Here is a 144,179-nt window from a genome sequence, read left to right on the forward strand (position 1 = left end):
CTATTTAAAAAAAATATTAAAAGTAGAGCTTGACATATTTAGCTTACTAACCTATTTGTATTTATGTATAGATGTCTAGGATTAGTTTTGGATGGGTGGGAGCTTGGGCTGCTGTCTGAATTTTAATCTTTGTATTTTAATGAATGTTTACATCAATTAAATAATGGATTTAATCATTTACTAAGTATGTAATCAGTTCTACAAAAAATCTGGCAGTAAATATACAAGACATAACAGTTAGCAAACTTTCTATTTATACTACTCTGTACATGTTGAAGAAAAATTAACACAAACAAGAAGAAAATATTTTAAACGTTTAAAAAAGAGTAAATAATTTCTTAACCATCACCTTCCAATACTGACAACTTGGATAGGTTAATTGATTTGTGTCAGAGAAGTGGAATTTTCCCTTCCTGCCCTCTGAATTTGAGATCCTTCTGGCTTATTTTAAAGCTTATAAAGTTTTCTTGGCAATATGAAATTACAGTATAAAAGACATTTAATGATCTAGAAGAAAAATTTTATACTTATGGTTGGATGTGGGAATGAAATGCTTTTAGAGATGCCCCCTCCCAAAAATACTCTCTTGGTTCATATTTTATCCCCCTTCCCCATAACATCTGGTGCTTTCAGTTCCACTCACAGGCCTACTCAATTCTACTGTCCAGCAACCTCTGACAGCACCCTCTCCATCTTAAGCATGCAATTGATAAAGATTTTGCCACTTAAATGGTTCACAATGCATTTGTAAGATATTTGACTATTATCAAAGTATGAACTCAGAATGTTCAATAGCTAAAGTACCAATTCAAACTTTCTTATAAGTATTCCTCAAATTTGTGTCATTTCTGCTCAAATATCTATAATCATATTTTAAAAAAAAGATTTTTCCACTGCATTGTGGGTGGGGTACTCTAGAAAGGGCTTAATTTTAGAACTCAGCTATCACTAGGTACTTCAGCATATAGCAAATATGGGTAAAAGAAACCATTCCCAGGGAGTTTAATACACGTAGTGTAAAATACTCTCTAAAACAATTTGTGGTATTTAAAATATGCAACTAAAATATTTCATAAAACTGAGAAACTGAATTTTTTTGTATTGTACTTTGTTGTTTTGTTATTTTCTGAGACAGGGTTTCACAATGCAGTTCAGGTTGGCCTGAACTCACAGCGATCCTTCCAGCTTCAGCCTCCCAAGTGCTGGGATTACAGACATGCAGCACCATGCTCAGTCTTAAACCATACATTCTATTAATGTTTTGATCATGTGGCTTCAACACATATCAATGTAAGTACTAACATACCAATACTATACATACCCAAATGTAAAAAGCATAAATATACCCCCAAAATGCAATGAGATAAAAAATGTTTTTTAAAGCTAGTGATCTTCCCATATACTAGAATATTTGGAGATCAGTGCTTATGGAGAAATAAGCACAAAAATAAGAAATCACTTCTGACTGCAATGAACTAGAGTGGCTTTAGGGAAGAGGAAATTTTTAGTAAGATCCTGATAGTAGGACATTAAATCATTGTATATAATAAACTAACTGGAGAAAACACTGCCAAAAAGGAAAGACATGATTAGTGAAAGTTCTCTCTCTTCTTTGGCATTTTTAAAAACCATATATACTAGTGAACCGGAACAGTCTGGGGTCTTAAAGGCTTACTCATGGGCACACTGAAACGTTGATTCTGCTACTTGTCACTTCTATAGCCCTGGGTACGTTGATTTCCTCATGTACATAATGAGACGGTAATGTCCACTGCTCAGGGTTGTAAAGATATGGAAACCCACTGGCACACTGCCTGAATGTACAATTCTCTGCATTTAACTACTGTTTTTCTTTGCACTTTCCACCTCCTAGGAAATGAGTTCCTTGAGAGCACAAATAGTACATGCCCACTATATCCTTATTATTTAGCTTTGCTTTAGGTACTCAAATATTGGTTAGATATCTGATAAGAAGCTAATTTTCTTTCCTGCAATAAAACATTTCTAAGAAATAGAAACAGGGCTTGGGATTTACCTCAACGACATAACCACCTGCCTGGCAAGTGCAAGGTCGGGAGTTTGATTCTGATACCAAAAAAAAAAAAAAAAAAGGAAAAGACACTAGGGTCTGGATGTGGAAGGCCACACAATCTTAAGAATATGTACTATATTGTACTAGAAAAGTGAGTAGTGTATATTTGAACATTAAACAATGAATGTTGGGGTCTTTTATCTACAAAGATAATTTCACTGGTCTGAATGTACAACTATGTTTGACTTAACAGATATTTCTTTGAAATTTATTTTCTATTTTCTATTATCAAATGTGTAAGTGCTAAAAATTCTTAAGAACAAAGATCTAACTTGACTGATGTTAGGGGTCTAGTTACTTCAGTTCCTCAGCTACTGCTGATTTACATTTACTAAGGATGAAAACTTATCTAATTTAAAAAATGAATCTAAACCAATAAATTATCACACATCTCCTTGATGTCACTGATCCTTAAGCTAAACTTAGGAGGTTTTGAATCTATTTTTAAAAAATGTTTTGACGGTATCAACCTCTCTCCCTTCAAGTTGTCTCCACATATATCACCCATTTGGAATCAGGTTGGCAAATGCATTTCTACATACCTAGGAGAGAAAGCTTAGTGTCTACCATACATAATCCCTTACTCCAATATCAAATTACGACTTCTTCATCTGGGAAACAACTGTTCTATAGTATGGTTTGAACCTTAGCTTCAGCAAACCAGCAAATATTCTGCCTGTTTCAAATAGTTGTGATTCTGTTCCTAAAAGCTCCCTCTGCCACCAGTACCATTCAAAAGCCAAGTATTAAAATATAACCATATCCACACTGTTTTTGTCTTTGACCTGTTTAGTAGGATTTGTGTTAAACAAAAGCACTACTATTTCCAGAGAAGACTGTATCAGCTGGCATTAAAAAAAAAAAAAAAATTGGACTAGGTGTGGTGGCCATGCCATAAACGCCCATATTGAGTTGGTTGAGGGAGGAAGATTCAAGTTCAAGGCCACCCTGAACTATCTAACAAATTCTACGGCTGTGGGAGACTACACAGTGAGATTGTATTCAAAAGCAAAAGCAAAAGCAAAAGCAAATTAGGCTGATTCTTACCGGTGTTCAAGTATTTACCCATAGCTTGGGTAGATTCTAAAGGGAAATGTTCCCTTAGGAAAAAGCAAACTGGGTTATGCTATGTGTAGTCTGAATCTTACCTCTTCCTTCTGCTTGCAATAACTCCTAAGGAAAATTGCTTAGTGAAAGGAAGCTGAAATTCACAAAATGTATGGAATTAAGAATGCTTCAAATACATCTGCTAACAGAAAATCTAAAACTAAAGAATTGTTGGCAACTGTAAGGGGAAAAAAGGAAGTAGAAAAAAAAAAAGACGTGATAAAAAAGCAAGCGGGGGATTCAGAGAGCCAGATTTTAAGGCAAAGGGAGGGAAAATTCAATGGGCAAATAGGTCTGTAAAAATTATCTGATAGGTGAGAAATCCTCTATGACCAATTCTAAGCATAGACTGCTTTACTTCAAGGCCACCCTGAATTGACTTTTTTAATACTAAAAGCAAAGATTTTCATAGATATAATTTCTGAAGTGTAAAAAATGTCTGATACTCAGGTTTCAGCTAAAATGTGAATTGCTTTCTTAGATCTTCCCCACTTAATAAAGCTAGTTATTACATAAAGAATTACCATGAAAAAGCAATACTATATTAAAGAAAAATTCAAGCATTAAAATATAACCGTATCCATATTTTTTGTCTTTGAACTATTTAGTAGGGTTTGTGTTAAACAGAAGATGGCATTGTATAAGACTAAATCACGCAAAGGTGAATTACTACTACTTTCTGGCTTTATCGCTTTTCACGATCTAATAATCATAATAATCTTAGTGAAAAGTGACGTCCAACCTAAGTGCTATCAAGAATACTGTTATAAGAATAAAAGGGAAAAATGTGATTTAGAATATGTTCATAAAAATATTGATGCTGACAAAAATCAAAGCATAAGTAGTTACGACTAAGACACTGCACCCAAATCAGTAGGTACATCAGTCAGTACTTCTATAAATGAAGAAGTATTGTTAATCTTTCACTAGGAGTTCATTAGAAAATTCAAAAAAGCTTAAATTTTAGGGTTTAAATTTAAATTTAAGGGTTTAAATTTAAGCTCAAATTTAGCTTAAATTTGAATCTCATTTAAAAAGACAAGTATTTTGTTATGGCAAAGCTTCTGTATTCAACCACTACAAAGACACACTATACGAAGGAAAATAAATGCCTCGGGAAAAAATTTCAGTCTTGGACAAAAAGCCCAAAGACAGAATATCAGAAGCATTAGCACAAACAACTGGTGATTCTTCTGGCAAATGAAATGATATGACAAACAATATTTTAACAGTAAAATTCCAGGCAATAATATTAAATGCATAAAGTAGCAGTAAATTCATGGCAAAACAAAGTTCATTTCTGTGTTTTACTAATACAAGTTTATCTGAAGAATGTCAATGTTGCTGAATTTTGCTTGTTAAATATTCATTCTTACTCAAGGAATTGCTCTTGGGCAATCTATATTATTGCTACTACATCTGGTTAAAAAAAGATGTTTGAGGTGGGGCCCTTCCCTTCAGAAAGAAAGAAATTCTGTGATAATGCTGTATGCTTTTCAGTACTATAAGGTTAAACTCTTGGAACATTTGAAATAGGTAGTAAATCTATATTTAGGATAATCTACTTTCTTTTCTAATGGTATCAATTAACAACTAAAGAAAGCTAATTGGAAAATATCTGGTGATCTGAACACGCTAAATGATACAACTCTGCTCCCAAAGCAACACAAAGTCACTTTTATCTCCTTAGCTTTTCTAGAGCTGGCTAATCCAGCAGTGTGTTTACACATGTATACACATGCGTGCTAACAATTAACATATTGGGTAGCAGGTTACCAAAAACCAAGGCATAAAGGCCTTACAAACAAAACTATTGCCTAGGAATAATTGTTTTAATTCATATTCTAAAATTCCCAGACAGATTTAATATCAGTAGACCTGAGCTCTTCATGAAATATGCTTAAACTCACCCTAATTTTTTGGACTTACAGATTACATTTCAGTGTACCTTCATGTATGTCCAAAACAGGATTAAGTGAAGCTGGAAACATTTTTTAAATACTAAGAGCAAAGATTTTCATAGATATAATTTCTGAAGTGTAAAGAATATCTGATACTCATGTGATACATGATACAAAATGTGATACAAACATGTGAACTGCTTTCTTAGATCCTCCTTGATGTTTTAGTCAGTAAAATGCTTTTATCACTTTATCTTACTAACACCACTTTCTGAAATACCTTGTCCAGTTATCTACCGGACTTATTTTCTAACTCTAGAATTAAGAATTTATGAGAACAAAGATCATTTTTTAGCAGATCCACTATTTGTTGAATAAATGGATTTCCCAGTGTACATTAGCAAATCTAGACTAACAATTAAGGATCCTAATTTTTTAAAAGATACACCAGGTATATTATTTTAACACAGAGGTGGAATATTTTCTTTTTTCCCTTAAAGTGAGTAACATTTACTGCAGAAAAATCATGCCAGTTTATTAAAAGTGAAAAACTTTGGGAATTTCCCTCAAAAAAAAAAAAAAAAAAAAAAAAAACCTCATGAAATATTTACCCCATAACATTTATATTAGTTAAAAATAACGAGATGAAACAATTTTGAACATGGTAATTTATTTTATGCAGCTTAAATCCATTGTTTAAAAATTTTCAAAAGGCACTTTAAAAAACATTTAAAAACACATTTTTCTAACTTAATGGTGATCACTTAAAATAAGCAAGTCACCAAATTTTTTTAATCATTCGTGACACTATGATTTTAAATAATTCTTAAATTTCAAAACACATTCACTATATAGTACAACACACTGCTTAGCAGTAAGATTAGTTTCCCTCTGATAACATATTTCATGTAGATTACTCATTGTAGGGCCCTGCAAGGCTATTCAGATTTAATTAATACAAACAAAGCTAGAGAGGTAAGAGTTGAAACAGAGCACACTTCAGCTCTAACGCTACTTCTGGAGTTGTTGCTTTCTGAAGAGAACTTCTGTGGGTTCTTATTTCAATTTGTTAATTTTATTTCAACTTGGATATATAAATGAGTCTTTTTAATCAAGAGGTTACATTTAGCATACAATATACCATAGGCTGTCTCCCAGATTTCTTAAGCATGTTTCTGTGGAGCCTATTATAAACAGGCAGGTAAATGAAGCAAATGATCCAAAAAAACTTTACTTCTTTCAATAATTACATTGTAGAATTAGTTTAAAATTGTGTATTTTTAAGTAGGGCAATTAATTACCCTGAGAACCAGCAGGAATTATTAACTTCTCACAGGGAAACCTAAAGTTAGGTATAAAATTATCAGCAAGTAATACAAATTCTCATAATTAATAACAGCCAAATTAAAATTATGAAGGCATCATTACGAGTAGTTAGAAAGTGGAGGTTAGTTATTAAGGGAATCAAGGGCAATAAATACAAAGAAGCAAAAACTGGTAAAAGACAGGATGATCTAATGATAAATCCAGTGAGGGAATTTTTCAAGTACAAGAGTGACAATCTGGTAATACAGTTTGATGGGCTCAAGGAAATGAAAAATCAATGTTAGAAAAATGATTATGAGAATAGCAACTTTAACATGTAAGTCTAATTACCATATTCAAAAGATTAAAAACTGGTCAGTGATTTATTTTCTAATCTTATTACAGTGACAGAAACTCCTCTGAAACAAAGTATTTGAAAATAATCAAATCTTGGGATGAAAACCTTTCTATGAAATTCCAATCAGAAAATATGAACATGATATTGTCAAAGATCAAAACACATCAAAAGCCTTTACATTAGTACCACTGAAATAATTCAATGACAAAGATCTTAATCTAAAGATATGACAAATAATCATTGTTATCATGAAATCTGATTGTATGTGCTCTGTCAAATGCTTGGAGAATGTTTGCTTCGTTAGCTCACACAGAACAGTCAAACACTGCATGTTAAAAAGAGCATTTTGCTATCTAACATTTATCAGTAACACTTTCGTGGACATCTGATGACATTTACTTATGTATGTTTTTAATGAATGTACGTACTAATGAACCGTTCATATCCAAAGTGAATTTACTGAACTTGGAGAATTAAAAGACCACAGATTTAATATCAGTGCTTTGATATTAATCACTCTAGAAAAGCTAAAGTATTTTGCCAAAATCAACCCACTGACACTTTAAATTATCTTTAAATACTTTACCTTTAATATACTGTGATTCTGGACTAAACTGATTTAAAACATGCTTTGTTGAAGTTTTTGAAAATTGCCTTGCTCACAGGGCAGTTATCCTGAGTGTGTTCCAAAGACTATTTGCACCATAATCCTGTAAGCAGTAGAGCAATGGTTCTCACAGTAGGGTAATTAAGACTCACCTGTGGGGTTTACTTAATCATGGGTGAAGAATCACACTGGAGTTTCTGATTTAGTAATTCTGAGCTAGGGCATTTCCAACAAGTTCCCTCGGACACTGATACTGTTATTTGGACCACTGTTGGACAACTATTGTGTGGTACCTGGTAAGAATTCATAGTAATGGGCCCAAGCTACAATCAGAATTCCTGGACTGGGGCCTTGAAATCCCCATTTAAACGCACTCCCAGGTAAGAGTGTGAGAACCACAATTTAAATATCAGTATAACATTTGGCTGGTTAATTTGACTGGTACTGGCCAATGTACCAGGTGTCATATACTGTATACATGAAAATGAGAATAATGCTAATGATCCCAAGGCTGACCAACACAAACAAACACACTGAAATTGAGTATGCATCCTATTTCTGTTACTTACTAGCTTTGTAACAGTGCAAAAGTTACTCGAATTCTCTGGCCACAGTTTCCTTATCTGTAATATGGGAATAATAATCAGTGAGGATTAACACTACTATATAGAGAATAAGCACAGTACCTGGTATACAGTAGGTACTAGATAAATACTATAAGAAACAGACAAAAACATTTTGTTATTTGATTTGATTATTTTACTCATTTCAATCAAATATTTACACACCAGGATAGATAAATGAATAATAAAACCTTATATTTTATTGCTCCTTATGCTGGGCTAGACACTTTTAAAAGCCTTGCATATATTTCTTAATCCTCATAAAAATCATATGAGGTAGGTAGAATTATCCCTACTTTACAGATGAGGAAACTTAGGCACAGAGAGACTAAATTGCCCAAGGTTACAAAAGTAGTAAGTGATGGGGCAAAAATGTAAAACCCAGGCAGTCTGACTCAAAGTCCAGAATTCATTGCAGCATTCATTTCCTATGAGTCAATTTTAGGGATTTATGTTCATGAAGGACCACAGATAAATTCATATCCACACCACAGTCAGAAGTTGTTCAAAGAACAGAATGAATGACTTGAAATTTTGTAGATATCACTAAAATAACAGGTAAAACTTGGAGTGTGTTTTTCGATGGGAAAGAGTAGTCCAAATTAGTCACTGAAATTACAGTCTCTCAAATATACCATACAAATAGGTCATGGTATGTTTTGGCACAATAAATATAAATTAGTCAAGCAACAAAATCAATGGCATGACAATCAGCATAATGAAAATCATATGCAATATTAAAAATAACCTTACATAAAATCTGCAAAATAGTTATACAATCAGTATTGCTAAAGACATAAAAGACTGAAAATTCTCTTTGCAAAAATTGTTCAAGCAAAATGATTAAATTAAAATGAAACATTTAGAAATGTTTTTGATGGTATGCTTGAATGGGTATTCTGTGATGTTAGAATCATCTATTGGCAAGACAATTATTCCAAAATAAGTTACTATCAAATTTCAGGTTGTTCATAAATTACTTGGGTCTGTTAACATTTCTTAGTTTGTTTAAACATGACTTTCTAATGCATTTAGTTAACTCTGGTCAAAATATTAATTCAAAATATTTTGCCAGTTGAATAGCCACCTCAAACCTAAACATGAATTTTAAAAAAGTTTTAACTAAGTTATGAAAGGCACAAGCAAGTTCTCATTTTAAAAGGATGAGAATCAAAAGAAGAATTATGTAGTTAGAAGGAGTAATTCCTACAGTGGCACTGATATAAAAGCATGCCAAAAAAGGATTAAATTTATTATTACCTACAATTAACAATGGGTAAATTTTGGAACAAAATATTTTAATATGATTGTTTACAGAATAATAATCTTTAATAAATATTAAGAGTGGAGAATAGTTCTCAAGAGTGGTTAGAAAATAACAGATTCAGTGAAAGATTAATTAGAACCAAATATATTGAGGCCCATGATAATTTCAAAATGTAGTTTTATTAACGCACTTTAAGGTAAGTGCCATTCTTATTCAATCTTCTTTAAGGAACACTGCTAATTATAAATAATCACAGCAAACTTTTCATCAAGACAATTGTGTGGAGATGAGTGGTTCATTTATATCACACTGCAAATGTATTTTTAAACAATGCTAAGCAACAACATTTCCTTCTAAAATTTTAAGGCAGGTCTGTTTAGCACTGTGTGTTACTAATGTGGTAAGAATGCAAATTTAACTGTTTTAGTTTTTAGTTTCTCAGTGACAATAATACACATGGTCAAAATAGGAAACAAATTCTCTTTTACTAGATCTACTTGCTACCACTTTAAAAACAAGTTCTATATATTACTGTATCAAAACACATTTAACACATTTCACAGCTCATTTAAAGCTTGGGCTTACAGTCATTCGTGTGGAATGTCACTGGGGTTTTGGGGTTCCGTGTCAGAGATGTGTAAGTCCTTCAGTGCAACATCAGACAATTTACCTTGGCTCATTTGTTTTCCTGTCAAGGGTTTCCTAATTTTACTTTTGGATCTTCATTTTTGTTTATTTGACTTCCTTCCTTTAGGATGTTCTCAGGTAAGGCAGGTTGATATCTATATAAATAACCATACGCACGAAGATGGTAAACGAGGTATTCTAATTCATACATTGTTGTAGAATCAACATAGTGAAAAGAAATTGCAAGGTCAGAACAGCAACCAGGACCCTAAAATAATGGTGAAAAAACGTTATTAATAAAAAGCACATTACTATCCAATCATCACATACTAAATTTATTTTTTATTTATTTTGAATTGAAAAATAGAACAAATTTATTGGTTAAAGTAATTTACTTGTTGGGAGTATCACTGTCCCAAAGAAATACAATGTGAGCCATATGTGATTTCAATTTTCCATTATTCCCATTAAAATAATCAAAGAGGTAAAATAAATTTAGTATATTACTTAACCTAATAAAGTATATCAAACTATTCTTTTAAATGTAATCAATGCAGAAATAATTGAGACATTTTACCTTCTTATGCTAATCCTAACTCTTAAAAATTCAATATGTATTGTATTTTTTAAAACCAAGTACATTTATTAGAAAATAAAGTTATAAAATAACCTTTCCTTGAGAAATTAAAAACAAAAGACAGAATAAAACAAAACATGAATAGAAAATAAGGTCAGAAAACACAATCCCTTACCAAACTGCCAACATCATTTTTCATAAAAATTAACATTTTGATTCTTACATTTTTGTAAAAATGGAATAGTCTAAACAACTTTGATAAAGCAACAAAATTAGAGCTCCAACCTTCCCCATTCCCAGGACTTATCACAAAGTTACACCAATCATGACAAAACAACATTGATAACAAGATAGACAAAGTACCAATGTAAAGTCCCAAAACAGATACTCATGTAACAGACAAATGATTTCTGGCAAAGATAAAAATGCAATTAAGTGGAGAAAGAGCTGTACCCTCAATGAAAATAGTGGAACAACTGTATATCCACATGCAAAAAATCAAAACCCTATCGCACATCAAAAATTTCTTAAGACATCCAAAAGTCAACTCAAAATGGCTCACAGTGGGGTAAAGGCAGGTGTGGCCAAAGCTGTTGCTTGGCTGAAGTCATCCTCTCTCTGGGACAAAACACATGTTTTTTCCTTATCATACTAATGAAACAATATGATGTTTATAGATTTGTGACATATTTATTTCCCTAATAAGTATGTTCTCAAGGTGCATCCATTTATCTATAAAAACATCCAGTTTATCCTTCTTTACACATACTAAATTTAGAAGAATTCAAATATTAAAGTTGGTATGGCAAAGAAGAGGTACCTAATTTATTAAATACATGAAAGAAAATGAGTAATTTTTAGAATTCTTAGCCAAACATAAAATTGCTTAAGTGTTTCTAACTGAAATAATATTCTTTTACTTTTCAGTGTTTTAGTAAAATACAAATTCCCAGGCAAGAGTATATGAACACACAGTGTTTAATTTGATTTTTCTGATCCTTCCTAGAAGCAATTTTTATGACTGAAATATTGTATTATGCTGTTTTCTTAAGCATACAAACAATAGAAGGCAATATAAGAGAAAAAATAGCTAAATTAATTAGAAACAAAGTAATTCCTTTAAGATGACTGTAGCTACAAAAAAACTGGAGTCTCAAGAGGAAAATAACCATAGGTAGGAAATTCTATAAGATGCTTAAATTTTTTTAAATGCCAATTAAAAAAGCAAGATTTTTAAAAGCGCAAACACAGTAGTATCAAAAATAGGAAATACTTAAAATCTATTAAAGATCTGAGAAAAAACTACAAAGTATCTCTTAGGATCTAAAGGCAACCCAAAGAAAAAATCCTAGGCAAAAATATAATTGTCTCTAAATTAATAAGTTTATACGCAAGGATAAAGACATAAAGTTGCCAAAACTCCTTGAAAGAGAAGGCAAAGAGAGAAACAAACACGTTTTTAAACTAGTAACTTAAAGAAAGCTCACTAACAATATAGTGTTGAGCCAAAACCAAGTAGAATAATGGACGGAACTGAAATTCCAAACACTGATGCTACTGTAAGGAAATGCTACAATAAAGGAGGTTCTTTAAATCAGCTGTGGAAGTACCTAAGACTCAGTAACAAATTATAATGGAGATTAACAATTTGAAAAAATCGAGCTATCTATCTTAACCATGTAGTAATATATTTGACAGATGGAGTTAATGTAAATAAGATTATGATAAATTATATCTGACCATTTCTGAACTACAGAAAAATACATTTAAGAGGAATATATATATATATATATATATATAAATAAAATTATAGAGTGGTACCTAAGTTCATGAACACTTTTGAGAACAACTTGGTCTGCGAACAAAAGCAGGCAAAAATTTGTTTCATCTTCAAACTTTATCAGGAGACAAACAACCATGACCATCTTTCTCCTAAAAACACAAATGTGGCCATCTTTTCAAAAACTGTGAAACAAATTAAGGTTGTGGACTAAGGTACCACTGTGTATCTATTTTAATACAGACATTCTGAAGGACATTTTAAAGATAATAAATACTACAATTCCAAGAACACAACAGAAAAAAGCCACCCGGCAAGGTAAGCAATTAAACAGGGAATCAACAACAGAAGAACAGTACTATAAAGATAACCTGACACATAACAGCTCTAACTACCAACGTACATAGTTTCAATTCACCAAAAGAAACAAACCAGCAGAATAGATCAAGAAATAAGATTTACAACTCAGCACACAAGAAATATTTAACTCAAAAAGAAATTCACAGACTGAAACTGAAAGGATGGAAAACAATGCTTCATGCAACAGGAACCCAGAGAGGCAAAACAATGCTTCATGCAACAGGAACCCAGAGAGGCAGGGGGTAGTTATTCCATTTGTAGAGGAAGTGAACATCAAGCCAAGACAGATAGAAAAAGAAAAAAACTACAAGAAGAAGAAATAATCATAAATATATATGGACCAAATAATGATGCACCCAACTATATAAAAACAAGTGTTAATGGGTGTGAAAAATCAAATAAGCACTAACACAACTGTAATGGGGGACCTCAATATTCCACTATCACAAATAGATCAACTAGACAAAAATCAACAAAGAAACACCAGAACTGAACCAAACCTGTGAACAAATGGACTGAGAAGGTATCTACAGTGTTTCAAACTACAAAATCAGAATACACATTCTTCTCAGCTGCACACGAGACATTCTCTAAAATAGACCACATACTAGTTCACAGAACATGCTTAAGTAAATGCAAAAAAACTGAAATTATCTAATGCATATTATCAGATCATAGTGCAATGATACTGGAAATCAGTGGTAAAAGAAATTACATAAACACATGCAAATTAAGTAATATCCTTCTGAACAAACAAGGGGTCAGATGAAATTAAAGAAATTAGTTTCTATAATTAAATGGTAATGCCAGTACAACATAATGGGACTTATGGGACATAATGAAAGCAAACCTAGAGAGAAATTTACAGATTTGAAATCTCAAATAAGGAAAACAGAGTGAGCTCAAGTAACCTAATTCTGAACCTCAAACTTTTAGAAAAGTAACAAGTCAAGTCTAAAGCTCCAATGAGAGAGGGAAAAAGAGCAGAGCAGAGATTAATGCAACGGAGACTAAGAAAATAATATAAAGAATCAAGGTCTCACAGAGGTGACTCTTTAAAAGATTAATAAAACTAATGAATCTGTAGTCAACTTTATCACAACAAAAAAGGAAGACTCAAATCAAAGCAATTAGAATGAAAAGAGCGAAATCACAATGGTCCAGCAGAAATCCAGAAGATCAATTCCTACTTTGAGAAGCTGTATTCTAGTAAGGTGAAAAAACACAGAGGAAATGGACAGATTCCTAGATACAAATGAAATCCCAAAGCTGAATCAAGAAGATATAAAAATCCTAAATAACCCAGTATTAGTCAATGAAATTGAAAATGAAATTAAAAACTTACCAACAAAAGCCTAGGCACTCATGGATTCATTAATAAATTCTGTAAGAAATTTAGAAAAATCTAATGCCATTACTCTTTAAACTCTTTAAAAAGGGAAGCAATATACTCAAATTCATCCTTGGAAGCAAGTATTACTCTGATACCAAAGCAGAGAAGGAACCAATCAAGAAAGACAAATACAGGACAATCTTCCTAATGAACACTGGTTTAAAAATCAAGATTATACACCATAACCAAGTAGGACTCACTCCAGAGATGCAAAAGTGGTTCAACATACACAAATTAATAAATGTAATACACTGTATCAAGAGAGTCAAGGACAAAAATCACATGATTATTTAAACAGAAAAAACATTTGACAAAGACCAATATCCAATCACAATTAAAAAAAAAAGTACAGAAAATTGGAATTGATGGCCTTTTTGTCAATCTGATAAAAGTCATCTATGACAAACAGCCAACATTATACTAAATGGTCAGAAACTGAAAGCTTTCAAAAGGTTAGCCAGAGCAGTTAGATAAGAGAAAAAAAAAAGATTGGAAAGGAAGTTTTATATCTTCTTGATTCAGCTTTGATAGCTGGATTCAAAGTCAGTACTCAAAAATCAATAGCATTCCTATATACAAATAACAAACTCGCTAAGAGAGAAATTAGGGAAATCACACATTTCACAATAGCATCACAAAAGATGAGATACCTAGGAATTAATCTAATGAAGGAAATACTTTACATCAAAAACTACAGTACTCTGTAAAAGGAGATTGAAGAGCAAATATGATACTACACTTGATCTTAGCTAAAAGGCCAAGAGCCAAAGAGGATAAAAGAATATGGAGAGAGATTGCTTGCTCTTGGATAGGAAAAACCAACACAGTGTAAATAGCCAAAATTGTTCTTCAGATTTAATACAACCCAGATCAAAATACTAACAGCATAGCTCACGAAATTCTGAGAAAACAGACCTAAAATTTAATTGGAATCACAAAAAATCTAGAATAGCAAATGCAGTTCAGAGCAATGAAGGTAAATCAAGAGGCATCAAATTCCTGACTTTATATAATAAAGCTACTATGATTTAAAGAAACAAAAAACCAATGATACCAGCAAAAAAACAGACCTGAGGATCACTGGAGCTGATCAGAAGATGTAGAAACCACCACCTGATCTTCAGTAAAGTGGCAAAACACTTTCACGCACGCCTTTTTAACAAAGGGTGCTGGAAAAGGTGGCTTTCCACATGCTGAAGGCTAAAGACCACAGTCTCTCATCAGGCACTAAATTAAACAAAATGGATCAAAGATTTTAATATTAAAACAAAGATTAAATCTGCTGGAGGAAGACAATAGGTAACAGTGTTGAAGACACAGGTATAAGCAAAAACTTAGGTGAACAAATCTCTAATTGCACAGGAAGTGTCACAGAATCAACAACTGTGATCTTACTAAAAGCTGCACAACAAAAGAAATCAACAGAGTAAAGAGACAACTCAGAGCTGGAAAAAGTTTCTCACAGCTGTTCCTCAAAGCACTAATATCTAGAATATATAAGGAACTCAAAAAAAAAAAAAGGAGACCCCCCCCCCAATTTAAATACCTAATCTAAAAAAACGGGCATCTGAAATGAATAGACACTTTTCAGATGAAAAAGCACAAATGGCAAGTAAAAACATGAAAAAATGTTCAACCTCACTGATCATTTGAGAGGTGTAAATTAAAACAACGCTGAATGGCCATTATCAAGAAATCAATGAACAGCAAATGCTGGTGGAGCTGTGGGGGAAAAAGAAACCCTTCTCCACTGTTGGCGACAGTGTAGACTGGTACAACCACTGTAGAGATTTCTCAAAAACTAGGACCAGAGGTTCCATTAGACTCAGCTATTTACTTCTTGATATCTTCCCTAAAGAATTAAAAGCATCATACTACAGCAATATATGTACACCCATGCTCACAGTGTCAGTTTATAATAGCTAAATCTGGCAAACAGGCCAAATGCCCATTAACAGATGAATGATAAAGAAGATGTAGCTTAATACAATGAAATACTACTCAGGCATAAAGGATAAATTTGAGACATTTCTAGATAAATGGATGTCCCTTAAGACCACACTCTTAAGTGAAATAATTCAAACACGCATGTAAATACTGCATTGTTTCTGTGGTGTGAGAAACTGAAAGTATAAAGAAGCAAAATATGTAACATGTTCTGTGAAATAGAAAATGCTTCAATGGGAAGTGGAACTAGGGGTGGGAGAAAGGGAGGGAGGGAGGGAGGAAAAGAACGAAAAAAGCAAGGAAAAAAATAGAAAACAAATCTGCAAATACCGATGGGAAGAGGGGTTGAGGGGAGGGTAGGGAAATGTGAAAAAAGATTTATAATGTACAGGTAACAAATTTCCTATGATGAATGTGAACATTATATGTATTTAAAATGTATCAATAAACTTAATAAAAAAGTTACAAATTACCTGGTAAAGAGCCTTGTCTAAAAGATTTCTAAGAAATTAGATGGTGGCATGAGAAGAGAACTGTCTGAAGAATCAGTTCCAAACAAGAATCTTAAGAATATAACTCTTTGATAAAAAAGTTGAATATCTTCATCTCTACTTGTCTGATAAGAATTTTCTATATTTCTATATAGTAATCTTAGTGATTACTATAAAGAAAAAGTATATGTGTGATACTTAGAAAAACTTTGAGAACAGTAACTCACATAGGGAGAACTTACAGCAACAGATGAATAACCAAATTTTGGTTTCACTAGGTTTTTGTAAAATGTCTTGATAGAGAATAAGTAATTTTAGAAGAAGAGTTCAATTTTAGTACTTCAAATTTTTAGAATTTTCAATACAATGCAATAAATTTTTAAGGGGATATCAAAGTACCTTCATTTAGAAACCACTTATGATTTAAATAAAAGATGCCATAAACAAGTAAGTTTTGTAGTTAGGGTTAATACACTTCCATATTTTACTGGTTACAAAATAAGGACAGTGATGATGTCCCTTTGCTGTTGTACATGCAATATTTTAGTAATCTTTATATGCCTTGGGATATATTTGTACATGCTCTGTAATGCTCTTAAATTTGAGTACATTTTTATATGAGAATGGGTGTAGAATTTAGAAGGTGGATGGTCAAGTCATCTTGCAATGATCAGAATAGCATCCAAAGTAGTACTCACTAATAGAAAAGAAAAATGGATTATCAAAAAGCAGATTGGAAATATTATACTTCCATTTCACAGTCCTAATAAATTGCAGCTACAACAACAAGGGAAAAACAGCATAAAGTTACAATAATCTCATTACACTGAACTCAACTTACAATGTTCAGTTCTTAAAAGTGAAGTTTACCTCAGCAATATAACAGTTGTTCTAACATATGCACTCTACTTTGTCTTGTGGCAGGCACATTATCCTACTGATCCTGGAAAGCAATTTATGAGCAGTACAAAGAAAATAACAATTTTTATAATCACAGTGGTTTACAATATTGCCTAATCCAGTGATGGTGCACGTTTTAGAGCTTTCAATGATGAAAACAACTGTGGCACTAATGCCATAGCTTCAACACCAATGGCCAAGTCAATGATCAGGTTAGGTCAATTACTGAATTTTCCTGCACCTCAGTTTAGTTATCTATTAAACACAGAATTGTTGTAAGGATTAGTTATCTATCGTGTTTGTGTAGACACAAAGAACATACAAGTGGCTGACAGTAAAAATTGGTATTTTGCCTCAAAATTTCCTTTAAAGCTGATCACCTAAAAGTTTGGGCCAGAAGTTGTAGGTCAGGCACTTTGACACTACTGATATTTTATGAAGCATAAGCCTGTTTGTTCTATGCCCTGTGGAATGGTTTTTATCTAGTGAGTTTCTACTTATTAAATGCCATGTAGCAACCTAGTTCGAGAAAACAAATGTTTTCCATACCCACCAAATAACCCATGGGGAACAAAACTGCCTCTATTAGGGAACCATTATTCTAGATAATGACTTGAAAGCACTGGCTTGTGAAAAGAGCGGTACAACAAACTGTCTTGTTAATATGAGGCAGACAAAAGGAGGCACAGAAAGCTAGTAGGGTCTTTCCAAAAAGACATTAATAAGAGAGTGGAGGCTAGAAACTAGGTTTCACAGTTCCTAGTCACAACCAGATGTTCACTGTAGCAGTGCTCATAAGAGTGAAAAACTAGGTACCACCTACATTCATATCAGCATGGAAAAACTATGTTATTTAGATTATGCAACAGTTTAAAGTATTGTAGATACATATTAACATTAATATGTCAATGTTATGTGAAAAGGGAAAATGTGGAAAAATGCATAAAGTATAATTCTATGTATCTAAAGTCTGTAAATACTATATTTATGAACATATCAACATGAAGAAAAACCATACATGATTAAAGAGTAATATTAAATTTATGACAGTGTTTGTTATGGTTTATGTCTGGATGTCCCCTGAGAGCCTGATGTAGTCACTGGGGGAGGGACAGGCTTTACTGGAGATAGATAAATTACCTACAGAGTTTGTGACTGATTCACAGTGTAATGCTAGAATTAAGGCTGAGTGACTGCTGGATCACCGGCACCACCCTAGTACGTACTCTGCAGCCTGGATAAGATGCTTGTTTCCCCCTCTTGCTCTTGCTGCTTTTGCGTTTTCCACTGCCATAAACTGCTGTTCCTCTGCCATGGCACCCTGCCTGGGAGCCAGCTCATTATGGACTGAAACTATGGTGCTGGGTATTTTGTACTAGCACCAAGAGTAACTAAGACAGTGTTTAATTCTAGGGAAGGAGGTAAGTGAAGTACAATGGAGGGGGTATGCAAGGTTCAAATATAATATTTCTCTTTTGAAAAAAATTTGAAGCAAATGTTACAAAACATTTGGTAAAACTGGGTGGTAAGTATGAAGTATCAGATTATTCTCAAACAGCTGTATAGTTGAAATAGTTCATCGATATATTTTAGATAAAATTCTCATGACTGTAAGCTGAGGTACCAAATCAGAGCCAAGCTTATTAAACACTTACCATGTGATAGACTATACTATAATTACAAGTAAATGACATGTGTAGCTCATGAGAAAACAGGCTCAGACCTTAGCCAAATTCTGTCCATTCCATGGTTATTCCAGTTGCTAAATGGGAGAGCAGAATTTACTCAGGTATTCCTGAACCTCAAGGTCTTCTTCCATGTTGTTCCTAATGATTAGAAGACTCTTTGACCAGGTCTTCAGTTGGCTATCTAGCCTCACTCAGGTTTTTGTTAAAAAGTCACCTCTTAGGCCCTACACCGTATCCCACCCATTACGGGTTACTTTAAGCTTCATTTTCTTCACAGCACTTAACAGTACCTAAAATCATATCCTAGTGAATCTGCCTGCTAATGGTGTATCTACTCATTGAGCATGTACAGGTCTTGAGAACTGTAGCTTGACTGTATTTGCTTTAATGGTCTCAATGCTTGGCATACAGTAGCATCAAGAGATACTGGTTAAATGTCTACTGCTGATTTCCATCTTCATTTGCTTGTTATACTGCCATAATAAAAGACTAAGGAAAATTCTGGTTACTGATACTAAAGAAACATAGACAGAATAGTAGTTTGTTATTTTTTGAAAGTCAACAAAGCCAATCAAATCCCAAGTATTTATACAGTAATAAAATTTTCAAACTTACCTCTACTGAAGGATAATAATTATAATTCCAGTACCAAAAGGTTTTGGGTAGGTAACCTTTGATTAAGTGGTGTTCCGGGACAAAGGGATGAAAAGTTTCTTTTCCAGTGGTATCTCTTGAATCTCCAGCTTCTACATTCATAATTTCCATGCATCTTCCCAGCGCTAAGTCTTCAATGGAAGAACTATGTGTACATTTTTCTGTTTTAAATGCATCAATAAATCTCCTCAAGGCTTCTTTGCTTAGTATATATCCGGCTCCTCCACTCATGTAACCCTGCTTTACATAGGGCTTAAATCTTCTTCCAAAATAAATGGGTTCTTCAGGGCTATGTTTTGAAAGAAGCCATCTCAAATTGTCTAGTATTACATAGGTATCATCATCTGCTTTCATAAACCAATCCGCATCTTCTAAATAATGGTCATGAACATATTGAAAAGCTTTAATTGTTTTCCAGTATAGTTGATCTCTACCTTCTTTGGTTTTTAATCCCACAGTAGGGAAGTCTTTATTTTCTTCTGAACTCATAAACAACACTTTATTACAACGTTGGGCCCATGTAGCTTTAACATGTTTGGCCTTTTTCTCTAGATTTTGAGGGCCCGTCATAACCCAACAAAGAATTCTAACTTTCTGGTACAGGTTTTCAGCGATGTCTGTGTTTTCATCTATAAAACAAACATTTTTAAAAGTTATACTTAAAGGCAAAATCCAAATAATATATATTGAAGAAAATATTTTCTTAAAGACTCTCCTCTATTTACCTATTATTAGAGATTTAGATGAAAAAAAGTAAAATTCATCCTAATGTAACTACATTCTGAATCACAAGTTCATGGCAGTTTTATTGAGATCACTCAGCTGTCTCTAGCACTTAAACTCTTATCACTCAACTGTTGTTCACAGGACAGACACACCATCAAGACTGCTGGAGACTGTCACAAATGCAAGGTCTCAGGCCCCTGCTGAATCAAAATCTTAAGAAGTTTCCCTGGTGATTCATATACATGTTAAATATTGCTTTAAATAATCTCTGCTTGGCACTTCATATTACAGACAAAGATTCAGCTGTTTTTCAGAACATTCACATGAATTTTTCACTCCTCTGAGTGAGTTCCTGAAGGGCATGAAAAAGATGCTGCTGAAGTGCAGGTTCACTTCTGATGGTCACTGGAGTCCATGGTTATGAATTTCTACAGGTACCCTGAGGTGGTCCTCAGAGTCTCTATGATAATACAACCCAAACAGGAAATTAATGCAGGTTTGAGATTATTTCTGATAATTCTAAACACTTCATTACTTCATTTCACAATGCAAATTCACCAGTCAGAAGCAGAACAGAATGGGTGCGATTTCCAAGATTGTTTGGAACACTTTTTTAAACTACTAGTTTGCAAGGAAATAAGCTTATGGCACAATATATCAACATGATCAACATATTTTTTTATCAAGGAATGATTCTGATCAAAAGTGGGAAGGGAAAGGTCCATTTGACTAAGTAGTCAGCTTAGGACTTTGACTGACGTCCTGGCATAAGCTGCTTTCCTGGGTGCAACCAATTCACAGCTGTCAGGCCAGGACATTATACAGTGCTAGTCTAAGAGAAGAGCCCAATTATGAGATTCTCAACTAATACTTATTAAACTTACTAAATACTTGTCTGTGAAGGACCATTTTTGCTCTTAATTGTTAAATATAAATATGGTAAAATTCAATGACTAGAAAAATATAAGCTAAAATATACAAGAAGGTCTAAAGTCTTTATTTTTAGATTCAGAGAAAAAAAATTACTATTACCATAAAATGTTTATTTACTTCAAGTTCAGTTTCAATCTGTATTTAATTTCTGAGTCTACAAACTACACTGAGTAGCTATTCTGTGGTATCTTAAGGAAGGGTACTCTCTTAAAGTTAGGATCAAATAGTGGGCTTCAAAATCTTAGTCCTGTAAAAAATTAACAATAGTGGCATAATCTACTAGTCAGATGATTGAGAGAAGAAAAGGTTGAATATCAAGAATTCATAAACCTAGTGGCCATTATCCCTTATTTTCAGTAAGAAAGCACTAACAAACCCAATCTCTTATGGCTATATAGATAAACCAAACACAGAAGACAGTACATGGAGGAACCCACTTCCTTTTCCACCAATCTGTCTCAGGACACAATGGCGTTGATACTCTTACTTTCAATTATTCATTTATTAATCGCTTTGTACCAGTGTGCTGGCACCGGAGATGAAAAGATGGAGACACTTTTCCTGCCACAGAGGAACTTACAGCAGGGGAGCCTGACATGCCAACCAGTCACTGCTACATATAAAACATGCTAATGTACAAAGGGCTCAATGTGCTGAGGGAAATGGAAGCAGTGGCTGATCCAGCCTATGGAGTAGTGCCAAGAGGACTTGGGTAGAATAGAGAAGGAAAGATAAAGTGACATTACAGCAAAAAAGATGATATGGAAAGTATTTAAATGAGTAGAAGCTCACCAAAAGAAAAGGACAAAAGGTATGGTAACGTTTAGCTTAGTGCAGGTATGTGAGAACAGCTGAAGGCTTTGTTAGGGGAAATATACTGTGAATTAAGAGGAAGAGTTCTGAAGAAATGGTAAGGTGAAACTATTGGAATTCAGTGATAAATGGCATTGACTGGCATGTGAAGGAAGTATGTATCACAATTTCAGTTTCCAGTCTACGCAGACTGTGCTAAAAGATATCAAATAATATAGAAAGAGCAAGTTTTAAGAGTGGTAAGAAAAGAAACAGGAGCTCAACTTACAACACACTGAGTCTAAGGATAGTAGGTACAGCTTTACCATAACCCATATTTTGTGGGCCACTGAAGAAAACATATAAGTAACAAATATACATGGTTGCAGCAGGGCCTAAGCCTGACCTAACCATCTGAAGACATGACACTATGCTATTAAGTGCAGTGTCTGAAGTGTTCTGTAACAAGAACACAGAGCACCTCTGAAAACCAAAACACTGTTACAAAAACATTCACATAGCATCACCATTTGTAATAGTATGCATGTGCTTGCTAAGTAACAAAACTCAACCAGGTTAAATGTGTCTCACCATTTAATTTCTGCATAAGAGATGAGGAAGGAGGACTTCACTACTGGATAGGTAAAGAAACAACTCTTAATGGGAGAACACTCTGCATCCCAGAACTACTTGTTTTCAAGCTGCTTATATTCTATTTTGCCAAATCATCATTTTCAGAGCTCTCTATTTTGTACTAATTAATGTGTTCTCAAAGTATTTTAAACTTGGATGAGGATAAATAGAGTAACGAATAGATGAAGTTCCAATTATGAGGGTTGGTGACATAATGTCACAACGGAGATGTGACTCAAACAGCTAATGGACAGAACCCTGGAGAAATCAAGCATTTTAAGGAACATATGGAAAACACAACTGAGAAAATACTGTTAGAGGTAATAGGCCAGGAAAAGATGATGTCATTGTAACATTTCCTTAGTTTTTTACTTCCTTAGTTTTGTTATAATTTTCAAAAGGAGAAAAATTATATTAACTACTGATAAAAACTTAAATTACCATATATGCATCTTTGTGTTTTCTAAGAAAACAAGACTAAACAAAAACTATGACTGAAACAAGATAACAAAAGCCACAGACAGAGATACAATCTTTATAACAGAATTGAGCCTAAGGAACAATTTTTCCAAACCCTATGTTTTGTACTAAATCATGGCTTCTAAGTCTTTTCTATTAAAATTGATATACTACTCCCTAAATCTGTGTTTTAGCAGCCTTTCTACTGAGGCAAGTAAAAAATTATCTTTTAATACCTGAAATATAGAGTTCATTTTACTCAACAGATATAGATGGTGATATAACAAAATTCATACAATATCTAGACTGAAATACTCCTTAATAACATAAACCGTACCTTTATGTTGGTTAGAGTCTGCATTAAAGTTCATTTGTCCTTCTAGATGATTCTGTTCACTATCATCTGAATGTCTTGCATGAGGATCATTATGAAGAATATTAGGCTGGGTATCACCTTGTTCTCTCAACAAAACACTAAATAGCTGAGAACATAAAAAAAATCCTATTGCTGATCCACAGAGGAAGATTAAAAGATTCAGCCAAGATTTAGAGGCCATTTCCCGAAAGTGTATTTCTGTTAAAAAAAAAAAAAATAAAAGCAGGATGTTACAAAATTATAAATCAGTAAACAGACCAAGAGAAAAAGTTTGATAACTTTCAGCTGTAACAGAAAGTTAATCTCGTCTATACAGGAGAACATTTCTAATAGTATTTAACTTTTCTTATCTATGACTTTTTTCTTTATTTCTTGCTATAACTACTTATAATTTAATAAAACAGGTAATTAGAAAAATAATTATTGTTGACATGGATAATTGTACTACATATGTAAAGAATCCTATTTTTCCTTTTCTTCGTGAGCCAACCCTCTTCGCCATGATCTCCCCACCACCCCCTTTCCTGTCAGCTAGGACTACTGACTCTCACTTTTATAGCAATAAACACCTATTTACCTACCCAGAAGTTATTACCTTTTCCTGTAAATGATTAGGGGAAAAAAAAAACAAGCTTTAGTCTTTGTGGACCATAATGTCATCTGTGTTGCATCCTGTTCTTTCTAAATATCTTTTTAAAAATGTAAAAAGGATTTAGCTTGCAGAGGGACTTGCCTGCTACATGATTTTGTAATTAAAGCTTTATTTGAATATACTCAGGTCCATTCATTAATGTATTTACTCTAGCTGCTTTTGCACTCCAAATAAGAGTTGTTAAAACAGAGAACAGGCTTACCTGAATCATTACAGAAAAAGTGCTGGCTTCTGCTATAACACCACAGCAGTGCTGGATGCTGCCTCCTGCTGCTTACCCTCCTTCCCTATTACCTCACTAGACTGCCAGATGCTGAATGGCATTTATGTGTTACCAGGACTCATACCCTTAGTAAGGAGCCTGGAACATAACGGCTATTCAAAAGATATCTGTTGAACTGTCCCACAACCAAACACACAGACTCTTTTTAGGGGTTTGCGAATACTTAACACACACTGCAATTATAAATTCCCTGTGAGACTGTACTAACTGCACAGTTTCCAACTTCTCATGATAATTAAAAAATAAGTTTAACATCTACCATATGCCAGAAGCTTTTCACCACACATAATTTCATTTTTCATTCTTATTAGACCCATTTTGTAGATGAGGAAACAAATTTTGGAGAGTTAACGGATAACACACACAGGCTGGCACAAGCAAGGAAGAGTTACAATTTGCATTGAGGTCTACTGACTTCAGAAAAAGCTGGTGTTTTCTGTTACATTTCTCAAACTTGTCATTCAATTACTACCAATAGTAGAAGACAGTGGACACATGCAATAAAGTTAGGAGTCTGAGAGACGAGCCCTAAAATCAAAATTGCTTTGAGAGAGTTAAGAAAACTAAAATCTACAAAGCAACAATCACCTCTACAACAACAAAAATAAAACAATTTCACAGGGCTGTATTTTCTGAATGGCTAAATTCTTTTAGACAAACCATCAAAGTACAATCAGAAAAATTAAACTAAATGTTAAAAAACTAAACTAAACTAAACTAAACTAAATGTTAAAAAAAAGTATGTTTGAAGACATTGGTAAGATAAGAAGATAGAATTAGTGGGTACGGAAAAAAAGAGAAGGGCGAACTGGGCACTGTCACATCTCTGTTCCTCAAGACAATTACAGTGTCCTCTGTATTCATGGGGGATTGAGTACCAGAATCCACAGAGGCTCAAGTGTCTTACATAAAATGACAAGGTATTTGCATATAAACTATACACATCCTGCTGTATAGTGTAAAGTATGTATTACTTGTAATACCTAATTCAATGCAAACTTTGTAAATAGTTGTTATACCGCGTTGTTTAGGGAATGACAAGAAACAAAACTACATACACTCAATACATATGCTACTCTCCTCCAACTAGTTTCAAACCATATTTGTTCTTTTTTTTTTTTTAAGCCAGTCAAATTTAGCAGTGGGGGGAGGTGGTATTTCAAACCATATTTGGTTGAAATCATGCATGCCGAACCTGTGGACATGAAAGGTTAACTGTACTGATTCTGAAAGAGAAACAGTTGAGAGGCAATCAAACTAAGCCAAAGTCAAAGTCTTTACCACAGGTCTTGAAAAACACTCCTTTGTGTTACAAAATTTGTTTTTAAAATTTAAAATCTTTAATGCTTGCTATATCTTCTCAGAGTATTCTCACTCAAGTCTGTGTGTGTGTGTGTATTTGATTTTACTCCATCTTCTCCCAATTTCAAGGACTCCTACCTTATGACTAAATATCTGTAAATTACTTTTCTTTCCTGGTGTGATAGTAAAAAAGTCATCTTATGTAGGTGGAATGCTCCTCACCCCAAAGTGCTCTCAGAAATCTGACAAAAATTATCATGTTCACCTTTTCAAATTTTTCACCAATGTAGTGAAGCAGAGATTGGAATAAAAGACTGCTTAACCAGGTTGCATATTAATGGGGCTTCTATATTTATCTGAATTGGAGAGGAGGTTATTTATGCCAAGTGTTTTCCAAACCTGGTACTTTCTCAACTTGATGCCTCAGCAGAATCACTAGAGAAGCATTTTAAACATACAGGTTTATAGGCTCAAGAACTGAGAATTCAGATGTAAAAAAATCTGTTTGAGACAACAACAGATACGTTTGTACTAAGAAAGCTTTGTGTTGTGTACTGTTAAAAAAAATACACAATCCAAAGAAATCTCTCCAAATCTTACCAAGAAATAACCATCACTAACATTTGATAAATATTACAGACTTACTGCTATGATTAAAGGACAGACCAGTGAAAAATGTAAAAATTCCCATAGTCACACTAGCAATGTGAATCAAGAATTTACTCTTACACATTGTTATAGTTTCTACTAGTCATTTTGTTTCAAATATTTAACATAAACTGGATTTATAGGGAAAAGAAGGAAATGAATCTAGAAGAGCTATTAAATGTCATTTAGATATTTAGACTACGACATCCCCCCATCCTCTAAATTACCCCTTTAAAGATTTGGAAAACTACGAAAAACATAAAGCATTTGGAGGCCCTTTATTTAGCTACATATTTCAATTTTAGATAGTAACTTGTTTCTCACTGTGAGAGATGTGGAGCTCACGAGCATGCATACCTGTGCACACACACACACACAGAAACACACCGTAATTTTTGTGAACTATTTTTATTTGGTAAAATTATGAATTGTAATTTCATGACTGCTTAATCTTACATCTCTATGAAATTGGATCCATACTTGCTGTGACACAGCTCCTCTAAACTTTAATTCTTCCTGAATGTCCTATTTTTGTTGGCTGGATGTCAGCAAGTAGTTCACCTATCAGTGCAAAATGAAATCTTGCAAGCTTGAAAATGTCTGCTATTGCCTTAATAAATGAAGCACAACTTGATCAAATATAAACATCTTCTTTAGAATTTTGTACACATTATTTCATGGTCTTCTCACATAGGGCCTGAGAAGTTTGAGAACTGCTCCTTCACACTTAAAATATAGGTATATAACTTATTTCACTGTCCTCTGTTTCACTGTGCTTTAGAGGTATTTTTACAATTTCAAGACATGTAACAGCCCTACAGTAAGCAAGTCTGTTTTCAAATAACAAGTGTTCACTTTGCATCTCGGTGTCACAATTTAGTGATTCTCCCTTTATTTCAAACTTTTTCAGTATTGTTTTATCTGTGATCTTTGATGTCATTATTGTATTGTTTGGGCACCATGAACCATACTTACTTAAGACTTTGAACTTAAGAAAGGGTATGTGTGCTCTGACTGTTCCATTGACCTATTCCTCATTTTTCTCCTTTTTTGTAAGCCTCCTAACCCCTTGAACACAAAAGTATTTTAAGTTTCATCAATTAATAATCCTACAAAGGCCTTGTAAGTGTTTAAGTGAAAAGAACAGCCACATATTTCTCACTTTAAGTCAAAGCCATAATAACTGCATTCTGGTGAGAAGGGCATGACAAAAGGTGAGAAAGTAAAAAACTAGGCCTACTGCACCAAACAGCCAAGTAGGGAAAACAAAGGAAAAGTTTTTAATGGAAATTAAAAGTGCAACCCTAGTGTACACATGAACAATACGGTGAAACAGTCTTAATGTTGACATGGAAGGTTTCAGTGGCCTGACGGAAGATCCAACATTAATATACCGTTTGGCCATATTCTAACCCACAGGTGAGGGTTGGAATACGGCCAAGGAAAAGGCAAGTCCAAAGCTAGCAAAGGTAGGTCAGGAGGTTTAGGAAAGAAAAGTTCAAGGCGAAGCAGAAAATGCTACTGTGGAAACTACAGCAAATTATTCAGAAGACCTAGCTACAATAAGGGATGAAAGTGGCTATTAAACGACAGATTTTCAGTGTAGAGGAAATGACCTTATTTTGGGAAAAGATAACCCATAGATCTTTCATGGCTAACGAGAAGTCAGTATCTTTCTTCAAAAGGAAGACTTTTGTTAAAAGCTAACCCAGCTGGTGTTTTGAAGCTGAAGTTAATGCTCATTTATCAATCCAAAAGCTCCTACGGTCCTTAAGAATTATACTAAACCTACTCTACTAGCATTCAGTGGAACAACGAATCCAAAAGACAGCATTTACAGTGTAGTCTATCAAATAGTTGAAGTGCACTATTAAGACCTATTGCTCAGGGGAAAAAAAAAGTTAAAATTTTACTGCTCACTAACAATGCATCCAGTCACCTGAGACCTCAGAGGGAGATACTGTTTAAAAGTTCAAATCATTGAATCTATATAGTATTAAGTTATACATGAGAAAAGGTAAAAGAAAGTCCCTTTCCCTATTCTCATGCAATTTACATCTTAAAAGTCAAGAAATCAAAATAAATGGGGAGATATACCATGCTTATGAGTCAAAAGAATATGGTAGAAATGTCTGTTCTTCACAAACTGATATTTAGGTTTTAATGTAATTTGTATCAAAGTTTCAACAAGTAGATATAGTATTATTTTGCAATTATTAAGATGAAAGAACTAGTAAAGTTAAATTTTAAAAATATGAAAAAGGCAGGAATATCATATAGACCCATATATAGATAGCTCAAACTGATTTGTGACAAACATCCCTCCAATAAATGGTCCTTAGGCAAAAACATAAACCTTAACCTGTAACCCCAGCACTCTTTGAGGCTGAGGCAAGAGGATAGCATATTTAAGTCCAGACTGAGAATCTTAGCAAGACCCTGTATTGAAATTAAAAAAAAAAAAAAGAGGATGTAGCTTAACACAAAGGCCCTTGGTTCAATTAACAGTGCCAAAAGATAAAACAAAACAAACAAAAAAAAAAAAACAAAGAAAAAACCACAACCCTCAATGTAAGTCTCACATCTTCATAAAAGTTAACTTGAAACAGATCACAGTCTTAAATGTTAGTACGCAAGGACAAAATCCTTAAAAATGACTTCGTGATTTAGAATTAGGAAAGACTTCATAAGCTTAATGATTAAAAGCATAATTCATAAAAAGATCAAAAGGACTTCACAATTAAAAACTTTCTGTGAAAGATGATTGAGGAGCAGACAAATGACAAACTGAATAACTGCAAACCATATATTTAAAAAAAAGTAGCTTCTAGAATATATAATTCTCAAAGATGAGACAAACCAATAAAAATTCAGTTAGAAAATGTGCAAAAGATACTTTTCCAAACTCAATTTCAACGAACACACATTTCACTGAAGATAAAAAATCATATTTTAGACTTAGATTTTATTAGTCTACTAGCTATAGATTTTATCAGTCCAAAATCTTCCAATCTTGTAACCACCAAAATCATCTTACTGTCTTAAGAATTTTTTTGTTCTTACCTTTTCCCTCATCTTTTCTCAGGAACTGTTTTATGTGTATTTTTTAAACTACTCAACCAACTTCTTACAAAATACCTTGCTACTCTGCCTGCACTAATCTGAATTTCTGGCAAAGAACTGCCAAAATCCTTTTCCTCACTTGGGATCTTTGTCTTTCAAACTAGTTTGAAACCTGTTAAGATCTCAGAGATCTCTTAACTTGCTTGAGATTTGTGTTTTCTGAGTTGCATCGCATATCAGCCCAAATAAATTTTTGTTGTTTAATCTGTGTCTCTTTTCTTCAGGGTAAACAAAAGTATTCCCTGGAGAAACTTGTAGGGAAATAAGACAGTGACAGGAACAAAGCAAAAAAAAAAAAAAAAAAAAAAAAAAAAAAGCAAGGAAGTCCCATGACAGCAATTTTAACCCAATGCTTCAGCACAGTTCTGGAAAAAAAAAAATGCAGGTCACATTTCAATTTACTTGTACATCAGTCACTGGTTAGCATCTGTCCTTATAAAGCAAATTTCCCAGCACGTCTACAGTGTGTACGCTTGCGATGTGGGCTCTGGCATTCGAAGGGGAACCCGACCACAAAGAACTACAGAAACTAGAAATGAACCACAGAAGGTGGGAATGAATACACATCAGAAACCTGACAGCAAGAAGGAAACAACAGGCCTACACACAACGCACTAGCATTCATCAGTTACAGTGATTTTCTGACACAGAAAGTTAAAAACTTTGTAGTCTTGATTCTCATTACGGAACTCATACAAACTTAAACAACAACTCACTCCAGTTAGATCATGCTATAGCTGAGGATCACTGATGATTAGGCCCAAGGATGTGCAGAGATTTCAATGAGTTTTTAGTATCTACTCTGATATAAATAGCCAGTTACGAATTTTATTTTTATTTTTTAATAACACCGAGTACATTTATTAGAAAAGTTATAAAATATCCTCATAGCTTTCCTTAAGAAATTGGAAAATAAAATAAAAAACAAATAGAATAATAAAGATCAGAAAACAACCCCTTATTAAAATGCCAACATCTTTTGTCATAAAAGAATTACAAGGAATTTTAAGGACGGCCTCTATAAAAATACCAACATAGTTAAAGCAACTTGGAAGATCCTATGCAGTGATACAACAAAACTACCATTAATAGCCTGAAAGATAAAAAGATGTCATACCATCACAATCATGAAATAAGACACTTTTTAAAAGAAAATTAAAGAAAAGAACTTCTAAAAAATACACAAACTCTGTAAACCTCAGCTGTAGTTTAGAAAAAGTTAAGGTAATCTGCTGAAAGTGAGCAAAGCAACAAGACAGGTGACAAAAATAAGAGAATTTGTAATAGCCCCAAATCAGGTTTTTATGTTGTATTAGTTATTTTTCTCTCATTGCTGAGACAAAATACCCAACACCAAAAATTAAGGAAGGATCAGTTTGTTTAGCTCACAGTTTGTCGAGGACTGACTCCATAATCAGCTGGCTCCAGGCAGGGTGCGAGGCAGAGGGGTGACAGTTATAGTGGGGGAAAACAGCAAAGGCAACAAGAGCCAAAAGGGAGGAGCAAGCTTCTTTCCCTCCATTATGTTGTATGCCAGCTACCCACACAGCATGGGCATGGCACTCACACTGCCAATCCCAGCACTAGATCACAAACTAATCACAAACTCTTTATTCAGCTGCTTTAAAAAACCTGACCCCCATGACTACATGAGGCTTTTGGGGGACATCGAGACACAAATTAGAACATTCTGCCTGTGGTACCCCAAAGACTCATGCACATCCTTATGCAAAGGCATTTAGTCCACCTCTAAAAGTTGCCAAAAGACTAACAGTTTCAGCACTGCTGAAAAGTCCAAGTCCCAAGTGTCCTTTGATATGTATGGTAAACTCTTAGGTGTGAACCTTTGTACAAATGAAAAGAAAGTTAAACACTTCCAAAATTCAATGGCACAAAATAAACATTACTATTCCAAAAGGTACAAATGGGAATACACAGGTATGGGACAAAAGAAATTCCAAACTCCAGCATGGCAAACATTAAGTCCTGTAGTTCCATGTGCCATATCTGAGACAATCTGTGGCAAGATGTGAACTCCAAAAGGCTTGCATGACTGTGTGACTACAGTACTTCTGGTGGTTATAATTGCCATGGCTTCTGCTCAATTCTTGCAGGTTTCCTTAGATGATCAGCGTTCCTGGCTTTTCCAAATTTCTGAGGTCTCCACCGTACCTTTGGCTTCACACTCACAGTTTCACATTGCCCTTCCAGGGACACATTGTCTGGGCTACCAGGCCTTCTCAATCTGGGGTGGAAGCCTTTCTAACATCAGAATTTTTGCATTATGCATGCACTAAACCCAGCGGCATGTAAATGATGCCAAGGTTCCCTGCCAGCTGGAGCAGTAGCCAGGCTTTTTTGTCTCTTGGCTGTAGGGGTTGAGTGCCTGGATCACTGAGTACTTTGAACCTGAGTCTGACGAACAAATTCGCTGTGCTGCTGCTATTCTGGAACCTGGTGCCATCACTGCCATTCTCAAGCCTGGTGTGGTCACAGCTGCCATTCTGGAACATGGTGATCTGTGGATTTCTTCTTAAAGAAAAGTCTTTCACTTTTGCGGTTTTGTGCACATCCTTATACAAAAGGTATTTAGTCTACCTCTAAAAGTTGCCAAAATACTAACAATTTCAGCACTGCTGAAAAGTCCAAATCCAATTGCAAAGAGTGGGGACTTGCTGCTTTCAGTGATGTTCTAAGGTGATCTTTTCTGTTCTCATTTTCCTTCTCAGCAATCAAGATCTCTGCTTTATCTTGCAGTATACAACTTTACTACAGCTTCCTTTCTGGTCCAACTCACAACATTTTAAACCATCCTCTTGTGCTCTTTGCTCTTGATTCTCAACATAGTTCTGGCTAAAAGCCCCCAACAATAGCCATGTCACTGCCTCAACATCTGAGGTTCTTGAAATTTCTTCTGCAGATTAGTCAACCACCCTTATCTTGGTCTCAGCAAAATCTCTGGACATGAGCAAAATGCAGACAAACTTTCTTCCAAGCCGTATCACACATCAACTGGAGTCCAACAGCCAATGCAGTCCTTCCCAGCAGAAACCTCCCAAAACTGGTCTTTACAAGAATGATTTCTATCAGCCTTCTGGTCTTTGAGCTCTGACCAGAATCTCCCATACAGAACAGCCTAAGATGTTTCAGGTGACATCTAAACCTTCCTACACTCTTTCAGGTGACATCTCAACCTTTCTAAACTCTTCCCACAAGCTATTCCCAAAGGCTCTTGAACCACATGGTCAGATACAATCACAGCAATAACCCCACTTCACTGGTACCAAATTCTGTGTTGGTTACTTTTCTCTCCTTGCTGAAACAAAATACCTGACACCCAAAATTAAAGGAAAGATTCATTTAGCTCAGTTCATAGAGGACTGAATCCATAATCAGCTGGCTCCAAGGCAGGGTGGCATGGCAGAGGGGCAATATGTTTGTGGTGGCGGAAAGCAGCAAAGACAACAAGAGCCAAAAGGAAGGAGCAAGCCTCTTTCCCTCCCTTACGTTTCATGCAAGCTACAGGGTGGGTGCAGCACTCGTACCACCAGTCCCAGCACTAGACAATGAACCAATCACAAATGCCAAGATTCAGCCACCTTCAAAAGACTCAACCCCATGACCTCATGAGGCTTTGGGGGACATCTATACGTTCAGATAAAAGAGAAGGGAGGAAATAACCAAATATTTCAAACATTTTTCCAGAATGAATAAATCTGGATACGCAGCACAGTGAATAAGAACAGCACCATAAAGTTACAATATCACAACATTTTGGATTACCTACATCAAAGAAACTATTCTGCTAGTTTTCAGAAATAGAAACAAAAGGTCACACACAAGAATCAAGAATTAAATGCTTTAAAACTTTTGTACTTCAACACTGAAAAGTTGAAAAATTCTGAGGAAAATGATTTCCAACCTTAAAATCTATACCCAGCCAAACTGTCCAACAAATGTAAAAGAAGAGTAAAGATATTTTAGACATGAAAGATTTTGGTTAGATCAATATTTGAAGCAATCTGTTTCTACTGTAAAGTATCAATAAGACACAGATATAGAGATGCTGACCAAGTCATCTGAGATATGGGCTTGAAGATGGAGAAAATTTCAGCATGGGTCAAATGTATATTTGAACTACAATATTAAAAACAATAGTCAAACCTAAAGTACTCTCTATCAAATACAAATATGTAAGTTATTACTCATTGAAAAAGTCCTACGTGTTTTTAATTAATTTATGTCAGATTTCCACAACCCTATATAAGCTAACAGATGTATAAATTCCTAGAAATTTATAGCTTGCTTATGTGCTTTCTTACTATAAAAAAACTTAAAAAACAAATTAATATTCTTTTTTAGTCCCTTCTTTGCTTTCAAAATATAGGTTACTTCTGGATAATTCTTAACAACCCAGTAAGTAGAACAGTATACAACTGCTAAAAAAGTCTCTTAAAGTTAATTTCAATATGAAAATGTGGTTAGAATGTAAACAAAACAATTCTAAAAAGCTGCAAAAATTGTATGCACAGTTGTTTTTCCAACCATGTTCTTAAGAAAAAGCTAAAAAAAAGACTAGGAAAGATGTAAACATTTATAATTTTAATGGATTATTTTTTCTGTATTTCTTTAAATTGAGAATAATGAGTACACACAGCTTGAAGAGCTCAAAAGTTACTTACAGGAATCACACACTTGTGTGAATACGGCAGTGTTTCTCTGGTGTGAAAAATGGAAAGTGTAAGTAAGAACCAAAATGTATTTTGAAATAGGAGGAAAATGGGGAGAGGAACAAGAGAGAGGGGAAGAGGAAAGGAAAGAAGGGAAAAGTTAAAAAAAAAAAAAGAAACAAAGCTTTGTAATTGGGGAGGGAGGAGGGGTTGATGGGATGGGGAAAAACAAGTTATATCATGTACAGCTACGAATTTTTCTATGATAATGTGATCTTTATGTATATCTGAAATGTATCAATAAAATTTAATTTAAAAAATATAAACACTGAAAAAAATTAATTTCAGAATACCTTTAAACTCTCAATTTGTGAAGATCTCAAATAGCTCCTGTTAATGAGAATTACATCTATTGATTAAATCTTCATTAAAAATTAACAGAAAAACTTTGAGGCTTTATTTTTGAAGCAGGGTTCAATTTACAACAAAATTGAGGAGGTAAAGATATACTCCTTCTTTCCACCAATGTATAGACTCCTTTATTATCAGAATCCCTAATCAGAGAATACATTTGTTTATAATCGATGAACCTAAATTACTAGCATAGCTTACCTCAGAGCTCACCCTTGGTATTGTACATTCTGAGTTTATATATGTTGTCACTAGATAACCACAGCAGTATTTCTGCCGCCCTAAAAAGCCTTTATACTTAAACTATAGCTGCTCCTCCACTTATGATAGGGCTACACGCAGATGAAAGCCTTATTCATTTGGTATTTTTTGAGGCAGGACCTTCCTATGTAATTCAGGATGACCTTGAACTCACTAGGTAACTCAGGCTGGCCTCAAACTCGCAGGGCTTCTCCTGACTGCTGCAATTACAAGTGTGCACCACTACACTTGGCTCAGATGAACTGCTTATAAGGTAAAATATGGACATTCACAATCCATTTAATATACCCAGTCTACCAAATATCACAACATAGCAAAGCAACATAGTGTACAACCTTAGATGTATACTTCAGTAACTCTGTGTTGACTGACAACTGCCAGTCTTGAAAGTATCCTGTCTACTTATCTATTATAGTTCAGTGCTATAGTTCAGATACAAAAAGATTTATGTTCAGAGGTAAGACTGTTGGAAGGTGACTGGATTATGGAGATGCGCCACTGATCAGTGTTTGGTCCTCTGAGAAGTTCACAGCTGTGCTGTTCATACGAGCTGGAAGGGTGTCTGTATTCTTGTCCCCTACCTCAACCCCTCTTTCTGCTTCCAGGCTGCCATGGGGTAAGCAGTTGGCCACTAGGCCCTTCTGCCACAACATTTCTGCCTGGGAGCCGGCCAACCATGGACTAAAGGTTCTAAAACCATGAGCCAAAATAAACCTTTCTCCTCTAAGTGGTAAGTGCTGGACACTGTGCCTCAGCAATACAGAAGCTGACTGATAAACCCTAGAAAACATCAACACTCAAAATTTTAAAAATGATTTGTACAGAATGCACACTACTTTTACTCAATGGTAAAGAAAAAATCATAAACAGAATAATTGTAAATTGGGCACCATCTGCATTTATTCATGATAGAGATGAGAAACCCACTCTCTGTAACTACAAATAATATATTATGAAAAATATCCTTGGGGGAGAGGAAGGGAAAGAGTACAACTCATAAATAAACAAATCTTGGAAACAGCCTATGTGTTCATCAACAGATGATTGTATAAAGAAAATGTGATATTAATGCAAAATGGAGTACTAATCTGCAATAAAGGATAAATTTGAGTCATTTGTAGGAATATAGATGTACTTTGAGACCAAAGTGTTAAATAAGATGCGTAAGTTTAAATATAGCATGGTTTCTCTTATATGACAAAACCAAAGTACAAATAACTAAAGAGCAAAGTAAAAGAGATGATAGAAAAGAGAGACAGAGAGAGAGAGAGAGAGAGAAAGAGAGAGAGAGAGAGAGAGAGAGAGAGAGAGAGAGAGAGAGATCTTTTGCAAATGGGAAATGGAATGAAGAGAAGGGGAGGCAGACAATAGAAAGGGGAAGTAAACCCAATTAAGAGATAAAAAAATTATTTATAGGATATATACATATACTTTTTTCCTTAGTTCAGGGCTTCCTTCATATGGTTAAAACCATGTATCTTGATATAAAATTGTATTATATATTCTTGTATCTCTTAAATACATATATACACGTGTATCTATACATATTCTTTTTTCTCCCCCCCACCCCCAGTTTTTTTTAAAAGCAAAGAAGTAGGGCTTTTCCTTAGTTCAGGGCTTCTTTCATTTGGTTAAGATTCAGTTATATTTTACACTAACTGTAGGTATAATCAGAACTAATAGTCTGAGAGTTGGTTACTAATAGTCTGAGGGAACTAATAGTCTGAGGGTTGGTTACTAAGAAATATTTGCCAAATGTGATATTCTCTATCTTCATTTTTTTTTCTTTTTTTCTTTTTTCTTTTTTTTTTTTGGTTTTTTGAGATAGTGTCTTGCTATGTAGTTCAGACTAGCCTTGAATTCACTATGTTGCCCAGGCTGGCTTTGAATTCCTCCTGCCTCAGCCTCTCAACCATAACCAGCCCTTTCTTTAGCTTGTTACAATAGAGGCATACAACATGCCACTGACTGCACATTAAAGAAACCATTGAAAATGCAAAAAATGTCTGTGGATTTATGCGGTACTAATAAATTATGTTTTGATCTGATTTAGAATCTGTAGGAACATTTTAAAATGTACAATCTCAGTGACTCATATTTATACAATTTGATTTTAAACTTGACTGCAAGGTTTTATAATCTTTGGAAAATGCTACTAATTAATCATCTTTCATGAGTCAAACAGACTTTTAACTTACAATGGAGTTACATTCCAATAAACTCATTGTATATTAAAAACACTGTAAGCCAAAAATGCATTTCATACTTTGAAAAACTCAATATAGAAATGAAAAATTATAAATTAAACCATTTTAAATCCCAATCTCTTTTACTTACAATGGAGTTATGTTCTGATAAGCCTATCATAAAGTGGAAAAATAGGTTGAAACTATCATTACTAAAATTAAGAGTCTAATCATTGATGTGTTTCCTCCTGTTTATACACCATAACCTACCTACAGGCAAAATACAGTATCTTGCCTCTAAGAGTTGATGACTACGATGCTTTTCACAAGACAGTACATTCAGCACTAGCTGGCTTGATGTGGAAGTTCAAAGGAGCACACCTCATTCAAATTCTGTCCACTGGCAAATCTTACTATATCACTCTACCTTTCTACTTCCACCACGCTGTGATGAAACTTTTCTCCTTCAATTATTGATTATTCTCTGAACCAATTACCTCATAGAGATTTGAAATAACAGTGTTGCAAAAAAAATTACACCCAGGGATTATACTCTATAACACCAAATGGATGTCTGAAATTGTGAATAACAATGAACACTATGCATACTATTTCTGAAAGTCAAATCTGTTAATTACACAAATAGAGATTAACAGCAATAAAATTGAACAATGTAAACAATATACTGTAAAATTACTTGACGTGATCTCTTTCTCGAACTGTACCGTAGATCTTAGCAATCTCTACATATGGTTTTTTCTTTCCTTACTAAGTTGAAAACTTTCACCTTCTCATTAATAAGAAGAAATTTATGGCTTCTCATTGGCACAAACTGCCAGCATCATCATTTTTGTGCTTTGGTACTGCTATTTTAAGTAAAGTAAGGGTCACTTGACTATAAGCACTCTAATTTTGTGACAGAGCTTGACAGCTACTTAGTGGCTAATAGGTAAGTAACATATATACAGTGAATAATACCCCAGATGATTCAGGTACTAGATAACAAGTGAGCTGAACATTACATAAGGTTTCATCAATCAGTCAAAACAGTGTACAATTTAAAATTTATAAATTATTCATTTCTGGAATCTTCCATGTAATATTTTCAGATCATAGATAATGTCAATAACTGCAACCTGTAAATATGACAGAATAAGAAAGATAAGTACTTTCCAATGCAATGCTATCAAGCGTCAATGCTTAATGTGGTAAACAAGATCTCGCTCTACTTCAGCTTCTTGGTCTCTTTTTTGATTATTCTTACCTCTAAAGCTTACATTCCGCCATTCTCCAAGTTTGTCACGGACTTTGATATAGCTGACTCTCACTATTCTGTTTTTTCTGCCTGGAGTGTCCTGCACAATTTTGCCTCCCAGTTAGATGTGGTGTGGATGAACTAATAATGGTCAACTTGTAAGACCAAGCTGAGTTGAGTCTGCATGGTGCTGAGTGTGGAAAGCCCACCTGAGGACTGCTGCCAGCAGCATAAAAGCATAACTGGAGCTGGAGGGAAAGATGGTTTGCTGTTGTTTCTCCTTCTCCTGGAGAAGCATATCATGCCGATTTTCTTGATATGAACTCAGGTAGTCTCATCATCAGAGGAGCCTGAGTTCTTGCTGTTACTGAGGATAACTGTGGTTCTCTTCAGGGGAGCTCTGGTCCTTACCTTGAGCATCACTTCCTGGCACTAGTTCAGATCCCTCAGCCTGCTGGCACAGATTCCTCATTCTGCTGGTGCACCCTTTCTAGTTTCCATTACTGAGCTTTGGGCGTTCCCGGTGCAGATCTTTGATGTGGACTTGTATGAGACACTGTTGTGAGCTCTAGGCCTGCAGTTGGACTCAGAGGACTAGGTCTCTGGTTGGACTCAAGCATGATGCTGCTATGGGATCCAGGCCCTCAGCTGGATTCTTTGGTCTCTAGTGTGTGGACAGATCCACATTCTTCTACATTTGATTCTTTGGGTGAATATTATAAAATGACCCTATAAATTATGTTTCCTATATTAAATCTATTCTCTTGAAAACCCAACTACAATGATGTATAATTAGCTTCCAAGGCTGTATTTGTTTCAGTACTATGACCCCCTGCCACAACACTATGAGCAAATTATGTTTTTTTTCCTACCAAGTATGTTTCTCCATTTACACCTCTATTATATACTCATCCTCCTGCACTGGAGTTAAGGATATGCTCTCTCCCTACCATGAGAATGGCCACTGTGATGAGAATGATAGATGATAGATAGATGATAGATGAGAATGGCCTCATCTATCTTCATATCTTCAACTCTAACATACATCACAGCCTGTAAAAGATATTCAAGTTGGTGGGATAGGGTGCAGTTGAAATAATTTTTCCCAACAGTTATCTGTGTTGCCTGATTTGCTAAATAAAAAACTTTACAACTCCCTCAACTAATTAACAAAAGAAAGGAAAAATAAATGATTTATTACTGAATAAACCATATGTCCACATAATCATTAAGAATCTACCTAATCATGAAATGATATAAGGCCCATCGGTGGACGTTTCTAAGTAAAATTTTATAGCATGAGGTCATTAACCACACAACATATTATTTCTTTTAATGTATTTGACTCATATGAACTATAGTAGAAGTACACAGTAATTCAAAGACAAAGGTTAGAAATATTTATCACTCAATTAGTGACTGCATCAGAAAAAAAATGCAGTCTTTGATCTAATGATCCTGAAATACTGTTTACAAATTATAGGTACACAACTTCAACACCAGAAAGGATCTTCAACTATTACAAATATGGAAAAAGTATGTAAGGGTAACAAATAAATCTTCCAAAAGTTACGTCATACCAAAAAATTAAGCTATATAACTCTTAGATTAAAATTGTATTAAAAATGAGATGATCCCTGCCTGAAAACCAGTGCCATGCTACCACAGTGAGGCCAGCCACACCCAAGCCTCTGTCTGTGAGTCAGTGCAATTTGTGGACTGCAAAGGGAAGAGAATCAAGCCTCACCAGGTGATCCCTGCCTAGAAACCAGCACCATGAAAGGGCCACTGCCAGAGTGGGGACAGTCAAACCTAAGCTTCTCGCTGAGTCAGCGCAATTCGCGCACTGTTGGGGGAGAGAACAAGGCCTCACCAGGAAGTGATCCCCACCCAGAAACCATATCATTTTCACTGTTTTGTTGGGTTGGGCTTTATTCTCTTTTGTTTTATGTTAAATCTGATGGCAGGAACAGCTATTTAAAAGATACCAAGACATATTATAGTAGCCATTTTGTATTTACCATTGGCTTGTTTTGAAGTCTTTTATTGCATTTATTGTTTTGTTTTTATCGTTTCTATTCTATTCTGTTCTGTTCAATTTTTACCATGTGCCAAGTTATCTGCAGCTATTTTAAAGACAACAAAAGGCATTATGGTAACTATTGTTGATTTCGTAAGGTTTTGAAGTCCTGTATCACTTATACTGGTTTATTTTGATAGGTTTTATTGCTTTATTTTCCTTGGTTTTATCTATCTTAAAATAAAAAAATTATATTAAAAATACTCACAAGTTTAAGTTCAGATGATCAAAAGTCAGAATTTTTCTACTCCTTTTTCATGAGTCCACAAATATTTTTTATGCATCCTCAATGGTTCCTACAATACCCAAAGTTAGAACAAAGTTATGCTTCATCACAATGAAATTGTCCTAGGAACATGTAATATTCTAGCTCCTTGAATCTCACATCTGCCCTGTTCTTAACAGTAGGCTGAAACTCTTTCTACTACGTGCTACAAAGGTTCCAAGATATAACTGGTAGTAGATTATTCTTGAAAGGCTTTTTTTGTCCCCTATGTATCATGACAATCTTTGTCTCTATTTCTGACTCCATAAGAAGAAAGTATGCATTTCTTGTCCATTTTATAGTTACGGTTTTCCAACAGCATTGGATTTTATGAAAATTCTACAAAATGATTTGATTCTATGACAATACCATATCTAAAGATACCTTTATTTCTTTCTACACATAGTACCTACTAATTGTGAAAATAAAACTATATAGCCCAAATCAATACTACCAGTTATTTGATGTATTAGTGTCCTTATAAGCATTCCTGCTAAATTAAATATGACAAAGGTGCAGGTTATCACTAACATTAAATACTACAATGGAAGCACTAGCCAATGCTACTGTTCAAAAAATAAGAGGTGTAAGTATTTGAGAATAATGTCAAAATCATCACTAATTAAAACTGGGCCATCTTTTGAGAAACACTGAAACAATTTAAGAATAGGAAATAATCTGACAGCTACATGTGCAATTATTAACTATTAATATAAAGATGGTAAGCAAGTAATGGAAAATCAATTACAATAGCAAGGAAAAAGCTGTAAGTAAAAAGAATGAACATAACTGGAAAATGCACAGGATCTATAAAAACTGTAATTCCATTGAAGAATCTATAATAAAGCAACCAAATGGAAAGACAACACAGTGGCACCTCAGTTCGCAAGCATAGCACATCCCATGCTTCCAGGGAAGGTGGTTGTGGTCATGTTCATCATCAGACACAGTCCGTGAAACGAAGTAAAATTTTGCCAAACACTTCTGTTTGAGAGAGGAATTGTTCACAAACAAGTATTTATGAACTGAGGTACCACTGTACTATATATATTTTGAAATATAAGAATAAGAGCTTAGAGCAATAGCGAACCTTTTAGAGCCTCCAATGATGACAAACAGCTGACTGTGGCACTCATGCCATGGGTTTGCCACCACCAGCTTAAAGGATTCTGGGAAAATGGAGTGGCAAATAGGAGGAGTCAATGTCCCCAACCAGTGCAATTACACTGGTAAACTCTGATGTAATTATTTTGGAACTCTAAAAAACTATTAAAGGCTTAAAACTTCCCAGAAGAGGCTTCAACAGTAAGGTCAACTGTGGATGATTTCAGTTCTTAGATCAGGAGGAACTGTTCATCTCTCCCCTAACAGATCCTTTGGTAGGCGGTGTGTGTTTGTGAAGAAGCTTGTATGATGCTTCCTTGTGGAGCATGGGTGAGCAATTAAAAAGCCATGTCCCCCAAATACCAGTAACAAGTTGTTCTATTAACTACTGCTTCTGATCACAAAGATGGACAGCCACAGCTGATGCCACTATTGCTGCAAGCCCGCTGCCCAGCTGATTTCCAGAGAATTGAAAGGGCTAATAGCATCTCTCACCGTCTTCATTCTTGATTTTTACCTTTCCCCACTTTTGGAAGTCAGACATTAAGGAAGAGGGCACTGAGCAAGACCCTGCTCAAAATAAAAAGTGTCTGGTATACAGCTTGGTGTGAAAGCTCTGGGTTCAACCCCATGAAAAGGGGAAGGGTGATTCACACATATGAGAAATTAGTCACAATGGCTAAGTAATGGGAAAACTCAGATTTATCCTTGATAAAAGCTACAAGGATCAAAAAATGAAGATAAAAGTCTAGAATCTGATTTCCAGAGACATCACATTGTTAAATTCAAACATCTGGTTTTTTTTTAATAACCACAAAATATACACAGAAATAAGAAAGTATAATTCATTCCAAGAATCTGTTCCCAAGACAGGCCTGTCTAACAGACTTTGATAAAACAGAAAACCTAAAAACAAAAAATTATTCTGGAACTGAAAAGAACAGTAACTGAAATTTAAAATCTGCTGAAGAGACTCAAAGGCAAATCTTGGCAGGTAGAAAAACAAACTGGCAACCTTAATGATGGAACAAGTAAAATCACTGAGTCTGAAGAACTAAAAGAACATGAGTAAGAAATAAAAACAGAACCTAACGGATCTGCTGGACACCATCAAGCAGACCAACCTACACATTTACCAAGAGCAAAAAAAGGAGGATAGGGAGATTGTCTAAATGGCTTAAAATGCCCAAATCAATTCTGACACACCACTATTAACATACAGGAAACTGAATAAACTCCAAATAAGATGAATTCAGAGAGTTACACGAAGACATAACCAAACTGTGAAAAACCAAAGACAAAATCTGCACAAGATCAAGCCAAGATGTGACTTGTCAAGTTGTTAGATTATCAGATAATGCCTTGGAAACTCTGAGGGCAAAAGACAGTAAAGTAATATATTTAAAGTGCTTTAAAAAATGATGAGATCCAACATGGATGAACAGAGGAGCCGCCACCTCTAAGGTGAAAAGATCAAAATACAGGTAACTGAAAGAAGGGAAGGGGCATATAACTTGATACAAAAAAAAAATCAACTTGAAACAGACTTATAGATCAAAGAAAACACACACAGGAGTTAAAAGGAGAGGAAGCAGTCCAACTGGGCCTATGCCCTCTCCCACCTCGCCATTTTGAGGACTTCCCAAACTGCTGGAAAGATCCAAGGAGTGCTACAGAATCTAGCCCCACAGGATAGCCTAGGGCTGTACTTGCCCCTCTCTAAGCACCGTGCCAAGAAGCATTTTTGTGGACGCAGACAGGTGAGAGATCAGGGACAAAAGAGGTTTGCTCTTCTCCCACCTGATCTTAGACTTGACAGGATAAACAAGGGAACTCTGCTCAATATCAAGAGTCATTGATATTGCACCCCAGGCACAAGTGACTCACTGCCTGGAGCCTCAAGTTTATCCCATGCCAAATGGTACACTTGTCCAGCACACAGAGCTACCACTGGTCTAGCCAGCAGCCCTGGCTTGCTTGCTTCTATGTCCAACTCTCACTGCCCTGTACCAATCCTACACCCACCAAGAGACTCTGTATGACATCTAGCACCACCCACCAGGCGGCCTGGATTCCCATGGGGAGTTCTAATCCCACGAGTCTCCTCTTGGGACAGGGGGACTGTGGGTGCATCCTGTCAGCACCAGGCACACTGACCCCACACACTGGGTATACCAGAGTCTCCACCTTGCATTTTGCCAGAGTCCTAGACACAGTCCCAGCCTGCATATTAGGCTAGTCCTCTGCCTGGTTAGCAATGAGTGTTAAAGACTTGCCTGTTTTGCCTAGTGCTCCAAACACCCATGAGATATACCATTCAGCACCCTGGGCCCTAAACTGGGAATCTCCCCACGCCAGTCCCAGGAGCGCTTAGGTCTCTACTAGGCACCCTGAAGTGACACAAACCAGCCCTTACCTAGTGTCTGGAGCTGGTCCCACGGACACTGGAATACACACTGGGTACCCAGTGTTGGCCCCCAATCAGCAGGAATACATGCCAGGAGCCTCATCATCCAATGCGCCACATCTTTCGTAGGCTGGTGCCCCAGTTCGAGCAGTTGCCACAAATGGGTTTATAGACTAGGGACCCATTGAGCTAACAATCTCCACGCAAACCCAGAGGGACAAAAAGGGATGTTACTTGTAAAACTAAAGACTGCAGACTCTTGAAGGAAACATTCTTCTGGCAATACATATTATTCTTTTTCTTTTTGCTCTTCTTTCTCCATTTAACCCAATTCTCTTCTCTTCTCTATTGGCAATTTCTTGTTTTTAACTGGCAGAGTTTGGAGTTGTATTACCAATTGTTTGCTTTTTAAATATAAATTTGCTGTATTCATTTGAAAAGGTCCTCACTGTTCACTCTCTTTCAACTTGCTTCCTGAATACTTCTCATTTTCTTTCCCCCTAGTTTAATCTCTATTCTCTATTAGTTATTCTTATCTTGTTTTTTGCTGTTACTCTTGACTAATAGTACTAATTTTCTTTTACTCTTTTATTCTTTTAAATCTTCTCACCATCTACCAATCCTCCATTGCTTAATGTTTCATAACCTGTTTCTTTTCTTTGTGCTTCCATACCCACATCAACTACCCTTATGAATCTATAGATTAACCATATTTTACTATAGCTGAATAACTGTTCTGTTTTGAAAGGAGATTCTACTGTTCTATTCAGTAGGTATTTACTATATATAAATACCTGGGTTGTCTTACAGTTTTTTTTTTTTACAACTATAGCTTTTGTTCCTATGGTTAGAGTTGATATAGTGTTAGTTATTAGAGTTTGTTATTATCAATTTGTGCCTGATACTACTGTTTTTGTTGACTAATAGTTCAGGCAAGAGATCATAGTGCACCAACTGGTGTTCCATGAATACTGATATCCAGATTGTCTGGGAGTCATAAACATTACTACAGCCCATTGCTGCAAAACTGGTACTAGATCAACCAGGCTGCAACCTTTCCTTGCTAAAAATGCAGATGGAAGGATTGTGGGACAGACTCAAAGGCTAACAGCTAGGTAAGGCTAGAGGACATCGCTGAAAAGTTGAGGCTGTTATAAGAAGTCTCTGCAAAACAGGCACAGAGCCCTAATCACTTAAATAACAGAAGGGGTAAATAGTATCACTAGATACACAAAGCTGAGAAGATTTCGTGAGGAAGTAACAACTTATTGAAACCCTTCATACAAATCACAAGCTATGCACTCTACTAGACAGATTTTAATCTATAGCAACCCCCCCAAAAAAGAGGGGGAAAAAGGGGGAAGTAAATAAATATTAGTATCACACACACAAAACGAAATAACCCCATGGGTATACATACACACAGGAAGGAGCATGGGAACTCAAGGCAACAGAAGACCCCTGTGGTCTCCCAATGCAGACTAAGTGGTCACAAAGAGGGAAGAAAGCAAATAAAAGATAGTGGAACTCTACAAAAAGTTTACACAAAGGATAAAGTAATACACAAATTCAAAAAGAAAATGAACCAAAAGTTTGCTACAATATTGGTCAATATACCAATGGTGATTTTGAGGGCAATTTAACAAAAAAGTTCAAAACTTGAATGACAGATTCAAGAAAGATACTGAGTCCTGAAAAAGATGTCAGACAGAATTACACTTGAAATTTTAAAAAAAACTGTATATAATGCATAAATTAGAGAAATGCCCAAAAGACTGTCGGAGATTCAGGATAAAAGTATCAACTATGTTTATTCAAAGAAACCACAATGAGAAAATAAGAGAACAAGAGAAGATTATTCAGAAGCTACTAGATGACAACAAAAATAATCTAACACGAACTGGACTTAAGAGAAAAACTAGAAAATAACACAGATGGATTTACTAACATGTTTACAGAAATTGTAGGAAAAATTTTGCAAATATAAGAGCTTAACATACAAATAAGCAACACAAAACATGAAACAAGTATGATGAAAAAAGCAGCATCCAATGCTTACTCTTATTAAATTGCCAGCTATCCAGCAAAAGGCTAGAATTTTAAAAACAATCAGAGAAAAACAAAAAAAAATACAAATGAAGATAAACTTATAAGAACTACAATAGATTTCTTAACAAAAGCCTTTAAAGCCTGAAGAGTCTGAAGTATTTCAAGCCCCAAGAGCAAATAACCTTCAACCCAGATTAAAGTTTTCAGCAAAGCTATCCCTCAAAATAGATGGAGAAATAAACACTTCCATACAAAAGACCAACTCAAAAGTTACAGGGGTGCTAAATCAGCACTTCAGAAAATATACAAGAATATTCTTAATAGAAATAATGAAACCAACATAGTTAAAAACCCAAAGGAAACAAAAACTCCAAGTGGGGTCAATGAAAGCAGTTCCAAGAGGAAAGTTCACTGCAATCAATGCCCCCATTAGAAACACAGACCAAGTCCCAATAACCATTAATGGAAATCAATATGAAGATTTCTCAAAGAACTAAAATTAGAAATTCCATAGGAGCTAGCTTTCCCCTCTTCTAGGTGTCTACCTCAAAAAGCTTAAGACACACTACAGTGGCACATGCATACCAAGGCTCATGTTAGTATAATTTACAGCTGCTAAATCTTGAAAACAGCCATAATATCCAGCCATAGATGACCAGATTAAAAAAACATGGTATCTATATATAATGGAATACTACTTGGCTATAAAGGAAAAATGAGACAACTAGAGGAAAACAGATACATATGGAAAATATTGAGTTGAATTAACCAGACACACAAACTTGAAAACCACATGTAAGTAAAGCAAAGTAAAAACTAAGATCAAAATAAAAGGACAGAAGGAGATCAGGGGATGGATTTCTTGCAGATGAGAAAGAAACCACAGGACCAAGGGCACAGGGGTGCCAGGGATGGGGTGAGGAAATAGGTGAAGTGAAGATATGCCATGTACAAGGTTCTAATAACTTCATTAATGTGGAGATTTTATGCAATAAACATGAACTAAGATTAATATCAGTAAGAATGAAAAAGCCAAAAGGGGAAACAGAGGAAAAAGGAAGGGAGAAGGGAAGGAAAGAGATTTCTAAAAAAGGTTGTGTTATGTACATGTATCAACTCCCCAAGATGACTGTAAAATTCATGTACTGCAAATATATACTAATTAAAAAATGTCAACTAAGAATTCTGCATCTGGCAAACCTATCTTTTAAAAGTGAAGAAGAAACTAAGATATTTTCAGGTAACCAAATCCTGAGGAAGTTCACTACCACAAATCAGCTTTGCAAGAAATGCAGTCCTGCAGGGTCAAACAAAGGACACTTATTGTCTAAGTATGAGGAAATAAAAATCATAATAAATCTAAACACATAATCCAGTATTATGATAACTGATTTTTAACTACACATTTTACTTTTCACATATAAGAGAATAATATTTCAGCAACTGAACAAGTGAGCAACTGAATGAACAATTTTTGTATGCTACTAAACTTAGGCTGGTATGAATTCAAATTAGAATGCTGCAACTTGAGCTTAAATGTAATCCCCATAGTAACCAATAAAACCTACAAAATACATAAAAAGGAAATGATGTGGAATAATGAGGTACAGGTAAACAGTAGAATAAGTCTCTCCCTTTTCGAAATTATTTTAAATGTAAACAGATTAATCTTTCTAATCAAGAGACAGAGATTGGTAGAATAAAAATGATCCAATTATATGCATCTACAAAAGATTCACTTGAGAGCCAAAGAGACAAACTGGTTTACAATGAAAGTATGAAAATGATTCCATGCCAATAGTAACCAAAGGAACAAGCAGTTATACTAATTTCAGACTAAATATACTTTAAATCAAAAAAGGTTAAAATAACAAAAATACATACTACTAAAAGGTTACATACTACAAAGAAATATAACTAGAAGTCTAATAACACCAATAAAAAATAGATTATAAAATCGCAACATGAAATAAAATTTCATACAAAGCATTGTTGCTCTGGCAACGAAAGATAAAGTCAGAAATCAGTCACAGATGATAAACTGCAAAATTATGGAAATCAAGCAATGGCTCAAAAGAAGAAATCATAAGGGAAATCAGAAAATATATAGATAAAAATGAAAACAAAACCAAAAAAATCCATACAACTTAGAGAACACAAACAGTAGGGCCAAAGAGGAATATTTAAGCTCTTAATAATTCATCTAAATAAAAAGGATCTCAAATCAAAATCTACCTTTATCATTTAAATGATTGGAAAAACTAAAACTAAAGCCACCAGAAGTACAAAAATACATAATATAGATTACAGCAACAATATAGTGAATAGAAAAATAGAGAAAAACAATGAAAATGAAAGTTGGTTCTTCAAAAAGATCAACAAATAAAATCTTTAGATAGATTAAGAAATAAAGAGCAGACTCACACTAAAGTTATCCATAAAAGTGGGGGCACTCTACTAATTCTATCAAAATACAATAGGATTACAGAAGAACACTATGAACAATCTTGATCTCAGCAACTGCATGACCTTGAGGAAAATTGCTGGAAACAAAAAAGGTGCCATACCTGAATCTCAATCTCAGTATCTGTCTCACACTTGCACACTCTCTCTCCCTCAAAAAAAAAAAAAAAACAAACAAACAAACAAAAAAAAACCTAAACAGGCCTATTACACTAGGGGAATGAACTGGTAATCAAAAAAAGACTGCATCAATAATTTTTTAAAAATCTTCCAACTTGGACCACCTGACAGCTTCAGAGGTGAAATTCTACCAAACATTTAAATAGCTGAAACCTAGTCTTGTCAATCTTTCCCAAAAACTAGAAGTGGAAGGAATACTTCATTCTGAGCCCAGCACTATGTTGACAGCAAAACCAGAAAAAGATAATATGAGAAAACTACAGACCCAATATCCACTATGAATAATACAAAAAACTGAACGAAATACCAGCAAATTGAGTTCAGCAGCTTATTATCACATATCATAGCCAAGTGGAACTTATTCTTGAACTGTAAGGTTAATTCAACACATAAAAGTCAATTAAAGTAATATACCACATTAACATAATGGGCCAGCTGGAGAGGGGGCTCAGTCTTCTTGATGCAGGAAAAAAGATCTGACAGAGACTGGGCACACTGGTGTACACCTGTAGTGCTAGCACTTGAGAGGCTGATGCAGGAAGACTGCTCTAAGTTCAAGGCCAGCCTGGCATTCAATACCAGCCTGAACTGAATAGCAAGAGCTTCTCTCAGAACAAATGGACAGGATTTACTATCTTTCATCATACAGTCAACAACTAACAATAGAAGGAAACTTCCTCAACATAATAAAAGACATAAATGAGAAGGCCATGACAATCATTATACAGGGATATAAAAAGCCAGAAAGGTTTCTGCCAGTATTAGAATAAAGGCAAAGATACCTGCTTTTATCACTTCCATTCAATGCAGTACTGGAAATTCCAGCCAGAGTGAACAGGCAAGAAAGAAGAAAAAGTAAAAACACACCTAAATTGAGAAAAAAGAAATAAAATTATCTCTGCCTACGCTATGACCTTTTATGTAGAAAATACTAAGATCTCACGTTATATGTTATATGTATAACACACAGGCACATACACAGACACCCCAAATAAATGATATTTATAAAGTATACTAAAAATGAACAATGTGAAACACAAATGAACAATTCCATTTACAAAAGCATCAAAAATAAACTTAGGAATTAATTTAACCAAGGAGGTGAAAAATTTGAATAAGAACTACAAAACAGTGCTGAAAATTAAAACATAAGTAAGTAGGAAGATATTCCATGCTCACAGACTATCAGTATTACCCAAAGTGAATTACAGATTCAATGCAATACCTAGTAAAATCCCAAAGTTTCAAAAGATATAAAAAATATTTTCTAAAGTTTATATGGACTCTTCAGAGATATCAAATAGGCAAAGCAATCCTGAAAAACAAACAAAGTTGAAAGATTCATATTTTCTAATTTCAAAAAACCTATTACAAATCTACATTAGTGACCCCAACAATGTAGTACTGCCATAAAGACAGACATACAGATGAATGGAATACATTCTAGAAATAAATTCTCACTTTTTGGTGAAATGAATTTTGGGAAAGGAATCAAGACTATTTAATGGGCAAAAGAGTCTTTTTTAACAAGTGGCATGAGAAGACTGGATATCCATGTGCAAAATAAGGTTGGTCTCTCATATAATAGGGTATCCAAAGTTAACTGCAAATGGATTAAGGATCAAAACACAGGTGTTAACATTATAAACACCTTAAGAAGAAAACATGGAGCAAAAGTTTTAAGACTTCCAATTTGGTAATGATTACTTGGATAGGACACCAAGGGCAGTCAACAACAGCATAAACAACAAAAACAATCAGCATACTGGACTTCATTAAAATTTTTTAAATTTGTGCATCAGAAAGACACTATCAACAGAATAAAAGGCAGAACCACAGTGTCTTACTTTTCTTATTGCTAAGACAAAATGTCTGACACTCAAAGATAGAGGAGGAAAGTCTGATTGTAGCTCACAGTTTATAGAGGTTTCAGTTCATAGCTGGCTGGCTCCAGGGCAACGTGGCGTGGCAAAGGTGCATTGCAGAAAAGAAATGGTTTATGGTGGGCAGAAGGCAGCAGAGCAGAAAAGTAGCAAACCAGCAATAGCAAGTGACAAACAGCAGCCCCCTTTCTATCCTTACGCCATCCAGGCCATCCACCCACCCGCAAGGCAGGTAGCACTCACACCGGGTAGCGCAGCCTTAATTCTAGCGTACCATAAAATCAATCCCGGCACCCCCCTAGATCCGGCAGCCTTCAAAAAGCCTCATCTATGACCACATAAGCTTTTGTGTGTGTGGTGGGGGACGTAACACACAGAATGGGCAAATAAAACTGTGAATCAGACAGATAGGGATTAATATTCAAAATATAGAGAGAACTAAAATTCACCAACAAAAATCAACCAGTTCAATGGACCAAAAATTTGAATAGATATTTCTCCTAAGATAAACACATGAAAATAATTCTAACATTGCTAATGATTAATCAAATACAAATCAAGGAGATGCCACTCCATACCCATTAAGATGTATAATAATAATATTCAAGGAAAAAAACAAGTTTTTCCAACTATGTGGAGAAATCGAACACTTGTGCTTTACTGGTAAGAATGTACAGCTGTTATGGAAAATAGCATGGCTACTCCCAAAAAATTAAAGCAAACTGCCACATGATTCAGCAATTGCATTTCTGGGATAAGTCCTAATTACCTGAAAGCAGGGTCACAAAGTGATATCTGTGCATCTATGTGCATAGCAGCAGTAAAAAAAATAACACGTGGAAGCAAAGCAAGTATGTGTCTATTGACAGATGAATGAACTAGCAAAATGTGCTATTTACTCACAGAAGAACATTAGGCAGGGAATTCTGGCATATGTTACAAAATGTATAAGCCTTGAAGACATACTGCTAAGAGAAATAAGCCAATCACAAAAAGACAAATAATATATAATTCCATTGATACAGAATACAGTAAAAATAGAATTTTGGTTACGAGGGCCTATGGGGATGGAGAAATATAGAATTATTATTACTTTTTTCTGCAAGGATAGTGGTCATTGCCTAAGTATAATGTACTTAATACTATTTAGTTGTAAAATTAAAAATGATTAACTTGGTAAATTTTATGTTTTACTGCAATAAAAGTAACTGAAATAAGAGAAAAATCAACCTTAATGTGTCAGTTTCTCCAGATTAACTTGTATATGTAGTAAGATCACAGTCAAAATAGAGATAGTTTGGTTTTTTACTTTTGTTAGCAAATAACCTGGGGCTGGAGATTTAGCTGAGTGGTACGAGTACCTGCCTGGCATGTGTAAGGCTGTGAGATCAATCCTTGCTACCAAAAAAATAAAATAAATAAAGCAAATAACCTAGCAAAAAGTATTCTAAAAAATTGGAAAAATATCATGAAACAACCAGGAAATTGTGGAAAGAGGTACTGGAGAGATGAACTAGGCCTATCAGATCTATTTAAGAATGCAAGATTCAGTGATCTAGGGACATAGTTGGTAGAGTGGTACAGTGCTTGCCTAGCAAACACAATGCCCTAAGTTCAATCCCAGTACCATACATGCATTCACACACACACACACACACACACACACACACACACACACACAGAGGCTGAGGATGTGGCTGAGTGCTAGAGCATGAACAAAGCTCTGGGTTTCATTACTCAGAACTATAGACGCACATGCACGTGTACGCACATCAAAAAATGTAAATGATAAATTATTCTGAATATTGTTTGAAAAAATATGTGCGTATAGATGGTAAATTCTTAAGAGGGAAGCAAAGTCTATCATATATTGAAACATACTATCTACAAAACACAGGTGCCATAATTAAAACAAACTGCTATTTGCACTCAACAGACAATAATTCTGTAAAAAGTGTATTACTGATACTAAAGACATGTGCCAAACATTGTTTCTCCATAATCATACTTGCAGAAACAATTTTGTTTGAAACTGTACTAGTGAGAATGGACTGTCCCACTCTTGCATGAATGATAGCTCATTATGAAACAGAAGCAGCCTCAATTTTCATCTCAGAGCCTCAGATAAGGGGTTTCCAGATACACATTCCACATTTATCCAGGCTCTGCAGTCTCCACAGAAACAAGACCCTCAGTATGCTTGGTAGCCAGGTCTGATGTTTATTAACCCGAGTCACAATCTTCATGTCCTTTGAAAGTATCAAATATGACTGCATTTAAAATTTGCTTAACACTGCCTTTCCCCAAAATCTTATAACCCAGTTTATTCTTCAGTGAATTAAGGTTCTTCCACTGCTGTGTATGCCTCCCTTACTGCCCCAAGTTAGTTAGTTTAACTTTGTCCATTTACAGAGGTATCCCTGGTAATCATTATCAGAAAGACTTCATCTCAGTAGTTTATGAAAAAAACAAGTACCTTAATTTAATATCTAAATCACACAGCATCTCAAATCAAGAAAAAGAAGGCTTATTAAAGAAATGGTATTGGAATAATCTTTTGGCAAACATAAAAAGCAATCACCTGGATCCCATTCTAATAATTAACAATTCTAAATGTTTATGATATTAATATTTAAGAAACTGAAATTAAAACAACTAGAAGAAAATATCTTTTTTGCATTTTTAAATCATAAATTGAGATTTTCCTAAAACTCAGAAGTATGACTACAGAAACATGAGTTCTAGTAGATAAACTTTTGGTGGTAATGTTGATTCAAAATATATTTCTTTATAAAATTTTAAAAATGAATGTAAATCATAAAGAAAAGGACAAATGACCTATGAGGTAAAAAACAAACGATTCACAGAAAAAAATACAATGATCAATGACAATTTTATTTCACTCAGGAAAGAAAGGTAAATCAAGTGAAGATACTATTTTTAACTTATTAGCAAGAATTTTAGTTTATTATCACCCAGTATTTTTAATTGGCATTTATGCATCTTCCTTCACAATTACACACTTTTACTGTCTTTTAGAAAGGTGTCTGATGATATTTTTTAAACATTTTAATCAAATGTGCCTTAACCCATCACTTCATGATCAAAAATTTATCTTATGGAAACAGTCATAAAGCTTGTGAAGATGTTCTTGACAATCATCAGTATAAAATGTTTGTTATACATCATACAACAGAACATAATATTAAAACTAACATTGGTCTATATGTGCTAATAGGAAAATCTTTGCAAGATTATTTGTTAATAAGGTATACTTTTTTTAAAATCAGAGAATGAAAAGAAAAAAGGAACCTAAACTTCAAAAGGAAAATAAATATGCCTAATAAAGTGAGGGTTTTTTTTTCCTATTTTTATGATAAGTTTTCTTGGAAGGTAAGTATCACTTATTGAAACTTTGCAAGAAAAAAAGTAATGCCTACATCAGCAAACATGTATGTTCACTTTTATTTTGGCTGGAGATCATGCTATACCAATTTATATTTCTCACTTTCTGTGTAATACCACATTCATTTTAATAATTGTACAAATGAAGTTTCAAGCCAATTTAAGCAAATAAACATGTGAAAAAATGGTCACCACTGGTCATTTGAAAAATTAAATTAAAACAACACTGTGATTCCATCTCACTCCACTAAGAATGGCTATCAAGAAGAAATCAACCAATAACAAGTGCTCAAGGGGCTGTGGAGAAAAAGGAACCCTCCTCCACTGTTGGTGGGAGTGCAGACTGGTGCAACCACTGTGGAAATCAGTGTGATTTCTCAAAAAACTAGGATTAGAGAGTTCATTCAACCCACTTATTCTCCTTATTTTCCCAGAACTGAGAGCATCATACCGCAGCGATATATGTGCACCCATGTTTATAGCAGCACAATTTTTTAGCTTGGACATAACTCAAATGCCTATCAATCAAGAAATGGTTAAAAAAAAAAAAGGTGGCAATTTTATACTACTGAATACTACTAAGCTATAAAGAAAGATAAACTCAAGGTTTTATAGGTAAATGAATGCAACCAAAGACCAAAGTCATAAGTGAAATAAATTACACTCACATGTGTAAACATTGTATTGTCTCCCTAGTATAAAAAGCTGCAAAAGTAAGACCCAAAATGTACAATACGTATTGTGAAATGGGAAGACACTGTCAAAAGGCAAGAGACACTGGGACGGTGGAAAGGAGAAAAGGGAAAAGGAAAAATAAATGTATATATATACATACAAAAATTAGTTAATTATAGTTCTAACTGTTACTAGTTTACTGAAAAGAAAGGCTTGTGCCTATATTGTTTGGTCCATTTTTCATGCCTGTATTTTGTAAAGTGAGCAGCAATTTTGAAAATACTCAATGTACTAGCCATTGTTACTGTCCTACAATCTTGTTTTGAAACTTGGTATTATTTTTTTTCCTTAAAAAAAAAAAAAAAAACCAGAAAAACAGACAAGCTATTTAAGTATGCACAGCACAAGCCCTCTTGGCTTTTTAAATGCTTATGTATGTATGTATAAACTTCTGTACATTTGAATATATAGAATCTGAACACACAGAAAATTTTAACAAGAGTTGCCTGTGGGAGGCACCAGGTGGCAAAGACAAGGACAAAAATTTTTTTCACTACATACTTTTCTTTGTCTTTTATTTTTTGAGGCAGGGTTGTTGTCCAGGCTGGTCGTGAACTTCTGGAGCCTCAAAGGAGTCTACTACCTCAGCCTCCTGAGTGCTGGGACTATAAGCATGTGCCATTATGTTCAGCTCATTCCTTGTTTAATTGTAAATTAAAGCCTTATGTTAATGTTTTAATTTTTTATGAGGCACACGCTTATTACTTCTTTAACAGAAACAAAGGTAAGCTATTTTATCTAGAAAACAAGTCAAAGCACTGTAATTTTCCTATATTTTTTACACAAAATGATTTGTTGATCTTTTTCAGACTTCTCCAAGTTTCAAAGTCCATACATAAACGCTATATAGTTTCGCATGTACCACAGGCATAACTCAACAAGTCCAAGTCATTACCTTTTCCTCCTAAATCAGCTCATTTTATCTTAATTACTAGTAACTATCTAAATTATTCAACAAAAGGTTCCTATTTCATTTAGTTATCAAATGAGAATTAGAGAGACCTTTGTTGTAGAGGGGAGCTGGAGATCAAACCTAGAGCCTTGACATGTTTGCTAAACACGCACTCTCAGAACAATGCAAGCAATGCTTGCATTGTTCTCATCTGATCTGCTTTGTTATGTCCTCTTTTGTCTTAATCTCTTTAAAATAAAATTAAAAACAAAACAAAACAAAACAAAACACATGCACTCTCCCATGGAGTACAACCTGAGTCCCTGCTTAATCTCTTTAAAATAAAATTAAAAAAAAAAAACAAAACATATGCACTCTCCCATGGAGTACAACCTGAGTCCCTGGGAGGTATTCTTAAAGCTCCTCATATCCTCATCCCAAATTTAATTACCAAGTATTGCCAATTTTATTTCCTATTTTTCTAACCATCATCTAGTCTCCATTCTAGTCCTGATCCTACTCCAGATCCTCCTTTCCCTTCTAAGCTGTTACAATATATAACCCGTCTCCTGACTTAAGCACTCTCTCTCCAACTCATCACCACTGACAGTAGAATGATCTCCTAAAATGGAAAGTTTACCATGTCACTTTGTGGATCCTTTCTCACAGAACCTCACTCCCTACACCACAGAAACTAAGAGTCTTCAACATGATGGGCAACAGCTCTCTTTCATGTAGACTTTGTCCAGGTTTTCACCCTTATCTTTTACTGATTCCATGGTTTACAATTTATCTTTTAGGAATTCCCTAAACATCCCAGTGCAGTTAGCTCTATTCCTACTGTAATATCTGACTACAAAGCCTTCTTCCCTTCACTATGCCCAAACTTGTAAAAATACCATTAAGTTAGGGTTTCTTAAACTTGGCATATTGACATTATGAGCCGGATAATACTCTTTGTAAAAGCTGTCCTATGCACTACAAGGCATTTACCATGTTCCCTAGCTTCTACTTCCCAGGAGCTACAGTGTTCTGAGCAGTTGTGACAACCAAAAATGTCTTTAGACATGGCCAAATGTTCCCTGGAGAGAAAATCAGTTAAGAACCACTCTACTAACTTTTCAAACTTAGTTTCTCATATATGAGGCATGATCAAAGAATATAGTGAATGTTTATATTTTAAAAACATTGCAGTAAAAGATGCATTGCTATTAATTTCCCTCAAAATTCTCTCATTTCAAATATTTTCAATGCCAGACTTCTTGCTACTTTCTGAAGCAGTTCACAAAGGCCTCTGTCCCAAGCGTCTTTAGTTGCAGTATTGTGGCTATCCAGATGTTCTAAACAAATTTAAAACATTTTACCTTTTACTGTAATTTTGACTTAGCGGAAGATCTGCATGATGCCAGATCTGGTGAAGATGGATGAGAAAAACACCACCAACATCTTACTTGACAGAAATTGTTGTAACATTTTGAACTTATTCAGGACATCAGGGCAACAATGAGGAAAGTAGGTTAGTGTGTTAGAAGTGGAGGCGATATTTTGAGGGAGATTAGTGACAATGTCTTTTTTTCATAATGAATTTTTAAAATTTAAATATTCACCTTATTTTTAATCACACTACTTGTATTCACTGTATACACAAAATATATTAGAAAGAATATATAAAGACCTGGAATGTTAATTGTCCTTGAGTGGGCAACTCAATGACTAAGGTAATTAAAAGGAACAAACGTTCACTTTTCACTACATTTACTTTTAGTGTTTTTAATCTTGTACTGCTTCTCTCCATAGCTAATATATCTTGAGTCACTTTTTCCCCTTAATCATTGCAACAGCCTCTAGACAACTTTTCCCTTCTTTCACCTTTGTCTTTTTTAGTCTGTTTTTGAAAGCAGCCAGAGTAATCCTTTTAAGAGTGAAATTATATCTTGTCACCCATTTGCTAAAAATCTTCTTCCTTCCTAATCACATAAAAAGTCAAAATCTTGAAGTGATCCTCATATAAATTCTACTCCTTCCTCTGTTCCTTTTATGCAGGGATTTTGGAATTAAAAAATGAACAAACAAAAATTTCACAGGATTGAAACTAATACTGTTTCCCTCAGTGTGTTTTACCTTTTAACTCCTTACAATTCCTCAACCAGGCCTGGGTTGTTGAAATTGCTGTTCTGGGAATATACCTCACTTACCTTCTTCCTCAACGTTTAGATCTACCTCTCAAATGTTCCCTGATCACACTACTAACATCTCTTATGAACATCTCCTATTATTTCACTTGTTCATCTTGCCTACTATCTTGTTTCCATTTTCCTCAGTGGTTCTCAAACCTAAATCTGTCAGGATCATCTCAAAGGCTTGTTATGTCCGTTTCCAAATCAAGCAATCTGAAGTCTGAAATTTGCATTTCTAACAAAGCAATGCTGTATATTTAGAGCCTACATTTTTTAGAACCAGTTTCTGAGCTATGCAAGGTGAATGCCAAGTGATAATAACAAAGGCTAGCGCGATAGTGCTGCTGGCAAAAGGAAGCCAATGACTGCCAGTGACACAAGCAGCTAAGAAGCACAGAAAGGATTCTCTCCAACCACCTGGGAAGCATGGCCCTGCCAGCATCTTGGTTTCAGATATCTACAGCACTGAGACAATACATTTCTGCTGTTTTACATGGTCCAGTCACGTACTCTGTTATCTAGGAAATAGTGATCAAGAATGCAAAAGACTACCCAAAGCTGTATATAATTTCAAATTCTATGTGTTGTCCAACATTCACTACTTTAAATGTTCTTTTATGTGTAGCTTTCATTGTAATTAGGTTTCCTGTTTCAGAATCTCCCCAATATTGCTTCTTTTTGCCCTCAATATGCAAGACTGTATGCAGCATGGGTGCTAGGTAGCTTAGTCTATTTTCTTTTTGCTTTCTGTCATCTTCTTGCGGGCCTAAAACCAGCTTATTTTTTTTTCAACCCCAGAGGACACTTCTTATTTTCATACATTACAGACTATGGTATGTATTTTCTCAGAACATTTGAATTAGCTACAAAATAAAGCTTTATGTACACAATGAAATTTCTCTTTCACTAGATGTTTAAGGTAAAATACTAACTTTACATTTATGGAACAAGTCTCTCTTTTGCTTTCATAACTTAAGAATGCCAATCATATTAAGTTTTGGGAGAACAAAACTAAACCTTTCTTTCATTAAGCACTTTGCTCAAATAACGAAGTTTTTTTTTTTTTTTTTTTTTTAAAGATCTATATTGAGATGCTTAAACTTACATGTAGTTGAACTGAACTGACTATTTTCCAGCTCAGGTTTTATTTGTAAATGTACTGTCCCAAAAACTTCAACCAGTGATATTACTATTCAAAGTCTCTATCCTGGTTTATAAAGTTAAGCTTTATAATGATGCAATTTTTATTTCAGCACAAATCAATATATAAATAGTAGCAAGGCCTAACAGGACACTTGTATTTCTAAGGTGTGGTAAACAATAATTCACTATATGTACTCCTAAACAAATTTGTGATAAACTCCTAGAATTTGTAGATATTGTATTCAGCATCCTAACATAACCTAAAAAAACTGAAAAAAGCCTCTAAGTGAGCAGTAACCACAAAATATTTTTAAATAGTGTACCCTAAGTAAAAAGATATAGAAAAACAAATTCCAGGCAAATCTGAAAGCCATTTATGCGCTCTCCACTAGCACTAAAAAAATCATTCTCTTTTCCTACGAAGAATTTTAAATGAGTCATACTTTCCTTACTAAAGCACTGCTTTACTTAACATATGTGAAAAGAGTTAACTGTTTGGTAACTTGAAGTTTTATTCTCATTTCAATTGCACATCAATATACACTAAGGCTGGCAGAAAATAAAACAAGTGCAGTTTATTATATACAATACTTACAAGACAAACTATCACGCGCATAAGTTCATCTGACATTTATCTGATATGGGAGCGCAAAGCTGTCATTTAAATACCTTTCAAAACCTCAAGACTCTCAGCTCCCAAGCTTACACCAAAATGAAGCCACCTGAAATATGCGCTTTTTTGTGGTATCCAGGAAGAGCTACTTAAGATCATAACCTAAGTTCTAGTAAATCAACAATTTCTGGTCATTACACATTACCTAATTTACTATAAAACATTAAAGTTCTGACTTTATAGTTAACTTTTAAATTTAAAACATCAATTCATAACTAGTATAATAGTTTTCAATCTTTAAAGTAGTAAAAGAAATTATCAGGACCCCCACAATGACTTGAGAAATCTGGCTGGTTTTTCCAAAATGTGTGGTTTCTGTTGCTGGTATTTTTTAAAAGGGGAGAAGGCAAGGCTTTACGGTTTGAAGCATGATAATTCCCCATCCCTAAATTTCAGTCATCTTTAAAAAGTATACAACTCATCTACATTCAAAGCAGTGTGGACAAACTTGCCAGCCCTTTAATAGTAATCCCATCCCACTGTGTTAGGGGCAAGGAGAGGAGAATCAACACAAAATTACTTTGCTCTTCCGTGCAGCAAGTGTCCCGACACACACCCGGCTCCTTCACCCTGCAATAGGGAAACTTAAAAAATCAAACAGCCACAGACAAACCTGAGGATCGCAGCCAGCCCCGAGCCCGGGCTCTCGGGGAGGCGCCGACCGCACACCTGAGCGCCGGGCCGCCAGGAACCCCGCGGGAGGACCAGGTTAGAGCGACGGCAACCGCTAAGCGCTGGGCTGCGCGGAGCGGCGGGACGCGGGAAGGCGGAAGGGACTGACCGGCGAGCGGCGGCGGCGGCTCCGCGCCCACGAGAGAGCGGCCCGAGCGCCCGGCCAGGCAGGAGTCACGGAGATCCGGGGCAGGAAGTGGCCGCACCGCCCTCGGGAGTCGCGCGGAGCCCCCGCGGCACCTGTTCGGCCGCGCCCGGCACGGGTTCCACCCTCCCGCCGCCCTCCCGCGGCCGGGGCGGGCAGGGGTCGCGCGGCCCCGCCACCGTGGACCCGCAGGGGAGGGCGCCGCCGCCGGCCGTACCTGACATCAGCCGCGGCGCCCCCTCGCCCCTCCTGGAGGGCGGAGAGGGGGACGGCGCAGGGCCGGCGACCTCCGCTCCTCTGGGCAGCCGCAGAAGTAGCTCGTGGCCGCTAGCCCGGGCCGCCAGCGGCCGCGCAGATCATTCTCCGACAGCGGCGGCTGCGGCCGAGGCGGGCCCAGCGCCCGGCCGCCCGCTCGCTCCGCCCCTCCCCGCAGCGCCTCTAAGCCGCGGCCCGCCCACGGCGCCGCCGCCACCCAGGGGTCTCCTAGCGCTGACGTCGGCGCCACTCCAGCCTCCGGGAAGGGCCAAACCGGAGGGGGCAAGATGGGGCGGGGCCGCGGAAACGTGCGGGCGCGACGATTGGCTGCAGGGCTTATGCTCCGCCCCCTGCGAAGGGGTCTGGGAAGTCGGGGCTTTCACCGCGATCGGTTTCGTTGCAGCCCTCTTGCGGTGGTGTTTGCTGATTTCCACCCTTCTAATCTGCTTTTGCCTCCTGCGCTAGCTTCCGTGCTTAAGGGAGACTCCAGCGAGAAAGCCCCAGGAACTGAAGCTACGGGTGCCTGAGGGACCTTTGTAAGAGGAACGGGCTCCAGCCCTGCGTCTAATATGCTCTTAGTTTTTTTCTTTCTCTGATTCTTTCTCCGTACTCTCTTATTCAGTATCTTTCTGGTCTTAATAAAACATGACAAGATGAGATATGCAAAAGGGTGTTGGGTAACTAGTTGTGTGAGCCCGGAAATGCCGGTGAAAACCAAGATAGTGATTGCAAAAGCATCCTGGTAGAACATGAACGTAGTCTTTAGTTTTGTCAGTGTTGCAGTTTTGCCCTGCAATATCAGGAAGAAGTTCCTGCAGGCTTTGCAAAATTCAAGCTCTCTTCCTAGACATAGTGGTATGAAACAAGAAGCTGTCTTTGGAATAGAGGGGGTGGGCAGCCACTGTTGAGACAATCCCACCGTGGGATGTGAGAGTGTCACTTGTTTGGGCTGGTCTCCAAGGCTGAAAAGAAGAGCTCACCCTTTCAAAATAGATTTGCAGGTTCAGTGAGTCTTGTTGCTGAAAAACAATTGTCAGGACCGTGCTCAAAGAGACATGACTAGGCAAAGACAAAGCAAAATTATCACAGAGAAAGCAGAAAGCAAGAAGGGGCCGGCAAATAAGCCTGGGGAGGGAATCCCAAAGGACTCTCAGCTTAGGCCTTTCGTACAAAAAAAAGAAAAAAAAAAGTCTACATTGCTAAAATTATGAGTAAAACATAACAAAGACATTCTTTATATAGGGTGTGAATATCTTGTTCCTGGACAAGAAAATTTTGCCTTTGCCTTTGTTGTTTGATCTTCCAGGTGCCAGGCCTTGGTCACTGACACCACTTTCACTGAATCTTTCTGGCTGCCACTTTGGCTTGGCTTTCTGACTGCCTGTAGCTCCCTTTGCTAGGATCCCGCTTGTAGCCTTCAGGCATATGCAAGTTGCCAGGCTCCTACATCTGTGTTTCTTATTTGTCTCAATTTATGACCTGGGTAACTTTAGCTTTGTTCTAGAAGATGCAGTCATTTTATGAGGTACAGTTGTTAGTTATGATTTTCTTATCTCCTTTCTATGTTTTTTCCCCCATCTTACTACAGGAGAACTAGTGTAGACCTTGTGGGTGTCAACCATCATCTGCAAGACCAAGGTCCATGATGGGGAACCTGCTTCTGTTATCAGGTTTTGGGGTGTTAAGAGTGTCCTGGAGGTGGTTTCTGGATTCCTAGCAAAGTTTTTTTTTAAAGATAGGAAAAGAAACAAAAGATCAAGTTTTGAACAAGTAAAAGTAGGAAAAAAAGTACACCATATAGCATGTACACCATATAGCATGTGGGTACACTGCCACACAGGAGAGAACACAGTGGCAGAAACTCAATGGGAGGTCTTTTGTATCACCCATACCTCAGGCTGATGTCAGGTCTAGGCCATCTTATCAAAAACCTGCCCAAGTTCAGAAGTCCATGTGCAGGGCTTTAGGAACTGTTCTGTGCACATGTCTTGGGATTTTGTAATTAACAGGTCATACCTGCCTCCCCAATCAATTTTACCATATCCTAATCAATCTTGGTTTCTCTTCCTTTAAATACCTTACTCAGGTAGTTCTTCAGTACCCAAACGTAGCTATTCCAAGTTATGGGCTCTGAAATCAGCCTGCTTGGACTGTGTTACAGTGAACCAGTCTACTCTGGGCTATGTCCCTGTTCAGGCACCAATTGTAGCACATCAGTCAACTTAAAGGTCCCTGCCCAGATGCCATCTATGGGGAACCTGCCTACTCTGATCTTTCCACACCCAAGGTGCCACTTGTAGAGATCTAGTCCTGCTAGTTTGACACTCTGACCCAATGGTGAACAAAGATGAAAGAGACAATCTAGCATACAGGCAGTCAGGGAGCTCCTGCTTCTTCTGGACAGACAATCCTCAAGCATTTGGCTCATCCTGCTTTTATTCACTCAAACATGGACACAAGCAATTAAAGTAACACAACATTCACCTGCCTTCCGTTATCCACTAGTACATGGCCAGGTAAACAATCTGATCTCAGCTATATTAACTTTTACCTAGAACCAGCAATGTGCCATCATCTCTGCATGTTGCTAAAGGAATACAACCTGCTACCTTTCTCCTTTGTGCTCACGGAGGAGGTCAGTTAGGCCTCAGTTCTCCTTAACTGTTCTCCCACACTGTATCTTAGTCCATTTTCCATTGCAAATACACAATACCACAGACTGTGTAAGTTATAAAGAAAAGGTTCATATTGACTAGTTCCGGACAAAGGTCAAAGGGCTGTATCTGGTTTTGCTGGATAGAGTCCTCAAATGACAAGAAACAAAGTCCCAAGGAGACGTAGCTAAACTGACTTTCACAACAGACCCACTCCCAAAATAGCCTCTTAACCTATTAATCGTATGAACAGATTAAGCCATTCTTGAGGGCAGAGACTCCTAATAATTCATAAAAATTTTGTCACTACCAAGCCAGGTCCTAAAGCAGCAAAAACTGAAGCCCTACTTCCTTGATTCCTGGTTTTTGTGCCATTGCCAGAATTCAGTAAAGACACATAGATGGCCATATAGAAGTATAGGTACTATTTATTGCAAAGTAGACAGTTATGCCTTCAGGTGAGAAGATGGGGAATGTCCCAAAGACATCTGCACTGAATGTGTCTTTGGATACTTGTTTATGCACATACAAGTTGCTTTGGGGCTTTAGGGAACTATGATAATTGTCAGTGTTTTCATATTGACATTTCTCTTAGGGTTTACTTTGGAATGTTCAGATCTCAAAAATGTCTTCCTTTTACTAACATTGTGAAAATGACTTTATCTGCAAAATTATTATAAAGATATAATGCAATCCCAACCAGAATTCCAATAGCCTATCTCACAGAGTTAGAGAAAATAATCCTAAAATTCATTCATAATCAGAAGAGACCTGGAATAGCAAAGGCAATTCTGGGTAACAAAAGCAAGGCAGAGGGCATCACAATCCCTGACTTGAAACTACACTACATGGCTACTGTAGTAAAAACAGCATGGCACTGGCAAAAAAAAAAATCTGTCTCAAAGATCAATGGAACAGATTAAAAGGTCTAGAATCAACTCCAAATGCACTTAGCCACGCTATCTTTGACAAAGGAGCCAAACACCTGCACTGGAAGAAAGCTTCTGTAATAAATGGTGCTGGAGAAACTGGCTCTCCACATGCTGAAGACCCATGTCTATCACTGTGCACTAAACTAAAATCAAAATGAATCAAAGGTCTAAATATTAAAACAAATACTAATCATATAAGAATCTAAATCAAGTCTCAGCCCAAGGAGGAAGGATCTTTAAACAACACTCCCCTTTCATAGATAGGTGAGTATAGGCATGGCACCCAGGAATTCTGTATGCTGTGTTTTGGAAACATTCACAAATGGCCAAGTATCAAAAGGAATGTATGTATGTGTGATTTTAAAATGTCATTGTGTTGTGAAGGATTGCTTTATATCTGAGATGTACCAAATGACTATAAATATATTACACAGTGAAGTCTTGTTTCTTATTTGTTATTAGCAAAGCATGCTCTTTTGGACCTTCTCCCACCTTTGTCCGTTGGGCTGGCTAATGTCTAACTCCCTGCCTAACAGTTCCACTTGATTAAACTTTAACATGAATTTTGGAGCGAACAAACCTTGTCATGCTTACTTTTCACTCATTGTTGAGACAAAACATCTGAAGCCCAAAGTAAAGCAGGGAAAGGTTTATTTAGCTTACAGTTTTTGGAGGTTTCAGGCCATACTCAGCTGTCTCCACAGCAGGGTGGCATTGGCTGAGGAGCAGCCTTTCATGGAGGCTGCAAGCAACAAGAGCAAAAGGGCAAAAGAGGGGAAAGCAGGCCTCCTTGCAAAGCACCCCTCTTTGCCTCCCTTATATTGTATGTTGGTTTCCTGCCCCTAGGTGGGTGCAGCACTCACATCACTAATTCCAGTGTTGGACAATGATCTGATCACAAATGCTATATTCAGCTGCCTCCATGACTTCAGGAGGCTTTGGGGGGACATTTAAACAAACTGCAACAAGCCTTATTCAAATATCAGGTTGAAATCTGTTCTTGCCACCTACTAGCTAAATAACTTTGTTAAAATACTTAGCAAGTACCTGAGAGACATCATAAGCAATGTGTGGGTTATTGTTTTTATTTTCCTTTAATTTGCTTAGGTTCAGCTTTAGTATAGTTTGCTAGGTCACACCGTTAGTAGATCCAAAGGAAACTTTGAAAAGAAATTCAAAACATAAAGCATATCTAGTGATTCTAATCCAAAGGTCTCCTGCTTGGATAAAAAATAAATACATAAATAACTGAGGCTGGGAAGATAAAGCGAGAGGCCCAGGCATAGAGAGAAGTGCATGAGTCCTGACATGTAAGCCAACCCCTTTCCTGGCTCATGCCTCCAGACCACTCTCCCCAACAGCCTAAGCTACACCTTCCTTTCTTTCCTAGTGCCTGCACCCATAAAAAAAAAGAGATAAAATTCCAAATAGAAAACAAAAAGAAATGCAGATTCCTTATCTTATTTTAATTTTACTGGAAGTTATAATGAATAACAATAGTTTTCAGTGAAAAAGACAAACTGTTTCAAGGATAAGGTAAGTGCTAGCCATATCTAGAAAAATTATAGGCAAGATGGAATGTTGATAGGAATACATTTTTTGGTGTTCTTGAAAATAGCTTTTGTTTTATGAAAAAAATGCTTATTTAAACCAAAATGCAATGAAATAGTTATAATTTGTCCAACTCCCATAACCTAGAGATAACCACTTTTAAAACTCTGTCTTGCTTTCTTCTAGGAGTCTCTCTAAAACTAAAACACACATCAAGATACACAGTATTTTGTAATTAGATTTTGTATACAACTCTTTTCTCACTGAACAATGTCATAAATAATATCAGTTTTAAAAGTTGAATGGTGGGCTGGGGATGTAGCTTGATGGCACAGCACCTTCCTGGACCATGCAAGATTGTGAGTTCAATCCCTGGTACCAAAAATAGATAAATAATGAATAAATATAAATAAAAGTTGTGTATGTATCTTCACATATCTTGTCAATATTCTATTGATTGATTTTATGATTTTTTCCTCAAGTTTTTACTACTGTAAAAAATTATTTGATAAACTTCTTTAGTATATACCTTTGTACAACTATGCAGTTATCTTCTTGAACACATTCCTGGAAATGACATTTATGTCAGGCAATGTTTCAAAGCTATCAACTACACAAAAGATGGTTATCAGTATTTTGAAAAACATACTTCATGTGTGGCTCTTAAACCTGACTGTATTCTCCATTGAAAAGACATAAATCTCAGACAATATTGTTGTCTGTTTGTTGCCTAATGTTTCAGTATTGAGTGTCGAAACTCCTTGTAGCAGGGAAATCAGAATTGCCAGTTGTCTAAACCAATATCCTTTCTTTCCTACTAGCAGAACTCTGATTTTCTTTTTCAGGCTGACAATGTGTCTAGTTAGAAATACTGTATTCACTTCCCCAGGCTCTTGTAAGTCTTGGCTGACTCCATGACCTGCCAAGGAAATGAAAGTCAGTGTCTCTAAGAGGTTTAATAAAATTGTGTGGAAGACAGCTTTAGCTATTTGACCCGTACCCACGCTTTTTCACATTTCTAGCAGGCACACACTTCTGGAGGTAGAGCAGCCATATTTTAACTGTAATAACAAAGCTACACACACTGTTAATAGTGTAGGAGTCCAGGATTGCCCAGGTTCACAATTTATTTGGAGGGCCAGCTTAGCAGAACCAGGCTGCCCACCTCTGGATTGTTAAATGAAGAAAAATAAATCTGTCCTTATAGGCTTTATTATTTGAGTTGACATCTAATTACTAAATGTGATAATAGATAAGTCATTGCTTGTTTAGCACAGTATATGTGTTATAGAGCCTTATTACAAGGAATCTTTCTATTATAGAGAATGTTTTGACAGACAAGGTGAGATGAAGATAGGGACAGAAAATACAAATAATGATTCTCTAATAGTCAGTTTCCTTTTAATGCTCAGGTATTAAATAGATTAACAAAACATAATAAATTAAATTTTATTATATTTGCTCACACAATAGTTTTAATATATATCCACAAATTATTTGGTACTTCTTTCAAAACATGGAACTCAGTTTCTATTACCTTAATTTTGACTGTACTTAATGACTGATCCTCATTAATAGAATGAGGTGTAGATAACATAGTGCAAATTTTGAGGGGGAGGTTTCTGAAACACATACTAGCTTTCTCATTCTGGAATTCCTGGCTGGGAGAAGGTAACTGTCATGTCAGAGTCATAAGGTCACTCAGATATGTTATCAGGCGGCTCAATTGGTGAATAATTAAGGTTCCCAGACAACAACAATGCATATGCATTGCAATAATGCAATGATCTTGAAGTATATCCTCGAGCTCTAATCAAGCCTTCAAACAATTGTATGCAGTCCCGGTCAACATCTTAACTACAACCTCAAGAGAGATCCCGGCCTGTACCAGTCAGCTAAGCTGCTCCCAAATTCCTGGTCCATAGAAACTAAAATAATACTACACGTTTTAGTAATTGTTTATTGCCATTACATTTTGAGATAATTTTTATGAAACAATAAATTACTAATACAGCTAGATATAATAGAGTCTTGTACAATTACTGGTATATGCAGGTATGTAAATATTTTTAAATGAATAATGTAAAGTATATGTTTTTAAGTTTAAAATGTTATATACAATGCTGATATTATTTTTAACCTCTCAACTTGTATTATATGAAGGTTTTTATATGGTAATAGAGATAGTAATTGTTACTCTTAATGATATCTAAATGTTTATCATTCTGTATATAACATGGTTAACAGAATGTTAAAATTCTTGAAACTTAAATTCAGCCACTAATTTTATAACTGATTAGCAGTGACCTAAAGTAAGACACCTAAGCACTCTAAAACTCAGTTTTTCCATCCATTAATTGGGGACAATAATCTCAACCTTCCTCAAAAGACAATGAAATTATATGTTGCAGCGTAACTGTCTTTTTTTTTTTTTTTGGTCTTTTTCATTTTTATTGGTACCAGGGATCGAACTCACGACTGCCTGCTTGCAGGCGCTTATGCCACTGAGCTAAATCCCCAGCCCCTGTTGCAGCATAACTGTAAAGCATTAACATTGTTTCATTAAATTAGGTTGCTTTTTATTTTAAAGTAAATAGACTTTAACTATTTGAGATGTGAATACCATGAAGACTTTCTTTTAAAAGGTGGCAGCTTATTTACTGATTTGAATTATGTGTATTATAGTTAAGTATAGATTTAGGAGTATAGTAAGATAGTAGTTTATTGTATATCAGATCTAATTTTATTAGCCTATTGAAAGTTATTGCACTTTAAAAAGAATACATCATTATGACTGTCTCCTTTTTCTTTCCAAGAATTGATTTGCAACTGTGGCTGGGTATTTGACCCTCTTTATAGCAACAGTGGTAATTAAACATTCTTAGTAGTAAACATACACTTAACCGATAATTTGGTCTGAGTCTCAAGAGTTCATTGTAAAGTAAAAATTCACCCAACAACAAGAAAATAGGTGGTAGAATATAATCTCTTCTGTTTCCACCGAGAAGAACTAGGGAAACACAGGAGAAGGCTTTACACAATGATATGTCAGAGGTAGAGATTATACAATTATTGACCTTGAACAATTTGATGTCATTGGTAACCTAAGAGATATACACATTAGAATGAAAAAGACAGAGCCTCAAAATTCAAGTCCTAGTTATGTAGTGGAAAATTATCCAAACTACTCAATTTTGCCATACAGTAGTCCACCTGTATCCACAGGGTGTAATATATAGGGGTATAACCCCTAGTAGATACCAGAATATAGTGCCAAAACATGTATATGTGTGTGTGTGTATGTGTGTTTGTATCTATATCTATCTAACTAGTTTTTCTGTGCATACATATTTATGACATTAGGTACAATAAAATTAGGTTCAATAAAAATTAATATCAATAACTAATGATAAATGTCAAATAAGTATAATAACATATTGTAATAAAAGTATATGAGTGTTGTCTCTCTCTGCCTCCTTCTCCCAAAACATCTTATTATACTATATATCTTAACCATCTTAGCATGTAATTGTTTTTCCTTAATAAATTAAGAACTCTTGCTTTTTTAAAAGAAGCTCTTTATGGCTACTCTTCTCCATATCCAAATTGTTGGCATCCCTTTGCTTATACTTTAGGGATATTATTAAGTAATACAAGGGTTACTTCACACAACCACTGCAATACCATGAGCTGACCTGATGAGAAATGACTACAAAGTAAATAATAGGCAGGTAGTATATACAGAATTGATACGTCAGGGAAAAGGAACGATTCACATGGTAGTGTAGTGGAGTGGAATAGCATAAATTTAGTCACACTACTCAGATCATGCAAAATAAAATTTGAGAACTGTTTATTTCTGGAAATTTCCATTAAAGTTTTAGGACTGAAGATGGACATGGATAAATGAAACCTCAAGAAGTAAAGCTATGGGTAAAGGAATATTATAGTATTATTTCTTGCTTTCTGCTATTTACCCATCATCCCAAATCAATTGACACTATTAGTTTATGTAGATATTGAGGTATTTGTGGTTGTAGATGATACCTAAATAGGAAAAAAAATTCTAGGGAGAAAAAGAGCTTTTTTGTATTCCAGATCCCATATTAATTAGGAATTAAATAAAAAGTGGACTCTGGGATATAGAGATGAGGGAAGTACTGGTGACAGTGTGCTTTTCAACAGAGTTTCTTATTTCCCATTGAAAATACCTTCCGGTTCGACCTAAACCTAAAACAAGCATTTTCTAGTTTTTATTCCTTACAGATGTATCATTGTAAAATATACCAAGTTTCTGAGGCGCTTGAAAAGGCTGATTTTGTTTTCTGAGTTGATTGACACAGAAATGAGGTAAAGATGAACAGAGCAGAGGAGGAGATTTTAAAAAAAGAAAGCCTAGGAAATACTTTTAACCTCCAGGGAAGAGGAGTCAGCATGATTCACATCATATCAGCTTGAAAGCGAAGACTACCACGTGTGCACTAAGGAACTTGTGTTATTTTGAGAAATATTCTCGATTTAGGAGGCTAGGTTCCCTGGAGCTACTCTGTATTCTTTTAGTCCCCTGAAATAAAAACCATAATACTCCTTAGTTGTTTTCCTTGGTGGAATACCAAAAGGAGAAAGTATTTGTTGTAAATGGACTATGGGAAGCTTGTTTAGTTTGAAATCCTGAAAGTGTAAGTTATTTATAAATGTGTATGATGCCTGTTATGGTAAAGAACAGATCTACAAATTTTAACTGAAAACCATCTATTTTAAAGCATAAATTTTTAGTTCTTTCATTCATGTTGTATTCCTAAATCTGAAGATTGGCTGTAGTAGATACCTTATTGAATTTCTATCCACGTCCACTGACAGTACCTGCTTCCTGGACAGTTTCCTCAGTTTCCATGTACAGTATACATTGCGCCCCACAGCCATGCTTAGAGGAGAAAACTTTTCTCCATGTTTGGCTGCAGGTGATTGGATAGGTTCTTAAAAGAATGCAAATTGAATTTCCTTTTCTAGAAATTTGGAGTTGGGAGAGAAAAGGTTTTTGTCATTCTCTGTTGAACACTGAAATTGTAACCAAACATGACTTTTTACCCAAGGGTGTAAACACACAAAAAGAAGTCATTCTGTGCAGAGAGAGAGGAATAAAGCAGACTGTTGGAAAAGAGAAAGAATAGAACAGACCTTGAGCTACAGGGCTCTTTGAGAGAGAGAGAGAGAAAGGAAGAGAACAGGGCTGTTTTCTGGCTTCCCACTGTTTTCCTACGGTCTCCATCCCACAAATGGCTTTATTGCTTGAGTTTCATGAACCCTACTCAGTATTCATGTACTTCATTTTTGTTAAATTAGATTTAATGAATATTTTTCCATTCTTTGTATTTTAGAACTTCATTTAAGAGACTTAAACAGTTTTTTTACTTACAAGAAGTGAAAATGGAATTTAAAACTTTGACTTGAAGGAATCATATAGGTTGATGAAAAGCCTGCAAAAGAGAGAAAAATGGCAGACTTTCAAGAAGCTCTGAGTTCTTGTTCGGCTATCAAAGCATCAAAACGCAGGCAGAAGATGTTATAGCTAGTTTTGTGAGGACTCTGGAAAACATTTAAAAGTTTATAGCAATGAACCAAACAACAGCAAACTAAGCAAAGAGAAAACACTTGAAAATAGTAGGAATGTTCTATGAGGATTTTGCTTGTTCTTCCTCTGCACCCCTTCTCATGAGGGCATTACAAATGATGGTAGTCTTAAAGTGACGAGTAAGTTAAAGCAGCGACAGTTAAGAAGCTGTTACAGACACAAAAAAGACTAAAATCTTAAAGAAATAGCCCTCTAAAAGCACCAGTGTCTCCTCTTCCCAGTGTGGGACCAAACCAAGTTCTAGAAGGAAAAATTTTAGAGGAAAGCAGACCTAGTTTGTAAGTTACTCTATATACCTGGGGTTATGGACTGAATTGTGTCTCCAAAAATTTATAGGTTGTGTCTCTAATCTCCAATGTGATTTTAGAGGCAGGGCCTATGAAGAAGCAATAAAGGTTAACTGAAGTCATAATGGTAGGGCCCCCGATTAGATAGAGGTGTCACTCTTAAGAAAAGGAATGAACATCAGATTGTACCTCTTCTTTTCCCTCTATCATGTGAGGAGATGAGACAGAAGCCATCTGCAGAACACAATGAAACCCCTCACCAGAGACCAAATCAGAACCTTGATGCTGGATATTCCAGCCTCCATAAATGTGAAAAATAAATTTCTTCTTTTCAATTCATTCAACCTATGACATTTTGTTACAGAAGTCCTGGCAAACTAACACAGACAAACTGCTTTAAGGTACTATTCTCTGTTTTATTCAAACCAGAATTTAGGGCAGAGAAGCTTGAAAATATTGTAAGCTGGATTAACAATCCTTGGGGAAAAGATTCCTGTTGAGATGTACAGTAGACTGCTTAAGGCAAAAGTGGGCCCAGAGTGTCTTTGGGAAATTATTACGTGCAAAAGCAGCATATATGTTCAAAAGATAATTGAGAAAACTTAAATTTTTCACCTTGGGCTGATCTTTAGGCACCAGCAAACCTGTTTAATTGAAGATTATTTGAAGGAAGGCCCTGGATTATGGGCAATTTGCAAAGATGGAAAATTTATGGCATTCAAAAAAGTTCTGATGAAAACACTAAGCTGAACACAAGCTTAAAAAAAAAGGAACCTTGTTGTCTAATAATACAGTCTTTGCATTAATAGTTCAGAAAAGGGATTATTAATTAACCAGCATCATCTTCCACAACTTTCAGTAGGAAATCCTAGGATAAGTGAGAGGGAAAATCTCACTTCTATTTGATACTTTATGATAGAATGTCCAATTCTCACTTAAAACACACATACTAGACCTACAGGGAAACAAGAAGTTATGATTCTTTATAGGGAGCAAAATAGAGCTGGGGATATAGCTCAGTGGTAGAGAGCCTGCCTGGAAGGCACAAGGTCTTGAGTTCAATTCCTGGTGCCAAAAAAATAAAAAACAAAAGGAATAAAGTAAGTTGACAGACCCACTTCTGGAAATGTTAATATATTGGAATTCCTAGACAACAACTTTCAAACAATTGCCATAAGTATTCTTAAAGAGCAAAGGAAATAACCAAAGAGAACCAGAAAAATGATGTTTGAGCAAAAATGAGAATACCAATAAAAGAGCAGAAATCATTAAAAGGAACAGAACAGAAATTCTGGAGCTGAAAAATAGAATAAAATGAAAACAAATCTAGGAAAATTGAGCAAGCAAAAAAAAAAAGATTCAATAAATTTAAAGGCCTAGCAATTAAAATAATAGATTCTGAGGAACAAAAATGAAAAAGAGTGAAGAAATTATTTGTTGGGATGCCAATTCTACTTTGAAAGACAGTTTTCCAACAAAACTTAACATTCTTAACTTATAATTCAGCAATTGTGATCCTGGGTATTTCCCCAAATGGGCTGAAAACTTTTGCACACATATAAATATGTATGTGAATGATTATATTAGCCTTACTGGTAAGTGCCAGAACTACTAGAAACTGAAAAAGCTATCCTTCAACAGGTGCACTATACCACATGTTTGTGTACTTTTCAAAATACATATGCTTACTGTCATGGAGGAAGGGTATGGCAGAGGAAAACTGCTTACCTCATGGCATCCAGGCAGCAGAGAGAAGAGGGAGAGCCAGTGAGAGAGCAAGGGGTCTGGGGAAAAACATACCTTTCAAACATACACTTCCAGTGATCTGCATCCTCCAATTGTACGCCCTTCCTCATAACCCATATAGCTATGAATTCATTAATGGATTAAGTCATCAATAGTTAGCGTACTCATGATCTGGTTCGCTAGGCCACACTGCTGAACATTGCTGCACTGGCAATCAAACCCTTATTATATGAGTGTTTGGGGGACGCTTGAAATCTAAACCACAATGTCGACACTGAGACATTCTGAACAAGCTGCCAAAGCCAAAAGTAAAGAGAGAATTTGTAGGTAGCAAGCAAGGAAAAATTGACGCATCACACATAAGCGATCCTAAATAAGACTAAAGGCTCGTTTCTTCATAGAAATCATCGACCGAGCAAACAGCACAGTCAGTGTTTAAAATAATGAAAAGAAAAACCTGTTAGCAGTGAATTCTATTTTCGGCAAGACCATCCTTCAAAAATGAAGTTGCAGTTAAGACCCAGATAAACAAAATCTGTGGAAGTTAATTACCACTAGACTTACTGTATAAGAAATGCTGAAGAACGACTTTCAGTTTAGAATACACTAGACAATATCTCAAAGCTATGTGAAATACACTAGACAATATCTTAAGGCTATGTGAAAAAATAAATATCACCAGTAAAGATTAATGCATGGGAAATAATAAAAACAAATTTCTTTGTAACTTTGCTTTTTACTTTGGGCAGGATTTAACAGACATGTATGAAAATTTGTTACTCTTTTAACATACACATTATAGATAAAGGTGTAATACACTATAACGAGGGATCATAGTTCATATATGTTTGTGAAGTCTGTAGCAATTCTAAATAAATTGCTAGGGCATAGAGTTTAGCTCAGTGGCACAAGTGCCTGCATGGCAAGCACAAGATTGTAAGTCTGATCTCCAGTACCAAGAAAAAAAGAGCTATAAACTGAGGGTATGAAGTGTAAACACCATGCTAAGTATAAAGAAAATATCTTTACAATATACACAAAAGAAAATGACAAGTTTGAGGCTATAGGCAACTACTTTGAAGGCAGTAAGATTCACTAAGATGCCCATTCTGGTTTGACTATTGTCTCCTTTGGAAGTCCTGTAATGTTTACAATGCCTAAGTTTTATTGGTCTTGTTCTCTACTGTTTTGTCCAACTTTATAATATCTTATGAGATAGACAACTCTTTTTAAGGAAACAACAGACAACGTTGAGAACCATTGTTGATAACCTTGTACTCTGTTCTACATCATGTGCTATGTCTATCCTTGGTTTTGACTGACAGCTTTGTTTTGCCATATTTGACTTTATTCTCTCCCCCCCCCAAAGTAATAAGAACTAAGGAGTAATAAAATCCAAAATGTGTAAATTTTGTTGTAAAAAAGAGAGGGGAAAAAAAAGAGCTCTAATGGATATAACAGCAAGTGTGTTTAGGGGTGTTAAATAGCTGACTATATTAATGTTTTTGGATCATTGAACACAGCTGTTTGCAGTCTCTCTGTTTGAATGTCCACTTTGTATTCTTTGATACTGTGATTTGAGCAACTATTTCCAAGATGATAATATGTAATCTATTCACAGGTGATTTCTTACTGTTATTTTTTTTTTGTAGTTCTGTATTATGTGTACCCTTACACTGCTTTGTTTTGCTTTGTGTTTTTCTCTTTTTCCTCTTAAATAAAATAAAAAAGAAATGATTCATTACAAACATCAACTAATAGAGGAAATGAGGGACCAAAAATGTACAAGACATAAAAAATAAAAAAACAAACAGCAAAATTCTTTATGAGTATTATTTCTAATATAAATATATTAAACACTTAAAAGGCAGAGATTAGCAGAAAAGATATCAACTTGATCCACTTTTATGTTATCTAAGAGATTCAAAATGGATTGAAAGATCCAAGTTCAGAGTGAAGGAGATGTGTAAATAATAACCAAAAGATAAGCAGGATGGCTATGCTAATCCCAGGCAAACAAGGCTTCAATCAGACATTGTTATAATGACAAACAGTGACATTATAACTTGACAAAAGAGCCAATTCACCAATAATACATTACATCCATCAATATATATGGCTTCAAACAAGAGTCCAAATATTTGAAGCAAATATTGACAGAATTTTTAAAAAAGTTTTAAACTATTAGTTGGAAACCTCAATACAGTACTTGTTAAAATAAATGATTTTGGCAAAATAAATCAAAAATTTGAGAATTTGAGCAACACAATGAATGAATTTTTGTTGTTTTTTTTGTTTTTTAAAATTTTATTTAAGGAGAAAAAAGAAAAAAAACAGAAAAAGGGTACAAGCTATACAGAATTTCAGAAAAAATAAACAGTAGGAAATCACTAGTTAATTACATATTGTCATCTTAGAAATAGTTGTTGAAGTTACAAAATTAAAGCATAAAGAGGGGACTTTCAACCAGTGATATTGCAGACAGTTTTGTTCAATGATCCAACAAAACTCAGTAATATGGTTATCTATCTTATACACTTAAATATATATGCAGTTATATCTTTTAGAGAACTTTCTTTTCCTTTCTTTTGTACAATGACAATTACACATTTTGGGTTTTATTACTCCCACAGTTCTTATTACTTTTTTTTTTTAAGAAAGTGAAACCAAATGTGACATACCAGGACAGAGTCAGTAAAATCAAAAGTATGGACGTAATACATATTGTAAAAACAAAATACAAGGTGATCAGCAATGGTTACCATAATGCCTCTTGTTATCTTAAAAAGAATTGCCTATATCATCAGTTATAATTAAAATTGAACAGAACAGTAAAGAATAAGACCAATAAAACCAAAACATTGGAGACATTAGAGGACTTCAAAAGAAGATAATAGTCAACCAGAATGGGCATCACAATGAATCTTATTGTCTTCATAGTTGTTGCCTATACTTTCAAACTTGGTACTATCAAGCATAACAGAATAGAGGAAAATCAGTCAAAACAAGATAGTGAGAGCAATACAGAGTTTCAAGTCAAGTTAATAGGAAATCAAAGTGGGTTACTATAATATATCCTGCTATTTTTTATTTATTTTTCCCTTAATTAAAAGGATAAAAATGAAAAAGTAGATAATAAAAAGGAGATTGAGATAAAAAAGAAGGCATAACAACAAAACAGCGCAGGTCAAAACATAACCATTTAAACAAAATAGTGTTTCACCACAAGATAATCTCGACGTAATAGTAGTTACCATAGTGTCTCTTCCCTTAAAATCTTTGGGTATAACTTTGTATACTGTAGCATCAAACATATCAAGACAATGTAAAACCTTTCAAGAGAGTGACAGTATTACAGGGTATTTAGAATCAACTAACAGAAAATGAACAATGGTTTCTGTATAATCTCCTTGTCTATAAAAGTTTTTGTTTATATTGTCACATATAATAAAATCCAATAAGATACAACACGTTAAAACCAATGGAGACAGAAGAACAAAAGCTTGATGGGACTTCAAAACAAGAGGATATTAAATCAGCACTACTATGATGTCTTGTTTTCTCCAAAATGGCTGTTCCTACCATCCAACTTTCTCTGCCTCATATCTGTTGAGCTCTTTTTCTGTCATTAGTTGTCAGTTTGTCCTCTTCATTTCGCTTTCTGCTCCATTCATTGTGGCCTGTCTGCCACTGTCTGGAATCTTGGTATTTTTCTTTTTTAGAATATCCTGCAGTAATCTCTGTATAGTTGAATTGGTGGTTGCAAATTTCCCTAGTTCCTCTTTATCCTGGAAGCACCTTGTTTTTCCATCAATTTCTAGGGACAGTTGTGCAGGATATATCAATCTTGGCTGGAGGTTATTATCCTTCAAAGCTTGAATTATTTCCCTCCATGCTCTTCGTGATTTGATGGTTTGTGTCGAGAAATCTGCTGTAATTCTGATGGGTGTTCCCTTGTAAGTGATCTGTTTCTTGTCTCTGATGGCTTTTAATATTCTGTTCTTATATTGGATTTCTGGAATTTTGATTATTATATGCCTGGGTGTAGCTCTGTTTGGGTTGTAGGTGGCTGGGGTCCTGTATGCCTCATACATCTGAGTATCTTTATCTTTTGCTAAATTAGGGAAATTCTTTCTGGATTATTTCTTGAATAGCTTTTGTAGTTCATTTGTTTGAGTCCCTATTTCTTCTTTTATGTTCTTAATTCTTAAGTTATAGATCCTCTTATCATCTTCTAATCTTTGTATTATTGCTGTTTGTTTTCTTGTTATTTTTAAGAAGTTTTTCATTTCATGCTCCCACCTTAGAAATCTGTTCACCAGTTCTGATAATCTGTTCTTAGTTTCTTTCAAGCTGTTATGCCAGCTTTCAATAGAGTTTTTAGTTTCCTGGTAATCTCTTTGAACCTGCTTCACGTATTCTATGTTTTCTCTATTTTTTCCATCAAATAATTCTCCCCTTTTTTCTGTTCTTCCATTCCACCATCTGTTTTTTCTTGGGTGGTGCTTAGCATTTCTCTAACTATTCTACTTATTTCTTGCTTTATTTCATTAAATACTTTATTTTTGAACTCGTCTGTGAGGCTCCGGAGATACCGCTTTATGTCTATAGGTGCCGTGTGTGATATTGCATGTTTTCTGTCTTCATTCTCTTTTGCTTTTACCTTTCCTGGATCAGTGTTCTCAGGATTGGGGACTGAGGACCCTTTCTTATTGCTCCCTTTTCCAATACTTTTTGTTCCTTCCATACAAGCATATGTAGGAGGCCCAGTTGTTTTTTTTTTTTTTTTCCTCTTTGTCTGTTACAGTTTGTTTGAATTCACCGGCTAGGTGTTCCCGCCCACTGCAGTGTACTAGGGAGACACAGATCTGGGCAGCCTCTGCTGGCCCCACCCCTCCAGGTCAACCTACTGAATGCTTCACTGCTAGAGTGCATCGCCAGGCGCAGGGACTTGATTTGGGCTAGCCTACTGGATCTTAGTCCGTGGTGTCACCAGGCCACGCACTCCCCACCACTCCCGCTTGAGAGGGGAATATGCGACTAAAGTCATTGCAGGGCCCTCTTCTGGCTAGTCTGCTTGTTCCCAGAATGTCCTCTGCTGGAGCCTTCTAGTCTATGAAAGGGTCCCCATTTCTCTCACTCACCATAGGTTGATGCAGGGCTCCCTGCCAATCCCTCTCTCAACGCTGTTTGGTTCGCTGATTCCAGCTCTCGGGGCTTTCGCACGTCTCTCTCCCTGCAGTACGGATTGGGACGCAGTATGGCAGCAGGAAATTCAAATCATGGCTTCCAATGGCACGGGATCCAGCTTCTGCACTGAGATTTTATCTGTTTCTGTTATAGCATCAGGATTGCATTTCCAGTTGGTTTTTCTCAGCTTAGTTCGTTCCTTGGTCTGCAGGGTACATCTCCCCTTGTGTAGGACTCCTCACACGGCACTGCTCCTTGATTCTAAACTGGTAATCTCAGAGAGCCTCCGTGGCTGCTGTTATTTTTCTGCCATGTTCTCCCGGAAGTCTGGCTCACAGTTTGTAGAGGTTTCAGTCCATAATCGACTGGCTCCAAGGCAGTGTGGCATGGCACAGGGGTACTGCAAAGGAGAAACAGTCCATGGCAAGCAGACCGGCAAGAGCACATTTACCTTCTTTCTGTCCTTTATGTTTTATGCAAGCTACCTGTCCTAGAGCAGGTGTAGCACTTATACCCTTAATCCTAGCCAGTGCCAAACCAAATCAGTGGACTCATTTAGTAATCACACACCATGATCCCAGCTCCACATGCTCTAGATCCAGCCACCTCTGAAAAGCCCCACTGCCACCATGATCGCATGAGGCTTTAGGGAAGCATCTAGACACAAAGCATAACAGGAAGCAAGCAGTGCTTACTTCAGCCATGGACTGCAAGGAGACAGCCTGGCCCAGGGTGTATTGCCACACCTAATATTGTTTTGGTTATGGTGACTCATTAAGTTCTGCACACCCTTATTCTCACCTGTTAAGCAACTAAAGACAAGTCACAATGAATGAATTTTAATGAGCAGTCCCAAAATACACAGGATTCATTCTTTCAATTATTTTACAATTATTTTTATTAATACAAATTAGTTAAAGAGAAAATAATGGTTTTTCAAGTAGAAAAGTCATATGTTCATATAACACCTGAAAGTTATAGAAATGTACATAAATTTTAGGCTTGGTTTTTGTTGTTCTGTGAACTGGATTATTGACACTTGAGGGGGATTTAATCGAATCTGTAGATCACATTCAGTAATAATATGACCTTTTAACTACTAATTCTACTGATCCATGCTCACATAAGAGGTCTTTCCATCTTCTAGTGTTCTCTTCAATTTCTTTCTTCAGTGTCATAATTTTCATTGTGGGCATTATTTACCTCTTCGGTTACATTTATCCTTAGTTATTTTAATTTTTTTGGAGTTACTCTGAAAGTAATTGTTTTTCTGATTTCTTTCTTTTCAGGTTGTTGTATGGAAAAGCAGGCAGTCGTGAGTTCGATTCCCGGTACCGATTAAAAAAAAAAAAAAAAGAAAAAAAAAAAAGAAATTACCAAAGTTACTGACTTTTTAATGATTATTTTGTATCCTACCATTTTGCTGATTCTGATGACTTTAGAAGCATCCCTTACCTTTTATTTCATTATTTGAGGAGCATTGGTGCTCTTTTTTAAATGTATGCAAAATTCAGAGGTGGATATATTTGGTCCTGAGTTTTCTTTGTTGAAAGACTTTTTATTACTGCTTCAAGCTCAGTGTTAGTGGTCAATTTACACTTTCTTATAACCTCTTTATTCACTTTTAGTATGCCAAATGTGTCTAGTAATTTATCCATTTCTTCTAAACTTTACAAATTATTGGAATATTAGTTTGCAAAATAGACCCTAACAATTCCATAGATTTAATGGCATCTACTGTATATTTCCTTCCTCTCTAATTTTATTAATTCATATATTTGCTCTTTTTATTAGTTTGAATAAAAGTTTATAAGTCTTTTTGTCTTTTTTAAAGTACCAATTCTCTGATACATTGATTCTTTTCAATGCTCTGTCAGTCTCTATTTCATTAATTTCAGTTCCAATATTTATTATTTCTTTCCTTGTTTGGGGGTACAATTTATTTTTTGTTTTCCTAAGACCTTGAGATTCATGGTCAGGTATTTTGTGTGATATCTCTTGGATCTTCTCATGTAGGCTGTCACGACTATAAACTTCCGTCTTACATCTGTGTTGATTGTGTTCCACAGGTTCTGGTGCATTGTGTTTCCATTTGTATTTAGTCCTACAGATTTTTAAATTTCCCTCCCAGTTTTTCAGCGACCCACTCAAACTGTATTATTTAATCTCCATGTGTTTATCTAGTTTCTCTTGTTACTGGTTTCTAGTTCCATTCCATTGTGCTGTGATAGAATATAAGAAATTATTTTGTATTTTGCATTTGTTAAGACTTGCTTTATGTCCTAAAATATGGTTTATTTTTGAGAAATTCATGGGCCACTAAAAATATGTATTTTTCTGTTATTGGACAGAATATTCTGTGTGTCTTGTAAAGGCCACTTAATATATAGTATATTTGACTCTAATGTTTCTTTGTTGATAGTTTTTAGGGATCTTGATAATTTTTTCTGGTCTCTCTTGTTGAATGTGAAGCATTGAAGTCTCCCACTATTATTGAATTGGAGTTTTATACCCCTTTATGGTAAGTAATGTTCATTTTATGAAATTGCATGCAGTAATGTCTAGTTCATATATATTTACAATCATTGTATCTTCCTTTAGGGTTGCTACTTTTACCAACATAGTGACCTTCTTTGCCTCTTTGATGAATTTTGGTTTGAGGTCTGTTTTGTCAGTTATGTAGGTTGCTACTGCTATTTGCTTTCAAATTACACTTGCATGGAATAATTTTTTCTGTCCTTTTACTATTATTTTGTGTATATCTTTCCCCTTGAGTTGTGTTTCCTGTAGATAATGTACACTTGGGTCTTATTTGTTTAATCACTTCACCAGGCTGTCGCTTGAATTAGAGAATTAAAAATTTACATTCAGGGACATTATAGAAATGTATATACTAACCCCTGTCTTTTTTGTTTTTCTAAAGTTCGATTCATTCCTTGTTCTCATTTGTTGATCTATTGTTCTAATAAGGTTTATTCTTTCATGTGTCACTTGTTCATTTATCTTCTTCCTTGTGTATGATTCCATTAAGTATTTTTGGCTTGCCTTGAAAGGTCCTTCTCTCTCCTTTGATACTTAAGAATAATTTTGCAGGATACAGTAATTTAGGTTGGCAGTTACTTTCTTTCATCTCTTAAAATATATCATTCCATGCTTTCCTGGACTTTAGAGTTTCTGTTTTGAGAAATCTACTCTTATTTTGATAGATTTGCCATTATACATCATTTGGTATTTCTTAGTTGCACCTTTCAATATTCTTTTTTTTATTCTGAGGTTTTGGCATTTTAAATGTAATATGTTATGGATAGATTCTTTTTGTATCACGTCTATTTCAGGTTCTGCGTTGGTTAATTTTCTTTCATTGCTAAGACAAAATACTCATTGCCCAAAATTAAGGAAGTCAAGGTTTAATTAGCTCACAGTTTATGGAGGTTTCAATCCATACTCAGCTCCAAGGCAGGATGGCTCCTGGCAGAGGGCAACTGTTCACGGTAGCAGAAAACAGAAAAAGCAGTGAGAACCAAAAATAGAGGAGTGTGAGAGAAGACTTTCTGTACCACCCTAGGGTAGGTGTAGTACTTATACCCAAAACCCCAGCATTGAACCATGAGTCAATCACAAACTCTAGAAGCTTGCCCCCATGACTGCATGAGGCTTTGGGGAGACATCTAGACACAAACCCCTGCGCCCCCAAGACTCATACATTTATGATAGTAATTATTGATAGCAAAATACAAAATATATTTCAAAATGAAAAAGGGAGGACAATGTGAGGAGAGACAGGAGAGAAACTAAGAAGAGAAGGAAAGGAAAATAAGAGAAGGGCATTAATGGAAAGGGGAAAAGAGACAGAAAAATCCAACTGAAGAATTTAAGTGAATAAAATAAACAGTTGACAAAATCATTAGTGAAGGACACTAATTGTGTCAACATAGAACACAATAGAAGTGAAAGTAAGACTAAAAAATTGATCAAGACTTTTTCTTTGTGAAATATTTAAAACTGACTTTTCTTTCAAGGACTTCTAATACTGGAATTTTCCCATAGAAGAAGGGTTGTGAAAAACTATTTCAGTCAGAGTGTTCCTCTGGGCTCCAGCCCAAATAGGCTATTCTTTGAGCTCAGGTCTGCATCTTTCTACCCACTGGAATATGCTAAGCCAAAGTTGTCTGTCAGGCTTAACTTCACACTGGTATCTTGGGAGTTTTTTGGTACTGAGAGACATGGGAGCACTTAAAATTGGAAACCCTCATCAAGACTGTTGCAAGCCTGACAATGGAATGGTTTGGATTGTGGTTTTCAGTTGGGAAATTGTCAATCTGTGTGAGCATGGTATTCCTCGTCCCCTCACCTCTGCCCTAAATCTATGCAAGATTGATCACTTTCCCCATCATAATGTTCAAGCCATTACTTGTTTGTTTTTATGTTTTTGTATTGTTTTGAATATGGAAGCAGCCTTAAGTTCCTCCACTTGGTGTTATAGGCAACTTGAGTTAGGTAGAAATATTATAGGCGGTCAGACAGGGGTGGGTTCACAAAGGAGCTGTGCAGAAGGCCAGACACCTTGTAACTATGGGGGAGACAGACTCCTCCGCTGCGAGCCAGACTTAAAGACAAAAGATAAAACAAATGTACCCACATACTTCCGAAGGGTGAACATCAGATATTGATATTCTAACTGGGTCTTTTTTACCCTGAAGAAGCCAGGCAAAACCACCCAATCCACTACAGAAAGAGTCACTGCTCTTTAAACATGCCTGCTTGCTACATAACTGGCTTCCCCATTTGTTCCCTATTTAATCAATTTTTCCTGAGTAATTCATCTTATTGATTGACCATAGTTTTGCCCCAACTCAGCCCACCTTGCAAGTTCCCATGTTTTTCTCACCTTATTTTCACTTTGTGGTTTTACTCTATAAAAGTCTCTAAAGAAGACAATTTTTGGCAGCTTACTCGGGACCTCTTCTGTCTCTCACGCAGACAGAAGCTTTCTCTCTCAATAAATATATTCTGCTCTTAAATTCCATTGCTCCTAAAATTCATTCTTTGATTTTAGAGAAAATGAACTCATACTGGACGTGTAGCAAGTTGGGGGTTTTGTTCCCATGTATCAGTGGCGGAATGCAGTTCTCTCCACCTCCCAGCCTGCTGTTCCCTTTGCCTGACAGAGCATACATACTGTTGCCCAGAGTTCTTTACTGACCCATGTCATAGTTTTCCTGGTTCTAGAAAATGATTCTTAGGTTTTACAACTTTTCAGTGTCTGAAGAGAAGTGGCTCTTGGGTCGTCAAGATAGAAATTATGCAAGGGTTTCTGGTCTGCTGTGTAACTTTATCTTATCAACAGTATGTATTTGCCATTTTTACTTACTTATTCATGAATTTATTCATTTGTGAAAGTAGATAACATATTTCTGTATCGATGGCATTAGGGTTTTTCTAAAAGTGAAAAAAGTTCTTTGTTTAAAAAGAATTAAAAAGTTTGATGAGAGTTTAAATAGAAGGAAAACTCTTAGCACTTTACATGTCTCATACCAACTAAGTCTTCAGAGATAAAAACTAAGCTGCTTGTTATGCAACTAGGAGCAGACTATTTTACTACTTCAGAGAATAAGGAAGAGGAGGAAAAGAAGAGGGTAAAAAACAGGACAATAGCAGAACAGACTAGGGAAAATCAATTTGGTTCTGACAGAGGGGTGGGGCTAATGGCCAAGGAAAGTGGGATGTGCCAAAGGATGCAAGAATAGAAACTTTCAAGGGGCATACTAAAGATATTAGTGTACTTAGACCTTGCTTGTTTTCATTCTCTCAATGATTTTTAAATGAAGAAAAAAAAAACTTGCTGAAGTCTTTTAAGTGCCCCTAGCTATGACATGATTTTAGAAATTTGTGTCTTAACAGTACTCTCTAGAGAAGAGGTTTTATTATTTTTTAAGTAGTGCTTTCACAAATTTACATATAGTGTAACATTCAATGTATGATGTAAACTAGGCAATATGATATTCTTATTTACTATTTTATCTAGGAAATCAAGTTTTCTATAAACTCTAATCTCAATTAATGATATTATCAATGTTCTATCTAATCTAAACTGCTAATCAGAACAAACTCTGGAGAAAAAAGGAACACTTGTAGTCCCAAGGTGCTGTCTCAGATTCAGGCAATGCCTCAGCTCCACATACATACTCTTTTCAGAGACTCCACAAGCAGTGACTGGTCAATAAATAAGCATAAAACCCAGTTACCCAGCTTCTCTCTCCCAAATTGTGATACATACTCTTGAGTCTCATCACAACTCAGAAGTTTTCTGAGGGATTGATCTAAGCCTCTGTTGAGACTAAATCACAGCCTGATCTTTCCCTCTGTCCTATTCTTTTTTTTTTAATTCAAAGAAAAAAGCAAAACAGAAAAAAGGTAGAAATACAGAATTAAAAAAAAACACTAAGAAATCACGAGTTGATAAATTACATATTGTCATGTTAGAAATAGTTATTCAAGTTACAAAATCAAAGCATAAAAAGTGGACACTCAAATGGTGACAATGCAAATGATTCTGTTCCATTATCCAACAAAAACTTATTAATATGGTCATCTGTCTTACACACTTAAACATGCATACAGTTACAGTCCCTAGAGCACTTTTCTTCTCTTTCATTTTTACAATATCTATTATACATTTTGGATCTTATTATTCCTTCAGTTTTTATTTTTTACAGTAGAGAGACAATGTGATATTTACAAAGGTGAGTCTTATTTATTTCACTTATGAGGATAGTCTCAAGTTGCCTCCATTTACCTATAAAGGCCTCAAGAACATCCTTTTTATAGCAGAGTAATATTCTATTGAATAAAAATACCACATCTTTTTCATCTACTCTGTGATTGATGGGAATTTTTGTTATTTCCAAGATTTAGCTATTATAAATTGTGCTGCTATAAATACGGGTGCACTGTGACATGGCCTTTTTAATTTTTGTGGGAAAATATCCAGGAGGAGAATAGCTGGATTGAATGGAACTTAGAATCCTAGTTTTTTGAGAATTCTCCATACCAATTTCCATAGTGGCTGCACCAGTGTACATTCCCACCAACAGTGGAGCAGTGTTCCTTTTTCCCCACAATCTCACCAACATTTGTTATCAGTTGATTTCTTGATGGCAGCTTTTTTCCGGAGTCAGATGAAACCTCAATGCTGTTTTAATTCGCATTTCTCAAATGACCAGTGATAGCGAATGTTTCTTCATGTATTTATTTACCATTTGTATATCTTCATCTGAGAAATGTGGTATTCATCTCAGATGCCCACTTTAAAAGAGAGACTTTGAATTTGGGGGACTTGTTTTTCAATTCTTTATATGTTCTGGATATAAGTGCTTTGTCTGAGGGATTGCCAGCTAAAATTCTTTCCCATTCTGTGGGTTTTATTTTCACTCTGTTGGTGATTTCTTTTGAAATGCAAAAACATTTTAATAATATGAGATCCCAGTTGTTGACGTATTTGCCATATAGTTTGTGTTTTGGTCATGAGTTCTCTGCCTAAGCCCATGTCTCCAAGATTTCTGTCTACCTTGTCCTCCCGTAAATTTAGTGTTTCTTTTTTAATATTTAGATCATTGATCCATTTTGACTTTAGTTTTGTGCATGGTGATAGGTATGGGTCTAGTTTTAGTCTTTGGCATGTGGAAAGTCAGCTTTCAACACCATTTATTAAAGAGGCTATCCTTCTTCCAGTGAACATATTTAGCCCCTTTGTCAAATATAAGGCAGCTGAATGTCTTCGTAGCTGTGTTTGCATCTTCTAATCTGTTCTATTGATCCTCAGGTCTATTTCTTTGACAGTACCATGCTGATTTTTATCACCATGGCTTTGTAGTATAGTTTCAAGTCAGGAATTGAGATGTTTCCTGCCTTGCCTTTGTTGTCCAGAATGGCCTTTGCTATTCTAGGTTTCTTCTGTTTCCAAATGAATTTTAGAACAGTTTTCTCTAGATCTGCAAGGTTTGTTAATGGTATTTTAATTGAGATTGCATTAAATCTGCAAAACAGGTTTGGGAGTATGGCCAGTTTCACAAGGTTGGTTCTTCCTAACCAAGAACAAGGAATATCCTTCCATTTTCTAATATCCTTTTCAATCTCCTTTTTTAGCATAGTATAATTTTCAGTATATAGGTCTTTTACATTCTTGGTTAGGGTGATTCCTAAGTATTTCATTTTTTTAGATGCTATTGTGAAAGGCAATATTTCCATAATTTTTCTCTTGGTGAGTTTTTTGTTTGTGTACAGGAATGCTATTGATTTTTGAGTGCTGACTTTGTATACAGGTATGCTGCTGAATTTGTTTATCTCCTCTGCTAGTCTTTGAATGGATTTTCTTGGGTCCTCTATACAAAATATTATGTCATCTGCAAATACTGATAATTTAACTTCTTTCTTTCCTATCCTTATTCCTTTTATTTGTTTTTCTTTTTCATTGTTCTGGCCAATATTTCCAGAACTATATTGAGTAGGAATGGTGATAATGGACATCCTTGTCTTCTTCCTGATTTTAGAGTAAAAGCTTTCAGTGTTTGTCTATTTAATATAATGTTGGCTGTCGGTTGTCATAGATCACCTTTATGAGATTGCGGTAGATATCATCTATTCTGAGTTTCTGTAAGGTTTTTATCATGAACAAGAGTTGGACTCTATCAAAAGCTTTTTCTGCATCTATTGAGATGATCACGTGGTTTTTGTTTTTGGCTCTGTTGATGTGGTGTATTACATTTATTGATTGCATATGTTAAACCATCCCTACCTTCCTGGAATAAATTCCACTTGGTCATGATGTATAATCTTGGTGATTTGCTGCATTCTATTTGCCAGTATTTTATTGAGAATTTTTACATCAATGATCATTAGTGAGACTGGCCTGTAGTTCTCCTTTCTGGTTGGGTCTTTCTCTGGTTTTTGTATCAGTATGATATTTGCTTCCAGGAATGAGTTAGGGAGGATTGTTTCTCTTTCAATTTCATTGAAACCTTTAAGAAGTATTGGCATCAAATCTCTAAATTTCTTGTAGAATTCAGCTGTGAATCTATCAGGACCTGGGCTTTTCTTTGTTGGTAAATTTTTAATCACATTTTCAATTTCAATAGCTCTTTTTGATTGAGTTTTGGTAGTTTGTATGTTTCTAGAAATCTGTTTATTTCCTCTGTGTTTTCCACCCTATGTATGTAGAGATTCTCAAAGTAGGTATTCATGATCTTTTGAATTTCCATGAGATCTGTAGTAATTTCTCTCTTTTCAGTCTTTATTACATGAATTTGAGTTTTTTCTTTCTTTTTGTTGATAAACTTGGCTAGAAGTTTATCAATTTTGTTTATTCTTTCATAAACCAGCTCTTTGATTCATTAGTTCTTTGTATTTTTTTAGTTTCAATTGCATTAATTTCTGTTATGATCTTTAAAATCTGCTTTCTTCTCTACATTTTCACAGGTGGTCTCAAGAGCACATCCTATGTAGAGTATGTGAAGTGTGCATGTTACCTATATTTCTGGTATATTTTTAGAATTTTGATTATCACATATCCGATAGAATACCAGTTGTTAGACAAAATGTCTTTTTTAAAAAGAGAGAATAAAATTGAATTAAACAAAACAAATCTATTCAGAAAAGACCAATAAAAAGTGATATTGGACTTCAAAGCAAAACAATAGTAAATCATCAAAGGCTAGCATAATGTCTCTTGTTATCTTCAAAATTGCTGCCCTTGCCATCAGACATAATAAAATCAAACAAAATAGAACAGAATAAAACCAATCAAAACAGAACATTAAATAAAGCAAACCAATAAAGTGGAACAAAACAAAACAGTCAGAACAATATTGGATGTGAAAAATAAGACAGAAGGAAATCCCCCACATTAGCTATGTTATATATTGTTATCCTCTTAATAGATGCTCAGACTACCAGTCTTAGGCCTGCAAAGTCAATCAAATGATGCAAACTTAAGTTATTTTAGTACCTCAGATGCTATCAACTCAGCCTGTCCTTTGAATCAGCTGGGTGCTTACGAGGGGCAGTAGGAAGGGAGTGCTCTTGTCTCCCAGCCTGTGTGCTGGTTGGCTCACAGGAAGGCTCTTTGGCTTCTTGTTCTTCTTGTTCTTCCTCCCAGGCCCTGCATGGCTTGTGCCAGCTCACAGGAAAGGCTTCTTGGCTTCTTGTTCTTTGACAAAATGTCTTTTAATTCTGATTCTGTTATTCACAAGGTGATTTATTGTCTCATGGCCCTCAGTTGTGAAAGAGAATTAATGATTAATGATGTCAATCTTTTAAAGTGGTTGTGTTGGTTAAGTGGGAAGGTATTTGCAAGACGTAAAATATATTATGAATACATAGTATATGGAATTATTTTTAACAACAGCTATAATGATAAAAAGTTTGACAAAACATTTTAAAAGGCAATGCCTTTTCAATAAAAATTTCAGTTTATTATCACATTGTTAGTTCCCTAGCAGCAAATATTGATTAGCAAATATAAAGATACACATTATAAAGATGTATATATTGATGTGTATGTGATATTTTTATCTAAATTGCAATTATCTCTAAACTAAATGAGTGTCATGGTTTATGTTGGTGGCCCCCAGGACTCATGCATTTGCATTGTTCATTTGTGATTGGTTCATTGTATGGTGCTTGGATTGATGGTGTCAGTGCTACACCCACAGAGGGGTGGAGCCAGGATGTAACATAATGGCAGAAAGAAGGTGTATCTTGCTCTCTTTTGCTGGTTTCTGGCTTGCTGTTTGTAGCCACCATGAACTGCAGCCCAGCCATGCCACCCTGCCTTGGAGCCAACTGAGTATAGACTGAAACCTCCAAAAATTGTAAGAAATAAGCCTTCCCTTCCCAACTTTGGTCATCAGGTATTTTGTCTCAGTGACCAGTAAAAAGTAACTAAGACAATGAGTTAGACTAAATGATTTCTAAGTTCTTTATCAGTTATTAAAACCTTCTGTGTCTGTTGATTGGGATGACTCTCCAAAAATTGAAGCTCCTATTTCTGAGAACTTGCTTGAGATTTGAAGCTGTCTTTGGTAAAGATGAATACTTTTCAATAGAGCTATAATTTTAAATCTTCTTGAATAGCAATCTACTTGCAAAAAATTCAGACTCTTCTACTATAGCCTTGATACTATATGTCTGTGTAGTACCAATTATATTATTACAAAAAATGGAAGTTACTGCCCATTACTTTTTATCAATCTTAATAGTTGTTTAAATTACGTAAAAGTAGATTTTTTATTATAGTTTGTTATTTTTCTTTCAATATTATTTCTGCTGATTAGTACTATTTTGTACACAGCAGCTATGTCATCTCTTCACATTAGTCCTAGGGAATAGTTTCTCTGATATAGTTCCTGCAGCTATTTTGGACAAGTACTTGGACACATGCCCTCTTGTCTCATTTTTGTACCTAAGACTATGTTGTATATGTATGCTTATCCTTTGAAACCAATTTAAAATCAAATATGTCTTATAATTTGAGCTACACTTGACTTCTCTTTTGCTGAATATATCCTGAGTAGCAGACAGATGGACTAGTTTATTTTTCTGCCTAAATATCTCTCTACATACATCTTACTCTGAAGAGGAGTCTGGTCTACTTTTTTCATGAGAAACAGGGTAGTATTCCCTGTTTACATCAAATTATTTAATATATTTATCAATCAAGACAACACTAAATGTGCTCTTATACATCAGATTTTGTCAAGAATATACCTGACTAGGAAAATGGCTAGGGTTAGAGGTTGACAGTAGAAGTCAGAAAATAAAGTGAACACATTATATAGTCAGTGATTGAAAGATCTAGATGGAAGGTAAAACAGTACACACAAACAGAAGACAAAGGAACATTCAGAGTTCAGAAAACCAAAGTTGCTTTTCCATGAGGAGCCTGGAATTGTAGTTCTCAACCTAAAATGTGGAGTGGTCCTAGGAGTGAGGAGAACACAGTGGAGCAGGAAAGAATTGAGGGACATACTAGGGATCAGGGACTTTAGGTTTGCTTCTTATGTACAAATGACCATTTATGGCAGTGCTGCCTTTTACCTTTAAGGTATAGACATATCCCCCAATTTATGAACAGGACTGGGTAAAAATCTTTCTAGGATGTGAGAGAGGAAATGAGAACAAATGTTATGTCCTGAATCACCAAGCTAAGAACTTGTGGCTGAAAAGTTAGTTTCTATTTCTTCCATGATAGCTTGAATGTGTTTTTTTTTTTTTGCTAATTTGTATCTTTTTTTATTTTAAAGAGAACAAAAGAAAACAGAATGAAACAAAGCAAATCAGAACAAGAAAATGCAAGCAACACAGCACTTCACAACAAAACAACTGGACATCAACAGTAGCTAATGTAATGTCTCTTTTCTTTGAAATAGTTGAGCATACCTTCACACACAATAATATCAAACATAACAATATAGTAAAAAAACATTCAAAAGAATGAAAGCATTGCAGGACTTCAAAACCAAATAACAGGAAATGAACAATAGCTGCTATAATACCTTATTTTCCTCAAAAAATTTGTCTATAACATCACACATAATAAAATCAAATAAAACACAACAGTATAGAACCAAAAAAACCAGAAGAACAAATGCATGGTAGCACTTCAAAACAGGATGATAGTAAATCAGCAATAGCTACCATAATGTCTTGTTTTCTTCAAAATAGCATTCATACCATCTCACATAATAAGATCAAACAAAACAAAATAAAATCAGACCAATGCATGAAAGCATTATAAGACTTCAAAACAATATAACAGGACACCATGATTACCATAATATTTCCTATTATATTCAAAATAGTTGCCTTTACCATCTGAAAGCATAAAATCTAACAAAAGACAGAACAAAGCCAAACCTAATAAAATTATGTAAACAATGCAAGAGTTCAAGATAAGACAATAAGTTGACAGTAGTTTCCACTTTTCCCTCGCTTTGCTCTTTTTTTTCCTAAATTTTATTTAAAGAAAGACTAAACAAAACAGAAAATGGGTAGAAATAATATATACTTTCAAAGAAAGAATAAACAGTAAGAAATCACTAGTTGATATTTACATATTGTCCTCTTACAAATAGTTATTCAAAGATGCAAAAGTGGAGCATATAAAGTGGGGTTTCAAACAGCGAGACTGCAACCAGTTCTGTTCAACAAAAAATCACTCTGAGCAAAGAATAATAGTATTGCTGGGTTTCACGTTCTGTATTGTCTCGTTTTCTTCAAATACTTGTTCTTTTAATCATGTGTCATAAGATCAGTTCTCATAAACTGTTTATAGGTTCTACACATGTATGAGTTTTAACATGTATTTCTATCCTTTCTATATATTAGAGGGAGGAACAAAACAAAGCAAGACAAAACAAAATATATTCCTATAAACACATGAAATGAAAAAGACATGTAAGACTGCTGTACAAGGAAAAATTCCTAATAAAACATGAAATGAAAAAGACATATAAGACCACAATATTAGGTGACCTACAGTAGTTACTGTCCTTTCTCTTGTTATTTTCAATAGAATTGTCCACATCATCAGACATAATATAATTGAACATAGCATTACATAGCAATTTTAATAAAAACACAACTTTGGAGACATTGTAGGACTTCGAAAGTAGTTAATAATCAAACCAGAATGGGTATCTTTTACATATTGTCATCTTCAGAGTAGTTGCCTCTACTCTTAGACTTGATACTATCAAGTATACCAAATTTGAATAAAAACAGTCAAGGCAAAACAGCAGTCTAACAAACCAGCTTCAAATAAGATCAGTCATAATAAGACAATGTAAGTAATACAGGGTTTCAGTTTAAGTTAATAGGAAATAGGAAATTAATTGTATAACCTGCGATTTTTGGGATAGCCGTCTGTGCCCTCAAATCTAATATGAGTAGACAGACCAGGACAAAATAAAATCAAACTAAACAGAGCAGCAAGACTACTGTGGCTTTTATTTTTTTTTTATTGTTTTTTTTTTGTCTTTTTATTGGTACTGGGGATCGAATTCATGACTGCCTGCTTGCAAGACAGGCGCTTATGCCGCTGAGTGAAATCCCCAGCCCCTACTGTGGCTTTTAAATCCTGATACACTATTAACAATGTCCTCTGTGTTCCTTTTTTAGGCAGTTTCTCACCTTGCCCCTTCTCAGGATGCTTTGTATACTTTGGGTCCCACAAGCTCCTTTAGTTTTTAGATTAGAGGGTCAACCCCATTATCTATCTGAGTATTGCTGACCTTTTTACCCCTGAGCTTGATCTTGAGCTGTACTCCTTTACTTACTAAAACCACAAGGTTTTCCTTCCTTCCAACTGTGTAGTTCTATACTACCCAAAAGTGTCATAGCTTTCCAATCTATCTGCAGCTGCTGGATGAGTTGTCCCTATTTCTCTTTGGTTTCCTGTCACATAGTGCATCGTTTTCTCATCCTTGACTTTCAGTTTATTAACCCTCTTTCAGGTTGAATATATTTCCTATTCAGAACATCTCGATGATCTGCCTCCTAATGTACTCTGCCTGTTTTTGTTGTTGTTGTTGTTGTTGTTGTTGTTGTTAGTGAATCAAGGCTTTCTATATTACAGATTATAGCCTACCTTCTCTGCCTCATCTCTGGTATTCTATTTTTCTGCTATCATTTATCCACTTTACTCCTTCATTCCACTGTCTGCCCCATTCATTGAGGCCTCTCTGCCACTGTTGCTGGAATCCTGGTATTTTTTTTTCTCTCTCTCTGGAATGTCCTTCAGTATTTATTGTATGGTTGGATTGGTGGCCATGAACTCCCACAGTTCCTCCTTGTCTTGGAAATATATTATTTCCCCATTAAGTTTGAGAGAGAGTTTTTCTGGGTACATTAATCTGGGTTGGAGGTTATTTTCTCTCAGGGTTTAGGTATTTCCCCCCAGGCTCTTCTCAATTTGAGAGTTTGTGTTATAAATCTGTCATTATTTTGATGATTTTTCCTTTGTAGGTGATCTGCTTTTTTTCTCTGGCTGCTTTTAATATTTTGTTCTTGTGGTGGATTTCTAGAATCTTGATTATTATATGTCTGGGTGTATTCTGATATTATATGCCTGTTTTGATTGTAGGTGGCTGGATTTCTATATTCTTCATTTATCTGGATATCATTTCTTTTTCTTATGCTTGGGAAGTGTTCCATAATTATTTCTGTGAATAGTCTTTGTAATTCATTTGTGGTTACTCCTGCTTCTTCACTCACATTTTTTATTCTTAAGTTATAGATCCTCTTGTCATCTTCTAGCCTTTGAATTGTTTCTTTTTGGAGAGATCTTTTTAAGAGATCTTTTCTTTCACAATCACACATTATAAATCTCTATTCTGAAAGGCTAACTTTAGTTTCTGTCAAGGCATTTTTCCAGCTTTCAATGGAGTTTTTAGTTTTTTGTTGAACAGAACTTCCTTTAATCTCTTTGGATCTGTTTTATGTATTCTAGGTTTTGTTTATATTCTTCATCAAAAGTTTCTCTTCCTTTTCTGGGTTCCCTTCCATCTGTATTTTCTTGGGAGGGGCTTAGCATTTCTTTAATTAATCTTTTCATATCTTGTCTAACTTGAATTAGAATTTCAGTTTTAAGTTCATCTATGAGGTCACGAAAGTATTTCTTTATGTTCTCTGATGTTGTATGATTGCTGCACTGGTTCTCTTCTGTATTTCCTCTCTTGGGCTTATTTTCCTAGGGTCAGTGGCTGGAGGTTTTTTTAAATTTCCATCTCTTGTCATGTTTCTAGTTTCTTTCTGAGAGGTGTGTTGTGGAGGTCTCTGGCCCTCTCTGTATTGCTTATGGTTTTTCTGAAGCATGCTGACTGCAGTTTTCCTGCCCTCTCCAATTTGCTGTTATCTGAGGTACATGCAGGGAAGATGAGGCCTCTAGCCTCTGAGCCAGTCAACCCGCCAGTGCTTTCAGCAACTTTTCCTGTGCTTTGTGGATGTCACAGGGTCAGGAAACCAGGGGCATGGCTCAGCCAAAGCAGATCCCATCAATCCTCTGGGAAGGGGTGGCTGACTAAGGCCACCATGGTGTTGGGCTCTGCCCCACTCCAAGATGTCCTCCAGCCAGCAACACTGGCCACGGGACCCAATCCAGCACTCACCAGGAATCAATGTAGTTCTCCATCTTGGCTCTACTCCGTGCTGCACTGCATCCTCCCACCAAGGGCCCGGCACTCACCAATTCCCGTTATTGGCAGCCGTAGCTTCAGCAGACTCCACAGAGTTTCCAACACAGCTCGGACCAGTCTCAGTGAGCACTTCAGGCTCCAGCCCTCCACTAGTTTTTTTTTTCCCTTCCTTTTCCTATTTTTCTTTTCATTTCAGTTTCCTCCTGGGTTTGTGAGAGTCCCTCTCTGCTTGTCTGGCCCTCTGTATGTTGTCAAATTCCAGCATCTGAGCTGTTTTTCCAGAGAGGCTCTCCACCCAGCAACCTAGCAAGCCACCATCTTCTCTAATCTCCTTGAGTGTGTTTTTATGAACAGTTGATAATATCATTTGTAAAGGAAAATGCATTATTTGAGTTGGTTTGCTTTAAAATGAATTTTTGGAACCTTCATCTACTTTACTAACATTAACTATTGAAAGATGCAGATGAAGAAAACTAAGGTGGGAAAGTGACATCACAGGCATGACAATCAAATTAAGCTAAAATTAGAATTTCATGCATCTTCATTTGGTTTGTAAAACTTCTTTTTCCTTGAAGAGATCACTGTGGGTGAAGGACAAGACAGAGGGAACTAACTATTACAGTCCAACAAGCATACCACTTTCTTTTCCTTTCTTCATCCCCTTCTGCTTTGAATTTTTATTTCTTTTCCAACCTATTTGTTTCTGCTGCCAGTGTTTCTTCTCTTTTTGGCCTTTTTCTTTGTTTTCTGCTCTTTTACTATACTTGGTATTTGGTCTGTTTCCTTCTTTCTCTTTTTATTTTTCAGTTTTAGCTTTATAACTCACTCTCCAAGTAGAGGATATAATACCATAATTACAGTCACTAAAGAAAAGTTCTTGACTCTTTTTGGATCTGTGACAAGCATTGTGAAAAGAAACTTACATAGACACTTTTTGTTCTCCAAAAATATATCATCCACTGAGTCACAGGTATGATCTTATAACAACCTCAGATTCTTGGCTTTTTTTCTTCTTCTGAATCCCATTAAAAATCCGGTAATAGTGATGAATTGCTTCCTTCCAAAAGTGCATAAGTCACTGACAAATTTTATCCAAATATAATTTCAGAAAGTTCAAAAATTCCCTTGAACCTGTTAGGAGTTGGTGGCTTTAGAACTTGTGCTGGTTGTCTCAATATATTTTTCAAGTCAGACAATTTGAAATAGAATATCTTAAAACATTCTTAAGATATAATAAATTTAAATTCATTTTATTAAGAAAATCAATAGACCATGTAATAGCCATTTTGTGATTGGAGAAAAAAAGATGAAGAAATATTAACAAATTACAAGTACTTTATCCCAAAAGAACCAACATTTACTGAATGCCTGCTAACACACACATAAATAATGCATAAATAAATTGATACTTACATATTATACTTATATTATATAGTTATTATAAAATATATATAAAATATATGCATACATGTATACATAGCTATCACTCAGTGCTCCTTGTGTATTGGTTCTAGGATCCCCTAGATGCCAAAATATGGAAATGCTTAAGTTCCTTATCTAAAATGATGAAATAGTTTTAAAAAAAAACCTCCACACATTCTCCCACATACTTTATATTTCTAGATTACTTATAGTATTGAATACAATGTAAATATTATGTAAAGAATTGTAATACTACATTGCTTAGGGAACAATGACAAGAAAATACTGAACATGTTCAATAAAAATGACAATTTTGTGGAATATTTTTGATCCATGGTCAGGAATCTACAGATATGAAACCCACGGATATGAAGCTCTCACTGTGTATAAATACTATATATATATATATATATATATATATATATACATGTCTATACATATATATGAAGTCTATATTATAAACATTTCTATATATATAAAATTTTATGACAGCTTTATCATGTAGAAATTATTGTACTCAAAAATGGAAACTGAGACTCAAAGCAATTAGCTAACACAGACCATCTTCTGCTCAATAGTAGAGTCAGAATCTAAAACAATATCTAATTTCAATGTCCCCTCAAAGGTTGATTATTTATTCTTTGTACTCAACATAAGACTTAGCACATAGGAAGTAGTCACAGAATGTTGGACTGTTGATTGAATTCAACCAAGGAGAGTCAAGGATAGGGCCATACATTAGATAAGGGGAGACTATAGAACACTCTCCCCTCTTCCATCCCACCTTCCTTTTAATTTTCTTTCTTTCTTTCTTTCTTTTTGCAGGGGGATACCAGAGATCAAACTCATGACCTCGCATTTGCCAGGCAGGCACTTATGCCACTGAGCTAAATCCCTGCCCTCCTTTTAATTTCTTTTCTTTAGAGAAGAAAAGGTCATTATTTACCTAAGGTGTGGTGAGGACTCTAAAACATTTCCAAGACGTGCAATTTTACTTTATTCATCAGAAAAATATGTTAGATCTAACAGTGTGAGGGTAATAAGATTGAATATGTCAATTTTCATTTTAAAGGAAATACTACAAAGTTAATGTGACAGTAATTTGAGGAAACCATTTTCAATTTAGCAAGTCCTTAGAACATTAAAGGAAACATTCTGACATTCTCATGAAGTGTAAAGGACAGTTTGAAACAAACCTAAAAAGAAAATATTATAATTTTAGTGTTACAACAGTTCTAAAATGAAGCCTGAATTTAAATAAAATGGTCTTATTGAAGAAATTAGGTGTGTGTACTTTAACAAAGTGTAGCTAAGAAAGGAAACTGAAATTTGAAAAGGATTGAAGAAAATGAAAGCAGTATCAGAACACAAGAACTCTGAGACAAAGGTCGATTAGAGTAATTCAGGGAAGTTAATAAGTACTTAACGAAGTTGAACAGAAACTATGTTAAAATTTAAGAACAATCTTAGAATCCAGTCAGGGCAATAGAATGATGCAGAATTCCTTACCATGTTGCCTTGATTTATGGGTCTATGAGTTAAAAATAAGCCCATCTTGGCATTAGGTCAGAACTCAAATTTCCCCTAAGTGCTTTCGTAAAAACATATTGAACAGTTAGAATAGTAAAAGTTCTACTCCACACATCCTCTAAAAAAACAACTGAAAAAGCATCCCCGTGAGTTTCAAAACACCAGTGACTTTCGCCCCACCCAAATCACAGAACACAGCAGGACCCCTACAGGATACGCACAGAGTTGGCAGCTGAGCAGGGCCGTGGAGATGAAAGAACAGGAGCTTTGGTGGTATTGTCAGCTGCCACCCATAAACGGCCAACTGTATTCAGATAGAGAGAATCTCACCTTGGGTGGAAAGCACAGCAAGTAAATACTGTAGGAGAACAATGAAAAGGAGAGAGCTTCAAGTTCTAATTCATGGGTGAGTAAAATTAAAAGGTCTCAGCTATATAACAAGGAACCATGGAGAGATCAGAAGCTAATAGGATGACTTAGTCCAGTATCAGGTAATCATATAAAGAGAATTCAGATTGAGTGGGACAGGAACTCTGAAAGAAAAGGACTAAACACTGGCAGGTGAGATAGAGCTCCACAGGAGACAGATCTCTGAACGTGAATGCGACTACACATTCTCTCTCTCTCTCTCTCTCTCTCTCTCTCTCTCTCTCTCTCTCTCTCCTCTCTCTCTCTCTTTCTCTGTCTGTCTCTCTCTCCCTAGCTAGCCATTATCCTGTCATAATATTGAGGACCCTTTTCACCCTCAGGGGTGAAAGGGTTTCACAGCACACTCAACACCAAGAGAACCACTTCTTAAAAGTATATGATGCCTGATTTTGTTACTACATAAACAATACAAAATAAATATATTATTACAGCAAAATGAACTAAAAAATGAACTAGTGAAGTGAATAACTAAAGTGCATTAGAAAAATTTCAAAACAGATGAAAATTAATGTAACAAAAGTGTCTATAAGAAATTAAGAGAACAATACAAATTATAAAATAATGGCATAATGGGAAACACTTCAAAGAATCAACAGCTGTGATCTCATATTATTGAAAAGTTTCTGCACTTTAAAGGAAATCACCAACAGAGTGAAAAGAAAACCCACAGAATGGGAAAGAATTTTAGCCAGCAACCCCTCAGACAAAGGGCTTATATCCAGAACATATAAAGAATTGAAAAACATCAAGACCCCTAAATTCAAAGACCTTGTCCAAAAATGGGCATCTGAGATGAACACACAGTTCTCAGATAAAGATATACAAATGGCAAGTAAATACATGAAGAAATGTTCACTACCACTGGTCATTTGAGGAATGCAAATTAAAACTGCACTGAGATTTCATCTTATCCCAGAAAGAATGGCTGCCATTAAGTAATCAACTGATAACAAACATTGGTGAGGCTGTGGGCAAAAAGGAACACTGCTCCACTATTGATGGGAATGTAGACTGTGCAGCCACTATGGAAATCAGTATGGAGAATTCTCAGAAGACTAGGATTGGAGGTTCCATTCAATCCAGCTATTCCCCTCCTGGGTATTTTCCCAGAGAGACTGAAAAGTTCATATCACAATGATATATGTGCACCCATGTTCATAGCAGCACAATTTGTAATAGCTAAATCTTGGAAACAACCAAGATGCCCATGAACCACAGAGTGGATGAAAAAGATGTGGTATTTTTATATAATGGAATATTACTCAGCTATAAAAAGGATGATCTTGAAATCTTCATAGGTAAATAGAGACAACTTGAGACTTTCCTTATTAGTGAAATAGGTAAGAATCATATTTATAAATATAACATTGTGTCTCTAGTGTAAAGGGTAATAACTGTAGGAGTAATAAAACTCAAATTGTGTAATTGTTATTGTAAAAAAGAGAGGAAAAGAAAGTGCTCTAAAAGACATAACTGCATGTATGTTTAAGTGTGTAGGATTGATAACCATATTACTAGGTTTTTGTTGGATTATTGAACAGAACTGTATGCAGTCTCGCTGTTTGAATGTCCACTTTGAATGCATTACTTTTGTAAGTTGAACAATTATTTCTAAGAGGACAGTATGTAATTTATCAACTAGTGATTTCTTACTGTTTATTTTTTGAAATTATGTATTATTTCTACCCTTTTTCTGTTTTGTTTTTTCCTCTTTAAATAAAATTTAAAAATAAAATAAAATAATGACAAGAAACTCAGAAATAAGATGACTATTAGTTAAAGATTACGGTAATTCAGAACTAGTCTGAATCACTGTAACAAGAGAATTATTCTATTTTCAGTTTACCCTATTTTAGAACCAATTTAAGATGTTTGATAATCTCTTTTCTGGATAACTCTGAACTTCAATTTTTTCCTTGATCTCTTGAATATAACAAAAATTTTGCTCAAATGCTCATCTTTCAGCCATTGTTCTCAAATATGCAAATGCTTTAAACCTAAAACCAATAGCATGTATCACACACAACTCTCTGGGATTCATTTTTCCCTAAATCTTGGCCTTGTAAATCCTCATTGTCTGAGTATTTTCAGTACCTTTGAATTGTTCTGAAACAGCTTAGCTGAAAATAAAATCATATTTGTAACAAATTTCTTTCAAAGAAATAAAGTAATATATTTAAGATAGTACAGGACAGAAAATAATGATTTTTAATACACCTAAACTTATTTCAAAGTGAAAAGGTAGGAAAACTCATGAATTATTATTCTCTGACAGATCAACCTAGAAAACATTTATCAAAAATGATAAGACATGCTTCAGTAAGTTCGAAAGACATAGCAGTTTGCCATTGTATGTTATTTGAACAAATGGATACATGCATGGATACAAGAGTAGAAAAATAAATTAATGCATTTCAGCATATATCTGGAAAGGATAAGGAAAAATTGGTACATTTTACTGGTAATTATAGAATGTGGAACATGAAATCACAACATGTTAGTTTTGGGAGCTAGTAATAGTGGCTCATGCCTGGGGTAATTCCAGTACTTAGAGGCTGAGACAGGAGAAAAACAAGTTCAAGGTCAACCTGGGTTACATAGCCTGTTTGAGGTTGGCCTGAGATATATAGAAAAAAAATGTATTTCTTTGTATACAAAGAAAGACAAAAAAAAGAAAGAAAGAAAGAAAGAAAAAGAATGTTAATTTTGGAAAAAATCTTTTTAAGGTTAATCTTTATTTTTTAGATAAGTAAACTGTGTCTCTGAGTGCTTTGCCCAAGATGTGCAGATGGTTCATGGCTGAGCCAGAAAACGGATCCAAAGTTTTCCAAGGCTTAGTGAAATTCTCTTTAAAAACTTGTTAACTGACATTAAATATCATTACTCATTTTCCCCTGAAATAAACAAATCCCATTCTCTGTATCACATGTTTCCTGGGGAGTAGACCATGGTTATTTTTCATAAGTTTAAAATTTATGATAACTTGTTTCTTATAGGAAAGTCAGGAAAACATACTTATAATCTTACCATCAGTGAAAAATGTCAGTGATAAATGTTTTTCATTTTTCCAGAATTTTCTAATCCTTTGAACAAATGTGCATTCATATGTTTAAAACAAAAATAGAATTATATGCCCATATTGGTTTGCAATCCTTTTTACTAAATATATTGTGAGCATTCTTCAATATCAACAAATATGGAGCTAATTACAGAGATACTTTTAGATAGATTTTTATATTAGTGGAAGAATAAACTTAACATTATCCTGTAATTTATTTTCCTGAGCACTTCATGAATTCAGTTCACTCAGTATAATTTTATTTATTCATTTATTTATTTATTCCAAATCTGTTTTATTTCAAGAATAAAAGAAAGAAAAGAAAAAAGAAAAAGAAAAAAAAAAACCACTACAACAAAGTTTCAAAACATGTCAATCAAGGGGCAACAATGGTACATGATTTCGTCCATGTCATACCCAGATCTTTCACCTGGAGTACAGGACATCTGAATTCAGCTGTCCAAACAATACCAGCACAAATCTTTCTCTTCAGTGAACTCAGAGAAAAGTGTAATTTTGAACAGTGTATCTTTTATCTGCCTCTAACGTTTGTCTTCCTTTTGTATTTGGTTGACATAAATTTTGAATTTGCAACCTCTTGGTGCCTCCATGTAGTCAGCATCATCAGATGGGTTTTCCTTTGGAATGAAAAGGAAATGCGATGAGATCAGAAGAAAGCTGCTGAGTGCTGAGAGGAAAACAGCTGTGAGCAGGTAGACGAGAAGTCAGTATGCGTACATACTGTGTTCAGAGGCCAGGCTGAGAAAAAGAAAGACGTATTCATAACCTGAGCTGGAGATGCCACAGCAGGAGCCCAGCCTGGCATCTTGGAGCTGGCTTAGGGGATCACCAGAATGACCTTCTTCCCTTGTAAGCTTTCTTCCCATCATATCAAACACACTGAAAGACAACTAATTCACATGTAAAATATCATTTCCATTTAACCTAATGTAAGCCTGGCTGCAACTGACCACATTCTTTAAGACAAGGTCCTATATAGATATTTTAATTCAGTATTTGTTAATTTTTATTTTTCTTTCTTTGTTGGCCCAGTAATTTGCTTCTTTTTCAGGCACCAAACTGTTTTGCAGGCCCTTGAGATGCTCACAGGTCTGGGTACTGCACTTATACCACACGATGCAAGGGACAGAAAGGCTCTGAAATCCACAACTAGGTCCTCTCTATGACAGCATGCTGATTCTACTGTTTCTTTGGTATTATTGTGGCTAGGATAGTAAGATTTTTTTTTTTATACTGGGTATCAAACTCATGACCTAGCGCTTGCCAGGCAGGTGCTAAATGCCACTGAGTTAAATCCCTGGCCCAACTGTGGCTATGGATTCTTGTCTCTTTTGGATGTGGCAATATTGTGTATTACGCAAAAATAAAATTATAGCTATGAGAGCCTTTGTAGACAGAAAAAAGTGCTAGAATTTAAGTAATATAATTGAACCCAGTGTCTTCATATAAACCAAAATGAGAGAATATTTAGCTTTTGACCAGGGTCCGAAGAGGATGATCAGGAAGACCACATTTAATTAATTATAAACCCTCAAAATTTCTTGAATTAAATATATTCACAATCCAAAATAAATCAGCTGGAGGGAAATAAATTACTGCTTTTTTAATGAATAAAGGGTGAAGTTATTTAGTTTGGATATTATTTGTATGTATTTGTTGGATGATTCAAGTGGAGTATCTTAGTTTACATAATTAATTTAAAATTTTATCAATAGCAAAAATACTGGTGGTAGATTACTTGGATTCAGTTTCTTGTTCAGGCACTACAACTGAGTCACTGAAAACAAGTATTGCACCTTTTAAAACTTCAGTTTTCTCACCAGAAATATGACAATAGTAATGATACCTACCTCAGGACTGTAATAAAGGCATTGTGAGATAGGTGATGCATAAAAATCACCTAAGACAGAGCTTGGGTTTTATTAATTTCTCTAAATGATAGTTATTATTAGTATCACTTCTAGGACCCCAAAAAGTGCTGCATACCACCACAAAACATCCAACTAGTTTTAAAGATATCCATACCATAGAAGTGTTTTAACAGCAGAGAGAAAGTTGCACATGCATTGAATAGCGTATGAATTACTTTTGATAATAGTCGTTATCTTTTCTCCAAACCAAGGATTGGCAGACTCCAGTCCATCACTGATCTCTGTGTGGCTCATAAAATAAAAATGGTCTTTATTTATGTATAGTTGGGAAAAATCAGAAGATAAATCTTTAGCAAGTGTTGGACAGAATTTATTAATGAGCTATGATGCTGAACATCTTTGGATGTGCTCATGATCCCTGGTGATTATGAGACTTCTGGCTGCTTCCTAATGACCATCCCTGAGGTGGGAGACCCAGAGACCAATGGAACTACAAGGGAAATTTAAAATTTCTCAAGGCTCCCTTTCTGCAGTTCCTGGGAGCCTGCTTGCTAGAGAGATTCCTACACTTCCACAGTAGTTTCAGGAACACAGTTCGGTAGGTCTCCCCAACTGATCACCACAGTGGGCACATAGCAACACTAACAGGAGTTTATTTAATTGTGCATTGCTCCAGACAGTACCTGAGTCTCACACTAAGCCCCTAAACACCACCCTATTCTCCATTAGGCTCTGGAGCCCAAAAGGGCTCTTATGTTTCTGAAAATATAATTCTACTACCTTCGGAAAAAAGTCCAACATTTAGAAAAGCCAGTTTATCCTCTGTGTAGAAAAAAAGGGCAAGGACCCAAAACTTAAAAAGATTGAAGGAGAAAGACCTTTCACGTTGCTCAACTCTGTGTGTGCACATGTGTGTGTGCCTACCTTTCCTTCCCCAGCATCACTTGTTCCCTCTTTTCTTCTTCACTACGCTGCTATCCTGCTAATCCTATTACTCAAATTGGGAATAATTGAAAAAATTCTAGAACTTGAATCATATAACTGAACCCAATTTCTTCATATCAACCATAATGAGAAGATTTGGCTTTTGACCAAGGCCCTGAGAGGGATGATCAGGAAGACCACATTTAATCAATTATAAACTAGATAGCTTTGTTACTGTAGTGAACAGACATAGATAGAGGCTTTTAGTAACAAAGAGAGCATGCTGGAAGTTATTTCCCTGAGTCCTGGGAATTAAATCCCAAGCTTTTGCACTCTGATTTATTTTTAGATTTTGAGACAGAGGGTTTCTAAGTCACTATGTTGCCAGGCTGGGCTTGAACTTGTGGTCAGGCTGCCTTGGTCTTCTAGAATGTTGGGATAATGGGTATGTACCACCATGCCTGGTTTAGCATACTGGTCTCTTAATTGTGAAAGGTAGTTGATTACTATAAGATAAATAAGCTCCTTCCAAAATGAAAAATGGACAAGTTCTGTTTTTTAAAAATGTATACTATTATCAAAATGCTCACTAACACATATTTTTAGTTGACATTTTCCCTGGCAAAAATATGGAGACAGAAATACCACATTTATTTACAAAAGGCAAAATGAGTTGACTGAACTGTCACAATCAACAAAGTAGAAACTTCAACCAAGAAACAAGGGAATTTTCATGTTCAGGTACAAATTCAACTTAATTAAAGGTAATCAAATAAGCTACTATTTATGTAAAGTAATAAAATCAGATTGTAAGCTGAGGTCAAATACCTAGAAACAAATAATCTCAGGAAAAGCAATTACCTAAGAAGAAGTAAAAAGTGAGATATTAAGAATCTCTCCTACATAGTAATGATATACGAAATTAACTACAAAATTATCTCTGCTATTTAAAATGAATTAATCTTATCTATTTTACTACTAATAAAACTGTCTTACAGAAATGTGTTGTAACAGATTCAACTCATAAAGCTAGCAAGGTAACTGTATTGGGATTTGAACTTAGGTCTGTTTAAATTTAAAACTTCGTTTATTCTACATCATAGTATAACCTCTCTTCTGATTCCAGTTTAAGCAAGCCCCATTAAGTAGTTCTGACAATGGTTCTGGAAGCATAGATATGGGATGGAACACGACTGAAATTTGGGCTGCAGACCAATTAAAAACAATGATGTTATAAAGTAACAACCACAAACAATAATATACCACACATCAAACCAGACTAAAGAGTAAAGGGGATCCAAAAAATCTATTGAAAAGATGTCACTCAGTGGTCCAAGAGGTACTGGGTCCTCACAGGATGCTCCTTCCCTCAAAATACTCCCAAAGAAGGACAGGGTTTTTAAACATTATGAGTGTGGGATGATATAGCAGTAAAAGCTACCATTACTTATACCAGGGTGAAATTTGACAGGGGGGGAAACCAATTATGCAGACATCCATAGGAAGTCAGGGTGGAGGAGAGTACAACCTTTATATCTCTCTCATGAGGTCAGAGTAATATTGATAAAACCAAAAAACAGTATCAGCACCATCTAACAGTTTATTGATGCTGGGTAACAAACATACTAAGCACTTTGAAAACACTGTACAATTTGATCATAATATTGCTCTAAGGTGAGTGTTGATATTCTCATTTTACAAATAGGGAAATGGAGGCTTATGGAATCATATACAAGAGGAAAAAGGAACAGTTTTGGTAAAGAAAAATAAAAATATATAAGGTCCTATAATTGGTTGTCAGATCATTTGGAAACATGCCAGTGGGCAGTATCTTTATGACTCTGAAATGCAAACTGCCAGACACTCTCAGCAATTTGTCCATGATGAGTATTGAAAGACAGAATGAGGTGCTGGGCATTAGCATTCTGGGCTCCCTCTGATCACTATTGTTAGTAAGCTGATTTTTCAATTTCTCTGGTATTTGCTACCAAATTTATCATTTGCTAGAAATCAGACTGCTAAGGGATAGAACTTCACGTGTTTGACCCTAAATACTATGTTATACTAATAACATTGCAGCTTACAGCAAAAGCCAAGGAATTGATGGATCTGAAATCAGCAATCTATTTGCCAGGCAAGCTATGAGTATTTTATCAAGCACCAAGAAGACTATCTGAGACTGTGATCAATCCTAAGTGTCCATGATGTCTTTTCTGCCCATCGCCTTTCTCAATGCATCTTGCACACCTCCACTCATCACATGATCCATCCTGGCCACACCTGCTACTTCTTTGTTATGCTTCAAGTCAAGTACCAATCTCTCTACAGAAGGAACTCCATGTAAAATGAAAGCATGAGGCCTCTTGCTCTAAAATTAAAGAATTTTAGTAACTGCATATCACTAAATTAGAAATCAAGAGGTCCTGAGAGAGGCCTGATAGGACAGTGCAGGTCATGCTCTCTGCCCCATGGCCTTTGAATTTGGCATTCTGCATCTGGAAGCTCCTCTACTTCATTCAGTCTCTGTTTTAGCAGAAGACCTCTGCTGAATACCTTACCTAAAGACATTCACATCTGTTCTCTTTTCTTTACTCTGAATTATCTTTCTTCATAAGACCCAATTACTTTTTATGTCCTTTTGTTTATTGTCTTGTTTCCCTCCACCGGTATGCAAAGCCCAGGGGAACAGGAAGCATGTTTTGTTTATTGCTGTGTTTCCAGTGTTTAGAATAGCACATATTATATATTCACAAATATTTGCTGAATGCATGATTAAGTGTAGCCCATTGTTTTAGTCAATGAAAGTCAAGTAATCTTGTATATTACTTTATATTCCCTTTTAAAAATGTGCTTATGCTCCTTGTACCTAAAATAAATATTGCCATTTCTGCCTCTTGCCCAAAAAGGGTTTATAATGCTGAATCATTTATAAACACAGAGCTGCATCATGAGTAGGCGAAGCAAAAAAGGAACATTGTAAACCCTGTAAAGTCTCTAGTCTTACAGAACTTTGAAGAACCAATTCTAAGAAAGTCCTCTTTTGAAAGATATATGCAGTTTTATAATCTACTACAATTTGTATTTATAATTTGGAGACAAAGTCAACCTCAAGTTTATCCACATAAAACAAACTATTTTGGTTGTTCTTTTATGTCTTATGCATAGGAAGCTCCTATCTCCTCTCCCCATCACCCACCATAATGCTGTCATTAGATTCCTCTCCTTTTCACCTGACAGGTAGAAAAAGGGAAGGAGAGAGGGCAAGCCACAGTACACTGAGGAAAGGTTATGGAATTTAAGATGTATCATTTTCTCTTTCTAAGGAATTGCTTGGCTAATTTTCTAATAAAAAATTCATTGAGGTGCAAAAAAAAAAAAAAAAAAGAATTCTGTAGACAACCCAGTGACCAAGTCTGCAACTGTTTTCTCATCAGACATAAACCCATGATGATAGTTTTCAAACCTTTCATTACTTGATGTTTGCATATTGATTTCTTTGTAGAATTCTTGACTCTTAATTTGAAAATTAACATTAGAACTTTAACATGCTGGATTTTTTCTTTTATTTTCTTGGAGGGTTCTGTCATTTTTTGTGTTTTTCCCATTGAGTGATCCTCTTACTCCTTGAGTTTTATAATGCTTAGGTAGTATATTACCTAACTTTTCTTTTTCTTGCTATAGTAGCTTTTTAAAATTTTTCAATATAATCTACCTTTTTCCAAAAGTTCTGTTAGTACCTACTTAACACATAATGATTGCACTCATCATGGGTAGTTGGTACATGTGCATGATATATCTCAATGCTTTTTATACACCCCACCCGTGTGGATTTGTCCCTTCCCATTTGCAAAAGATCTATCTCCCTTTTTCCTATATCTATCTTTTATTTTGCTTTTTGATTTATATTTTGGGTTTCTTATATTAGAAAAACCCTGTGGTATTCAAGCTTGTGCGTCTGATTTATTTGACTTAACATTTTGTTCTCAAGGTGCATCCACTTTTCTACAAATAAAACAAATTTACCCTTATTTATCGCAAAGTAGTATGCCACTGTGTTATAAAGATCACATTTTCTCTATCCCTTCATTTGATTCTGAACATATAGGTCACTGATTCTCACAGTGGTTATATTAGTTTACATTTCCACCAACAATGTAGAAGGGTTCCTTTCCCCCTGCATCCTTGCTGTTGTTATTATTTGATTTCTTAATGATAGCCATTCTTTCTGGAGTAAAATAGAACTCAGTGTTGTTATAATTTGCATTTCTTTAATAAGCAGAGGTGTTGAACATATTTTTGAGTATTTATTGACCCTCAGCAGAGTCTATTAATTTTAGTCAGTTGTCCATTTTTTGATTGGCTATTTTCTTTTATGAGAGTCTAATTTTTATTTTTATTTTTTAAGTATTTTATAATATATACTACTCTGAGAAGTAACTGACAATTTTTTCTCATTCTTTAGGTTGTCTTTTCATTCTGTGGTTGGTTTCTTTTGCTGTGCAGAAGATGTTTAATTTGATATGATCCCAATTATTGATTCTTGGTTTGAGTTGTTTTAAGATGGTTTTTTTCATAGCAATAAATACCTAGAGCAGACCTTGAAGCTTGTATTTTTACTATCTTCAATGTTAGTCATCATCCACAAGGCCTGACATCGATTACAGAAGAAAGGTCATGTGGAAAAAAATTCCGGTTTCCTGCCACTCTTATCAAGGTCCCAGATGTGTGGGTGAAACAACTATCTTAAACTTTCTTTTGTACTTTAGCTATTGGCTGAATGTAGCTACATGAGGGGAGCCCCAGGAAGACCAGCAGAAGAGTCACCTAGACAAGCTAGAGAATCATGGTTATTCTTTCAATTACCACATTTTGGGATAATTTGTTATGTGGCAATAGATAACAAAAACACCCAAAAGAATCAGGTGCTTCCCAGTAGTAATAATAGGTTAGGTCTTTGGTTTATTGCATGTTGGGATATAATAATTTTTAACCATTAATCAAGTACTTCTTATGCATCTGGCACTTTATATACATTGTTTAAGTATGCCTCATTATGACATAGGACAGGTAATTTGACCAATGAGAAAGAGAAGCTTCAGAAATTCTAGGCAACTTACTTAAGACTTCATGGGTAATATATAGTCATGGTGAAATGACAAAGTGTAGTATTAGTTTCTCATTTTGAACTTTCTCCAAAATTTTTCTCTTTATGGAAATGGAGTCTAACTTATCTCACTGTTTCCAGTCTCTTGTCCTTCTGGCAAGTCCAATCAATCTTCACTATACTGGAGCCAATGTTGTTAAATAAATAGTGTCCTTTGATTCAATTACTTCACATCCTTATTAGGGATCTATAGGATCATTTGACTTACTTTTATAAGCGACCCTGTCTATGGGGTAATGTCTTAGATTCTTGGTCTAGGTAATGTCTTTAGGTAATGTCTAAAGCCTCTTTACTTATTTCTCCAACTCCACCTGTCAGGACCTACTTCACTTATTTTTCACTTTGTGAAATCACCTGAGGTCCCCCAAATCACGCTGTGTGTGGCCCCTCCATGCCTCTTCACGGAGCTTTCAGCCAGAAACACATTCTTCCCAAACAAGCGTCTCCATTCACCTCTCAAGCCTTAGCTCAAGCTTTACTTTGACTATGAAACTTCATTTCCCAGTGTCTCCAGACATAATTGATCACTCCATCCTAGGGCCCCTCACTGAAAGTACAAATTTTCACTTCTCCTCCCTAAAAGTACACACTGAGTAACACCTGTTGTTTAAAGTCAGTTTTTTTCAACTAGCCTGAGAGTTCCTTGATCCTTGATTCTTCCTGTGTTTCCAACAGCTGGTCTGGACTGCACCTTGAGAAGAGAGGTGCTACAGGAAATGGAAGAATTGAGACTCAGCAGGAGTCCATCACTTTGGCAATGGCTTTGGACATTGTAATGGTACAAGCCACTACTTGAGGTCCCCAAGTCTCCTCACCCATCTACAACCACCCTTTCTTCTACTATTCTAATTTTAATGTCTCAGTCTCTTATGCTATGTAAAGTCCAAAATTATTTTCTTCTTCCTTAACATCCTCATCTCTATAGGTATATCTGAAACTTCAAGGAATGCAGAGAAGAGCTAGAAGCTCCCAATTCCCTTGATCATCTCGGGCCCCATAATTTCCTGCATTTTCCAATAGTTGTTCTTATGTGTGTTTGTGTATGTGTGTGTCCATTATTTTTTATTTTAAAGATAAAAAAGAGAAACAAGAAGTAAACAAACATAAAACAACAACAAAAGCAAAATGACAACAACAACAATCCAGCAGTAGCTATATAAGTTTTCAAAACAAGATGATAGGAGTTTAACAATGATTGTTAGACTGCATGTTGTTATCTTCAAATAGTTTCTCAGGTTACTACATATAGGAATAAAACCAAACAATAAAATAGAACAAAACATTGGATTTCAAAACGAAGACAGAAGGAAATCCCCCCAGTTGTCACAATGCACACTGCCATCCTCCGAATAGATGCCCAGCCCACCAGCCCCAATCCTGCAAAGTCAATGAAATAATGCAAGCATCAAGCTATTCTTTTCACCTCAGTTATTATTATCTGAGTTCCTTTGAATCGGCCAGTTGCTTGGAGGTGGGGATGGGAGGGAGGGAAGGTCGGATTTCCCAGCCTGCACATCAGCTGGCTCATGGGAAGGTGTGGTTTGGCTTCTTGCTGAGGCTCTTCTCAATACCCATGGCATACCCTGGCTCACAGGAAGGCCCAGCCATTCTTTTTTTTAATGGCTACTCTCCTTTTTCTGTAGTGCTCCACTCTAGGTAGAGTCTGTCCATTTTTTTTTCTCTCAAAACAGCTTTAAACCAAAGTTGTGATGAGTGCCTATTTTTCCTTTTCCTTTAATTTTTTCAAAGGTTTGAATAGATAATATATTAACACTCTTCACAGTTTGTAATATATGAAATGATATAGAATAGAAATTCTTGTTCCTAGCTCTGCCCTCCCTTGCCCTATTTCTTGCTTTTTTTCATCATAGGTAGTTACTTGTAAGCTCCTTTGATTTCCCTCTAGGTTCATTTATGCAAATACAATACCATGAGAATATAGAAAAAATGTCCTTTCTGTTGAATATTGTTGGCAAAAACTATGAAAATATGCTTCTGGGACCCACTTTCAAATCTGTTCTATCATCTGCTCTCTGTGGGGCTTTATATAGAACAATACTTTTATTCCCACGGAGATGATTTCCACAGTAATATTGTTTTGGAGGAAAAAGCAAATTTTTATAAAATATGGGACCAGATTATGGGCTTGGCCTAGAATTCATGAGACCAAAGTTTTTAGACCTCCCTAACCTAAAGACCAGAGACTTCCTCTGGGACAGAAGACTTTCAGTATTGTTTAGGGTTCCATTCAGGACTAGATCTAAAGAACAAACAGATTACTCAAAGTTGAATAGTAGCTATCACTATTCTGACACAGAAGGTGTGTCACTCACTGGCCACCTTCCCAGGGCTCTTGCCTCCTGCTATTTGCCTGGGTCCCTCTTGACACCCTTTGAGGCACTCTCTTCCATCTTTTTACTCTGTTCCAAGTTCTGGCATTTTTTTTCCATCTGCTTTTTCACATCTTAGCTCTCTGAAAACTCCTAATTTCTTTGAGTTTTATACATGGAGCATTTCAACTTTGAGAGTGTCCGATGAGATATACTCCTTCGGGAATTCGGAGAAGAAATGGGAGTCTTTTGAACAGCATTTAACTTAGGCAATCAAGCTATGCTGTACTGATTTGCATGACAATGAAAACATCAAAGCACTCCATTAAGATTAATGATGATAATGCTGCTTATTGGGTTTATCACCTAACAAAACATCTCACCTTTCAGGAGTACATTAAATAAGTGTATGTAAGTGGTTCCCTATATTGGCTTTTACAGCAAAGACAATTAGTGCTCCCAGATATCGCAGGTGTTGTGCATTACTCAGTCTTATTGGTAGCTAAGTTGGAAACCATATGATTTGTTCTGGGGTAATGAACTATGAGCAGAAGTGATGATATGTTTCTTCTGGACTGAAGCAATAGCTTCTCTATCTTTTGGCTTAAATCAAGAGTGATCAAAGATAATTAGGACTCAATTGCCTTCTTCTTTCCTTTTCTTCCTTTTCAGTAAAGATAAAGTGTTCCAGGTGGCATAGTTATAAACTATAGGAAGATATGACTCACGCTAGACTATGGCTGAAAATTAAACTTTTATTAGGATAAACTATTGATAGTTTTATTGAAATTTAGTTGCATATCTGTGCTACTTGAGCCAATATTTTTGGATACAAACTCAATCTAAAATCCTTAAAACAATAATGTGTGTATATATCATTAAGGACATTTAAATATGTTTCCATATTCTACATAAATTTCACCTTGAAAATTTTTTTAATTGCTTATACATTTGATGGTCCCATGGGTGTTAATGTAAATTCAATTGAAAGTATTCTAAAATGTTTCCATTGCTAGTCTCAAAGATGGCAGGAGCATTACATATTAAACTTCAGCCGGTATTCTGTAGTCCTCTCATTTACTTCAAGTTCTATACCTTCAAACATAGCTGGAATGTCTTACTCAAACAATTTCAAATCTCTTTAGATCCTCCCAAAACAATTGTGTAAAATTATGCTTTGAGATTTGTTTTCTTAAAAGTTTCTCAAGATAAATTTAAAATTCACTTTCTGCTACAACAGAAGCAGAATTAATTTAGAAGCTTTCTATATTTAGCCTGTGTAAAGTTCTTAATGACAATTTTCTGTCATCCCACAGATACATATATCAGGCCCAACTCTGAGTGTTCGAGAACCTCTCTCCTAGGTGCTGTCTCATGCAATGCATATTCCAACTGAAATGGCAGCCTCCACAACTGACATGTAGTGTTACTAGTTTTCTAGGACCCTACCACGGAATACAAACTGAATGGCTTTTTCTCTTCAATTTGGAGGCTCACAATCTGAGCTAAATTGTCGGTAGAGTTGTTGTTCCTCTAAAGACACTAGGGGGTATACTTCAGTTTTGTTTCTCAGCCACTAGTAGGTCCATGGCTAGTAGAAGCATGTTTTGAGTCTTCAGGAAGCATTATCCTTGCATGGGTGTCTAACTTCAATATTTTCTTCTTGTATTAGGATACTCAGTCATGTTGAATTATTATAACTTAACTAATTAGATCTGCAACACTAATACTTCCAAATAAATTTACATTCTGGTGATCTAGGACTTCAACATATGAATTTCAGAATATATAATCCAATCCATAACAATTGTCAGTGTAATCATATAATTATAGTTGTTAACCACTGAGGCCTTGGAGTTAGATTTGTTTGTGTTAGAATCCCATTTTGGGCCACTTGAACCTGCATTTCTTCATTTCTCAAATGGGGTCATTGACTTTGCAGGGTTGTTGTGATACGTAACATCTAGGTAACATGATACTAGAGTAGGTTTCCTATCTCACTGTTGACCATGATCTCCAAGACTTAAAACAAAATGCAAAGTACCTCCACATTCTACAGTGAGTTGACAGACTACTCATGCTCAAAGAATGTGAAGTTATTTGGCTTGGAATATGCAATCACCATTTTTAGTGATAAAAGAATCTAGGGTGATGAGATCAGGGAATTTTTTTCAGAAAAAGTTGATCTTTCTGCTACCTATGGGGAGGAGAGAAGAGTGTGTTCCCCCACTTCAGGGCAGATGACAGGAATTTTACAGAGAGCTTGAGGGAAGTAGGAAGGATGTTTGACTCAAGCCCAAGAAGATCAAGGCAGCTACCTTAGTCCAGTAGTTGCTTGCCTAGGTGCTGCAAAGAGTGCAAATGTTTTCACAAAATAGCAGAAGAGTTAAGAGGAGGCCTTTCCGCGTGTCCTGAGTGCTGGTATAAAGCTAGTTTCTAAGCTGAGCTTCAGAATTAACTCCCAGAGCTATCATTTCATCCATGGTTATAAGAGTTAAATCAAGAATGTGCCATCAAAATTTTTGACTCTGAACAACAATACCAGAGTTGCAATTTGAGAATGATAAGTTACTGTCATTCAGTTACTAACTATAATACTTGCAAAACTGGATGCCGAAAATTGAAATCCTATTGAGGAAAAACCTAGTACAATTATGATACTACTTGTCTCCAACAACAAACATCACAGCAGGCAGTTAGCTCTGGTCTCAGCCCTGCCTCTCAAGTTTATTTAACTTTGAAACAGAATGCTAGCTATGAAGATACCAGAAAAATCCAATTTTGATATTTCAGTCACTGCAATATGGGAAGATACCACAAGCATTGTTTGGAATGGTTAAATAATTTCCTGCATATGAAAGCACATATTATGTCAGTAATCCCCCCGTCTAAATGACAAAATGTTGGATTAAGCTGGGATTTTAAAAAATTAACTTTATTAAGCTATAGTTTGCATACAATAAAAGGTACCTATTTTAAGTGTACATGTGTATATGACTTTTGGCAGATAATGTAAATGTCATCACAAACATAATGAAGATATAAAACCATTAGATATGGTGGTGCACTCAAGTAATCCCGGTTACTTGGGAAACTTATGTAGAAGGATTACTTAAACCCAGGAGTTTAAGACTACCCTGTGTTACACAATAAGATCATGTCTTCCTCCCCTGAAAAAAAACAGAAAAGCAAAGAAAAAGAATATAAAAATTTCCACCATTTCAGAAATGTCCTTTGTAATCAATCCCTTTGTCCTCTCACCTCAAGAAACCACTGATCTGCTCTCTGTCACTATAGACTAGTTTTCCCTCTTCTAGGGAAGCATGCAGCAACACACAGCTGTTTTTAATAGCATAGTTTTTTTTTTTTTTCCTCTCCAAGAACGCTGCATGGCATAGTGGAACAAGTAGGCTCTTTGAAGTCAGATGAACATGGAGCTGAATATTAAATTTCCTACTTAACAACTTTGACCTGGTGCAAATTGTATGTTCTGAGTTTAGATGTTTTTTTATCCATACAATAATAAATTAAGACAAAAACAAAAATGTCTGCAAAGGCTAGACTGAAAGTGTGAAAGAACACAATTGGAGGCCCAGAGTGGTAACTATCATCTTTCTTCTTGATGATGGCTTATCATTTTCTGTTTAATACTAGTTTTCCAGTCAAGTTCATCTAAACTACAGTGCTCCTGAGGATAATTTTACTGCTAGCTTTCACTTGTTACTGTCATGACAGTGATGGGAAACTAGTCTCAAGTATGGAATTGTTTAGATTCACTTCTGGATCTTGCTACTTGTTGAGCAAACTCAGACAAATCTGGAATTGTCTTCTGCCTCATTTGTTTATCCCATAAAAGAGAATGATGATAAAACCCAGGATGACTGTGGGAATTAGGTGAAAACACGTATTACCTTAGCTAATGCTTAGTAAAGATTAGCTATCATGGATATTGTCATTATTTCGTATTGATATTTTCCTCTGACCTCAGAGTGGATTCTGTCTCTATAGCTTCCATGGAGCTCCTTCCCCCACTGGTGGAATGCTCTCTTTTATGGTCAACTGCATTTCCCCACTTTCACCCCCAGGGACTTAAAACTCCCACAAAATGTATGTGTACTCTTTCATTTGGCATTGATCTTACACTTCGTGTTATTACTGAACCACAGAATGTGTGAGAATGAAGAAGAGTGGTTCATTCAGACTCTTCATTTACAGCTGGAATAGCAGATGTCCACTAAAATTACTTTTCCCAGGCCACAACTTTAGAACATAGACTGAATTACGGTCTCTGTATGTAATAATTAGTTCAGTGGCTTATTGTGTGATTTCTTAAAGTATACTCAGTTGATTTTTACAGTCAAATACGAAATTCTTTGCATGCCATAGTGCCTATTCTCCTACTGTTATACAATACTCAAAATATATGCACAACCTTACCAAGAAAATCACTTGAAAATAAATTTGGCATATTACATGATATGAGATAGATTACTAGGTGGCAGGATATTCTGTTCACATTTTACATGATGCATACGTATATAGTCCTGCTGGTGTCTTAGTGTTAGTTCTTATTGTGACTTGTCACACGTATCCAGCTATGTAACTACAAAGTATTTTTCATCACCACATTAGTCTTTTTTAAAATTTTATTTAAGGAAAAAAAACAGAAAAAGGGTACAAGTAATACAGAATTTCAAAAAAAATACAGAGTAGGAAATCACTAGTTAATAGATTACATACTGTCATCTTAAAAATAGTTGTTCAAGTTACAAAATAAAGCATATAAAGTGGACATTCAAAGAGTTATGTTCAATGATCCAACAAAAACTTAGCAATATGGTTATCTATTTTATATGCTTAAATATACATGCAGTTATATCCTTTAGAGTACTTTCTTTTCTTCTCTTTTTTACTATGAAAATTACACATTTTGGGTTTTATTATTCCCACAGTCCTTACTACTTTTTTTTGAAGAGAATAAAACCAAATGTGACATAACAAAACAGAATTAGTCAAATCAAAAGGATGGACATAGTACATAATATAAAAACAGAATATAAGATGATCAATAATGTTTACCATAATGCCTCTTGCTATCTTAAAAAGAATTGCCTATATCATCAGTTATAATAAAATTGAACAAAACAGTACAGAACAAAACCAATAAAACCAAAACATTGGAGACATTACAGGACATCAAAAGAAGATAATAGTCAAACCAGAATGGGCATCATAGTGAATGTCATTGTCTTCAAAGTTGTTGCCTTTACTCTCAAACTTGGTACTATCAAGCAAAAGAGAATAGAGTAAAATCAGTCAAAAAAAGATGGTGAGAGCAATACAGGGTTGCAAATCACGTTAATAGGAAATCAAAGTGGGTTACTAGAATATATCCTGCTATTTTTAATTTTTTCCCTTAATTAAAAAGATAAAAAATAAATAATAAAAATGAGATTGAGATAAAAGAGGACATAACAACAAAACAGCACAGATCAGAACATAACAATTAGGCAACATAGTGTTTCACCACAGGATATCCCGACATAAAAGTAGTTACCATAGTCTCTCTTTCCTTGAAATATTTGAGTGTAACTTCGTATACTGTAGCATCAATCATATCAAGATAATGTAAAACCATTCAAGAGAATGACAGTATTACAGAGTATTTAGAACTAACAGAAAATGAACAATGGTTTCTGTATTATCTCCTTGTTTATAAAATTTTTTGTTTAAAATTATCACATATAATAAAATCCAATAAGATACAACATGTTAAGAACATTGGAGACAGAAGAAAAAAGCTTGATGGGACTTCAAAACAAGATGATATTAAATCAGCACTAGCTATTACGATGTCTTTTTTTCTCCAAAATAGCTGTTCATACCATCTCAGACAATAAAATCAAACAGCCTAAAATAAAACCATTACAATTAATGAATGAAAAAATTATAAGGCTTCAAAGCAATATAATAGGGAATCATGATAACCACATATTTTTATGTATTATTATCATTTCTTACACTAGGGAAACTTTTCAGTATTTATACATGTGGGTTTGATTTAATTCACTTATCAGTATGGTCTCAAGCTGTGCCCATTTATTTATAAATATCTCAATGTGATCATTCGTTAGAGCTGAGTAGTACTCCATTGTATAAAAATACCACAACTTTCTTTATCCAGTCCTCAGTAGATGGACACTTAGGTTGTTTCCAAGATCTGGCTATTACAAATTGTGCTGCTATAAACATGGGTGCACATATATCACATATGTATGATGCTTTCAATTCTTCTGGGAATATGCCTAGAAGTGGAATAGCTGGAACAAATGGGACTTCCAATCCCAGCTTTTTGAGAAATCTCCAGACTGACTTCCACAGTGGTTGCTCCAGTCTACACTCCCACCAACAGTGCAGGAGAGTTCCTTTTTCCCCAGAGCCACTGCAGCATTTGTTGTTGTTGGTTTTCTTGATCCTGGCCATTCTTTCAGGAGTGAGATGGAATCTCAGTGTGGTTTTAATTTGCATTTCTCTAATGAGTGATGATGATGAACGTTTTTTTATGTATCTATTTGCCATTTGTATTTCTTCATCTGAGAAGCATGTATTAATCTGAGATGCCCATTTTTGGATTGGATCTTTGAATTTTGGGGGTCTGAGTTTTTTAAATTCTTTATATGTTTTAGACAGAAGTCCTTTGTCTGAGGGACAGTTCACTAAGATTTTTTTTCCCAGTTTGTGGGTTTCTTTTCACTATGCTGGAGATTTCTTTTGACATGCAGAAACTTTTTAATAAGATGTGATCCCAGTTATTGATTCTGGGAAGTATTTCTCATGCGGTTTGAGTCTTGTTCAAGAATTCTCTACCTACCCCTATGTTTCAAGGTTTTACTCAATTTTTCTTCCAATAGATTTAGTGTTTCTGTTTTAATATTCAGATCTTTGATCCATTTAGATTTTAATTTAGTACATGGTGATAAGCATGGGTCTAGTTTTAGTTTTCAGCATATGGAGAGCCAGTTTATCCAACACCATTTATTAAAGAGACTGTCCTTCTTCCATTGAACATGCTTGGCCCTTTTATCAAATGTAAGGTAGTTGAGTGTGTTTGTAGTGGTTGAATCTTCTAATGTATTCCATTGATCTTCAGCTCTGTTTTGATTCCAGTACCATGTTGATTTTACTACAGTTGCTTTGTAGTATAACTTCAAGTCAGGAATTGTGATGCCACCTGCCTTGCCTTCGCTGCTTAGAACTGTCTTTGCTATTCTAGGTCTCTTCTTACTCCAGATGAATTTTAGGAGTGATTTATCTAGATGAATGAGGTATGTTGATGGTATTTTATTGGGATTGCATTGTATCTGTACAATAGTTTTGGGAGGAAGGCAATTTTAACAATATTTATTCTTATTATCCGTGAGCAAGGGATGTCTTTCCACTTTCTGAGATCCTCCTCAATTTCTTTTTTCAGTGTATTATAATTTTCCTTGTCTTTCACTTCTTTCATGAGAGTAATTCCTAAATATTTCAGTTTTTTGGTTGCTAATGTGAAGGGTGTGGCTTCTCTTATTTCTCTCTCTCTGTGATCCTGTTGTTAGTGTATAGGAATGCTATTGATTTTTATGTATTGATTTTGTATCCAGCTACCTTGCTGAATTTATTTATTATGTCTAAGAGTCTTTCAATTGAGTTTTGGGGATCATCTATGTAGAGTATCATGTCATCTGCAAATAATGATAATTTAACTTATTCTTTTCCTATCTTTACCCCTTTTATTTCTCTCTCTTGTCTAATTGCTCTGGTTAGCATATCCAGTACTATATTAAATAGGAGCAGTGATAAGGGACATCCTTTTCTTGTGCCTGATTTTAAAGTAAAGGCTTTCAATTTTTGGCCATTTAGTATGATACTGGATGTTGGTTTGTCATAGATGGCCTTTATTATATTGAGGTAAAGAGCATCTATTTGAATTTTCTGTAAGGTTCTTATCATAAATGAATGTTGGACCTTGTCAAAAGCTTTTTCTGCATCTATAGAAATGATCATGTGATTCTTACTTTTGGTTTTATTAATATGGTGAATTACATTTATTGATTTATGTATGATGAACCATCCCTGCATAGCTGGGATGAATCCCACTTGGTCATGGTGCATAAGCTTCTTGATGATTTGGTGCATTCTATTTGCCAATATTTTTTTGAGGATTTTTGCATCTTATGTTCACTAGGGAGATTGGCCTGTGCTTCTCTTTTTTAGTTGGGTCTTTCTCCGGTTTTGGTACTAGGGTAATATTTCCTTCTAGGAATGTTTTAGGAAGGATTGCTTCCCTTTCAATTTCATTGAACAGTTTAAGGAGTGTCGACATTAAGTCTTCTTTGTATTTATTGTAGAATTCTGCATTGAATCCATCACGGCCTGTTCTCTTCTGTGTAGGTAAGGACTTAATTACATTTTCAATTTCAGTAATAGAAATTGGGTTATCCAGCAGTTTTACATCTTCTCCACCTAGTGTTGGTAATTCATATGTTTCTAGGAATCTGTCTTATTTCTTCTGTGTTATCAAACCTATGAGAGTAGAGGTTTTCGAAATAGGTGTTGATGATCTTCTGTATTTTTACGATTCTGTAGTGATTTTGCCTTTTTTATTCCTTATTGCATGAATTTGAGCTTTTTCTTCCTTTTTAAAATAAGGTTGGCTAGGGGATTATCAATTTTATTTATTCTTTCAAAGAACCAACTCTGATTCATTGATTCTTTGGATTGTTTTCTTTGTCTCTATTGCATTAATTTCTGCTCTGATTTTATAATTTCCTCTTTTCTTTTGGCTTTGGGCTTGACTTGCTCTTCTTTTTCTAGATGTTTGAGGTGCAACATCAGGTAATTTATTTGTATTGATTCTGTTTTCCTGATATGGGAAGTCAGTGCAATAAATTTTCCTCTGAGGAGAGCTTTCATTGCATCCCATAGATCCCGATAAGTTGTATTTGTATTTTTGTTTGCTTTAGGTATTGTTTAATTTCCTCTTTAATTTCTCCTGTGTCCTCCTCATTACTCAAGAGTGTGTTATTCAGTTTCTATCTGTTTGTGGGATTTTTGCTGTATCTTTTATCATTAATTTCTAATTTCATGGCACTATGATCTGATAGCATGCAAGGGATAATTTCTATTCTTTTGCATTTATTTAAATATGCTCTGTGAGCTAACATATGGTCTATTTTAGAGAATGACCCATGTATTGCTGAGAAGAATATGTATTCTGATGTTGTTGGGTGGAACACTCTGTATATGCCTATCAAGTCCATTTGTTCACAGTCCATTCTTCCCCTGGATGTGATTCAGTTCTGCTATTTCTTTGCTGATTTTCTGTTTGGTTGATCTGTCCTTTGGTGTCAATGGTGTGTTAAGGTCTCCTGTTATAATTATGTTAATGCTAATTTGGTTTTTAATTTCTGTTAATACTTGTTTTATGTAACTGAGTGCTCTGGAATTTGGTGCATATATATTTAAGATAGTAATCTCTTTCTCTTGACGTTTTCCCCTACCCAGTATGTAATGACCTTTATCTCTTCTGATCATTATTGGTTTGAAGTTCACATTGTCTGCAAACAGAATAGCTATAGCTACCCCAACTTTTTGGGGGTGGTTCCTGTTGCATGATATATTGTTTTCCATCCTTTGGCTTTCAGTCTGTGAGTATCCTTTTTGGTTGGATGAGTTTCTTGTAGACAGGATATGGTTGGATTTTGTTTGTTGATCCATTCTGCCAGTCTGTTTCTTTTAATTGGTGCATTGAGTCCATTTACATTAATGTTATAATTGTTATATGTTGGCTTATTGTTGACATGTTATCTTTCTGCTGTTGCATCTTTATCTTTCTGTTCTGTTTAATTATCTGCTTTGCTTAGTGTTTTTTTTTTCTTAAGTGTATCTAAACTGTCTTTCAGTATTCTTTGCAGGGTTGGCTTGGTGATCATGAAGTCCTTCAGCTGTTCTTTGTCATGGAAGTATCTTATTTGTCCATCCATTTTGAAGGACAGTTTTTCAGGGTACATCAGTCTAGGTTGAAAATCATTTTCCTTTAGGATCTGAAATACTTCATTCCATGTTCTTCTTGACTTCATTTTTTGTGTAGAGAAGTCTGCTGTGAGTCTGAGAGGCTTTCTTTTATAGGTGATCTGTCTTTTCTCTCTGACAGCTTTTAGTGTTCTATTCTTATGTTGGATTTTTGAGATGGTGATTATTACATACCTGGTTATGGCTATTTAGAGTTCTATATGCTTCACTAATCCTAATGTCCAGTTTCCATTTTCATGTTTGGGAAATTTTCAGCTATGACTTCCATGAATAGCCTTTTGATATCATTTGTGCTGTCCCCTTCTTTTTCATTTATCCCTATTAATCTTATGTTGTTTTTCTTTGCATCATCTTGCAGCTGTTGAATTATTTCCTGATTCCTTGTTTTTTTTTTTTTTGAATGATCTTTGCTTTCCTTTTCACTAGCTACAATCTTGTCTTTGAGGTCTGAAGTTCTATCTTCACTTTCATTGAGTCGTTTTGAGAACTTTAAATGGAATTTTTGATTTCCTGTACATCTCTTTGAATCTGCTTCATGCATTTTGTTTGTTTTTTAAACTGTTCATCCATGGATTCTTTCTTTTTGTTTTGTTTCTCTTATTTTTAACTGTGTCTTCTTTAGATGTGTTCAGCATCTCTTTCATTACTTTTATCATTTCTTCTTTTACCTGGGAGATTATTTCTAGTTTTAATTCCATTAAAACTTCCTGGAGTTGCTTCTTTATTTCAGTTGCTATTATTACAGGTATTTCAGATGTATGGCATATATTTTGTTCTATGTACATGGCTCCTAGGGTTTCTTGGGATGGGCTGGATGTTTGAGATTGCATTTTGGTCTTTTGTTTTGTCATTTTCCTATATTTCTGTGTTTCAAGTGTTTTTCTAAAGCTTCCCCTGGATGTGTTGGAAATTGGCTTCTATGCTGTAGGCTCCTGGTACTGAATGGAGGTTGCTGAGCATGATCCAGTCAGGCCCTCAGGCCCTCCTGTGCTACCTTCAGTGTTCCAGGTAGCTTGGCAGGCACCTACCCTCTGTGGATGATGGGCTAAAGCTCTCCCCAGGCAAAGACCAATGCCCTGAAACTCACTTCACATGTTCTCCACTCCTGGAATTGAAGAAGGCGGTGGGGGTAATCTACTCAGGCTGCAAAACCTCCCAAGGTGAGTCTAGTGTGGCTGGGCTCTGGGTAGCGACTTGAGCTCTGGGAGCAATGATCTTAACACAATGTCCTTGGCTTGGGATGGCACGTGGACTCACCCCAGCCGCCAGCTGAGTTTCCTAGTTCCTAGTTTCAGAGATCATCACTGGGCATGTCCTGGGCAGGCCTGAAACCTGCCAGGCCTAGTGGGGCTATTCTCTGTGCGGGTCCTTGAGCTCTGGGAGCCATGATCTTAACACAGTCTCCCAGACTCTAAATGGGGAACAGAGTCACCCCAGCTGCCAGCTGAGTTTCCGGGTTCCCAGTTCTGGAGAAGGTCACTGGACGTGTCCTGGGCAGGCCTAAAGCATGCCAGGGGAGCGCATCCTAGTGTGGCTGGGCTCTGGGTGGGCACTTGAGCTCTGGGAGCAATGATCTTATCTCAGTCTCCTGGGCTCTGGATAGGGAGCTGACTCACCCCAGTAGCAAGTTGAATTTCCCAGTTCAAAGTTCTGGAGAAGGAGGCTGGGTGTGTCCTGGGCAGTCCTGAAACCTGCCAGGAGAGCATATCCTAGTTTGGCTGGCCTCTGGGTGGGTCCTTGAGCTCTAGGAGCAAGTATCTTATCCCAGTCTCACCACATTAGTCTTTGTGTAAATAAATTATAAAGCAATTTAAGTGACATCTTTAGTCCAACAACAGACCTTATACTACATCCACGTATGGAAGAAACAATTGGGTAACAAGTAAAATGACACTAACCCAGTGTTGTATTTGTTTGTCAGAGTTTCCCAGCATCTGTATGGCTTCAGAACTAAAATGTCATCTCTCATAGTTATGTTTATATCCATGTGCCATTTTCCACATAGCAGGTATGAATAAGGAAGTTCAGAATGAATATCCTGGGAAGGATAAAGAAAAGAGAGTGTGAGAAATTTAGGGCAATCTCCTTTTATGGAAGCTGAAGTGCACTCTTCCAATTTCTAAAGTTGTCTATGTTGAAGGTTCTCAAGGCTACCTTCTCTATGTCTGATGATTCAATGAAAAGATTCACAGAGCTTAGGATAAGTTTGGACTTATGGCTAAGATGTATTACTATGAAAAATTACAAATCCAAATCAGAAAAGAGAAGAGGTCCATGGGATAAATTCAGGAGGAAAGCAGGTACATGTTTCTGAGTGTTCTTTCAATAGTGGTTTAATTCCTTAAACATGCAAAGATAGCTCACTAAAAACTCACTGCCCAAGGTTTTTAACCAAATAAGAATCTTTACCTGCCATATACCAAAGTTCCAGACTCCCAGAAGGAAACAAGTGCTCAGCATAAACCAAGTTATCGGCCTGGCATTCTAGTCATGGTGAGCCACACCCATTACTGAGGCAAATTCTTACGTCTATGTTTTTGTTACTTTCTCAATGCTTAGACAAATACCTGATGCTCAAAGTTAGAGGAGGAAATGTTTATTTAGTTCACAATTTGAGGTTTCAGTCCATAATCCACTGACTCCAAGGCAGGGTGGCACATGGTAGAGGTGCAAAAGTTCATGGTGGCAGAAGAGCAAAAGCAATGTGTGTGTGTGTGTGTGTGTGTGTGTGTGTGTGTGTGTGAGAGAGAGAGAGAGAGACAGAGACAGAGACAGAGACAGATAGAGATTGTGCAACTGTCCCTTATGTTGAATGTATGCTATCCACCTTAGAGCAAGTGTAACACTCATGCCCTAAACTGCAGCATGGGGGCATGAATCAATCAAAAACTCTAGATTCAGCCACCTACAAAAAGTCTGCCCCCTCCCCATGATGGCATGAGGTTTTGGAAGTCATCTAGATATAAAGCACAGCACTGTGAAAGGAACTTTCTCCCATTCAGGTTTCTCTATGCCAGCTGAACCCTGACCTTGCAAGCAGGCCTCTCTAAGGATACAAGCGTAGGTCTGCCATACTAATCATTTTCTAACATCAAGTTTTGTCATTTCAGCATGGTGGACAGAAATGACAACTATCCTAATCTCATTTGCAAATTAATCTGTGTCTTAGATAGGTTGGTTAGCTTGTTGAAAGTCTTATTTAGTTGATTGGAATAGTTCAGCTTGGACTATATGAGATACAATGAAAAATACAGTGAAGGTTTAAACTTATTACACATTTCCATTAACCTCCTTCAACATAGTCTCAATATGGAATTGAGATGCACTTATTCCATTGTTCCTGTCTCTTTCTGAAACAGTCCTGACAGTCCCAATTTGTGAGTGTCTTAATTGCACCTTTGTGGCTGCCTTTATGTTCTGAATCAATTCAAAACATTTAGCATTCAGGGTCATTTTGATTTTAAGGAAAACCAGAAGTTGCAAGATTCCAGATCTGCTGAATAAGGTGGAGGATGACATATCATAATATTTTTATGAGTCTGCCTTTCTGTTGGATGTACTCAGTAGCAGCTTTCACCATGTTTTTTATTATGCTCCACAAAAATACACATGAAGGAGGATTCCAGGACTGCTTCAAAAAGTGGCAAAAATGATGGGATAAGTGTATCTGAAGTGAAGGGCAGGATTTTGGGTTGGTTATGGTAATGTGTCTAGAAAATGAGTGTACCATGAGACCATAATATTAAGAGAAATAAACCTGACACACAATCCTTAAATATTTCATGAGAAACACAAATTACAAATAAAGAGCAAAATGAAAGATAGACAATAGAAAGTAGAGTGAAAAATCTTTCTCATATGGGAAGGGGACCAAGTATGGAGGGAAAGGGTGGGAAAGGGGATGAAAAAAAATGAATTAGGATGTGTTATGTCCATGTAACAACTCCACACAAGGAATGTGGACATTATATATTTCAAACATGTACTAATCAAAAAAATTTAGGGGGGCTAGGAATTTAGCTCAGTGGCATAAGCACCTGCTTGGCAAGTGTGAGGATGTGAGTTTGATTCCCAGTACCAAAAAAAAAAAAAAAAGCATTCGTCTTAGAGGTTGCACTTTTGGACAGTGACTGGGTCATGGAGGTTCTATAGCTAAATGTGGGCTGGAGGTGAGGTCTGCTCAGAAGAAGTGGATTAATGGAGGCATGTATCTCCCTTCTCAGCTCCTCTTTTCTCTCTCTGTTTCCTGGCTGCCCTCTCATGAGCAGCTTCCTTTCACCGAAGCCCCTACCATCATACTCTTTGAAGCTGTCCAATCATGCATGAACTGAGACCCCTGAAACTGCAAATCAAAGTAAACTTCCCCTCCTTTAAAAGTTGTGGTTGTTGAGTATTGTGTTTCATTGACAAAGAGACTAAAATGTGACTGTTGATTTTTTGTTCCTGCTCTACTTTGTGTTTGTTGTAGTTGCCATTTTGCCAGGACACCTCCTTCTTACAGTGTTAGTACCTGGGCTAAAATGCCTGGACTAGTGCTGTCTATATAGATTCACCAGATGAATGTCTTTGGCTTCCTTACAGCATGGCGGTCTCAGACACTTGGCTATTTGATGGCCAACTTCTCCCAGAGCACGCATTCTAAGAGACCCAGAAGAAGTCCTGGAATAACATTTTTATCATATTCTACTGAGCAAGTCACTAAAAACTAAATTCATAACAAGAGAAATTAGCCTCTGTAATAAGAGTAACAAAGAATTTGCAATTATTTTTAATATGTTACAATAAATAATATTTTCTGAACTGTATCTTTTTTACTACAGTTATCTACTTTTTGTGTTTTGGTTTTTACTGAACCGATTGAATGTTCCTTAAGGGAAGATCTCAGGCTACTCCAGTTTCTAATTTCCTGTCATATTTAGGACTATAGCATACCTTAAGTTATTATTTGTTGAATGACTAATGTGATTAAATTTTACTTCATACCAACCTCTTTAAATATACTATTTAATACTTTCAGAGCCTTGTGAGGTAAGCATTATTATTGTCCTCATTTTTATATGAGGAAAGAGAAGCATGGAGTGATTAAATAATTTGTCTAGGATATATAACTTGTACCAAGATCTGAACCCAGACTGATGCCTAACAAGATATTAAATCATGAGACTCTTAAAAAGATACTAAATCGTCATACATCATAACTGCTTCTACCATGAGCTGGGCTTTACATAAAGAAGAATTTCCAGAGCAATCCAAATTATGGTGCTGAGCTGTGCAAAAGGCCAGAAATGTTTTAAGGGTGTGAAACCCTTTAATAATTTTCTTTCCTTATCTTGTGAGGAAAAATGGGGAAGGATGCATGAAGAGAAGAACAAAGAACATTAATAGTCCTGAAAAGCATTCTAACTGGGAAAGTTAAATAATGCCATCTAAAACACTCTGTAGTCACAAAGCATTTGTGACCTTGAAAAGCTACTGTTTTCACAATATTGTGAACACAAGGAAGTAACTGAGAAATGAAAAGAAGTGTTGCATCATGCTACATGGGCTCTGGCTTTTATTTGCTTCTGAACAATTGATCACTTTCATTTTTAAAATCATAGGTGCCTGATTTTATATATATATATGTATATATATATATATATATATATATATATATATACATATATATATATATATATATCAGGAGTTCATTAAAAAGTAGCTAAGAATAGGAACTGTTTTCTTTAAAATAGTAAAGGTGAGTAATGCAAAGTCAGTAGTGTAAGGTTGCCCATTCCCTTGGTTAGACATGATTGAAGGGGAGTACAGAGTATCTGAAAGTTCAGGGAAGAGGGGGCAGGAGAGAATTCTAATTTATAGAAGAGGACAATAGTGGAGAGGGAATAAGTTAAATCATGACAGCTATCCACAGGAAGTCTGCCCTGGAAATAGGCATACAGGACTCTCAGGACAGATTCTGCTATAAGTAATGGAAGATGATAAAATGTGATACACATTGGAAATTTAATTCTAACTCCCATGAAAATAAATCAGTCTGGAGATTAATGACAACTCCATGGCTTTGAGAATCACCTTGCTGTCCTGTTGCTCTGCACTGTGGACTGATCCAAGCCTATTTGGTCCTACGTGATCCTCAAAATCATTTTGGCAAAGAGCAACAGATTCAGGGTGAAAATACTCATTGTCTACCCAAACTTCCTACAGGCTACATGGAAAGTGAAACCCAGAAACAGTTCTGCCATAAAAGATAAACATTCATACCAAGATATTTATTTATCAATGTCTTAGTCACTTGCCTGTCACTGAGATGCAATACCTGTCATTCACAATTTAAAAGAGGAAAGGTTTATTTTTGGCACATGGTTTTTAGAGGTTTCAGTCCAAAGTCAGCTGACTCCAAGGCAGGAAGAGTGTGGCAGAAGGGTCTGGAAGATGAAACCTGATCACGTGATGGCGGCCGTAAAGCAGGATGAGAAAGGAGAAGCCAGGCAGGGAAATGCAGCCTTCCAGGCCACACTGCCAGTGACCCCTCTCTTCAGACCTGATCTCACCTGGTAATAACAAATCAGCTAGCAATGTAGTTGTTTGCATGATTCACTGCATCTGTGTGAGTATCAGAGTTTTGGGGGTCATTTTTGATCTAAATCATAACAAAAGCAAGCCATAAGAATAGTTGATGTGATTTATTCTTTCACTTAAATGAAACCTCATCTCTGACTCCTCTACTTTTCAGGTTTTCAGTTATAAAAATTTCAACAAAGACATGCATTAGAACATTCTAGAAGCAGGAATCTGTTATTTATGTAGTCAGCATCAGGTAGAGAAAAAAAAAATGCCTAAAACGAAAGGTAGCATCCCCCATCATTTGGAGATTAAGTGAAAGGTACCATTTTTACATATACCTACAGTTTTCACTGAATTTTTTTCTTTATTCATGCAGGAGGGAAGAAAGTGGTGTTTCTACAATATTTTAGCCAACTTGCATTTTAAATATAGTCAGTCGAAGTTCCATTTGGCATTATTATGTTAGTACACTGTCAATTTTATTCATCAATAACAGCCTATTTCTGAAATTCACAGAGAATTTTAGCAGAGCCCAGTTTTGATCCAAATATGAATGATAGGAATATAGTAGTACCTTCTGAAATACTTTTTTTTTTTTACTGGAGTAATGATTGCTAACCCTGGAGTGTGAATTTTCAGGTGAAATTTTAGCTGACTATACCTGTAAAAACATAATGAGGACAAATAAAATATCTTAATTTAATTTAGTTTAATTGTCATCTTCAAAATCTGTCTTGTATATACACTTCTGCTATGATTCAATAGGTTGGAACTTGGTAATATAGACGTAGTTAGCTTTAATGTGGCTAGCACATGTAACCTTTATTGGTGGAAGTTGTATGCCTATGAATGGTAGGTACTACTACGAAGGCGAAAAAGATGAGAAGACACTTTGTCTGGATGGTTTTACTACTGAGAAGAGATGACACTCACCATAGTTGGTAATACTTTCTCTGAATTTTAATAAAGAAGCGCTACTCCACCCTTAGACTGGGACACTTTCCAGCTATGAGAAATAGTCTCATATCTTCCCAGAAATTGTTCAGAATTGTGGTAATAGATTAATGGTAGGTAGATACATAACAGTAAATATTCTTCCATCAATTTTTTTCATGTTCTAGGTTATGTTAGGTTCTTCCCACTAAATGCTTATCCATGGATGGGAAATTTCAGTGTATGTCAGGAGCCAGTTGAATGCTGGTTTTGCATTTTAACAAGACTGTCAGATGATTCCCATATATAGTAAAGTTTTGGAACCAGTGTTGTAGTATTCCTTCCCCTCTTCCCTCAAAATATAACCACCTAAACATTCCACAATTGTTCCCCCAACAGCAGGCTAACTACAGTACAGAAGTAAATCTGTGAGAGTTCATGAACAAATGGTATATAGAATTTCATATATACAAAAATCAAGTAATATGCTTTGGAGTCTATTGGGAAAAAATAACCAGAAGAATATACTAAAAGTGAATCTAGTTGGGTAGTAGAATGCTGGAAAATTTCTTTGTTCCACTTCACCATACTTTTCAAACTTTTCCTTTTCAGATTTGAACTATTTCAAAGTGTAAAAAATTCTCCTAACTACATATTTGTCTTAGCTTTAGAAATCAATTAAGTAGCTGAATAAAAAAGAAATCTCTACTGATCTGGAAAAGAACAGTGATGGCACAGGATCATTATAATCCACCCAAGAAAAGCTTCTGCCATTGCCAAAGTAAACTGCTTATTCATGGGAGATGGACTGTGCTTGTTTTTGCAATATTACCCTTAATTGCTTACTTTTGCAACTCAAAAAAATGTAATATCATTTCCAAATTTTGCTTTAAAAGTATTTTCTTATTGAAATGCCACAAAAGTTTAATAATATTTTCTTCTGATAATTGAAATGATTTAATTCAGCTACATTTGTTGGACAGCTGAAGGTTACTCAGTTCTGAATCTGTTTTGTCCACTTTAGAGGGAATGTATGAAGGAGTTGGGAGTGACAGCAGTTGCCTTTGGAAAACAGTTTTAATTTATTTTATAATTCATTTTCAAAATTAAACTTTAAATGTATTGAAATTATTTTGTCATGATTATACATTTTTATAATTCTATACATTTTTTCAAAGCCCATGGCATACCTAATTCAACTGATACATAAATAAACACTTTGCTGCAAAGGTCAAGCTGAAAATAACGGGCCTCATTTCACAAAAGCAAATGTGGAAAAACATTGAAAGCATTGGGTCTTTCTCTTACTGCTTTTACGAAAAGATGCATAAGGATCATGAAGACAGCAGAGAGAGAACAAGGTTTCCCTAATCAGTTGCTGGCAACAATTCTTATAGGAGAATTTCCAACAGAAATTGCCTGCCTGATATTGACCCTTAAAGACAAATTTCTGGATAATAAATTTTTATTCTAGTAGTAGGAGTTGATTAAATTCACTAAAAGCAACCTACGATCAGTGAGGAATATTCTATCTGAAAATTTTTAAAACATAATTTGTAATTCTTTAACATTTTATTTTGCGTACTAATTGGTGATTGGAAAATATGTTAATTGTGTACATATATTTGTTAATAATGAATCCTATCTCTTTTGAAAAACAAAACTGGGAACCCAAATAATCAAGTTGATTTTTTTATGTTGCAAAAACTACAAATCTCCTCAAATTATCTTAGAGAGACTTATTTCAATGTTATGGATATCATTGAATTCCATGCATTTGAACCTCAAACAAACTAGAAAGCAGTTCAGAGCCAAGATATATTTCTTCAGGCTGGGGATTTAGCTCAGTGGCATAATTGCCTGCCTTGCAAGAGTGTGGTCATGAGTTTGATCCCTGGTACCAGTAAAAAAGAAAAAAAAGATATATTTCTCACTTAAACTCACCTTCTTTTTCCATGTCTACCATTTCATATTTCTGAAGATCAATTTCATTTACTTACTTATCAGTTTGCAGATAGCTTCCTCAGCCACTAAGCTGGCATGACTTCCCTATTCCAATTCTCACCTCTGACTAGCAACAATCTCTACATATGACAGTTTGAATTAATGATGCAGTGAATCCATCACTATTAGAGTGGTGTGGATCTGTGCTGTAGTGAAGCCACACTAGTCAATGGTTTTTCCATCAATCAGTACATTAGCTGCCTGATTGGGGCAGATATCTTGCCCTTTCAGCATAGCTGGGGAAAGGGGAAGTGGCTTGTGATGTGTTTGGCTGCCTGTTCTTCTGGGCATGTCTTTCCTTCAGATGAATAAAATAAATCAATAACACCACTGAAGTCGACCCTGAAGAATTGAAATGTATAAAGTGACGCTGTAGAAGACAATGTACTTAAAATAATTATATAACTTAAGTGGCCAAATGAATAGTATGAAAATAAATAAATTCTGAATGGTAAGAATTAAATATGATCTTCACTGACTTGAGAAGTCTTATTATAATGTGTAGTATTTGAAAGCTGATGATATTCACATTGTCATATATTTCAAAAGATATTTATGGAAAAAGGTTGTGTTCCTTCACTAAGTAATTATATAGTAAAATTAATATTATCACCAGGAAATTCAGCTGGCAGCTGGGGTGAGTTAGCTCCGTATCTAGGGCCCAGGAGACTGAGATAAGATCACTGCTCCCAGAGATCAAGGGCCCACCCAGAGCCCAGCCACACTAGGCTGCACTCACCTGGCAGGTTTTAGGCCTGCTCAAGACACACCGAGTGACCTTCTCCAGAACCCGGAACAAGGAAATTCCCCTGGCTGCTGGGGTGAGTCTATCCAGAGCCCAGGAGACTGAGATAAGATCATTGCTCCTGAAAGAGTTTTGGCCCAGACAGGACACTGTAGCTGGTAAAACCTTAGGTGGAACCAAGGAGCTCCATCTCCCCCACCCCTAGGAATTTACCTCTGGTGCCAAACAAAGACCAATGGGCTACCTGTGCATCACTAATGCCCTGTAGGTCCCACCCCAAACCTAGGCTACTTATATGCCCCCACTCCATGTGTTCCATGGAGAGATCACCAACCCCGGGGGGAGATGCCACGCCCCAGGGGATTGAGGGTGTTTCTCCCACATTCTCTAAATAAAGGTCATTTGTATTTCATACTTCTTATCTTTTCAGCTGCTGGTCCCTCACAGTTCTATCATATGGTTCCCCGACCAGGAATGGCAGACAAGAGATTCCTGGGGCTCTCCCAGTTTGAGTCCCCTGCCATTCAGGACCAGGACCAGACTACATCCTGCATTAATTCCTCACTTCTACACTCAGGAGCTGTAAACTTGTCACTGCTGGTTCGCAACCAACACCGACCCAATTTACCACAGGTGAGCAGCCCCCGGAGATTGCTGCTGGGCCAGGCCCCAGGCAGGTTTTCTCCCCCTTTCCATGGGTTCCAGTGACACTCTCACGTCCTTAGCTAGCCCAAGGCAGAATTTTTCTGGGCCAACCTGTGTCCACACTGGGAGACTCTCACATCCTTTGGGTTTGGATAGCCCAAGGCAGAGTTTTCCTGGGCCAGCCTGTGTCCATACTGAAAGATTCTCACGTCCTTCAGAGCTTTATAAGTTCTCACCGGCAGAGCTGTTACTAAAACTCACGAGAAATCCACTCATATATACTGGTGACAGCCAATTATTACAAACTTTGGAACCATATAATACCGATCTGTCTAAAATAAGTAAAATGTGATGACTTACACTTAGTAGACCATGATCCATTGCCTCATCTGGCTATAACTCTGTAGGCCAGACCCCACACCAGATTTTATCTTGGGGACCACTTCCTGTCCCCCCCCCAAAAAAATACGTATCTATGGCTTATCACACTGATGACAAGTTTACAAAACTCTCTATCTTTAAGTCCTTGTTTTGAGAATATGTGTCCTTTCCTGCCAGCATCCCTTTGTCTCCCATTCCCTGCCGAGAAGGGAGAAATGCACCCAAACAGTGTTGAGAGATACGCACGGGCTGTTTTAAGCTTTCATGGGCTGCTTTAAGCTTTCAGGCTGAGCCCCAACTCTGCACGGTATCTCAGCTCTCATGCTGCAGTCCAGGTCTGCACGGGGCCGGCTCTAACACCATGCCCAAATTCACGCCACGTCCCAACTCCACCTCCTAGCTCTGCCCCCCCATGCGCTGCACGCCCGCCACCACCCCTGCCACCATCACCGCCCTGTGCATGTTTCTGGGGGCAGTCCCAGCCTGCCCTGTGCACTACCTCCTGGTGCTCGCCCTGCCTTCACTCTGTGTGCACCACCCCCACCCTGGGCGTGCCCGATCAGCCTCAGAGTTCCATCCTGCCTTAGGCACTGTGCATCTCCCAAACAAGCACATCTCCCAAACACAAGTGTCACTTTAAACACAAACACAGATAAACAGCACCTTGACAGCTGGTCTCAGAGATGCTATTTTTTACATTCTCAAACCATTTAATCAAGGTTAAATAAGCTAGCAATAGACAAGACTTTGGCTGTTAAACAGGAAAGTGGCTACCTGGTAATTTTACCAGCCTTGTTTATCAATTAAAGTCTTCAGTAATCTCCTAAATGTTTAACAACTAAAATTAAGAGGTATTTATAAATTCCTTTTGCTGTAAATCACCAATAGTGTTCTATGTTAAGCTTACTGCCTATATTATACTGTATTGTCACCGATCTCCTGTTTAATAAAGATTAAAAAATAATTATAAATTCCTTTTGCTGGGAACCACTAGCACTTTTCCAAAACAAGGGTTATATGATACATGCAAAACAATAAGACCAACACTGCAGCAGAAGCAAACTTAAACCTTTCCCAGCCTGTCTGCCTACCCTGGCTCAGTCCTCCACCTCGCCATAATTAACTATATTCAACTGATATTAAATAACACAATAGCTGATTTCTCTCCTAAAGAAAAAGGTAAAAATTAATTAAACAGGCCATCCTCCAAAAATCAGATGGCATTAGACATAAAGAGATACTTATATATGACATAAATAGATACCCTGTTGATTATATTTGACTCCTGCATACTTACTTAATTCTACAGATACCTTTTACTGTAGTCCAAATCCCAAACAAAAAGGCAAAACTTGACCTTCAAACCTCATAAAAACCTTAATATGGTTTTTCATGTTTTCAACAACAGAGATAACAGTGACACTTGGAGTTCTGAGACAGGTAAACCGACACAAGGTGGAGCTACCTGGGCACTCCCATGGACCATGCCTCAAATGCAGCAAAAGACATTGGGCAAGAGAGTACCCCATCCTGGCGTTCTTTGAGACCTTACCCCAGGGCTACTGGACTGTCCTAGCCACCAGAGAGTGGGTAAGCCATCCTGTGGGTAGCCCTCACAGGAAATGTCAACACTGCCAGATTCATCATTGACAGATCTGCTTAAACTTGCTACTAAAGACTGATGGGGCTCACGGCCAACAACAGCCCCCTTTATGGGTGTTCGTCTAAGAGTCCAAGTCCCACTAAAAGTCTCAGGTAAGACATTCTCTATATTTGTGGACATAGAGGCCATATATACAGAGTTCTTCCTGAGTTTTCAGGCCTCTATAGTAAGTCCCCAATCTCTATGAGACATTGAGGGTCAAACTATGCCATTTACAAACAGGGCCTCTTTCATGCAGATCCCAGACTGCTTCTTCCCAATCCACCCAGTGGTGTCAAATCTTCCCTCCACAACTCATTCTACAGTCCTAAATCTTAAAAATGCTTTTTATTCCCTTGTGTTTATACAGGCTGACCCAGACACTGAGGTCTCAACAGCTTACACCTGTTATCACTAAACCACCCTCTTCCTTTCTGATTCACCAATTTCTCAGACAATCTTGGTCAAGACTGACAGATACATTTTGTCTTCTCACTTTGTTTATACTTTTTCAGGATACATAAAAGCCTTTCCCACAACCAGGAGAACTGCTGATATACTTACTAAGGTCCTATTACAACAAATCATTCCAAGGACTACAACCAGGTTACAACGACCCATACCTGATATTCTTGGCAATCTCAACAGTGACCAAAGTTGCTAGACTGCCATCATAGTTTCACATCACTCAGGGTAAGAGGTGCCCTTCCAGCCTTAGATCTAACCATCCTTTTGCCTACTCATCTCTGCCTTACCAAGGCCTCACAGCCATGACTCTCAGGCTGCCATGTTTTTTTTATCCAATTTGGTTTCTAATTTCTTATTCTTTTTATAGCAAGACTCTTAACAATATTTCCTAAAGACTCCAATGTCATGCATACCCGAGACAAGCCTTACCCTCATAACTTTTACCCTTTCAGATGGGCGAGTAATCACCTCTCATAACTTCACTCCTCCTAACCCCACATTTATTTTTCAGAATTCTGCCTTACCATGGAAATGTTTCTAGCTCAACATGGTCCTGATAAAATGACATGTCTAAATCAAAGGCACCTTTCCTTTGACCTCACCTGGGTCCTTAAATATGACAGTGCCATGCCTCCTCATAACATCTTGTCTCTTTGTTTTTCCAGTCTAACATACATGCATTCACCAGTGAAGTTCTCCTGGCTAAAACATCTGGCACCAGCTTCTATCTGGGCATCAACCGTCATCCTGTCAACTCCCCTAGACCCCAGTACAGCACCTCTTTACAGCAGAAAGAGTAAAGAAAGAAATCTTCACCCCTTTTCATAATAATAATCATAAGATGGGATATGAAAGAGTTTTGGTCCAGACAGGACACTGTAGCTGGTAAAGTTTCAGGCAGAACCAAGGAGCTCCATCTCCCCCACCCCTAAGAATCTACCTCTGGTGCCAAATGAGTGCCAATGGGCTACCTGTGCATCACTAATGCCCCTTAGGTTCCACCCCAAATCTAGGCTACTTATATGCCCCCACTCCACGTGTTCCATGAAGAGATTGCCGACCCTGGGAGGAGATGCTGCACCCCAGGGGATCAGGGGTATCTCTACCTGCACTATCAAATTAAAGGTCATTTATATTTCATACTTCTTATCTTTTCAGCAGTGCTGCTGGTCCCCCACAGTTATATCATCTCTCAGAGCTCAAGGGCCCACCCAGAGCACAGCCACACTAGGCTGTGCTCCCCTGGCAGGTTTCAGGCCTGCCCAGGACACACCCATTGACCTTCTCCAGAACCCAGAACCAGGAAATTCAGCTGGCAGCTGGAGTGAGTCAGCTCCCTATCCAGAGCCCAGGAGACTGTGTCAAGATCATTGTTCCCAGAGCTCAAGGAGCCGCCCAGAGCCCAGCCACTCTAGACTTGCCTTGGGAGGTTTTGCAGCCTGAGTAGATTACCCCATGACCTTCTTCAATTACAGGAGTGGAGAGTAGGTGAAGTGAATTTCAGGGCATTGGTCTTTGCCTGGGGAGAGTTTTATCCCTTCATCCACAGTGGGTAGGTGCCTGCCAAGCCACCTGGAACACTGAAGGTAGCACAGGAGGGCCTGAGGACCTGACTGGATCATGCTCAGCAACCTCCATTCAGTACCAGGAGCCTAGGGCATAGGAGACAATTACCAACACATCCAGAGGAAGCTTTAGAAAAACACTTAAAACACAGAAATCTAGGAAAATGACAAAATGAAAGACCAAATTACAATCTCAAACCTCCAGCCCATCCCAAAAAACCCTAGGAGCCATATACATAGAAGAAAATACATGCCATACACTTGAAATACCTGTAATAATGCAACTGACATAAAGAAGCAATTCCAGGAAGCTTTAAAGGAATTAAAACTAGAAATAATCTCCCAGGTAAAAGAAGAAATGTAATGAAAGAGATGCTGAACACATCTAAAGAAGAGACAGTTAAAAATTAGAGGAAAAAAGCAAAAAGATGAATCCTTGGATGAACAATTTAAGAAACAAAGAGAATGCATGAAGCAGATTCAAAGAGATATACAAGAAATCAAAAATTCCATTGAAAGTTGTCAAGACTGACTCAACTTAAGTGAAGATAGAATTTCAGACCTCGACAAGATTGCAGCTAGTGAACAGGAAATGGAACATCTTTCAAATAAACAAAAAAACAAGGAATTAGGAAATAACAACTCAGCAGCTGCAAGATGATGCAAAGAAAAACAACATAAGATAAATAGGGATAAATGAACAGAAGAGAAGAGCACAAATGACATAAAAGGCTGTTAACAGAAGTCATAGCTGAAAATTTCCCAAACATGAGAATGGAAACTGACATTAGGATTAGTGAAGCAAATGGAACTCCAAATAGCCATAACCAAAATAAAACTACACCCAGGCATATAACAATCACCATCTCAGAAATCCAACATAAGTATAGAACACTAAAAGCTGTCAGAGAGAAAAGACAGATCACCTATAAAGGAAAGCCTATCAGACTAACAGCAGACAACTCAATACAAATAGTGAAGTCAAGAAGAGCATGGAATGAAGTATTTCAGATCCTTCCCTGAAAAACTGTTCTTCAAAATGGATGGAGAAATAAGATACTTCCATGACAAAGAACAACTGAAGAAATTCATGATCACCAAGCCAACCCTGCAAAGAATACTGAAAGACAGTTTAGAAACACTTCGGAAAAAAAACACTAAGCAAAGCAGACAATTAAACAGAACAGAAAGATAAAGATGCAACAGCAGAAAGATAACATGTCAACAATAACCTAACATAAAACAGTTATAACCATTAATGTAAATGGGCTCAATGAACAAATTAAAAGAAACAGACTGGCAGAATGGATGAAGAAACACAATCCAACCATATCTTGTCTCAAGAAACTCATCTAACACAAAAGGATACTCACAGACTGAAAGTCAAAGGATGGAAAAGAATATATCAAGCAACAGGAACCACTCCCCCCCAAAATCAGGGGTAACTATTCTGTTTGCAGACAATGTGAACTTCGAACCAATAAGGATCAGAAGAGATAAAGAAGGTCATTGCATACTGGTTAGGGGAAAACATCAAGAGGAAGAGATAACTTTCTTAAATATATATGCACCAAATTCCAGAGCACCTGGTTATATATAACAAGTATTAACAGAAATGAAAAAACAAATTAGCAGTAACACAATTATAACATGAGACATTAACAACCATGACCCCAAGGCACAGATCAACCAGACAGAAAATCAGCAAAGAAATAACAGAACTGAATCATACCTGTGAAGAAATGAACTTGATAGACATATACAGAGTGTTCCACCCAACAATATCAGAATACACATTCTTCCCAGCAGTACATGGGTCATTCTCTAAAATAGACCATATATTAGCTCACAGAGCATATTTGAATAAATGAAAAAGAGTTGAAATTATCCCTTGCATGCTATCAGATCATAGTGTCATGAAATTAGAAATTAATGATAAAAGATACTGCAAAAATCCCACAAACACATGGAAACAGAATAACACACTCTTGAGTAATCAGGGGGGTCACAGGGGCAATTAAAGAGGAAATTAAACAATACCTACAAGCAAACAAAAATACAAACACAAATTATCAGAATCTGTGGGATGCACTGAAAGCTGTCCTCAGAGGAAAATTTATTACACTGACTTCCCATATCAGGAAAACAGAATGAATACAAATAAACAACCTGATATTATACCTCAAAGCTCTAGAAAAAGAAGAGCAAGTCAAGCCCAAAGCCAAAAGAAAAGAGGAAATTATAAAAATCAGAGGAGAAATCAATGCAATAGAGACTTAAGAAAACAGTCCAAAGAATCAATGAATCAAAGAGTTTGTTCTTTGAAAAAATAAATAAAATTGATAAGCCCCTAGCCAACCTTATTTAAAAAGGGAAGAAAAGCTCAAATTCATGCAATAAGGAATGAAAAAGGCAAAATCACTACAGACTCGTAGAAATACAGAAGATCACCAACACCTATTTCGAAAACCTCTACTCTCATAGGTTTGATAACACAGAAGAAATAAGACAGATTCCTAGAAACATGAATTACCAAAGCTAGGACGAGAAGATGTAAAACTGCTGAATAACCCAATTTCTATTACTGAAATTGAAAATGTAATTAAGTCCTTACCTACACAGAAGAGACCAGGCCCAGACGGATTCACTGCAGAATTCTACAAGAAGTACAAAGAAGACTTAATGCTGACACTCCTCGAACTGTTCAATGATATTGAAAGAGAAGCAATCCTTCCTAAGTCATTCCTGGAAGCAAATATTACTCTAGTACCAAAACCGGAGAAAGATCGAACTAAAGAAGAGAACTACAGACCAATCTCACAAATGAATACAAATGCAAAAATCCTCAATAAAATATTGGCAAATAGAATGCAGCAAATCATCAAGAAGATTATACAACATGACCAAGTGGGATTCATCCCAGGTATGCAGGGATGGTTCAACATATGTAAATCAATAAATGCAATTCACCATATTAATACAACCAAATGTAAGAATTACATGATCATTTCTATAGATGCAGAAAAAGCTTTTGATAAGGTTCAACATTCATTTATGATAAGAACCTTACAGAAAATTGGAATAGATGGTCATTACCTCAATATAAAAAAGGACATCTATGACAAACCAACAGCCAGTATCATACGAAATGGCCAAAAATTGAAGGCCTTTACTTTAAAATCAGGCAGGCACAAGAAAAGGATGTCCTTATAACCACTCCTATTTAATATAGTACTGGAAATGCTAGCCAGAGCAATTAGATAAGAGAGAGAAATAAAAGGGGTAAAGATAGGAAAAGAATAAGTTAAATTGTCATTATTTGCAAATGACATGATACTCTACATAGATGATCCCCAAAACTCGATTGAAAGACTCTTAGACATAATAAATAAATTCATCAAGGTAGCTGGATACAAAATCAATACATAAAAATCAATAGCATTCCTATACACTAACAACAAGATCACAGAAAGAGAAATAAGAGAAGCCACATCCTTCACACTAGCAACCAAAAAAATGAAATATTTAGGAATTACTCTCTCAAAAGAAGTGAAAGACCTATACAAGGAAAATTATAATACACTTAAAAAAGAAATTGAATAGGATCTCAGAAAGTGGAAAGACATCCCTTGCTCATGGATAGGAAGACTAAATATTGTGAAAATGGCAATTCTCCCAAAACTATGATACAGATTCAATGCAATCCCAATAAAATACCATCAACATATCTCATAGATCTAGACAAATCACTCCTAAAATTCACCTGAAATGAGAAGAGACCTAGAATAACAAAGAAGTTTCAAAGAAGGAAAGGCAGGAGGCATCACAGTCCCTGACTTGAAGTTATGTTACAAAGTTATTGATAAAGGGGCCAAGCATGTTCACTGGAAGAGGGACAGTCTCCTTAATAAATGGTGTTGACAAAACTGGCTTTCCATATGCTGAAAACTAAAACTAGACCCATGCCTATCACCATGTACTAAATTAAAAGTTAAATGTATCAAAGGTCTGAATATTAAAACAAAAACACTAAATCTATTGGAAGACAAATTGGGTAAAAACCTTGAATACATAGGGGTAGGTAGAGAATTTATGAACATGAATCAAACCACATGGGAAATACTTCCCAGAATCAATAACTGGGATCACATCTTATTAAAATGTTTCTGCATGTCAAAAGAAATCTCCAGCACAGTGAAAAGAAAACCCAAAAACTGGGAAAAAACTTAATGTCCCTCAGACAAAGGACTTCTGTCTAAAACATAAAGAATTTTTAAAAATCAGACCCCCTAAATTCAAAGATCCAATCCAAAAATGGGCATCTGAGATGAATACACACTTCTCAGATAAAGAAATACAAATGGCAAATAGATACATGAAAAAATGTTCATCATCATTACCCATTAAAGAAATGCAAATTAAAACCACATTGAGATTCATCTCACTCCTGAAAGAATTCCAGTATCAAGAAAACTGCCAACAACAAATGTTGGAGAAGCTATGGGGGAAAAGGAACTCTCCTGCACTGTTGGTGAGAGTGTAAACTGGTACAACCATTGTGGAGGTCAGTCTGGAAATTTCTCAAAAAGCTGGGATTGGAAGTCCCATTTGTTCCAACTCTTCCATTTCTAGGCATATTCCCAGAAGAACTGAAAGCATCATACCACAGTTATATATGTGCACCCATGTTTGTAGCAGCGCAATTTGTAATAGCCAGATCTTGGAAACAACCTAAGTGTCCATCAACTGAGGAATGGATAAAAATGTTGTGGTATTTTTATACAATGGAGTACTATTCAGCTATAAAGAATGATAACATTGAGATATTTATAAATAAATGGGTGCAGCTTGAGACCATACTCATAAGTGAAATAAATCAAATGCACATGTATAAACACAAGTTTCCCTAGTGTAAGAAATGAGAAGAATACATAAAAGTACGTGGTAATCATGATTCCCTATTATATTGCTTTGAAGCCTTAGAATGTTTTCATTCATTAATTGTAATGGTTTTATTCTGGGCTATTTGATTTTATTGTCTGTGATGGTATGAACAGCTATTTTGGAGAAAACAAGACATCATAATAGCTAGTGGTGATTTAATGTCATCTTGTTTTGAAATCCCATCAAGCTTTTATTCTTCTGTCTCCAATGTTCTTAACATGTTGTATCTTACTGGATTTTATTATATGTGATAATATAAAAAAACTTTTATAGACAAGGAGATAATACAGAACCATTGTTTGTTTTCTGTTAGTTGGTTCTAAATACCCTGTAATACTGTCATTCTCTTGAATGCTTTTACATTGTCCTGATATGTTTGATGCTACAGTATACAAAGTTATACTCAAAGATTTCAAGGAGAGAGAGACTATGGTAACTACTTTTATGTCGGGATATCCTGTGGTGAAACACTATGTTGCCTAAATTGTTATGTTGTGACCTGTGCTGTTTTGTTGTTATGTCCGCTTTTATCTCAATTGCATTCTTTTATTATTTATTTTTTCATTTTTATCTTTTTAATTAAGGGAAAAATAAATAAAAAATAGCAGGATATATTCTAGTAACCCACTTTGATTTCCTATTAATGTGATTTGCAACCCTGTATTGCTCTGACCATCTTGTTTTCACTGATTTTACTCTATTCTGTTTTGCTTGATAGTACCAAGTTTGAGAGTATAGGCAACAACTTTGAAGGCAATAAGATTCACTATGATGCCCATTCTGGTTTGACTATTATCTTCTTTTGAAGTCCCATAATATCTCCAATGTTTTGGTTTTGTTGGTTTTGTTCTATACTGTTTTGTTCAATTTTATTATAAATGATGATATAGGCAATTCTTTTTAAGTTAGCAAGAGGCATTATGGTAAGCATTGTTGATCACCTTGTATTCTGTTTTTACATTATGTACTGTGTCCATCCTTTGATTTGACTGACTCTATTTTGTTATGTCACATTTGATTTTATTTACTTCAGAAAAAAGAAATAAGAACTGTGGGAGTAATAAAATCCAAAATGTGTAATTCTCATTGTAAAAAAAGAGAGGAAAAGAAAGTGCTCTAAAGGATATAACTGCATGTATATTTAAGTGTATAAGATAGATAACCATATTACTGAGTTTTTGTTCAATCATTGAACAGAACTGATTCCAGTCTCACTGTTTGAATGTCCACTTTATATGCTTTAATTTTGTAACTTGAACAACTATTCCTAAGATGACAATGTTATCTATTAACTAGTGATTTCCTGCTGTTTTTTTTGAAATTCTGTATTACTTGTACCTTTTTCTGTTTTATTCTCCTTAAATAAAATTTTAAAAAATAAAATAAAATTAACATTATGTTATTGTTAATATAATTATTTAATAAAAATATTAACATTAATAACATGTTAAATATAATTATATAATAACGATATTTATAAATAATGTTATTAAATGATTCTGGCTCAGGTAACTGATGAAGTGAATGATCCTTGTAAAAATATTGAAAGGATAAAATAGAAAAGAAGGAATGAGAGGGATAATTTGTAGTCTGGAGATTTAAAGAATATTTGGGAATCATATCAATATCAGTGGGGTGGAGTAGAGAAAGTCACATTCAAGATTACACTGTGGAGAGGATGATACAGCTTGGAAAAGATCTGGACTTTTGCACAGGAGATAATTGAATGATGAGTTTCAGAAACTGGACTGAAAGAACTTGTAGACAGTCATTATGTTAGTCAGTTTTCCATGACTGTGACAAAATACCCGAGATAAACAACTTCTAAGGAGAAAGCATTTACTTTGGCTCACAGTTTCCAAAGTTTTAGTTCATGATTGGTTGGCTCTGTTGCTTTGAGCTTGTGGCAGCATGGCACATCATAGGAATATGTGGTCAAGATGACCTATTTATCTTGTGGTAGCCAAGGGTGGGATTGTCCAGGGTCCCAATATCCCCCTCAGGCACATGTCTGCCACAGTCTAAGTTTTTCCATGATACTCTAATTCCTAAAGTTTGCATCACCATATAAGGACACTGCGGGCTGTAGACCAAGCCTTTAACACATGGGCCTTTGAAGGACAGGGAAGATAACAAGGAAAAATATTTCTATAGCAAATACCTATAAATTCTAACATGAAAGGGTCTCCAGAGTTACAACTGGTTTGTACCTATGTACATACTAAGAAGCTGACCATCAATAAGCCCATGCAACTTTCAGAAAGTCGTCATATTACCATGTTCTTTTTAAAAATTCTTTTTATGTTAGCATAATTCCACCTTTATAAAAAAAGTTGGAAAGAAATGCAAAAATTTCCATGTGTACTAT

General features: G+C 35.8%; 1 protein-coding gene across 4 annotated transcripts; it reads right to left on the reverse strand.

Moving 5' to 3' along the window:
• Positions 1-5,753: 5,753 nt before the first annotated feature.
• C1galt1 (core 1 synthase, glycoprotein-N-acetylgalactosamine 3-beta-galactosyltransferase 1) lies at positions 5,754-61,030 on the reverse strand. Of its 4 annotated transcripts, none has more exons than XM_013158406.3 (5): positions 60,878-61,030; positions 40,676-40,763; positions 23,558-23,794; positions 19,639-20,306; positions 5,754-10,155 (listed from the first exon to the last, which is right to left on the reverse strand). In XM_013158406.3, exons 3-5 carry the CDS (start codon positions 23,775-23,777, stop codon positions 9,952-9,954), a joined length of 1,092 nt encoding a protein of 363 aa, XP_013013860.1. In that variant the 5' UTR covers positions 23,778-23,794; positions 40,676-40,763; positions 60,878-61,030; the 3' UTR covers positions 5,754-9,951. The 4 variants fall into 4 exon arrangements, with proteins under 4 accessions (XP_013013860.1, XP_013013861.1, XP_063098383.1 ...); XM_013158407.3 differs by lacking the exon at positions 60,878-61,030 and adding an exon at positions 60,457-60,599; XM_063242313.1 differs by lacking the exon at positions 60,878-61,030 and adding an exon at positions 49,718-49,736.
• Positions 61,031-144,179: the final 83,149 nt, after the last annotated feature.

The sequence above is a fragment of the Cavia porcellus genome, unplaced genomic scaffold (genome assembly GCF_034190915.1).
Source record: "Cavia porcellus strain 051 isolate PalLab524CR breed Dunkin Hartley unplaced genomic scaffold, mCavPor4.1 scaffold_2, whole genome shotgun sequence".
Classification (NCBI taxonomy): domain Eukaryota; kingdom Metazoa; phylum Chordata; class Mammalia; order Rodentia; family Caviidae; genus Cavia; species Cavia porcellus.

Coding starts and splice junctions, on each gene's coding strand:
- C1galt1 (XM_013158406.3), bottom strand. CDS start 23,777: ATGGCCTCTAAATCTTGGCTGAATCTTTTAATCTTCCTCTGTGGATCA. Junction 20,307..23,557: donor AGACTCTAACCAACATAAAG/GTACGGTTTATG, acceptor TTTGTTTTATAG/ATGAAAACACAGACATCGCT. Junction 10,156..19,638: donor ATTATTATCCTTCAGTAGAG/GTAAGTTTGAAA, acceptor CCATTATTTTAG/GGTCCTGGTTGCTGTTCTGA.